The sequence below is a fragment of the Chanodichthys erythropterus genome, chromosome 17 (genome assembly GCF_024489055.1).
Source record: "Chanodichthys erythropterus isolate Z2021 chromosome 17, ASM2448905v1, whole genome shotgun sequence".
In the NCBI taxonomy this organism is placed as follows: Eukaryota; Metazoa; Chordata; class Actinopteri; order Cypriniformes; family Xenocyprididae; genus Chanodichthys; species Chanodichthys erythropterus.
This window is the reverse complement of record NC_090237.1, coordinates 40,601,918-40,723,402: the sequence shown is the minus strand read 5'-3', so window position 1 is coordinate 40,723,402 and position 121,485 is coordinate 40,601,918. Positions and strand designations below refer to the sequence as shown.

The 121,485-nt window shown below is 39.3% G+C and overlaps 7 protein-coding genes, 4 non-coding genes and 1 pseudogene across 14 annotated transcripts; 6 read left to right on the top strand and 6 right to left on the bottom strand.

Annotated features, from left to right (window-relative positions):
• Positions 1–4,487: 4,487 nt before the first annotated feature.
• Positions 4,488–44,700, bottom strand: stx1a (syntaxin 1A (brain)). 3 transcript variants are annotated; one of them, XM_067364909.1, is made up of 11 exons: positions 44,582–44,700; positions 23,887–23,961; positions 23,032–23,131; positions 15,998–16,072; positions 15,235–15,314; positions 15,026–15,134; positions 12,589–12,659; positions 9,264–9,401; positions 7,213–7,323; positions 7,006–7,116; positions 4,488–5,437 (listed from the first exon to the last, which is right to left on the bottom strand). In XM_067364909.1, exons 1-11 carry the CDS (start codon positions 44,609–44,611, stop codon positions 5,360–5,362), a joined length of 978 nt encoding a protein of 325 aa, XP_067221010.1. In that variant the 5' UTR covers positions 44,612–44,700; the 3' UTR covers positions 4,488–5,359. The 3 variants fall into 3 exon arrangements, with proteins under 3 accessions (XP_067221010.1, XP_067221009.1, XP_067221008.1); XM_067364908.1 differs by lacking the exon at positions 7,006–7,116; XM_067364907.1 differs by lacking the exon at positions 7,213–7,323.
• On the top strand, positions 19,364–19,445 carry trnas-aga (transfer RNA serine (anticodon AGA)). Its single transcript has one exon. It is a non-coding gene; the product is annotated as a tRNA-Ser (tRNA).
• trnak-uuu (transfer RNA lysine (anticodon UUU)) lies at positions 19,855–19,927 on the top strand. The gene has a single exon. It is a non-coding gene; the product is annotated as a tRNA-Lys (tRNA).
• trnas-cga (transfer RNA serine (anticodon CGA)) lies at positions 20,024–20,105 on the top strand. Its single transcript has one exon. It is a non-coding gene; the product is annotated as a tRNA-Ser (tRNA).
• trnah-gug (transfer RNA histidin (anticodon GUG)) lies at positions 20,304–20,375 on the top strand. The gene has a single exon. It is a non-coding gene; the product is annotated as a tRNA-His (tRNA).
• A 2,021-nt stretch (positions 44,701–46,721) lies between the features above and the next one.
• bud23 (BUD23 rRNA methyltransferase and ribosome maturation factor) lies at positions 46,722–51,461 on the bottom strand. The gene is made up of 12 exons (XM_067364910.1): positions 51,307–51,461; positions 50,965–51,002; positions 50,634–50,729; positions 50,469–50,551; positions 50,243–50,339; positions 50,066–50,162; positions 49,932–49,982; positions 49,516–49,601; positions 49,376–49,421; positions 47,457–47,518; positions 47,266–47,355; positions 46,722–47,002 (listed from the first exon to the last, which is right to left on the bottom strand). The coding sequence occupies exons 1-12, from the start codon at positions 51,352–51,354 to the stop codon at positions 46,948–46,950; spliced, it is 849 nt and encodes a 282-aa protein (XP_067221011.1). The 5' UTR covers positions 51,355–51,461; the 3' UTR covers positions 46,722–46,947.
• Positions 51,462–56,520: 5,059 nt separating this feature from the next.
• On the bottom strand, positions 56,521–58,311 carry snapc3 (small nuclear RNA activating complex, polypeptide 3). The gene has a single exon (XM_067365736.1). The coding sequence runs from the start codon at positions 57,780–57,782 to the stop codon at positions 56,634–56,636; it is 1,149 nt and encodes a 382-aa protein (XP_067221837.1). The 5' UTR covers positions 57,783–58,311; the 3' UTR covers positions 56,521–56,633.
• Positions 58,312–58,809: 498 nt separating this feature from the next.
• Positions 58,810–60,510, top strand: dnajc30b (DnaJ (Hsp40) homolog, subfamily C, member 30b). The gene has a single exon (XM_067365754.1). The coding sequence runs from the start codon at positions 59,010–59,012 to the stop codon at positions 59,688–59,690; it is 681 nt and encodes a 226-aa protein (XP_067221855.1). The 5' UTR covers positions 58,810–59,009; the 3' UTR covers positions 59,691–60,510.
• Positions 60,511–69,252: 8,742 nt separating this feature from the next.
• LOC137004891 (SH2B adapter protein 2) lies at positions 69,253–91,656 on the bottom strand. Its single transcript, XM_067365574.1, has 9 exons — positions 91,578–91,656; positions 85,564–86,458; positions 75,630–75,731; positions 75,392–75,483; positions 73,922–74,022; positions 73,583–73,741; positions 70,480–70,685; positions 70,175–70,346; positions 69,253–69,725 (listed from the first exon to the last, which is right to left on the bottom strand). Exons 2-9 carry the CDS (start codon positions 86,425–86,427, stop codon positions 69,445–69,447), a joined length of 1,977 nt encoding a protein of 658 aa, XP_067221675.1. The 5' UTR covers positions 86,428–86,458; positions 91,578–91,656; the 3' UTR covers positions 69,253–69,444.
• LOC137005158 (putative nuclease HARBI1) lies at positions 79,608–82,135 on the bottom strand (annotated as a pseudogene).
• Positions 91,657–96,984: 5,328 nt separating the features above from the next.
• Positions 96,985–112,114, bottom strand: cux1b (cut-like homeobox 1b). Of its 2 annotated transcripts, none has more exons than XM_067364896.1 (23): positions 111,837–112,114; positions 110,214–110,324; positions 109,227–109,274; positions 109,052–109,130; positions 108,491–108,628; positions 107,362–107,485; positions 106,598–106,674; positions 106,430–106,496; positions 106,099–106,147; positions 105,872–105,964; positions 104,419–104,607; positions 103,991–104,049; positions 102,907–102,955; positions 102,743–102,839; positions 102,231–102,358; positions 100,653–100,716; positions 100,358–100,470; positions 100,162–100,278; positions 99,644–99,727; positions 99,504–99,560; positions 97,786–97,866; positions 97,609–97,673; positions 96,985–97,495 (listed from the first exon to the last, which is right to left on the bottom strand). In XM_067364896.1, the coding sequence occupies exons 1-23, from the start codon at positions 111,888–111,890 to the stop codon at positions 97,444–97,446; spliced, it is 1,995 nt and encodes a 664-aa protein (XP_067220997.1). In that variant the 5' UTR covers positions 111,891–112,114; the 3' UTR covers positions 96,985–97,443. The 2 variants fall into 2 exon arrangements, with proteins under 2 accessions (XP_067220997.1, XP_067220996.1); XM_067364895.1 differs by having other exon boundaries at positions 96,986–97,495; positions 104,419–104,610.
• Positions 112,115–112,524: 410 nt separating this feature from the next.
• Positions 112,525–119,402, top strand: srprb (SRP receptor subunit beta). Its single transcript, XM_067365282.1, has 7 exons — positions 112,525–112,705; positions 114,560–114,654; positions 114,737–114,814; positions 114,915–114,997; positions 115,583–115,719; positions 117,092–117,146; positions 118,284–119,402. Exons 1-7 carry the CDS (start codon positions 112,564–112,566, stop codon positions 118,492–118,494), a joined length of 801 nt encoding a protein of 266 aa, XP_067221383.1. The 5' UTR covers positions 112,525–112,563; the 3' UTR covers positions 118,495–119,402.
• Positions 119,403–121,485: the final 2,083 nt, after the last annotated feature.

Genomic DNA, 121,485 nt, shown 5'->3' with positions numbered 1-121,485 from the left:
CTGGTCTAAAAGAAATATGAGTATCATCAGCATAGCTTAGGAAACTAATTCCATGTTTTCTAATAATATCTCAAAGGCAGAGCATGAAAACAGCAGAGGGCCTAAAACTGAGCCTTGAGGCACTCCATACTTCACTCCTGTGAGGTTACATGCTTCCTCATGTACACAGACAACATGTTAACGGCCAGACCGGTACGATCTAAACCATCTTAATGCCTGAAATATTTTTGTAATCTATATAAGAGTATGTCATGATCTTTGGTGTTGAACACAGATCAAGTCTCTGTTATGACAGGGCCTAAACCTGTGAAGTTCTTCATGCTTTATTCTTCATATCTATAAGGACTTTCTGTGAGCAATATCTGATATTTTCCTACATACTCTACATTAAAGGGTTAGTTCACCCTAAAATGAAAATTCTGTCATTAATTACTCACCCTCATGCCGTTCCACACCCGTAAGTCCTTCATTCATCTTCAGAACACAAATTAAGATATCTTAGATGAAATCCGATGGCTCAGTGAGGCATTGACATTTCCTCTCTCAAGATCCATTAATGTACTAAAAACATATTTAAATCAGTTCATGTGAGTACAGTGATTCAATATCAATATTGTAAAGCCACGAGAATATTTTTGGTGCATCAAAAAAACAAAATAAGGACTTATATAGTGATGTCCGATTTCAAAACACTGCTTCAGGAAGATTCGGAGCGTTATGAATCTTTTGTGTCGAATCAGCGGTTCGGAGCGCCAAAGTCACGTGATTTCAGCAGTTTGGCGGTTTGACACGCGATCCGAATCATGATTCGACACAAAAGATTCATAACGCTCCGAAGCTTCCTGAAGGGTATCCATATCTTAATTTGTGTTCTGGAGATGAAACGGCATGAGGGTGAGTAATTAATGACATTATTTTCATTTTTGGGTGAACTAACCCTTTAAGGCAGTTTGCACCAAGCACCAAAGCAACTTCTTTCCTTGTTTTCTCCAGTTCACATTGAGCTCGTACAGCAAATTAGGCTACTCAAAAGTAATTAAATATGCATTCTAATCACATTTAATTGCTGTAGCTGTGGAGGAGCTCACAATTAATGTCATTACACAGACGCGCGTGAGATAATAGGCTGATAAAGGATGTGTAGAACGAAAGTACTGATGTGATTGAATGCAATAAATGAGTTACGTTAACTCCTGATAGTCTTCTTATAAAAGTATCTTGCATTTATAATGTAGTTTACCACATAAATCAAATGTGTAAATGCATTTGGATTCATGCTCAAGTAGCCTCCTATGTAGGATTTAAACAATATTTTTTACAGTTCATTCAGATACTCATTCACCTGTAAAAGCAGTCAGGCAGAGATTAGGTCTTCACTGAAGGTTCGTATCCTCCACTGCAGGAGCAGCTATAGGGGTTTCCGGGTCCGAGGGGAGAAGCTCAGTTTTCCCAATGTTCTCTGGCTTCTGTGCTCCAGATGGGCTTGAGATCCAGCTCATTATATTATGAGGTCAGAAAGCAACCAAAATACAGTACGTTCATTAGTGACTCTTTTCAGAGAAGGGGTGACGAAAATCAAGACAGCAAACAGATCGAAGATTCAAAAGTTTATTTCACCCTTTTAAAAAAAAAATATGCGCATTTAAGAAATAAATAAAATGTAAAACCACAATATACAACTTCAAATTTAGCTTGATCCCTCAGATGTCATGGTGTCTGATGGAGTGTAAGAGGCATCGGTCTATAAACTGAACATCAGTACTGTACACACATCACAAAATATACATTCATATTAGAGAAATTATGGAATCAATCTAGTTACAGATGCTGAAATTTTAATTGTACATACTGAATATACAGTCATAAAACTTAATTTATAACCATACATTTGAATATATAGTTATAAATGCTAATTATACATCACATTATCAATATTATAATGCCTTGAAAGATAACACACACGAAAAAATGGACTACCTTTAATCATAAAAGGTCAGTAAGTTACTTGTCTTTAAAATGAACATCAACATGTTTATGTCATAAGTGCATCCACTCATTCAGGTTTGTGCTGAGGAGCCGAGACAGTTTCCCAGACATGTGTTCCATGCGGAAGGGCTCATCCCTATGCTCTAATCCCTACAAAGGGAGCTTCAAAGGGATGAAGGGTGTAGGGGTAAAAAAACTATTTTTTTTGGAACGCACTTCTGCATCATCTTAACGAGACAATCGAGGAGTAGATTGTGCAGGCTGCACCCTTTGTTTAACGATAGTTTATTTATTTAGGTTTATTGCACCATATATTGTGTCTATGAATTTGAAACATTTGAATGCACTGATAAAGGGAGCTGTAAAGTATTTTTGTTTAAGTACAATGTCATTTTGACCATAATAATGTAACTTGTATAAATATTACAGTAGTATAGAAAAATACTATACATGTATTTATAGTTAAAGTCAAGCTCTGAGCCTCCTGTACCCATTCTGTGACGTCAAACAACTTCCCTGTGCAAAGGATCATGGGGGCCCGAAGTGTCCATCAGTTGTTCACTTCGAAATCCTTCATTCTGAAGGGCCCTTTGAAGTGGCCAGTTTCAATATGACGACCATGATTATTTTCATTCCCAAGTGCCCTACAGGGACACAATGGCCCTGTCCCAAATGAAACCTAAACACTCTGCACTTCCGTGGTGTAACTCTGCTTTGACGGTCGGGAGGAAGTCTGCCGCACAGCTCACTTCAGTGCAGCTCAACAAAAGTGTCCGAAACCTTAATCCCACAATGCACTGCAATAACTGATGTATGCTCTATGACTAGAGAATACCCATAATGCAATGCGAGAGTCACACGCTGAATAGAAATAATTTCAACAAAAAGAAAAAGTTTGTAAAAATTGTATAGATTTAGCAATATAGCAGGTGTATGATGAATATTACGATGCCTTTCTCCACTGACGTTCTGAGTTGTTCGAAGTGTTTGTGAGGATGATGACTGTTGAAAGACAGCTGTGTGACTCTGAGATGAAGAACAGGAACAATGGTTTGTGTAACATTAGCAACAATGCTGTAAAGAGCGACACCATTGTGAGTGTTGACCTCAGTAAGATGGCCGAATGGATCTCTGAGCTGGCGTGAGCGAATGGAGGCGGGGCTAATTTGCACATTCATATATCCACGCATCCTAAATGAAGCAAGGGTGTAGAGTTACATTCAAGCTATTTTAAGGCTTAAAGAATTCATTCACAGGAAAGAAAACATTGAAATATGTCATTTTGGTGATCAAAGATGAGTTTTAAGGGATAAAATTATTGACTACAGGGGGACTTTTAATAGTTTGTCAGGTCTTCTTAGGGAAATGCAAACCCTACTCGAAGAGGTTGTTCCACATTAAGCAAGTCACAGTTCTCTTGCAATATGGAGAGGAAGAAAGATCATACTGAAGATGAAAAGCATGAAATTGTGCAAAAGGCATGAAAACAACTAATAATGTGTGAAACTGAATGGAGATTATCAAACTGTCAAAAGATTTGTGAGTGATTTAGAGCACAGAAAGTCAGATAAAGGTATAAGAAAATAATTGTGTTTAAAGGGCATCTATAAAAAAAAAACAAATCTGAATGAGTGGTGCGAGCATCCTCCTTTAATGCCCAAATCTCACTGGTCTGAAGTATCAGAGGTGTTTGGGGCTCTCAAGTGCGACCCCTAGTGTCACTACATCGACACAACGTTGAAGATAGGGAACTGGAGTTATACTTTATTTTTGAAAAATGCAACAATTACAAGTTATTTTTCACAGAATAAAACAAACACAAATCTTTCTTTGCATTTCATAGACTAGTGGTTTATTAATGATAACTGGACGTCTTTCTGTTCGTCATTGTGTATTGAGAGAAAGTTCACAAGTGCTCAGTGTATCACAGTGACAGTAAATACATTGAGTTTTGTTCAGGTCCTGTGCTTTTAACTTTGTATTTTAAAAAAAAGATTTTTTTGTTATTACAAGACTTCAATGACCAGCAATAGCCAGAGCAGAGGGCTGGATTACACTACATGACTTTAGCCTGGATTCAACGCTAGTCGGCCTGCTGATTTTGGGCAGTCGGAGTTGACAGATTTCACAGAAGATGCTGTAGTGTATGATTTTAGATTTGAGAACATGTATTGTTTTCATTTGTCACGTGTCTCCTCGTGTGAGTTTGTGTCTGAGTGTATGATCCTCGGCCGTTCAGTGTGTGATGCTCTGTTTTCCCTCTGCAAACATTTTGTGCAAGTATATGATGCCCAAATCAGTTCAGATCATGTGGTGTGTTCCAGCCATAACACATTGCAGAACCAGTGTCTTTATTATCCGGTCCAAACACATCGTGCTCGGTGTGTGTCATTCAGGCCAACACACCACCAATGATGAAAGCAACTACGACTGCAAGCAGCACACAACAGATAATAATCACGATTTTCTTCTGCATTTGGAAGTTCAAGAAAATAAAGGTGTTCCAGGCAGCATGAAAAGTAGAGAAGAAAAGTTACTGTAATGACCCAGGCAGACATTTCAATGCATATTTAAAGATTCGTGGAGAGCAGTTTGAGTCTGATGTTGGGGTTTTTCATTCATTTATGACATGTTGTAGATGAATTTACAGATAATGGACATCATCACACAGCTTATGTGCTGATGTGATGCAGTTATAATATGTGTTGACTAATGTCAGAGATTAGAGAAAGCAGCAGCTGCTCTCCACGACGGCATTGTTTTGAATGTAAGGAGTGTCGCAAGTGTGTGACACTGTTGATCCATCATCCCAGCTCTCTTCCCAATGGATTACAAACACGCCACAACACACTTAATGCATGCGGAGCAGACACAGTGATATGAAACACAACACAAACAGAGGTTGGGAGATAAATAGTGCCTATAAAAAGTATTCGCCCTCAGTATGGAGCACCAAAAACATCTCTGGGGAAAGCAAGAGGTTATTATTTATTACATAAAAAGCTAAAGTGAGATCATTACTAACCTTGAAGACGACAGCAGTGGGCAGATGTGCAGCAATAAAGAGAGCCACAGCACTCACACAGAATCACTGCACGTGATTTATATGACTATAATTACTGTAATAAATGATTCCCAGAAAGTGAATACTTTTTCTAGGCACTGTACACCGTATCCCATCTCACAGTCCAGCTTTTTTCATCTTATTACACACTCAATCTGTACGTAATTTCCCAGCATGTCTGTGTCTTTGTTTATAACAAAATCCCCTGAATCTATTGGCTATATCACAAATAAGAGAAGATGAAAACAGATGGTCCTGAGTTCCTGCCTGTCAATAATGTCTGAGCACTACACAGGTGAGGGGTCTTGGTTAGCTCAATCCAATGGCTAGAGAGATGATGAGGATGAGAAGGCAGACGGACACACAGCCGCCTATCACGATCAACTTCTGTGGAGGACATGGACAGAAAGCAGAGGTCTTCAGTTTAGCCCATCAGTTTGTGATATCTTAGTGCTGAAAGGATTAAAAATCTTAGAAATGAGATGAGACATTAGTTGAAATCAGGTTTTAATGCGCACTCTATGAACACTGAGCTTGAGTTCTACAAGATCAGACATTTATCAGACGCTTAGGCTCTGTTGTGGATCCAATCCTCCACCATGGTCTTGTCAGTCATCTCGTCATATAATCAGTCAGCTCTGATTCCTGCTGCACTAGGTACGACTCTACATGTCGTGTTGGATGGGACTGAAATTACCATTATCCAAATGAATTAAATGGTTTCTATTTCTATAAAAATCAACACGACAGTGGAGGCGAAATGGATTCTAAAAAAGTTCCAAAAATCGTTCTAAATATAAAAGAATAGCAGAATCCACACCACAGCTATAACGATAATAATACAGAGAAACAATATCGTTGGGATCACATTAACAGAATCACCTCCAGCGCTAGTTTGGACAACATTGTCTTGCTTCCTTTGAAGTTGCAGTGAAAAAGACTCGTCAGCTAAATTCCCTGTTAGATTAGATCGATTACACTAGCTATTCACTCCAAACATAGCATGCTGAGGACATCTGCTGGTTAAAGCCTGTAAATGCAACAAGAACAGCAAAAACATGTTGTACACACTGGGAAACAGCCGCGTGAGCTTAGAATAAACAGACCGCTATCGTTCACTGGTGTGGACGCTAATATAGCTATCGTATCATTCTTAACTGTTCCTTCATATACACAGAAAATAATGCCATTTATGCATAAACACAATATGCAACTACCATTGGAACAAGGTAGTTTCCGCTCTTGAGTGATGCTGCTGCTGCTGGTTGGGCAGCATGTGATCTGGCAACTGATATGATGTCAGATGCAGGGGGCGTGGCTTCTGGCAGAGTTGAGCCCGCCCCAGAAGGAGGGGCCTAGTCTAAATGTTATGTTTACAAACAGTAACTGAAAACCCTCCACAATGCACCTTTAAACTCTTTCAGCAAGTTCAGACATGATAGTTCTGCATTTTTGAAGATATTTTGGCTTCAAAAGTGGAAAATCTTGAGACCATCTTGCTGTACGTCTCTCACTACAGGACCTGTCCTCTGCTTCTGACGTGGTGAATCATCAGCTCCTGTCCAACAACCTCACTGATCTGCTCCCTTTGCTGGCTTGAGTCGCTCCGATCACCTTCAGCTCGACCTTGCAGATTCATTTCCCCCTGCATGTCATGGTAAACTGTGGTTGGTTGATTTTTTTTAAGTGTATGTGAGGTGGCCAGAGAATGTAGAAGAAATGTTATACTTGGTTTGTTCTTGTGCATTTGGAAAGCTTTTAAATTTACTAATGGAATAACATCCTACTGACCGATAAACAAATATCTGTGAGACACCTCAATGATTGACAATGTTGACAGCACAAAGCTTCTCATAACAGTATGAGGAGGGGGAATGGAAAAAGGCCGGAAGTGAGAGGGATGTGCAAACGCTCATGCAGGACTGATGGCAGGCACTGACGAATCTTTCACTCACCCTTCGTGTATTACTCTGGTACTTTACAGCCTTTGTGGTGTCTCGCACTGCGTCCTTAATGTAATCCACTGTACGCTCCACATTATACTCTATACGATCTACCATCTCTCCCTGACCAGAACAGAAGATGGACGGCACCAGAGGAGGAGGAAAGAGAAAGAGAAAGTGATTTCAGAGCAGTTTAATGGATTGGTTGCTTTATCTCACCGTCCTGCTAGTCTTCTGGACTTTGACAGCTGCTTTGGTTTCCTCTTTGGCCTTTTCCACATATTCCTGAGCATTGCAGACATTCTTCTCTATATTGTTTATTAACTCTCCCTAAAAGAAGACAGGGAAATATAGCTCACTAAACCACTGATTCATTTATTATTGAGAATATATTGGAGAGCAATGGCACACTGTTAAGTATATTTAGCACTTTTCTGAAGAAGTGCACAAAACAGGGTTTAAAAACCAAGGGGTCAAGGTTTTGCCCCATTAGACCCTGCTGGCAGATGCTGTAATTACATTTTTCTGCAAAAATAATTACATTATTCCTCCAATGACTGCAAACCAAAAATATGCGTAAACATCAAAAGGGAGTGCTGAAATATTAAACTTCAAATTAAATGTTATCTTTTATTTTCTGTTTATTTTATAATATATTCTGCATTTTTGCAACCATGCTAACAGAATTTTGCACCTGCCCTGTAATCAGTATCCCTGATTTATTTCAAACAATAAACATGATATAAAATTTTGAAAATTAACAGTTTATTAAACTAGGCAAAAATGGATAACACGACTGAAAGATAAAAGGGTTGCTGATTTCGGCAAAAATTTGGAACAATAAAAAAGTTAACTTTATTAAAGTTAACTTTGGTAGCCAGGTTAAATGATTGAGCTTGATCAATTCATTTCAATGTTGTAAAAGTTTACAGAATGAGTTTTTTTTTTACAGACCTTTTATTCTCATCATGCTGTAGAAAGAGTCCAAACTGTCACTTCCAGTGTATAACAATTTAATTAAACTTTTGTAATAAAATTCATGCAGTAATAACTATTATAGTACAGTATTCACTGTCTTTCAAAACTTTGAATGAGGTTCATTGGCTGTCACGGTACCAAGCTGTAAATGCGTTTTTGCAGACTTACAGTCTATTAACAGAGTACACAGCAAAATCCCTAGAGTTAAATCAGCTCTGCTCAGAGTACATATGGTCCCTCTCTAAATAGTGTCAAAGTAACACTGAAGCAGAGTTAAAGTTAATGAGATAATTAAGCAATTACTTAAGTAATGATTGCACATTAGTGATGAACACCTGCTGTTAACAAGCAGAATCACTGAAGAAATAAGAAAAAACAAGAACTACAAGTGACTTCAGTCACAGCCTTATTAATTGCTTAATTATCTCATTAACTTTAACTCTGCTTCAGTGTTACTTTAAGACTATTTAGGGAGGGACCATATGTACTCCGAGCAGAGCTGATTTAACTCTGGGGATTTTGCTGTGTATTGCACAAAAGAAGCAGACAAAGACAACGTGATTGCAAAATACTCTCTCAAAAAACTGACCAATCTGAAGTAAAGAGTAGGTAGAAGTTGGAAGAACTAGCTCAGTAACCTTGTGTGTCCTTGCAGCGAAGCAATCTTAGCATCATAGATGCCCATTGCTTTGCCAGAGCTAAGATGGAAAAACTTCGATCTCAGTATCTCGGACAGCATGTTTATTGGAGCAACCGAGTGAATGAGCTGCTGGAAACAAGTGACTGTGAGGTAAATACAGCGGACATTATTCTGTTTGATCATAAAGTCTATTACCATCTTGATGCTTGTTTTTCTGAAGGTGAGCTTAAAGAATGTTCTGCTTTTAGCCTAGAAACACTGGATTCAACAGTCGATTTTGATCAGATGATGTAACAAGACTGACAGAGAAGTTGCACGCTTTTGTAAAACAAACAGACGAGACTGGTAAGCAACGTATCCTCATTTGCTGAGATGGTAACCTGGGCACTAAAAAATGTCATTTTCGGGACATTTCAAGCGTCTAGTGAGCTAATGAGAATCCAGTCCACACAAGCAGGTCTACAACCACTGGATCAAATAAATGAAATAAATAATGACAGATGATAGTTTGGGTTCTGAGCAGTCAGAAGCCTGTAAACAACAGTTCAACAGTCAAGAAAAAAAAAAAAGATTTCTTTATTTCACACTTACACTTCTTTATGTTACAGCCTCAATGATTCATTTTTATCAGTGTGAGCAGCTCTACTCTCACCTGGCTTTCTACCAGCATGGCCATATCCGTGAACATATCATGCAGCTCACGGATGTTGTTCTCCAGTTTGATGATTTCACTGTGTCGTGTCTCAATCTCATTCATGGCCTGTTCAGTGATGTTGCAGTCCATGATGATCTGTAGTGAAAATGAAAGATATTAGAAAGTTGCAAAAAACATGCTTCAATCACTGGCTGGTTTACTGAGCACAAAAATAACAACAACAAAAAGTTCAGTATGTGAAGGTGATTGAAAACTCATATCTCACAAAATGTGAATTTTTGCAGCTTTAAAGACCCAACAAATGTGTTTGTGTCCTGTAAACTCAATTAATCCAATGACTGGTGTGGGTGAAGGTTTCCTGAGGGTCTTTTCAGTGCGCAAAGTTATCATACCATGTTATCATGACCTAGAATTTAGGCTAGAATGCCAATTGATTATTGGTCATTTTAATAATTATTTACCTAGACATGTAAATGTCCTAACTGACAATCAAAAATTGGTCTGGGACGCGGTTTGGAAAAAAAATAGACCCGCGCATCACTAGTGCCCAACCCTGTTCCTGCAGATCTACCTACCTGCAAATTTTAGCTCTAACCCTGATAAATCACACCTGAATCAGATCTCAGATCAGATCTCCAGGAACACTTGATAATTACAGACAGGTGTTTTGAGCAGGGCTGGAGCTGAACTCTGCAGGAAGATAGATCTCCAGGAAGAGGGTTGGCCCCTGCCCTAGACCAATATCAAGAACTGGACCATGGCTCACCCTCAGCAAGCTCATAAAAGTAAAGTCATCCATTTCAGCCACTCTGACAATAAAAAAGGATTATTCCAACTTTACTCAGCGTCCAGTAACACTCAAACTTCTGGCATCCTCACGTGAACCACTCACTGTCAGTCATGATGTCAAGACACATTACCCTGCAAAACGGCCTCCACAATGCCCCCACAATCCTACAATACCAACGGACTGACTAACAATGTATATTAGTACACCATTTAAGGCAAAAGCCCTAGCCACCGTTCTACAAAATCATCCCGATGGAGAGTTTGTTGACTTTCTAATAAATAGGTTCACAAACGGTTTCCACTCAGTCATAGAAATAATTCTCAACACCTCCTATATCTCCGCCAGCCTTCAGTCTGCTTTCTCCAAACCAAGAGGCTACTATGGCGGAGATTGGTTTGCTTCCAAGTGTCCAAGGCTTAGTTTCCTCATCCTACAGTCAGGCATTTCCTCATCTGCACTTCACACTATGAATCCTGTCATAATAGCATCTATCCCTTGCGGGCACAAAGGGTTCAGGCTGTCTATTCTCAATCACTCAGATAACTTAGTGGTAGTAGAGATCATAAACAAAAGCAGATCTGGTCTTGGCTTCAGATTCGCGAGAAGCTATCCTCAATGGCCTTGCCCCTAGTACTAGATCTAACTAGCTGAAATTGTTTTAAGGCATACCTTGCCTTCTATCAACTCTCATTTCAGTCTAAAAATCTGTCTATCTACCATTCAGACTAATCTACTATATCAGAAATCAAGTTCATCCACAAACTGGCCACTGGCAACCACTGATCTTCTGTCTCTCATTCTCACTTATCAATGCTCATTAAAGGCTTACAAAAACAGGAACCAGTTCTTACTGCTAAACGCCTACCACTGACATCCAGTCTACTTAGCCAATGCATCCTCTTGTTATGCTCAGGCTACTTTAGTCAACTGAACCTTAGAATCCATGCTCCTGCCCGCCTTTTTTGACCACCTCATGAGGTGCTCAGAATTTACCCCATCTTCATCTACAATCCATCCATTCACCCCAGCCTCTTTAACATTATGGCTTAAACCCTAGACCGGGGTTCCTCAAATCTTGTTCCTAGAGGGCCACTGCCCTGCAGAGTTCAGCTACAACCCTAATCAAATACACCTGAAGAAGCTATTCAAGGTCTTCAAAGTTACTAGAAAATCACAGGTAGGCTAAACTCTGCAGGACAGTGGCCCTCCAGGGCCAGATATGAGGATCCCTGCCCTATACTCTCTTATATACACATTTAGTAGAAGTTAAAACCAACCAACTAGGAGTGTCATTTCCTATCTACATTTTCTGTCTTTACTCAATCAATCCATACAAGCCTATTTCTGAATTGCCCATCATCCCAAGAACCACTGTTTCTGAAACAAGGAAAATGGCTAGGGGATTCTAATTTACCAAGTCACTTTTGTCAAATTCTCAGCATCTCTGGTATATCTCCAGAACACTATTCCATCCATTGCTCGAATTGGAGCAGCTACCACAATGGCCATTTTACAGCACGTATCTCGGACACGACAATCCAAGTCCTCTTTCGTTGGTCATCTCAACCATATCTGTTCGCTCAGCCTACCACCTACTGAGACAAAACCCCCAACCTGAGTTCCTCTGGCCAAGACACCCTTATCAGCCTGACCTAGAGAGCTTTGACATCCCTCCTTTTCCCTAACATACTTCATTCAACCCTGTCTTTCAATACAATAAAATGCATTATCTTCTATCCTTGTGGCCCTGTCCTTGCTAGTGAAATGGAGTTAATAAATTAAATAAAGTTTGGGAGCAAGGCCATGTGACAACCAGTCATCTGACTTATACAAACATACTTTCTTGACCCCACCCGTCCTTTCCCTTCTTCTCACCCATTCAAGCCATTATCTAAACATTGAACTGATTTCCACTGAATAATGACTGTTTAGTGTTGTCTTTTTAGAGCTTCTTTACAGCAGAATTTCATTATGTTTGCATCATTGAATCATTATTTTATTTTTATCACTGTAAAGCTTCTTTGAAACTCTATATTGCATAAAGAGCTATATAAATGAAGGTAATGACATCATTCCTGAGTTGGCCACCTCTCATTACACAGGTCAAATAACAAAGTTTTTTTTTTTCACATATTATACCGAAATATAATGTCCACAAATAGAGGTTGGACAGTACTGTTTGCACCACTGAGTTTGAGACAGACAAACAGAAGTGCTAATAACAATACATTACTACTGTTTCACAACAGTTAAGCGCTAAGCAGCCATATTGGATTATGAAGTTGAGGTTGTTGCGGACTTGAGGGGGCATTCACACTTCCAGTTACAAATGGAATGCACCATAAGATAAGAAAGACATCAACATGTTGAGGATACACCAGTACCAGGGTTGGGAACCACTGCTTTAGACTGAGAAACTTTAACTTTGTAAAGAGCTGTATTACATATTTCTCTTTCTGTTTCTTTAAAGTTTAAAAAGGCACATTTTTACTGTGCTAATATATTACTTTTAACAATGCTTTATCCACTCACCCCTGAAGAGAAGATGGGGTTGTCACTTTCTAACACACTCTCCAACTCCTCATTTGTTGTATTTCTTCCAGCTACACAGAAAAAAAAACCATGATATTAATAGCTTGCTTGTGCTATAGCACATAAAGCAGCATAGGTTTACATTTTTGTAAAATTATACAATGACACATACAATGTATATTCGATTTTTGCATTGAAAGATTTATTAACTCCTTTAGATAGATATCGTAGACAACACAAACAACCATGATGGAGGTCTTCTTTGTGTCGCTTCTCTCAGGACTACAGTATAACACAGGGGTTGATGGGTAAATGTAGTTCAATCATGACTCCTCTCAAAATAGTTTTAGCATGTTAATGAATATGGAAATGTTTATTTATATTTAGTCTTGGTAGACTATGGGCCGTATCATACACCCAGCATATTGTGATGCCAGGCGCGAGGCAAGTGTTTTTGGCTAGTTTAAGCCCAACACAGTTACCATTTTCATGTCCAGCACCCACATTGTTTAAGAAGCAAATGCAATCACAGCCTTCTGTTCACCCATGGGCGTGCTGATCTGAAAACAAGGTGTGTTCAGATGCATTGTTGGCGTGTTGCTATTTTGAGGCAACTGAAAACGACTGCACCATTGACCAACTGAAACCTGCTTTAAAGTCAATGTTTATTTATTTATTTATTTATTTAGTTGTTATTTAAAGAGCTTGTTAGTAATATGTGCCTATAGGTGGGTGCACGCAGCTGTGAGCATGTAAGATATGCTGCTGCATAAATAGACATGCATATAAATCCCCCAACAAAGCAGGAACAAGAAGAATGACATTAAAATGCATGACTTTAACAACTGATATCACAAATGATATCACACTGCACGATGCAACACTGCTAGAGATGGATAAAACTACCCCCAGCAACCACCTGAGCAAGTATGCAGTCTATTTGAATGATCAATCTGAACATTACCAGATTAAACTCTAAAAACTGAAAATCAAGTGAATTGTTACATAAATGAATTGTTCACAATATGATAAAATGCATTTAGAAAATAGGGTACATTTTCATTTAATGTAAAAATTGTTGTTACACACACCTGTTATTTCACTTTGGAAGATATTTAAGCATCCCCTGGGGGGATATAAATTACCATCCATACGATAATGTAATTCTGCCATAACAACATCAATCACTTGCATCTTATGCATTGTATTCCCTTATCCATTCATGGTATTCCTTTACTAACTGTCTTCATTGCATTGATAATTGGTGAAATTCCTTAGCTAGAGCCCTGAGATAAAAGAAAGAAGGGATCATCTGACACTCAAACATTGAAGTGACGTGTGACCACAACATAAACGTGCCTTGTGTGAAAATCACTCTTATGGGAACATCAAGCTAACCGTACTGTGAGGTCATGATCAGTGTTTCCAAGCAAAGGTCAAATGACACAAAAATCACAACAATGAATGGAGTAAATGTGTGTCTAAGACTGTAATTATGGCTGATTACACAAAAAAAGATCTGCTGAAACTGCTGCACTTCTTGAAATGAGAATAGAGAATCACTAGCCTGAAACAGAGAGGTGACATACACCATTGTTCATCCTTGACAATCTGTAATTAGTAGCTCACCGAGTTAATAATGAACAGTGTGACGGGATCACAGATCTCAGATTTGATTACACGCCGAATACACTAAATACAGAGTGTGTATCGAGTGTCGGGCGACCCAGCTGGCCAGTCTTACTACATTGTCCTGGACTGCAAACACAAGTGGTTTTTCACCCAAGCTGGCAGGATGATTATGGTTCCAGCTTGAAGCCAATGACACAGAAAGGCCCAGCAGACAGATGGGGGTCAGCTGTGGAAAACTGTCGTGGAACAGAAGTCGGCTATATCTATTAGGGGTGAGATGAGATCTTGTGCCATGAGATCTCGCAAGATTAATATGTGACAAGATTTCTTGTCGAGGTGAAAAGCTGTCTCGTGATATTGCCATGATGGAGCGTGAGGGTGACATTAGGATAGAATATGCCACCGCTTTTTATAAAAAAAACAACAACATTTAATTAAGTTAGATAACAGTCGCTTCAGTCCCATCCAGCTCATCCAACACGAGCTGAGTTCACGTGATGAGAGTAAGTTGACCGACTTGTAGAAAATGAACTCAGCACCACCGCTCCCTATTCACAGAGAACATGTGATAGTGAATGCAAAAGTAAAATGCGAGCGTGCATTCAAACGTGATTTCAATGCCCCAATTCAAAAGTAGCTCCCTGATGCATGCAAATATCTCCCAATATGAAAGCTATCTCAGGCTGTAACCATCTCAGCTATGTATCATGCTTGAAGAAAAATTTGGAAATGTTTTTGAGGAGGCACTTCCTCCCTTGCATTCTCAGAGAAAACAAACCAGGTGTGTGTGTGTGTGTTTACTCACTAATCTCCAGCTGTCTCTGTATCCGTCTTTTACAGCGTTCCCTGTAATCTGATTGTGTTGCATTATATTCAGACATCACCTCCACAAATTTACGTGACAAGGTGGAGTGCTGAAAAACAGAGACCTCTTGTAATAATGTACTCAAAACAACACGTATCTGCCAGTCATCAGTGAGTAGCAGACTGACGTGTTGGCATGGAGACTCTCACCTGTGTTTTCCGTATCCTCAGATCAGCTGACGGGTGTTCACTCTTTAATGCCTCCTCCTGCTCTATGGTCCGCTGGATATCTTTAAAAAAGAGAGTCATTCCTGAGGTTGTTTATTTACTAACTCTAAATAAACAAGAACCAATGCATCAAATGGCACCACAATCGCTTCATCGCTTTATGGAACGATAGTGAATAAGAGTGAATGCTAATGATATGGTGATTTCTAATGGCAAAAAGCTCATTCATGTGCTCATGACTCAAGACTAGATTAATGCACTACTTGGAGAATGTCCTGCAGGGATATTAAATTAGCTGCTGCATATTGATCCAGCTGAAGCTTGAGTGCTCAGTAGAACCAGGAAATATGATCATATCAGCTGAGTTTATTGTGACTACATTTGCTGTCTACTACATTTCATACGCATTACAAATTTACTTTAAGTAAGCTCCTATTAGTGGCGGATCCAGGTCACAGCTTTAAGTGGGACTCGGAACAGGAGGGGTTATATTGGTGCCGTGACCCGGATGGGAATAAGGTTTATGGGGGTGAATGTAACGGACGTGGGCTCAGACAGTTTAAGTTTAAACTAAAGACTCTTGAGTAAGTCAGCTTGAGAGGTTTAGGAACAGAGCAAGTGTTGTGTGTGACTGACAGGTGAAGAGAGACTGCACTGAAGTCATGTGGTACAGTAATTGTTTCTCTGATGCTTCTGAATATAGCTGCAGCTTAAATATCTGTGTTGTTGAAGATGAAGGACTCACTCTTTAACTTGGAGCGCACTTTATTGGCCAAGTTCTTGATATCTGTCATCAACTCCTCCAACTCTGCTTTCGTTTCTGTTAGAAAATAAATGAGACACATGCACATCATTTCTGATCTCCAACTACTGGAGTATTCCAGTATATGTAATGTATTCAGCATATTCAGAATAAGGTAACACATTATTTTCCAACTCTTCTCTTCTAGAAACACTGAAGATGTCCATTTAATACCAGAGGTGTAAAGTCCAGGTTCAGAAAGTAAAAGTCCTCTTCAGTATTTTGTTTTAATCACCTGGATTTGCTAATTAGCACAGTTTTTCAGCCAGGAGGCAGAACTAATCAGTAAAATCAGCTGGCTGAGTTCATGGGTGGAATAAACATATATTAGGGATGCACCTAATAAGTAAAAAGGCAGAATAAATTTTGCCGAACAATGACGTTTTTAATGACGCAATCAAATAACCCGCGTAGAGTGAGAGGCACGCGCTTTATGCAGCAAACATGTCAGCAGTGTGGAAGCACTTTAAAGTGTCAGAGAAAGACGGCCGTTTGCAGACATTGTTCTGCTGAATTGTCCAGAGGGGGTGCATCTGCAAAAACGTACAGCACTTCAAGTTTAATTTATCACTTAAAATCAAGACACCCCGAACATCATGCAGAGTACGAGAAAGACACGGCGGCGGCAACGGCAACAGCAGCAGCGAAAAGAAAAGTAGCTCCCAGTCCTAGGACACCCACTCCATCTGTGGCTGACTTCTTAGAAAAGGCAAAAAAGTTTGCCAATGACAGTGCCAAAGCTAAAGGTATTACTAAAAGGATAATGGAATTCATTGGATGATCAAACATTCTCTGTTGTAGAGGATGTTGGATTTCGCAGGCTTATAGACCATATTGAGCCCCGTTACACCAGTAGACGGCATTTCTCAGACGTGTGCTTACCTGAGATGTATAACGTCGTTTCAACTAACGTCCATGAGCTTTTGGCTACAGATATTGCAGCCCTCAGCTTCACGACTGATATTTGGAGCTCGGATGTGAGCCCCACTAGTATGCTGAGTTTTGACACAGATTTCAAGCTACAAAAGATTGTGCTTCACTCACAAGAGTTTAGAGGGTCCCATACAGCTTTAGCCATATCTGAGGCGTTCGCCAACATGTTTGATACTTGGCGTATCGACCGATCTAAAGTGCATGCGGTAGTCAGTGACAACGCAAGAAATATGGCTAAAGCCATGGAAGATAGCAATCTGAAAGGCATACGGTGTATGACACACACAATTCAACTGGCGGTCAACGAGGGATTGTTGAGTCAGCGCAGTATAGCAGATGTGATAGCGATAGGCAGGAAAATTGTTGGCCATTTTAAACATTCACCGCTTGCCTATGCGCGCCTACAATCTATCCAAGAACAGTTCGGAATGCTACAAAAACGTTTCCAACAAGATGTGAGCACAAGGTGGAACAGTACATATTATATGCTGGAAAGCCTTTTTGCGCAAAAGCGAGTCTTGGCTACATACATAGCAGATCATGACCTGCCCGCGACATTCACCGCATACCAGTGGGTGTTAATCGAGAACGTTCTCTCTCTTCTCGCCCCCTTTGAGCAGATAACAAAAGAGATAAGCTCATCTGATGCATCTGTGGCAGACGTCATACCCTTACTTGCAGCACTAAAGCGTCTTTTAAACAAAGAGGCTGAAACAGACCACGGAGTGAAAACAACTAAAAGTGCGCTCTTAGAAGCTGTCAGCACACGATTTAGTCAGGCGGACTCAGAACCCCTGTACTGCATCGCGACTGTGCTTGATCCACGATATAAAGATCATTACTTGGATGTGGGGAAAAAGATGCGCACACGAGAAATGATCCAGGCCGAGTTGGATTTGGGAAAGCCGCTAGGTGATGGAGACGGTCAGGTGATGCACAGCACAGGAGATGAAAACAGCGCAGAGAGTAAACGGGCTCGTACTACAGATGAGCCGCGCACAGTCTCGCTGTCTGACATGTTCGATGAGATCCTCCAAGAGAATAACCCATTTGCAAGACAGAGGACAAGCTCGACCTCTCAACAGTTAGATGGGTATCTCTCAGAAGTCCCCATCCCCAGGAGCAATAACCCTCTCGAATTTTGGAGGACCAATCAAGGCCGCTTTCCAGACCTGGCGCAGATGGCACGCAGGTAGGCTACTTGTATGGGAAATTAATTTAAGATTTTATTTATATTTTGGATTATGGTAACACTTTATAAGTAGTTTCTATTTTTAGCATTAACTAACAATGAAAAACATTTATTAATCTTAATGTTAACATTTACTAATACAGTATTAAAATTAAGTATCACATTTGTAATTTTTGAATTAAAAAGTATCAAAAGTGGTAGGCCTATTTGTTAAAATTGTTAATGCACTTATACTAACATGAACTAAATATATTTTATTATCTTACATTAACGAAGATTAATAAATACCATAACAAATGTATTGCTCATTGTTAGTTAATGCAATAATGTTAACAAACATTGTAAAGTGTTACTACCTATATTTTATATTATGTATTTTGTGAACTATTTTCAGTGTAGTAAAATAGTAGGCCTACACTGGGTTTCAACCATTTCATTATCTTGAAGACATTGTTCGTTTTGAAATGAGCAACTGTCAGAAAATTCTATATCTTGAGGATATAAGACACTTGAGCCTACTCCAAGCGGTTCAGGAGTTATGAGCCATTTCATACTTTTGACCATTGTAGCAGCGATTGGGGCGATCCTTGGTGAAGTTATAAGCAGTATGAGTACTACCAGCCCTCAAAGTCTCTATGACTTACGGTGTGGTCTGCCTAATCACTTTTAGGGGAGAATGCTGATCCTTGGAAAAATTAACAATGACAATAGGGTTTCAGTGCTACAAGCTTGAACCCCTAATAAACTAATAAATTATTGAAATGAAATACACATATTTTATGTGCACTGTTGGTATGCCTCAAGGAACAAGACTGGGGAACTCTGATTTAATAAACTTAATTGTCACGAGAGGGGAAGAGATTAAGTAAGTGCCCCTCAATGTTTGTACAGAATTTCCCTTTTGGGCCAAAAATGTCTGTCGGGTCTCTAAGCGCCTCTCAACACACGAGGTCTGACTCCAGCTGACAGCATTCACACTGCACACAGATGCGGTCTGGCAGGAGATCACTTCCACTCCATCAAAATGAACATGGACTGACAAAAATGTAGTATTTTCACCATAAATGCATATAATTAAAATCCACAGTCAACATATGACTTTCTGGCCTGAGTAAAATAAGGAAAACCAAAAAAGCGAAGCTGCGAGGCACCAAGCGAAATGGCATGCTCCCTTCGTGCAGTTTGTAGTCGTGGCCGAGTGGTTAAGGCGATGGACTAGAAATCCATTGGGGTCTCCCCGTGCAGGTTTGAATCCTGCCGACTACGTTGACAGCTTTCTTTATGTTGTAACCTTCTGGAGGCCTTGCTAGAACTTTACAAAAGGAAAAAAGCAACTGATGCAATATTACCCTTGAAAAGAGTAATGTTGGTAGGAATCAGTTTTCTCTGCAAGCTAAAGAATACAAGGCCCCTTTGTATAAAGGTGCTTTCCACAAAAGAAGCAGTGAGTTTTTGTTCTTTTTCCTAGCGTTATTGTCGTTTGATTATTATTATGAGTCTAATATGCTGCATTCTCACTCGTTCGCAAATATATTTTGACATATGAGGCGTTTTGACGGGCGTTCTGAATCGTGGAAGAAAGAAACGCGATGCGTGGGAGAATCTGTTTTTCTCCAGCCAATGCTATTCGATTTGCTGTGCGTTCCCACGCAGCACGCACGCTTCGCGACCGAGAGCCCGGATAGCTCAGTCGGTAGAGCATCAGACTTTTAATCTGAGGGTCCAGGGTTCAAGTCCCTGTTCGGGCGTTCAAGCCTCTTTTCGTGCAGCGGTATGTTTTGCTGTCGAGTGCTTGCCGATCTACCCTGGTGAAAGTGAAATGGCATGCCCCGTTGGTGCGGTTTGTAGTCGTGGCTGAGTGGTTAAGGTGATGGGCTCGAAATCCATTGGGGTCCCCCCGCGCAGGTTCGAACCCTGCCGACTACGTTGACAGGTTGATTTAGGTGTAACCTTCTGGAGGCCTTGCCAGAACTTTACTAAAGGAAAAAAGCAACTGTTGCAATATTACCCTTGAGTAGAGTTATGCTGGTTGGAAACAGCTTTCTCTGCGTTCTAAAGATGACAAGGCCCCTTTGTATTTAGGGACATATCGGGGAGGCTCTTCCGAGGGCCGGCCGGTAGCTCGCCGTGATCGTATAGTGGTTAGTACTCTGCGTTGTGGCCGCAGCAACCCCGGTTCGAATCCGGGTCACGGCAAGTTTTTCTGGGTGCCATTGAAATTGGACTCCATGTTGCCACCTCTCCTCACCCTGTCCTTCAGCCCCCTGTTTTCGTGGATTTTTGAATGAATTGCCACTGGGACCTTATGTGAGAGCCCGAGCGCTCAGGTTTGAACCCTTAGACAAAGACTGAAAACGAAACACTCGTATTTAGTTCTGTTTGCGTGTAATCTGTAGCCATGTGGCTTCAGAGAGAATATGGTGCTGGTGTATTTTCTAATCGCTCGGTGTCAGTACACTCGCTGGCTGTTACCTAGAGTGCAGTGGACTTGCTATTTGCTCCAAAGAACTGCGCCTTTGACGCAAGTTCACAATAATTATAAAGATCAGTTGCGCACATGCGTGAAAGGAGCGCGAGACTGAAGTGCTGTGTTCTCTCTGACTTCAGGCACTGCTCTAGCCTTCCCATACACCACTACCCACATGGTGGAGGAAGATCTATGAATCCATCAACACTTCCTGTGTCAACACAGAGTACAGTCATTTACTGTGGGTAAATTAAAGAACAGAGTAGCCCTGCTGTGATTGTAGGAGAACACTGGCATTTAGTGTGTCAGTAACCTGACCAGACAAGAACTTAGTGTGACCACAGCTGCTGGCACAGAGAGTCCTGGCAGTGTTTTGGTGCAGTTGTGTCTATAGAGCAGTGCTTCCCAACCCGGGTCCTGGAGTACAGCACTGCACACTTTAGATGTGTGAATGCAGCCAATAACCAGGAATTAAGAATATAAATCCTACATTTGGGTACCTCTTCTGAATCCGAGCACATTTGACTTTTGTCTGGTGCTGAGGCGAAGCTGAAGTGCACACCTAAAAAGTGTCCCTTAATATTTACATAAATGCAATTCTTGTCAATAAAAAAAAAAGAGAAACTGCAATTGTGAGTGGGGTGGCCAAGCTTAGGTCAATGGTGGCCACCAGAAATCACAGTCTTCTTATCACCCACTCTCTTTCTTTCAGCAGATTGTAGGTCCATTCCATCATCATCATCATCTCATATAGACATTCCAAAATCCATTTAGATTTGCAATGATAAACAGTGGGGCACAGAGTATAAGGCATTAGGAAACACGCTGTAACCACTGCCTTTTCACTTCAGTGAGCTTGAAGTCCGGTCTGCCCTGAACAGGGACAATCCTGGCTGTTGTAACGCTGAATCTCATTCAACCAGGTCTCGGTAAAACATATACAGAGCACTTGTCCTGTCTGTGTACAACAAGAGAGTCAGATCATCCTGTTTGTTGACAAGAGACTGGACATTAAAGAGTAAAATGCTTGGCAGCGGTGTTCGATGTTCGATTCCTAAGTCGAATCAATGCGCCAGCTCGTCGCCCTCTCTTTCTTCCATATGGCCTCTACACTAACAGTATCCACCGGCCTGGTCACAAAGTCCTCTGAATAAAAATTCAGTGTGGGCTGAAATTCGATTTTACTGTCTTATATGCAACAGAGCCAATATATTGAATGACAACCCAACATACAATCCAACCAAAAACAAAACTGAGAGCAACACTGTAACAAGGCGGGACACGAGGTGAGATCCATTTGCAGCTTTATTTAAACAGAGTTTGTAGTCAGACAGGCAATGATGGAACAACAGCAAACAGGTATGGCAAAGAGCAGGCAGAATCATAGTCAAGGAACGGTCAATGGGTCAGGGCTGGCAGATAACAATCACAAATCCAGGAAACAATAAACAGTCCAAAGGGCAGGCAGCAGAGTATCGTACACGGGGAACAAACAGGATCAGAAACAGACAGACAGACAGACAGACAGGGTAAATAAGTGTGTGAGGGTGTGTGTGGCTTAAATAGTCCTGCTGTGCTGCAGCTGAGTGTGGTGATTACTGATCGGTGAAGTGAGTGCAGGTGATTGCCAGGGAGGATTGTGGGAAATGTAGTCTGGGAATGACTGGGAACGTGACAAACACCATGTCACCATGAAGCAGCGCCATCTTTGCCACATTACACGAAATTTCATCTCCAAAACGTTTGCTTTGAAAATCGTGATTACATGGCTGACAGCACTGTGTTAATGTTCCTACCTTCCTGATTTTGCTGATTTGCTCATTTGCTGATCCGAGTAAACATCTCGATGAGTGAGACCATCATCAACATTTCTTCTGTTATCAGACTCAGATTGATTTTTAGATTTGCTTTTTTTAGATTCTGGTGGTTTGTTAAAGAAATCTGATGTTTTTTTTTGACTCGCCATAGTTAGCTGAGTAAATGCTCGCTTGTTTTCTCATTTGAATATTGTAATTTTAGTGTAGCCATGTCACTCACACCAAATCGACTTTTGAAATATATTTATTTCTCAGTCGCAAACCACAGAATGAAATAAAATGAAAAACGAAAGAATATTTTGAACAATTTCATGAATAAAGGTGGAAAAGGTGCCATGCATCAAAACATACCTAACCAGCATATGCTGTTTTTTTCAACAGGGAAATGCAACTCATAATATCTGTCATGAAATCGAGTGAATAATTCACTTCAGTTCTTACTGAGACACATCGATGGTTTGTAACGGTGAAGCTGAATGACGGACTGTGATCTTTTCTATGTGCGTTTCTGACTTTAATGGCATCTGCTAATGAAAGACTTGATTATGAATGTGTAACAGGGTCTTACTCTCATCTGGGTTTGGAGAGGCCAGGATGGCGCTGTGGTTTCTTTTCACTTCTTCTACTTTCTCTGTCAGAGAGCCAATGAACCCTCGAATCTCCTCCACCTGAGAGAGAAGAGCGAGATCAGAACTGATCAAACACGTGTTGTTCATTAGCACTAAATTAACACCCACAACCACACAAGCCAGATAACAGATGTGAAGCTGAACAATCGTAAACATTCTACCTTCAACCAGTTTCAGAAGATTTAAACTTCAACGTCAGTGAATGCTCATTATGGAGAAGGAACAAGACCCAGAGAAAGACCTCATTTCATAGAAACTCAAACAGAAATGATTTGTGCATGAAACACAATCATGTCTTATGTCTTATCTTAACGATCCACTCAATTAAATCATAGTATGCAAATGTATACATGTATATGCTAGTCAAAACTGTGTAAATGTGACAAAAACTCCCGCCAAAACATGCGTAAACAGCTTTTAAAACCCATTGCAAATCATCAAATACAGTTAAATATGATGTGTCTGTGTATAACGTGTTCTTTTATTGATTTGCAGGGCTTGTTTTGTTTTTTTTAATGTTGGGCTTGTATAAACTGGCCAACAAGAGACTATAAACTACTTATCGTGACAGTCCTAGTTCTTGTTATGTTCTTGTCATGGTGTTGATTTATGCTCCTGTTCATCTTCTCTTTTTCTCCTGAGTGCCTTAGTCTTTTCTATTAAATTAAAGTAGCATTTGTGAATAGTTTCTCACCTCAACTCTCTTTCTTTCAAATCAAGCCCTGACAGTCTAGATGAGTTTGAGGATTTTTTCAGTGTAGTTCAGAAGTAAATAAACAATGTAAATATCAAACCTGCTCAAAGAACTCGTCCATGAAACCCTTTTCAATGCTGACAGCAACCTCATCCTCCTCTTCCGGGTCTTTTCCCTGATGAACAGAAATACAGCTAGTCATTACACAATTCATTATTATTTAAATAATTAACTTGTCATTAGGTGTATTCGTCTTGAAGCGGCGCTGCTCAGACCAATCAGTGTTTGATATCAAAGTACCACGAGAGTGAAAGCATACCAGCTGAACCAAACGCTGATGCAAGTAGATGTAATTTCAGATTTCATTTAAAAGAGCCTAGAGAAGATGCTGATCTTAGGTCAGGAGCCCCAGCCCAGATTATTTCAGTTTTGCTTTCATTTAAATTTAAGAAATTAAGTGATATCCATGATTTAACTTCATGCAGACAATTCAATAATGATTCAGTTGAACTCCTATCCTGTTTCCATAAAGGTAGGTACACCTGAATGTCATCTGCAGAACAATGAAACAATATTGCATGCTTTTGAAATATAAAATTAGCATAAATGATGAAAACAGGATTGGGCCAAGGATGGATCCTTGTGGTACACCACTAATCAATGAGGCCGTTCTGGAGTATCATTGACCAGGATTAACTGAAAACGTCCTATTAAAAATAAAAGACTTAAACTATCCGAGTGCCATGCCCTGGATTCCCACCGTCTATTCTAGGAGAGAGACAAGAATACTGTGGTCAATGGTATCAAACGCTGTGCTGAGATCTAATACAACTGAAATCACAGAGCTACCAGTCAATCGAAATCAAAATATTTAAAACATTAACAAGGCCATTTCTGTGCTGTCATTTGCTTAAATCACTGTCTGAAAAGTTTGAAAATATTATTTTAAACTAGAAAAGCCTGCAATTGACTTAATGCAACCTTTTCTAGGACTTTACATAAAAACGGTAACTAGAATCTAAGTTTGTTTTTACAGAAGGGGCTGTATAATATTAAAATTAAAACTCGCTGGATCTACTCCTGATGTAAGACTTCTAGTCAGTATACTCCAAACAGACCAACAATATCACAAGTCTGCTTTACTCTTGATGGGATAACATTGTGACAGCAATTTGTAAGTTACAACTTGCCAACTATCTCAGCTGAAGGTCGAAGAGAGATAAGTCGAATACCGCAGAAGTAACGATTGGGTCATATAAACCAGGTTCAATATGCAACTTGATATCCTCTTTTTTCTGAACCAAAAAGTTAGGCAGATCATCACCAGCAGTAATTTATCTTCCTGAATCTGGCAGTAACGTTTGGAAGTTCATTTTTAGTCCATCTCCTATCCTGAAAAGTCTTGCAGATGTGGACTAAAAATGATCTTCCAACATTACTGCCAGATTCTGGAAGATAAGTTCTTCAAACAGTGGTACAAGAGGATGTGGTGCTGGTCCTTCAAGAGTCACTCTCAAGCTGTCTGTCTATAAGGCCTATAAAACCCAGTCTTAATGTATTTTATAACACTTCAGCTTGTGATTCTTATTAAGAGCGGGTCATTTTTTAGGATTCTTCACCTAATCTAAGTCTCTGAGATCCTGACACCCTGCACTTCTGGAGACTCTAGGTAGGTTTCAGTTCTGGAAAATGGTGGCGCTGGAGACTAAAGGGTTCCTGATGGTTTCTGACCTAATTCTTCATCTTAATTCTTAATTCTTTTGCAGTTAACATGTGTCTTTTCTTTTCCACCTGTTTTTGTCTGACACTGCTGAACCGATGAGCATTTCACTGTCCAATGGTCATGCTTTAACTTTGCAGTATCTAGTACTAATGTATTGCATCCTTCTCATGAGCATTTAATTATTTTTGACTTTTCAGTCTGAGTTAAATCTCTTTAAATCCCTTCCTAATAATTATAAACACCTAGGGCTGGGCGATATGGCCAAAAAGTCATATCTCATATCTATTTTTTTTTTGGCTAAATGGCGATAGCGGTAAATATCTCTGTATTTTCTACATTTTTCTATTTGGATTTAGAAAAAAAAAAAAATCAGTTTTTACTCATTAAAAATATTAATTTAACATCCTGCCTAATGTTGTCCAACAAATATTGTGTTTATTTTGAAAGCTATTAATACAATAGTATTAATACACTTTAAATAAATGCATTCACAAAAAGACGTGTCTAACAGATGATGTTGTTTGTAAAGTCTGTGATTGTGTAAAGAATTCAGGACTTTTCTCTTTCTGTCATCAGGGACCAATGAGAACAACACATTCAAGAGATATCAAACCTGTCAGAAAATATGACAAAGTCTGCATACTACATACAAACACTAAGTAGTTTACTGGAATCAGAATTATGGAAGAAATTATGTTGTGAAAGAGACTCGAGATGATTTTGGTGACATAAGGGATGGCAAAAACTGTAAGTCCAAACAGTTCTTCATTGATCCAGAATGCCTGAACTTGCATTGTACTTGAAGTACTTCATTAAGAGAAAACTGCATCAAGCAGTTCAGGTACAAAGGAACTGATGCTCTCACAAATCCATGTGCTGTCGTCTATCTTGACATTATAATCCATGATTATTTGGAAACAAGAATCAAGTTATTCCCTGAGAGTCCATTAAAACCAAAACATCACTTCTTGCAGAACTCATTTTTAAATCTTGATTAGATTATGGACGATGAGTTTCTAAAATAAAAACAGCTACTTCAAGAGATGTGCCAGGCATTTAAAAACATTAAAATCAACTTTATCCAAAAAACATCAGATGTTTCAGGGATATCTTTCAGTTTTTACCCATCATTTACAGTGACACAATTAAACATGCGGTGAGAGTTTAGCTTTTCAGAAATCAAGCATATCTATCCACAGACTTAAATAAAAGTACATCATAAATCATTTAATAAATAAATATAAAGGGTCATTTCCTTGTGAATGATTAGCCCATTGAGTTTGGAGAACTTCTCATTATTTTAATTCAAAAAGACGCCGCTGTGTATTTTATGATGAAAATACATGAAGCTGACTATCATTATGAACACTGTCTGTACTCTGTGATTGAACACAGAACCAGGTTGCAATGTGTTAACGTTAACAACTTGGTAGATTGTATCTGTTTTTAACGTTTACATTCTGTCATGCCTAAAAAGACCTTGCTTCTTGGAAGCTGAGATGTAAGTCATGTATTGTGGTACAGAATGCAACTAGTGCCCAAAACGCCTGACCTAAAACATCTAAAAGGTCAGAAATATAAAAACATTCACATTGTGTTATAGATAATTATTTTGTGTGTTTTTGAAGACCAGACGAAACCAGCAGCTCAACTGTTGGTGGACTTCCTGCAACCTATAAGTTTACAATCCAACACTTCCAACATTTCTGATACAGTGGATTAAGTTCCCAGAGGAAACTGATGCAGTTATTGGAGAGAGAAAAATGTCCCAAGTCCACAAATGATGCAAAAAAGTTCTTGCCCAAGTAAAAGGAACTCTACTGAAGCTGGCAAAAGATGGTGGCAAAATATCCTAAATCTGCAAGACGTAATAGAGGGGGATGTGATTGGGCCGGGGTACCACTCTTTAGTTAAGCAACTGCAATATAGATTGAAAATGTGAAGCAATCTATGACTCAAAAAATTAGAAAACGAAAGTATCACACTGATGAGTCTGACATGGACAGAAAAAAGCAATCCAGAACAGAAAAAAGCAATCTAGGATACTTATGGGTGCATTAACTGGGATTTAAAATTCCTGCCCCTTGGAGAGCAAGAGAGGAAAAAAAGAATAACTGGAGATCTAGTTCCAGCATTTTGTGCCAGTTGAGGGTGGGATAGAGAGGACCTAGCCACACTAAGGTATAGTGAGATACAGTAATCCAGCCTGGAGGAAATAAAAGCATGGATCACTGTGTCCAAGTCACTGACTGATAAAAACGCTCTCAACTTCACAATGAATCTGAGATGATAAAAGCTGTTTTTCAATTTCAGGCCATTATCAAAAATCACTCCCAAATTTTTTCGCATGAGGATGAGAATTCACAGATAAAGCACCCAGAGTGTTATTTTTGACATGTGCCGATATTCGGTAATGCGATATATCAAGATAATGAATATGCACTTCAAAATACTGTAAATAATAATTTATTACCAATTATTTAAATTTTTATAATGCATATAAAAATACTTTACCCATAAATTGTATAAAATGCACAACACCGCTGTATTCTGCGTCAAAGGGACACGCACTCAGATGTAATCAAGCCCAACGAGAAGCACATGACTGAACCAGTGAAGGAGACGCGCTGAATGAAAGTGCACGTTCACTCTCTGACAGCAGAGGGCGCTGATGGAGCAGCAGAAATGCAGCGGTTACCCCGGAAACCCCATAAACAAACCAACTGCGCTAGTAAAGTTTTAAAATGCTTCAAACAGCCATTCATTTTTTTGTAATCTTTTAAATGTGTAATCTTGTAAATCTTGTAAATTTTTGTAAATGTTGTTCATCACAGCACCAAATACTGAATACTTAAAGACTTTATAGGCTATTTATTTTCAAACTTAAACATTTTTATATTTTAATCTGGACTACAACATGCCCTAATGATTAGAAATGTTCTGATTATTTGTTATTGTTCAGTAAAACTTTGAGACATACGGCTTCATTAGTTAACATGTTAATTCATTATTACCAAACTGACAATGAAAAATACTTAATTAATAAGCATTAATTATTCTTAGTTAATGTTAATTTCTTAGTTATTAATAACTTATTTAATGGACCTGAGATAAAACTAACAATGATCAGTTGTGTTTCTAAACTATCATTAACAAAAATAACACTTTCTGTAACAAATGTAGCTATTGCTCAATCTAAGTTAATGCATTAAACAATGAGATCTTATTGTAAAGTGTTTCCTGATGTTCTTTATAGCCTAATTCTTTTGCACATTAATCTGTTTGAAAATTTTACTTTATATATTTTTGTGTATTGTATTATTGTATTTAAACATTCAGAGTTATTTTTGTTATTACAAAAAGAGTTCTTAAACCTGTTATACTATGACAACACTTTTTTCCAACTTATTTCAGTATCGTGATAATACCGTATACCATGATAAAAGCTTCAGCAATTAATCGCAACATGAAAATTTGATACAGTCACATGCCTGCATTATTTATCTGTATAATAGAAGATGGTGGTCCAAAAAACTACAATTTCAGTTTTAGGGTCATTCAGTGTTAGAAAATTGGCTGCCAGCCAGCATCTTACCTCTGCAGGACAGTTCAATAGAGAGTGTACATCATAATTATCCCCGTGTTTCAAAGGGAGGTACAGCTGAGTGTCATCCACATAAAAATGCTAAGGAATGTTATGCTTCTGAGCAAACAGAGCAAAAACAAAAGCAGGCCCAAAATTGGTCCCTGAGGTTCACCACAAGGATTTAAACCAATTCAATACGGTACCTTGAATTCCTACACATTTACTCAACCATTAGTAAGATAGCATGGTCAATGGTGTCAAAAGCCACACTGAGGTCCAAGAGGACCAGAATTGCACCTGAATCCACAGCTAACAAAAGATCATTAAACACCTTCAGCAAAGCTGACTTTGTCCTGTGATGCTGTCTAAAACCAGCCTGAAACTTGTCTAATAAGTTATTCTCACTTAAAAATACATTTGATTGATGGAAGACAACCTTTTCCATTACTTGACTAAACAAGTCAACCAGGGGGAAATATAAAATTCCTCCAGGAAATGTGGCTATTTTGGTTCAACAAACTGGGTATAGCAGTTCACTTAAAAGAACCGCAATTACACTTAAAGAAACTTTCGCACAGTGTGGATGTGAAGGGGAAAGACTCATGAACTGCTTAAATACTGTGGGTGTGAACAAGAACAAACAATTCCTATATGCTGTAACAAAATTTTAGAAAACTCCCACCATTGTTGTGTGAGGTAAGTACGGGTGTAACGGTAACTAATTTACCGTTACACCCATAAACTAATAAATTCAGTTGCTTTTTATTTTTAGATACAATAATCAACACTAAAATAAAAAAAATGTATGTAAACATGTCAATTGCATATAAGGCAGTTTTTGCATTAACATCTGAATCTAATCATACAATTATTATTGGTAATCATGGCTATCATAAGTTCTTTTCAACTTGTGGACGGGTTCTCTCGGCAAGCTCCCTGCCCTCACAATGAAATGGATAAGTACATAATCAAATGCATGAATTTTATATCATTTTAACTTTACTGAAAATACATACGGAGTTACTGAAACAATCTTTGTCATATAATACTCTTGTCTGTTCACAATGAGTTGATAGTTTGAATGTTCTTGTTTCCTTTCATTTATTTTGAAGATCTGAGGTCCATTGATGCTTTCAGATATAAAAGACACACAAAATGATATTCAAACTCACAATAGACACTTTTCACATGAAATAAAGCACATAAACAGCACCTGAGACTATTATTGCCATACTTGTGTTGTTTTTCCAGCCGCGACGTCACAGAAAAATAGAAACCGTTTCTAAAATAGAATCATTATGTGTCGCTGTCACAGCTAGTTATGACGAAAACATGGAAAACATGGAAAAGACACCTTTAGGGCACAGTGTTAGCCTATAGTTTTGAGTAACAGATGTCGCATTTAATTTAGTCCATTTTCCCCATATCATGGTAAGACAAATGAATAAAATTTTTGTTTTATATCTGTTTTTCCCAATCAAGTTTAAATATGAGATTTTAGAAACAAGATCTAAATTTTGTGGGATCCATCAGGTCAGGAAGAAAATCATTCTAAGCAAAATCCCCCACAGATCATTTATTATAGCTTGTCAAATTTGCCTCTATTTGGGTGTGAGCAAAAACACGCCGTTTTTGTGTGTGTTCCTTTAAATGCAAATGAGCTCCGCTTTCCAGAAGAGGGCGGAGCTTTAACAGCTCAACAACAACAAAGCTGGAGAATCTCACGCAGCCAAAATGAGGAAAGTGTTCAGCCTTACATTGTTCAAACCGGAGTCGACACTGATGGAGAGACTCAGGAAGAAGTTACAACTTTTAGACGTTTCTGAATGGTTAGTGGATAAATTGATGTAGTTGCTGTGGAGTTGATTCAACTCATCCACTAGCATGTGCCGTCATGTTCATCTTTTGTGTTGAATTGACCCTCGTTTGTGAAGCAGTCTGGGGTTTATGTAAATCTGAGGGTTTGTGATGTCACCAACCCAGGAAGAAGCTCGTTGTAGTCCCTACCAGCCGTTTGTTGTAGTCCTTAAAAAGTGATTTCTGTAAAAGAAAATATCTCCCTTTGCAACAGCTGTTTTGGATTTATCGGCCTTTCTTGATCTTGATTTTCTTTTTGTGGAATTTGACCTTGTTAATTGACCTCGCTAATTCTCCTTTGGATTTTTGATCCTCACTCTGGTCCTCTGCCTGATCTGTTACAGAAGACTTCACTTCATCAGGATTCAGCAGAGTTAAATGAATCTTGAGCTACTATAGCTTATCAGACTGAAGTACTTAATGCACAGCTCCAAAATAATGAACGCCTAATGCAACACATGCTATCTCTATCCACTCCTTCCATCTGCTAATCTTGCTCCATCCCTTAAAATGTCACTTTCAGAGAAGTCTGATAGCAGTCCAGACAGTCCTGCATGCAGGGCTTGACAATAAGCACTGGCCGATAGTACATATGGGGCTGTCGTGGAGAAGAATCATTTATAATTATACATAAATAAGTTTTATGATGTGATCAGCAGGCATGAAGGGGATTCAAACACAAAACAGTCTTTATTAATAATCCAAACACTCTGAATGAAACCATGCAATGCATAAACGAGAACTGAACTGACCAAGAATAACTGAAACACAGGGCAATATAAAACAGAGGCAGAACAAAAGAGAGTAAACTAGACCTAGTTTAACTATTAACTATTAACATATTAATACATAACTATATAAACAAATGAGGACATAATCAATAACCAATGAAATCAAAACTAAACTGAGCAGGGAAACAGGAACTAAAGGAAACAGAACAGAATGTCAAAATAAAGGTCCACATAACAGAACATCAATCGGACAATAAGCTTGCTGGGCTATTGTTTTTATAACAGTTCTGATCCTCGAATCTGACTGGACGAGAGGCTTCCTAAGACTTTACTAGGCTTTCTATTTCACCAGTATCAGGCTGTCAGTCAGTGCAGTTACATTGTTACGCCACTAGGTGGCGGCTTTGAGTGAGTCATTAACCTGTTCATTCAACTAGTACATTCAAAAATGTTGATTCCTTCATGAAGTAAACAAGGTGTTGAAATAATTTTAACTTGAGCGCCACTTTACAAGGCTTTCCTTTTTTTTTTTTTTTTTTGATATGCCTTTTTTTTTTCACAAATATATGACGTAAGCTGAAGAAGGACAGACACAGGTAATTGTATGCACTCAGTCGATCTCTCTCTCTTACTCACTGTCTGTTTAGTCTTGTTTAATGCAAATCTACAGAACCATATTGGTGGGAAAAATTACATTCTTCACTTTTGTTATCATTACTAATTTAACATTCAGTATACATGTATGAAATGTAAAACAAGAGGGGCACAACCTTATGAAAAAATAAAACACGTGAACATTGCGATTGAGTCGGTTGCTTGCATTCCTCTGCGGTTGGCTTGTCAGTATTGCGATATTACAATATTGCGGTTATCGCAACAGTGTTAAATACATACTTTTAGGGCATAGTTTAAGTAGGTGAATGGACCATTCGCTAAGCCCCGCCCTGCTTAGTTACTGTTGCTACGCCTGTCAAGCTTTCGCATCTGGCAAGTCATTTACAGTGTGTATGCACCGGTGTCAGACATTTTCAAGGAGATAATTAGTCATTTTTGGCGAACAGGTGAAATATCTGAGAGAGCAAGACAAAAGGGACTGCAGTATGCATTCAAGGGATATATCCACGACATAATATGCAACCGATTAGAAAATAATTTGATCAAAATTGAAGCTAAAGCTCCCAGCGAAAGCAGCAGCCTCCTCATATGATGACCATTCAAATAGGAAACACACAATTTATTGAGGAAAAGCTTTGTCCATCCACAGCAGGTTAAGTGAAATTAGTGAAAATATAAATCAAACAGCTTATCCATAAACCTTGTGGAATAAACAAGACGTTAGCTTGACCACTTTGCAATGATAACATTGCTTATATTTTTAGCACGCCTAACGTTGTTACGGTAGCTGGTAGAGGGATGAGGCAGATACGGATTTCCACAAGACAAACTATACATTTATTAAACAGAAAGCAGAGATCACCAAACTACACATTAACACAACAGAGAACGGACGAGGAATGAAGGGAGTGAGTGCAATATATGGGGAGTGCTGACAATGGAGTCCAGGTGCAGGTGATGAGTGACGATGAGGAGCTGATGAGGAAAGTGAGTGCAGGTGTGGAGAACAGGAGGATCTTGGGAAATGGAGTCCAGGGGAACACGGGATCTGTAACAGTACCTCCCCCTCCCGGTAGGCGCGTCCTCGCGCCGTAGATGTAACAACCGGGACGGGGGCGGGCGCCCTGGAGACCTCAAACCGGAGCAGGGGGAGGAGTAGACTGGAGTGGAGGTCTCCAGGGCAGGCTCAAAAGCCATGGCGGGTCAGGAGCCGTGGGCGGCCATGGCGGGTCAGGAGCCGTGAGCGGCCATGGCGGGTCAGGAGCCGTGAGCGGCCATGGCGGGTCAGGAGCCGTGAGCGGCCATGGCGGGTCAGGGGCCGAGGGCAGCCATGGAGGGTCAGGGGCCGAAGCCATAGAGCAGTTGAGCCCAGGCGGCGCTGAAGGACCGGCGGGAGATGGCGGAACCAGCGGCTCCGCCGACCGAAGCGCAGCCGGGGCTCCAGAAGGCCGCAGTTGAACACAGACGACAGACAACAAAGTGAACACCAGGGGGAGTGAGGAAGCCAACTGGAAACGAGGGACGGAGGGACGGAGCGGAGACGGAGGAGTGCAGTCCAGAGGGGAGGGCAGGCTGACGAGGGACCAAGGTGTGAACGGGGGCAGGATGGAGACTTGTGAGGCTGGAGGACAGATGGGCCATGGTGGAGACGAGGGAGGTTGGAGCCAGAGTGTAGGTAATCGCCCAGAGGTCCGAGGTGGAGATCTGGGCGAGGGGGCTTGAGGTGGAGGTGCAGTGTAAACACAAATGGATGGAGGTGGGAGAGGGAGGCAGGGATGGAAAATAGTCTTTGCAAAGTTCATAATTGGAGCAGAGGGCTCGGCGGCGGCGGCTGGAGCTGAGGGCTCGGCGGCGGCTGGAGCGGCAGGCTCGGCGGCGGCGGCTGGAGCAGAGGGCTCGTAGGTGGCGGCTGGAGCAGAGGGCTCGTAGGCGGCGGCTGGAGCAGAGGGCTCGTAGGCGGCGGCTGGAGCAGAGGGCTCGTAGGCGGCGGCTGGAGCAGAGGGCTCGTAGGCGGCGGCTGGAGCAGAGGGCTCGTAGGCGGCGGCTGGAGCAGAGGGCTCGTAGGCGGCGGCTGGAGCAGAGGGCTCGTAGGCGGCGGCTGGAGCAGAGGGCTCGTAGGCGGCGGCTGGAGCAGAGGGCTCGTAGGCGGCGGCTGGAGCAGAGGGCTCGTAGGCGGCGGCTGGAGCAGAGGGCTCGTAGGCGGCGGCTGGAGCAGAGGGCTCGTAGGCGGCGGCTGGAGCAGAGGGCTCGTAGGCGGCGGCTGGAGCAGAGGGCTCGTAGGCGGCGACTGGAGCAGAGGGCTCGTAGGCGGAGACTGGAGAACTTGGCTCGGCGGAGACTGGAGAACTTGGCTCGGCGGAGACTGGAGAACTTGGCTCGGCGGAGACTGGAGAACTTGGCTCGGCGGAGACTGGAGAACTTGGCTCGGCGGAGACTGGAGAACTTGGCTCTGTCCAAAAGTCTATAAGCCAGGCCGCATCACTGGGCGGCTTGTGTGAGGCTGGCAGAGGTTTGTAGTCCATACCCTCATACATAATTAAGATTCCCGTAGGGACGGGATCGGGCTCTGGAGATACTGGAGCGGGCTCTGGAGATACTGGAGCGGGCTCTGGAGATACTGGAGCGGGCTCTGGAGATACTGGAGCGGGCTCTGGAGATACTGGAGCGGGCTCTGGAGACACTGGAGCGGGCTCTGAAGACACTGGAGCGGGCTCTGAAGACACTGGAGCGGGCTCTGAAGACACTGGAGCGGGCTCTGAAGACACTGGAGCGGGCTCTGGAGACACTGGAGCGGGCTCTGAAGACACTGGAGCGGGCTCTGAAGACACTGGAGCGGGCTCTGGAGATACTGGAGCGGGCTCTGAAGACACTGGAGCGGGCTCTGGAGATACTGGAGCGGGCTCTGGAGACACTGGAGCGGGCTCTGGAGACACTGGAGCGGGCTCTGGAGACACTGGAGCGGGCTCTGAAGACACTGGAGCGGGCTCTGGAGATACTGGAGCGGGCTCTGGAGACACTGGAGCGGGCTCTGAAGACACTGGAGCGGGCTCTGGAGATACTGGAGCGGGCTCTGGAGACACTGGAGCGGGCTCTGAAGACACTGGAGCGGGCTCTGGAGATACTGGAGCGGGCTCTGGAGACACTGGAGCGGGCTCTGGAGACACTGGAGCAGGCTCTGAAGACACTGGAGCCGGCTCTGGAGACACTGGAGCGGGCTCTGAAGACACTGGAGCGGGCTCTGGAGAGACTGGAGCCGCTTTCTTCCTCCTCCTCCGCTTACTGGGCCCAGTAGAGGAATGTGGGTCCAGCATGGGGCAGGCAGGGAGTTTGCTGGAGGGGTATGCGGAGGAAGACGGAGATTGTCTGACTGGCCCGGCCAGCCGTGTTTCTGGAAGGACTAGAGATAGACACCCATCCTGAACCCAATCAACTACGAATTTGGAGTCATTTAACCATAAAATGGAATTTATAGTTTCGCTCAAGGAGAATCGGTAATCAGGTTCATCAAAACGGATGGTGTCATCCTCTAGTCCATCCAGAAACAGAGAGATCAAACATGCTTCAGGCCAGTCAGACAAGGAAGCAAGCTCAACGAACTCCTCCACATACCTCTCCAGCGAACGACCTACCTGCAGGAGCCCGATTAGGCAATCGCCGGATGACAGGGTGAGAGGCGTTGGAGGAGCCGGGGAAAGTCTCCATCCCTTTTTTGTGGAAATCCAACGGTATTGGTCCGTTCTTCTGTTATGGTAGCTGGTAGAGGGATGAGGCAGATACGGATTTCCACAAGACGAACTATACATTTATTAAACAGAAAGCAGAGATCACCAAACTACACATTAACACAACAGAGAACGGACGAGGAGTGAAGGGAGTGAGTGCAATATATGGGGAGTGCTGACAATGGAGTCCAGGTGCAGGTGATGAGTGACGATGAGGAGCTGACGAGGGAAGTGAGTGCAGGTGTGGAGAACAGGAGGAAATGGAGTCCAGGGGAACACGGGATCTGTAACAAACGTAACTCTGTCTTCCCTTTAATCATTTTATTTCATGTTCAAATATATGCATTATGAACAAAGAACCGTCATTATTTCCAAGCAATGATGTGCTGAGTTAGCTAGCTAGCTAACCTAACGTTACCCGTCAGATTATCCTATCTGGGCTTACTGCATATGCATACATCATTATTACATCATTGTTGTCATGATAAATAACACAAAATTACTGTATATGCACTATTATAAGGGTAGGTTCAGGGTTGGGGTAAGTGTAGATGTTAATAAAGCCATAGACCACGTTAATATCATGCTCAGATTTTGCTAACGTTACCTACTATTTCAATGGGAGGTAGCAAAATCAGACAGAGTAGCACAAATTTTCAGAACACCGGCATTCCTCCACTTCGGTTTTAGGTGAAGGGAAAAACTTTTAGGATACCGGGTATCAGGTTAACACAATCCATAAGCACAACGCTTCGGCATGTTCCCTTGCTCGAAAGCTTGACAGACCTCCCGCGCCTAGTAACGGTTGCTAAACCCCGATTGGCCTGTGGCGGTTTTCGTTAGCGAAGGGTCCATTGCGATGCAGCAAAAGACGGTCACTTGATTCATTCCAAAATGAATCAGCCTTCGAATGAATCGGTTGAATAAATTACTATTGACACAATGACCAAGAAAGTGCCAACTACTGGCAGTTTTAATTTAATTTCATTAAAAAAAAATCATTTACGTAATCAGATTGTTTTTTGATCTAACGAGTAAAGTAATCCATTAAAATAACAAGCATAATGTAATCTGATTACTTTTTGATCTAATGAGTAAAGTAATACATTAAAAGTAACATGCATAATGCAATCTGATTACTTTTTGATGTTACCAGTAAAGTAACGCATTAAAAGTAACATGCACTATGTAATCTGATTACTTTTTGATCTAATGAGTAAAGTAATATATTAAAAGTAACATGCATTATGTAATCAGATTACTTTTTGATCTAATGAGTAAAGTAATATAATAAAAGTAACATGCATTATGTAATCTGATTACTTTTTGATGTTACCAGTAAAGTAACGCATTAAAAGTAACATGCATTATGTAATCTGATTACTTTTTGATCTAATGAGTAAAGTATTATATTAAAAGTAACATGCATTATGTAATCAGATTACTTTTTGATCTAATGAGTAAAGTAATATAATAAAAGTAACATGCATTATGTAATCAGATTACTTTTTGATCTAATGAGTAAAGTAATATATTAAAAGTAACATGCATAATGCAATCTGATTACTTTTTGATCTAATGAGTAAAGTAATATATTAAAAGTAACATGCATTATGCAATCTGATTACTTTTTGATCTAATGAGTAAAGTAGTATATTAAAAGTAACATGCATTATGTAATCAGATTACTTTTTGATGTTACCAGTAAAGTAACGCATTAAAAGTAACAAGCATAATGTAATCTGATTACTTTTTGATCTAATGAGTAAAGTAATACATTAAAAATAACATGCATTATGTAATCTGATTACTTTCTGATCTAATGAGTAAAGTAATACATAAAAGTAACATGCATTATGTAATCTGATTACTTTTTGATCTAATGAGTAAAGTAATATATTAAAAGTTACATGCATTATGTAATCAGATTACTTTTTGATCTAATGAGTAAAGTAATATAATAAAAGTAACATGCATTATGTAATCAGATTACTTTTTGATCTAATGAGTAAAGTAATATATTAAAAGTAACATGCATAATGCAATCTGATTACTTTTTGATCTAATGAGTAAAGTAATATATTAAAAGTAACATGCATTATGCAATCTGATTACTTTTTGATCTAATGAGTAAAGTAATATATTTAAAGTAACATGCATTATGTAATCAGATTACTTTTTGATCTAATGAGTAAAGTAGTATATTAAAAGTAACATGCATTATGTAATCAGATTACTTTTTGATGTTACCAGTAAAGTAACGCATTAAAAGTAACAAGCATAATGTAATCTGATTACTTTTTGATCTAATTAGTAAAGTAATATATTAAAAGTAACATGCATTATGTAATCAGATTACTTTTTGATCTAATGAGTAAAGTAATATATTAAAAGTAACATGCATAATGCAATCAGATTACTTTTTGATCTAATGAGTAAAGTAATATATTAAAAATAACATGCATTATGTAATCTGATTACTTTTTGATCTAATGAGTAAAGTAATACATTAAAAATAACATGCATTATGTAATCTGATTACTTTTTGATCTAATGAGTAAAGTAATATATTAAAAGTAACATGCATTATGTAATCAGATTACTTTTTGATCTAATGAGTAAAGTAATATATTAAAAGTAACATGCATTATGTAATCAGATTACTTTTTGATCTAATGAGTAAAGTAATATATTAAAAGTAACATGCATTATGTAATCAGATTACTTTTTGATGTTACCAGTAAAGTAACGCATTAAAAGTAACAAGCATAATGTAATCTGATTACTTTTTGATCTAATGAGTAAAGTAATACATTAAAAGTAACATGCATTATGTAATCAGATTACTTTTTGATCTAATGAGTAAAGTAATATAATAAAAATAACATGCATAATGCAATCTGATTACTTTTTGATGTTACCAGTAAAGTAACGCATTAAAAGTAACATGCATTATGTAATCTGATTACTTTTTGATCTAATGAGTAAAGTAATATATTAAAATGAACATGCATTATGTAATCAGATTACTTTTTGATCTAATGAGTAAAGTAATATATTAAAATGAACATGCATTATGTAATCAGATTACTTTTTGATCTAATGAGTAAAGTAATACATTAAAAATAACATGCATAATGCAATCTGATGTAACGAAATGTAGCGGTTATTAATCAATTTATGGATGAAATATGAATATAATAATTCATAAGGTTATGAATAAATTATGATTCATATATCGACCCAACGGGGAATTAAACATATATTGTGAATCAATTACAACGAATTGTAATCAATTACATATAGTTCTGGTTTAATAATTATTTAGAGAAACTGTTCGTTTGTCCAGCAAACTAAGTCCCTCACAGAATATTATAAACAGAGTTATTCTCTGGCCGTGAAAATAACTTTATAGTTTTATAACATAAAGCGATCGAAAAGCGTTAAAGTGACTTGGTTTTCAGCTGAAAGAACAAACAGAACAATCGAGCATGAATAACGTTTTAATATATGCAAACTACGAATACAGAGGTTTTACATCTAAATATATATACAAGAAAATACACACCCATGTACAAGAATAGAAGTAGAGAAGGAAAGAGAGAAGGCAAGTAGCAAACTCACAACCAGTCCTAAGCCAGCACGGAAATCAGTTTCATCATCTAAGATTGAGAAACGGCAGTATACTTGCATTGGTTGCGTGTGTCGAATTTCAGGTTAGCGCTGGTGCAGTTCGTTGGCTTCCTCCGTTCAGCGGGAAGGTTTGAACTGAGGACGAGAGTGAGTTTCGCTGGAAGATGGCGATCCCGAAGCTGAGCGCGATGACAGCGCGTGGTCACCGGAGAGGTCCGGGAAAAACGTGCACGAGATGCTCGTGAGACAATCAGGAGAGAACACACAGAATTGTGCGTCTTTGCTTTTATGACAGATAAGCCGACACACCTCCTTGAGGTGGGGTAGCCAATAACATGGGTGCAAAGTTGGCGGGAAAGCTTTCCCATTGTTTGGCCTCACGACTTAATCCAATGATTTATGACTACCAGATCAGATCTCCAAACGGAGTGTGTTCTTCACAGTATTATTAAACACATAGAAAAATACATTTGTCCGTTTGGTGACATGTCTCAATGAACAGTGTGTGTGGGTGCTGGAATGTGGATCTGGCCCGTAGTCCACATGAGGGGCCCCTTTGATGTCCTAAGAGCAAGGAAATTGGGCCTGCTGTGTTAACTCGGAGGGCCACAAAGGTGTCAAGTGGGCTCATCTTTAGTAGACAGTTCGGAGCCGATTTAGTGATTAAGAAACAAAGTTCATCAGGTTAAAAGCGTTCTGAAAACTCCAAAGTTTATTGATTATCCTGATACGTGTGCATAGGCTACACTGATTACTTTTTGATCTTACCAGTAAAGTAACGTATTAAAAGTAACATGCATTATGTAATCTGATTACTTTTTGATCTAATAAGTAATATATTAAAAGTAACATGCATTATGTAATCAGATTACTTTTTGATCTAATGAGTAAAGTAATATATTAAAAGTAACATGCATAATGCAATCTGATTACTTTTTGATCTAATGAGTAAAGTAATACATTAAAAGTAACATGCATAATGCAATCTGATTACTTTTTAATGTTACCAGTAAAGTAAAGCATTAAAAGTAACAAGCATAATGTAATCTGATTACTTTTTGATCTAATGAGTAAAGTAATACATTAAAAGTAACATGCATAATGCAATCTGATTACTTTTTAATGTTACCAGTAAAGTAAAGCATTAAAAGTAACAAGCATAATGTAATCTGATTACTTTTTAATGTTACCAGTAAAGTAACGCATTAAAAGTAACAAGCATAATGTAATCTGATTACTTTTTAATGTTACCAGTAAAGTAACGCATTAAAAGTAACAAGCATAATGTAATCTGATTACTTTTTAATGTTACCAGTAAAGTAACGCATTAAAAGTAACAAGCATAATGTAATCTGATTACTTTTTGATCTAATGAGTAAAGTAATACATTAAAAATAACATGCATAATGCAATCTGATTACTTTTTAATGTTACCAGTAAAGTAACACATTAAAAGTAACAAGCATAATGTAATCTGATTACTTTTTGATCTAATGAGTAAAGTAATATATTAAAAGTAACATGCATAATGCAATCTGATTACTTTTTGATCTAATGAGTAAAGTAATACATTAAAAATAACATGCATAATGCAATCTGATTACTTTTTGATCTAATGAGTAAAGTAATACATTAAAAGTAACATGCATAATGCAATCTGATTACTTTTTAATGTTACCAGTAAAGTAACGCATTAAAAGTAACAAGCATAATGTAATCTGATTACTTTTTAATGTTACCAGTAAAGTAACGCATTAAAAGTAACAAGCATAATGTAATCTGATTACTTTTTAATGTTACCAGTAAAGTAACGCATTAAAAGTAACAAGCATAATGTAATCTGATTACTTTTTAATGTTACCAGTAAAGTAACGCATTAAAAGTAACAAGCATAATGTAATCTGATTACTTTTTGATCTAATGAGTAAAGTAATACATTAAAAATAACATGCATAATGCAATCTGATTACTTTTTAATGTTACCAGTAAAGTAACACATTAAAAGTAACAAGCATAATGTAATCTGATTACTTTTTGATCTAATGAGTAAAGTAATATATTAAAAGTAACATGCATAATGCAATCTGATTACTTTTTGATCTAATGAGTAAAGTAATACATTAAAAATAACATGCATAATGCAATCTGATTACTTTTTGATCTAATGAGTAAAGTAATACATTAAAAGTAACATGCATAATGCAATCTGATTACTTTTTAATGTTACCAGTAAAGTAACGAATTAAAAGTAACAAGCATAATGTAATCTGATTACTTTTTGATCTAATGAGTAAAGTAATACATTAAAAGTAACATGCATAATGCAATCTGATTACTTTTTAATGTTACCAGTAAAGTAACGAATTAAAAGTAACAAGCATAATGTAATCTGATTACTTTTTGATCTAATGAGTAAAGTAATACATTAAAAATAACATGCATTATGTAATCTGATTACTTTCTGATCTAATGAGTAAAGTAATACATTAAAAGTAACATGCATTATGTAATCAGATTACTTTTTGATCTAATGAGTAAAGTAATATAATAAAAATAACATGCATAATGCAATCAGATTACTTTTTGATGTTACCAGTAAAGTAACGCATTAAAAGTAACATGCATTATGTAATCTGATTACTTTTTGATCTAATGAGTAAAGTAATATATTAAAAGTAACATGCATTATGTAATCAGATTACTTTTTGATCTAATGAGTAAATTAATATATTAAAAGTAACATGCATAATGCAATCTGATTACTTTTTGATCTAATGAGTAAAGTAATACATTAAAAGTAACATGCATTATGTAATCTGATTACTTTTTGATGTTACCAGTAAAGTAACGCATTAAAAGTAACAAGCATAATGTAATCTGATTACTTTTTGATCTAATGAGTAAAGTAATATATTAAAAGTAACATGCATTATGTAATCTGATTACTTTTTGATGTTACCAGTAAAGTAACGCATTAAAAGTAACAAGCATAATGTAATCTGATTACTTTTTGATCTAATGAGTAAAGTAATATATTAAAAGTAACATGCATTATGTAATCAGATTACTTTTTGATGTAAGGAATACTTTCAGTTTTTAACGTAATCAGTTTAATTTCTGATCTAACGTATTGCATTGTAAGTAATGTGCATTATGTAATCAGATTACTTTTTGATGTTACAAGTAATGCATTAGAAGTAACTTTTTTTCATGTTACGCGTAAAGTAACACTTTACAAGTAATGTGCATTACATAATCAGATTACTTTTTGATGATAATGCAAATTCTATATCTAATGCACATTCTAATAACACAAACACATTTATTTACAGTCAAAAAGGTGACTGCAGATGAAGTGTTTTCAAGAATGAATTGTACCTGAAATAGTTAGTGATGCATGATGTCCACTTTAGTGGACAGATGATTAATCAGAATTTTCTCCTAATCTAAATTCAATTCTTGGAAATTTAGCTGTGATATGACTCCGATATTGCTTGATGCTATAACATTTTTACATGCAAGAGTCACCTAGGAAAGAAAGAATGGATAGATATTCCAGAGCAACTTGGCATTTCTGACTTGCCATCGGCCATCTTGGTTTGGAGGGAAACGGCTTGGTGTCAGTGTATAGGATGAAGCACTAGGGTCCACTGTAGAGGCTGATGTGCAACTATGCCATCAACACCCATGCATATGCAAGAAAATGTTTTTTGAATAGCTATCCAATGTAGTGACCTCTGTGCATGAAAGGGTTAAAGTCAGATTACATTCTCAACACTGACACAGAAAAGAGGAAACATTGAGCCAAAACGACACAGTCAGAAGGCTTTTCAATCCACAAATCATTTACCATGTAGTAACACTAAGTGAAACCATGGCAGAAATATTAGTAGTAGTATTATATTATTAATGTAGACATTAAAGGAGCAGTGTAATATAATTGCTGTATTTTTTGTTATAAAGCTATAGCAGTTTTGTGCTTTTGTATTTACACAAATTATAACAAACACAACAGAAACCATATAGCCTAGTTACTCTTTACCCTGGCAGTGAGGTGCAATGTGTGGTTTAACCTGCGGTTATCTGATCCAAATACTGTGGAAGACCAAATGTTTCCCTATTTTACTCTTTAAAAATTAGGTTGTTACAGTTTTTACAGATGCTGCTGTTAATGAACATGAATATGCATCTGCATCCCGACTGTCTGACAGTTTTCAGAGAGAAACCATGTAATATTAATCTGTGAAATGTTGACCTGTTCTGATGATAAACCACAACTAACGGTCTGCTTTCTACAACTTGATTCATGTAATGTGTCACTTATAACCGGATAGCAGTGGGCTGCAGTTTTGGACCTGAAGTGAACTAAAGGCAGTATGTCAATACATGAGACACACCAGGAATCACTCTCTAGTCCTCTGTTTGTTCAGTGATAGTGAGGGAAAGACTGGTTAATGATTATGTGCTCGACTCAGATCACTTCATTTATCATGTAACACATCTGCTCAGTCAACTTGATCATTAAATCAGTTTTCAGCTCACAGTGATGCAAATGAGCTTTAATTAGTTCTTTCATACGTCATCTACAAGTAGGCAAATAAGCTTTTTAATTTAACATTAACATTACACTTGAGTCTCAAAGAAGACCTCTCAGCTCTTCTCACCTGCAGACAAACTCACGAATGAACATTTCCTCTCTCTCTTCAGTTCACATTCAGCTCAACGCCATAAGGAACTTGTGTGAAAATATTTGTAATAAAACAAACATATGCTCATTCTCATAATTACAACTATTACAGGGCAAACATTAAACATCACTAAACACTTCTGAGCAGTAATCAGTATGAAAACGCGTCAGTATGAAGCATGTCTGTCCATCACAGCATCAGTATAAAGTTCAGCATGACTGAATAAACTGACACACTTACATGTCTGAGCTCCTGCGTGCGGTCCTTCATGTTTCATTCAGTCCGTCTGACGCGTTTATCGCTCGCTGTGATGAGCGTCATTTTTAAAGTTACATCCGTTCAGTCTGGTGAAAGAGGCGAGGCGCGCTCATTAACCCTAGAGCGCGCTCACATCACTACATATCTTTTTTTTTTTTTTTTTTTTTTTTTTATGCTTGAATAACAATTAATCTGCATAAAGATCAAGGAATTACATACAAATGCACAACATAAACAATATTTTTTATTATTATTATTTTTTACAATTAACACACCTTTGAGAATTGAGAATAGTTTCAATTAAATAACAACAAAAATTAATTAATTAACAAAGAAAGAAAGAAAAGACAATTATTTCCCTTTAAAAATATACCAAGCTTTAGTCTGTGCTCTGAAGAATTCAAGATTTTTAACAATTTAAGTTAGAAAAGTAGTTTTAATATCTAAGCAATTAATAGGTACAACTTTATATTCACAAACTTTGAAAATAAATAGTTGTTAAACTCAGCACTGTATCTCTAATATGTAAAAAACATAAAATGTCTTGTCACATTTAGTTATGAATGATACTAATCATATCATATTAATCAAATAATAGCATGTTTTCAATTAAAAGCGTCAAAATTTCATAAAATAAGTTGAGTAGTTTGCATCACTGGATATTACTGTCGGTTGCTGAATATTTCAATTATAAAACATTGATCAAATATTAAAGAGGTCCTATAATGCCCTTTTCACAAGATGTGATATCAGTCTCTGGTGTCCCCAGAATAATTTATTATAACCAGTGTTGGGGTAAGTAACTTGAGTTATGTAATCAGATTACTTTTTTAGGTAACTAGTAACGTAACACGTTACTTTTTCAGTTTACAACAAAATATCTAAGTTACTTTTCCTCATGTGTTGACTGCAGCTCTGCTGTCCTCATGTAGAGAGAAATAAAGGTCAGAGGTGTGTGTCGCTGTGTGAACATGATGCTATTGCAGTTCTAGACTGAATGTGAACATGATTGAAAACACTGAAAACATTCAGTATTCCTCAAAATGAATAAAAACAATGAAATGCACTCAGAATTTTATGAAAACCTGTAATTAATATTTTCCCATTTCTCAATACTTGGGTCACTTTATCAAATCTCTTCACGCAGTGAGCACAACATACATCTATGTGAGCTAAACTGTGGGTCGTTTATCATTGCTTTGGCATAGAATGCATTTAATGATATCTTTTAAAAGCATTTTTTTTTCTCACTAAACGCCAAAACGCCAAAACCCAGTGTACCTACAGGCCTAAACATACTGTTTTCACAACTGTTCGACTTAAGTTCAAAAGAATAACATTGAGCAAGACAGAAATATGCTGCATTTCCACAGTAATATTGTAATGAAATATATTCTGAATCTAAAAATTCAAATACTATCAAAGCAATTAGATGAAACAACACCTACTTACAAGCGTTAATCTTTAAATTTCACTACCATCCATTCAAAGGGGAAAACCTGGGAATAATTTTGAACTGTAATGTAAACATCGTTCATGTAACAAACTGCAATGAATTATAAACAGAGAGAGTTATTCTTGTTTTGATGGTATAAGGTTCCCTGATGTTTTTTAGGTCTGTGTTTTATGACTGATGAAGTGTGTTTGCTGGTGAAAGCCTTTGAGTTCTGGATGAATGAGTTGATCTGAGACATGAATGACGTGTTTTGGTGGATTTAGTGCATTCTGAAAGTGAAATAAACTGCTGTGCCAAGATGAACGTTGGTCAGGAGAACTGTGTGAAGAGTTTTGAAAAAGTGCCTAAGTATTGAGAAATGTGTCCTAGCGATTGTAAAAAACATACTTTATGTATTTAATCTCACTTTATTAACCAGTGTCTTTGCTGCTGACCTTCAATGATCTAATTCACCCAAACTAACAAGCAGAAATGACTTTAGATTAGATTTAGAAATAAGAGTGTTGAACTTCCTCCTCCTGTATCTATTCCTCTTTGCTCCAGAATCACAGCACAGCTGAAAGGTTCGTTTGAGCGGCGCCCTCTGCTGTACAGGAGTAATTATCGGGAGCACTCGTCCCCCTCAGTGTCTATGGTAGTTACGGCCCTGCTTTACATGCATGCTTATTAATGAATCAACAACTGAGAAGATGAAGTCTGGTTTATTAAAGCTTCTGTAAATTCAGGCATAAATTCCTATAAGACAAGGAGTCCATAAATTATCTCCACATGGCTGTTGTATTGTTTTGTAATATATAGTCCTGGTTCTGGCTTCTGATTGGCCAGTACAGATCAGAGCATGTGACTGACGGTCTGCTGTCTGTGTAGACGCTCATATGACACCGTTGAGCGGTCAGAAGTGAGGTCTCCTGTGTCGACCCGTGTACTTCGTGTCGGCCCTCACGTCCCTGAGAGAAGAAACACAACACAGCTGAACATCCATCAGATGAGTAACGGCCGCTAACATCTCTCAGCCTTTCATTAAAGACCAGTTTCCAAATCCGTAATGACTCGTCTCTGTCACAGGATTAAACAGGCCCTGCCCACTGAAGACGAGAGCCGTATATTCAGTGTGATGGTGAAAGCAGTCGATCACTACAGTAAACAAGTGTTCATATCGCACACGGATGAAACAGTGACATTATTTAAAATAACTAAAGCTGAAACATACTTCCCCTGCCGGCGCCGTCTTTCCTTCTTCTCCATGATCCAGTCCTTACTCTTCTTCACAGACTTTCCTTTCATGTTTTTGAAACGGGACCTTTCATGAGAAACCGCACAAAACCATTTAAAGACTGAAACGTTTTTTGGGATAGAAGAAAGCGTTTGAGGAGCACTGATGTGTCTTCATGTGTGGTTTACCTCTGTGACGTAAACTGAGCCTGAGTTGATACGCCTCTGTCAGTCGCCTCTGAATCCAAACCCTGGAAAACAGAAACAAGCTCATGAACACGCTGTGTGTGTGTGTGTGTGTGTGTGAATGTGAGAGACAGTGAATGTGTGTGTTTCAGAGGTCGCGTTAACCGAAAATTTTCCGTCATTGACAGAATTTTTTTTTAATCAATGATGGAAAATCTGACAGATTACACTGAGGGTGATCTATTGTAAATTGTAACTGTAATTCCCACACTTGTCCAGTTGTTGGCGAGTGCGCTCCAATGTAGCAGCAGAGCACTGGATCCAGAACAAAACTTAAAGGGGCTATATGTAAGATTTTTTTCTTTAATAGAGCATAAAAATACCCCAATATGTTTGCAGATATTTAGGAAACATGCTGAGCTCACCTACTTGTTTCTCAGAGATACAATGTTACAGCCAGACATTCTACTGTGAAATGTGTGTTCCGTGTCGGAATGTCTGTCTTTGATTTGGTTTGTGTGAAACCATGTGCTGCAGTTTATCCAATAGAATTTCGACATCACAGGTTGCCAGTTTTGCAGCCATGGAAACCAGCAAACAAACTGTCAGAGAATCGCAGATTCTACTTGACCTAAAAAGCCTCTGCATGCATCTAAATATCTCTATGACTGACAGCATATTAAAACACAGATAAATCATCTCATCAGTGTACAGTGTTTTAAGTCTCCTCAGCTTTCATTATCAATCGCACTCCTTCTTGTTGCGTGTCCTCAAGCTGGCAACATGCGTCTTTGAACAAGGCCAAACAATATTTTTAATTTGGACTGCAGTACCTATTTCGATGTCATTCCTACATAAAGCCCCTTTAAACTGGCACAAATCTTTTGCTATGCATTTGATAATGCACAGGCGAGTACCCAGAAGCGATCACGCCACATTAAAGAGCGCCAAAACAGTATTTATTGCTTGAATTTCTTAATGCAGTGGACAGAATTTGAAAACTGAGACTTTGTTTCATATCAACAACACAAAGCTTTAAGCCTATTGCGATTTATTGGATGGGAGACGCACTATGTACTGTTTATTCATCAACTGAAAACAGCATATACCAAAAGATCGACTGGGATTTATGAATCGATATTGGTCATAAAAATGAGAATACATTAAAATTGCTGCGGGGTGTGGCATTGAACATGAAAAGTTACGCAGTCTAATCTGCTAATCTGTTCTTCGAAATAAATGCTTAAGCCTATATCGTCCTGTAGGTTCATAATTAAAAATTGAAAATGTGAACAAAAATAAAAGCATTATAATTTTTCCCGCTAGAGGTCACTAGAAGCCTATTCAAAACAAAGGCGTAGTTTGATGACGCCAAGTTTTAGCGATGACGTCCATCTCAAAGGACGGTGCAAAAGAATAGGGATTGGAGTCTGGAAGAACTCATGTTCATGGATGTGATTATTAACGTTACTGTAGTATGAAGCAGAGCAGGACATAAGAAGTAAATTAGGAACTGCTTGAAGCAAGCTAGTGGTTTGCTGGACGCTAGACACTACTTCCGCATTTGTCCACGGCACTGTTGTCATGTGGTTTCTACGTCAGTAAAGGCGGTAACAAAGGTAACTGACGTCATTGACAGGCGACTGCTCTGCCCCGTGTCACTGTAAAGAATGGGAATTTTCTCATGATTTACAAGTAGTTGAAAACATTAGAGATATTGTTAGTCATCAGCTGGACAAAATATATAACACTAGCCTAGTGGTTTTTGGATATTTTACTGCAAAAATTTTACATGTTGTACCTTTAAATGTGTTATTCTAATTAAAATGACGGGTAATAATAGATTATGACAGAATAAAAATGACGGACAATGTTTGAGTCTAACGCATCCTCTGTTGTGTTCATACTGAGGCTGTACACACCTTGGGCAAAACACCTGATACACCAGCAAACAAACACAGGAAAAATCTGCGGACAAAAAGATTTGCAGTGTCACTCAATATGATACACTAAATATGTTTTCAGATCGACGATGATGAAAATGTCAAGCTGAAGGAGTTACTTTTTGGCTTTGCTGCTGTTGGGATAATCCACAACCAAACCGCCCGTGAAACCGGCTTTCATGGCCTGAGCCGTTATCAGCTCCAGCTGAGAGAAAAACCACACAACAAACTCATCTGATGAGTGTTTCAATGTCAGCACACAATACCAGGACATGAACATATATGATTTATATTACTTTCTATAAAGCACACTTAAGAAAGAAAAACAAAAAGACCTTTCACTTAAGAGACAAACAGCAAAACTACTACTAAAATATGAAGTAGAAATGATTTCCACTAGGTTTGTTTTTCAGAGCAGAAAAAAGAAAGGGATGAACAAGAAAAATGTTAAGAGATAATGCTTGTTTAATGCTTTGCCTGAACTCAACTAATCTGTATTTAATCACTGTAAATGAGAAAAAGCAGAGATCCCGACCTGCTCCGAGTTTTCAGGGTAAATCTGGAAGACGGCGCGCGCTCCTCTCGCCTACAACAACAACATCAACATCATCATCATCATCATCATGTCTGTCAGCTCCTGCTGATGAAACCCCAGCTGACCGAACTCACCAGAGCCGAGTACAGCGTGCTGAAGAAGCGGTACAGTCTCTTGGGAGGACTGTGTGTCTTCTTATCCGCGTTACACAGCCACTGCAGCGCTGAAATACTGACGCAACAGGACACACGTGACATGTGACTCCAAACAACCTGCCTTCAGCTCTCACACAACTCTTCATGAGCTCATACCTTATGCAGCCGTCGAACATGCCCGGTCTGAAGGGCATCCCCTGACCCATGTCCCCCAGCACCAGATCTCCCTCCACCTCCCGCCGCAGGGCCACATCTGCACAGAAGCACATCTACTGTCACACTGATTCAGGCATGACATCTTCCTTTACTTTCAATCTGATGAGACTCTAAGAGAGTCAGACTCGTGCTGGTCAACAGTGTGTGTGTGTGTGTATATATTCACCCAGCATGGCTGTGCTGATGTCCACACCGACCCAGTAGTGACCGACCTCAGATAAATAATCTCCACTGAGTCCGGAGCCGCAGCTGACGGATTCAAGCGGGATAAACCGGGTGAACAAGGCTTCAACAGTGTCACACGTTCATGGAGTAACAGAGCGGCGCTTACCCCACATCCAGCAGGTAACAGGGCTGATCGTCCGGCAGACTGAGCAGCTCCACGGCTCGCTCCGACATCTGTGACTGGATCTCTATGATCCGAGAGCTGCGGAGAGAGAGAGAGATGGATAGACAGGCGGACACTGATCACTTATATACATCATGTGCATGAATTTATGATTCACATATGTTGTATAATTATTAACAAACCTAATAAGTAATTAATTTGTTCTAGTATTAAATGTTAAATATGGACAAAAATAAAAAGTATCATGCACAAAAAATCCTAATCACTGTGGTTAATGTGTGTGTACTGTCAAATAATCAGCGTTTTTACTTACTTCTGGGAGTATTTCTTGGCCTCATCTTCATTGTAGAACTGTAAACAAAAGCATTTGCAGATATAATGCACAACAGCACATACAGTGATTTATTCTGCAAAACTATTCTTGAATGCCAAGATCATTCATTAAAAGCCCAAACTGCATCCTGTTTAGTTTGAGATTCAGCAGTTATTTGATTATTATGTTCAATTATTGGATCGTTTATCAACTCAGAACACAGAAATGACTGACATATGTGCATCGTCTCCCCTCAGTGTACAGCAGATGTCGGACAGTGTGTGTGTGTGTGTGTTGTTGACCCGTCGCTCTTCAGTGTTGTGTTCATGTAAGTTCACTCACCACCTCCGGAGGAGCCATATGCTCCGGTCTACGGCAACTTGAAGACATGATGATGCTGACAGAAAATCAACCTGCAACCAACTACTACAGATCACAACACTACTGTAACAACACGTGTGTCCAGCGCCGATGGCGTCATCACCAGGCGACGCGCGCGTCGGTTCCTGCAGGCGGCGCTGAATCTAGAAAAAAAGTCTTTTTCCACAAATTTTGTATGTATGCAAACTGTTTATCCAAGATACACATTTCTAGAAATTGTGCAGTAAATTCTCATATTGTATTTTCAGAAAGTTCTGGAATATTTTTCCTCTCCTCAAATTTGTCACTACCGAAACACAATAATAAATCATTTAATAAGAAGGGTTACATTGACCTATTGAGATTTTGTTTACATCTGACTCGTAAATACAGTTTTTGTTATTTTATTAACATTTTCACAGGTAAATCAATAACAATTACAATTTTAACAATATTTCAAGTGTAATTTATGAGATTTGTTGTATTCTGAATACAATCTTTCTTTGTAAAAGTCATAAAGTTTATCAAACTGATTTCAGAGTGAAGGATTCATTAGTTTGAATAAAAATTGAACCAAACACTATAATAACATCTTAGTTGATCAATATACTTTATTTTTGACAAAACATCCATGTTTCGGTCGTGATGCATATTTCCGGTAGTGACAGTATTCTGTAGTGACGTCACATTACAGGATTTTGTTTATTATCCCCAAATAAATTATAATATAAGATTCATTATGGATTTGTTGGAATATAGTGAATGGATAGAAGATGATGGTTTTATTTTATTTTTAGACTTCAAAAAAGCATTTGATATGTTAGAGCACTCCTTTTTATTTCAGGCTCTCCAGTCTTTTGGTTTTGGAGACAGATTTGTAAACATTATAAAGATGATTTACAAGGATATAAACAGTTCAATATCTCTTCCGTTTGGTACATCTAAAAGATTTACAATTGGCCGTGGTGTAAGACAGGGGTGCCCCCTCTCCCCTCTTTTGTTTATTATTGCAACAGATCTGTTGGCTCGTTTATTTGATCATGATTCAATATGCTGTTGGTATTAGCCAGTTAGCGGATGATACCACTCTTTTTTTACAGGACGCAGATCAAATTTCTCTCTCTATTTCCTTATTTGATTTTTTTTCTAAAGCATCTGGTCTCCATTTAAATATGTCCAAATGTGAGCTTATGCCCATTCATAATAGCATCATTCCTGTTAAAAATTCCACTAAGTATCTAGGTATTATCATTACCAGAAATTCTGAGAGATGCATGGAATTTAATTATTTAGAAAAATTAAAAAAGGCCAAAATAATTTTAAATAGTTGGTTACAAAGAGACCTTTCTATTTTTGGTAGAGTATTGTTGTCTAAAGCAGAGTTTCTGTCAAGGATCATCTACCCCACACTTGCTTTAGCCCCTTCTTCATATGTTTCTAAACTAATTAATCGCTCGTTGTATAATTTTATCTGGAAGAATAAGACTCATTTCATTAAGAGAAATGATATAGTCAAACCCTATGACCTGGGTGGTTTAAACATAATTGATTTTGAACAGATGAATGGCATGTTGAAGTTAAAATGGTTACAAGCTTTTTTATACAATTCTGAGAGCTTCTGGTTTAAAATTCCTGCATCATTACTTAAGAAATTTGGTGGCATTGAATTCTTACTTAAATGTGATTTTGATATTTCTAAACTTCTGATTAAATTATCCGCATTTCATCAACAAATTTTGCAATATTGGAAACTAGCACACAACCATAACTTTACACCACATAATTCATTAATATAGAATAATAAGTATATTCTACATAGAAAGAAATCACTCTTATGAAGATTGGTTTTGTAGAAATATTTGGTTTTATAAAGGATCTCTTTGACGATGATGGAGAAGTGTTAGATTACAATGCTTTTACTATTAAACATGGGTTCACATGCCATCCAAAACAGTTTTTCACAGTAATTTCAGCCATTCCTTCTGGACTTAAAATTATTATGAAAGGTTATTTATCGTATAGTCAATTTATACCAATTTTACCATCATTGTACCTTGGGCAAATTGAGTTTAAAAATAAGAAATGTACAAATGTTTATATTAGACAAATGTTCAACAATATCATGTTTCCTTACAGGTCTTCAAGGAATTATTTGGATATTTTCTTTGATAAACAAATGCTTAAACACATTAGAACCTCCTATTTAAAATTTCCAGTTCACCCCAAAATTAAAGAAACTCACTTTAAAATCTTATATGATATTTATCCCTCTGGAGAGTTTCTAAAGGTTAGATTTAACATTGAAATGATATTATGTAAATTTTGTAATTCTTCTCCAGATAATACAGAACATATTTTTTTTGCTTGCAAATATTCTAAGGTCTTCTGGGTAAAAGTGCAATTGTGGTTAAAAAAGGGTAATGTGGTTCAGTGTTAATTTCGTTGACGAATAATTTTCGTCATAATTTTCGTCAACGACATTTTTTCACGGACAAAAACGAGACGATGACTAAATAAAAATGCGTTTTGAATGACTAAAACTATGACTAAAATCTACTCTAATTTTCGTCAACGAATAAAAACGAGACGAAAATGAAAGAGAGGGACGATTTGGGAAGATATCCAGTCAGGACTGTCCTGTGTGGAAGATGCGCACATTTGAATTGTAATGTGCTGATCTTACCGCGGGAAACGCGGCGCTGTTGCGCGCTCTACAGGCTCGTGCAGCAGCACATCTGACTGCTGCGCAATTAATGAATAGCGCACATTTATGCCATCCGATTGCGTATAAGCTAATGTTGATGAATTATGACAATGTTTACTACACGATGTTTATATGGTAGCATGTTTTAGACGGTTGAAAGAATGTATATTTATCTCCCTCATGAGCAGCCTGCTACAGTGCAGACTGCAGACATTTCAGAATAAGAGTCACGGTGTATTTCGGGATGGTTTATAATTATTATTTTTTTCCTGGTCATTATTGTTATTTTGTTTAAACAATAAACTGTATTTAATTTATTTTCTGTTTAATTCATAGTAAACTACTGTATCTTCTGTCACAGGAAGGAAAGACTAAGAACATTATTTGACACATTATTCAATATATTTTACAAGTATTATAGTTATTAAAGTAGTTATTATAGTTAACTAAACCTAAAACCAAAGAAATCTTCATTACTTTAAATAAACATTAACTGAAATAAAAGATAAATATATAAAAATGTAAACTTATAAAAATGTAAACTTAATAGTTTCTAAGCTTTAGCTTAACCTGAGGTATTAAAATAAACAAAAAATAAAAAGTTATAGACATTTAAAAGCAAAAACTAAAAGACATAAACAAAAAATTACTAAAACTTTTAACTAAAATTACAATGAAAGCAGGAAAAACTAAAAATCAAATCTAATAATTTTTTTAAAATGAAATCTATAATAGTAGCCTACCTCAATGATAAGTGTGTCAATCCCTGAAAAGTACTGAATTTTGCTCTTTCACGTGTTTTTGCACTTGAACGATCAAAAACCGTCAGCTTTGGTGAGCAAAGTACAGTTGGGTGAACATAAACAGTTTGGGGAATATCAGATGTACCTATATCAGTGTATTGGATCTGTGGAAGCATTTTTATTGGAAATGCTTAATGCTTACAATTTAACTAAATTAGATTTTAGTCGACTAATTCTACTGTAGATTTAGTCGACTAAAATCTTATGATATTTAGTCGACTAAAACTAGACTAAAACTAAAACAATTTCCAATGACTAAAATATGACTAAAACTAAATGGCATTTTAGTCAAAAGACTATGACTAAAACTAAATCAAAATTTGCTGTCAAAATTAACACTGATGTGGTTGATTTGAACTTGTCCTTTATAGATATTAAATATGGAAACTATGAAGAAGATGGTAAAAAATGTTTTTTTGATTAATACCTTACTTTTGTTAGCAAAAAATTTTATTCACAAATGTATGTGAACATACATTTGTTTACAGTATTTAAGAATTATTTGAGACAATGCTCAAAAACCCTGTTAAAAATGAAAAATAAAAAAGCTGGAATTTTGATAGATTTATTGGAAAAATATAATTTGTCATGATGTTATTATTTTATCCCTTGTATTTATTTTTTTATATATTAATATAGATGGACTTAATTGGAAGTGAATTTTTTTTTTTTTTTTTTTACTTTTATATATTATGTTGTCTAAGCCCCTCTTAACATTGATACTTTGAATGTAAACTGTATGCCACTTTGTTTTGTAAATTTGTAATTTTTGTTAATATTTCAATAAAAAAAATCCCCAAATAAATGATTGTATTCACTTTTATCACGACCAAATCAATGAGGACATGTTTCGGTAGTGACAATTTTAGACACTTTTGAGCCGCTCAAAGATGATAATCAGAACATGTTAGCTAACACAGATCTGAACAGTTGTACACAGAAACTAAACTTAATTTTATGGAATAACACCCAAAAAAGTTTGCTTAATTGCAGAAAAAGGTGTTTGTTAGTGACGTTTGTTAAAGCTCCACACAGATTTTCAGACTTCTGAACACATTTAACTCAGAATGATGATCTATCTGCTGTGAAAGAGAGGCTGTGAGAGGAATATTTCCTGATCAGAAATGTAAAAGTGTGTTAAAGACAACGACTCAAACACACACCGTTTCAGTAGTGATGTGGACATGAGGGACACTTTTCTTTACAAAAAGTTTCATGATTTAAAAATATATTTTTTTAACTTCACTTAAAAAAAAAAAAAAAAAAATCAATATATTTTTAAAAACAACAATGAAAAAAATTGCAAAAATTAATTCAACATTTTCATAAGTTGAAATTTAGGGGTTAGGTTTCGGGACAGACACCTCCCAACTGAAAGTACCCAATAAATAATAATTATATATATATATATATATATATATATATATATATATATATATATATATATATATATATTTATTAAGCTTACTGATATTTTAAATATTATTGTGGGATTCAATGGAGAATAGAAAGATCTTGGTAATAATGTAAAATCTGAATACTTATATGACTTTTAAGTGTGTTTTTGGTTGATGGACAGCAGTGACGGCCAATACAATACTCTAGAGAATATAATCTTTCAATTGTAAGGAATGTTTTTTAATTCAAATATTTATTGTGGCAGCTAGTGATTCGCAGCATACAAAATACTTTTGAAACAAGATTTTATTTAGAAGAAAAACAATGTCAAAACATTTACAAACAATATAATTGTCTATAATCCCACATATATTCTGAATACTGAAGATACATCGGCTCTGGGATCAGTTAAATGTGCCAGGATCAACATAGGCATAGGCCAGGAAATCTCCTAGCTTGTTCCCTTCATCGTCATAGTGAAACATCCGGAAGCACTGGTCACAGTACAGGCAGGGGTCCGTCGGGGCCAGAGCGTCGCTGGAGGTGATCCACCTGCTGATGTACAGGTGACACACAGAACACTTCCGGGTCACGACCCTGTGCTTGTGCGTGATGAGTGGGTACAGCTTCATGTCCAAACAGTCGTCCTGATGGACCAGCCGGACGTCAGTGAGGATAACGACATGCTCACAGTCGCCCTGGTGAGTGTAGTAATACGGAAACCCGACCTTCATCTTCAGGTCGTAGAAAGACGTGTCCTCCATCGTAGCAGTCTGGAAGTGCGGGAAGCCTCTGGACCGGGCCCATTCCCGGGTGGTCTCGCTGATGTCTCGGCATTCTGGGAAGCGTGTGTCATTGAAGAAGGTTCCGTTGAAGAAGAAGAAGGCAGACTTGTAATGGTCCTTGCTGATGAACTGAGGCACCATGTCCGGGGTGTTGCTGAACTCTCCGAACACCTGCAGGTCGCTGACGCAGCAGATGGCGTCTCTGAGCTCGGTCAGCCTCTGGGAGCCCAACACGTGCACCGTCTGGAAGGCCCTCACTCGCTTGAAGCGCTGGAACAGCACCGGGTACATGATGTTGAAGCTCAGGACCATCTCGCCCTCAGGGACCAGGTCTCCGGGGCTCTCCGGCTTCTTTCCCACAGATATCATCTCCAGTTCATTGGCGTAGACCTCATGTCTGTCGAGAGTGTCTCTGGTCAGAGTTTCTTTATAATCCTGTCTTCTTTTGCGTAGTTTCAGAGTGGACAGATGAGGATCTGATGGTAAGCTGTCTGGGTCTTCATGTCCGCTCTTCAGAGAATCAGCGCCGCAGATGTTCTTGAGCTCCTCCAGTGTCTTTGGCTCAATCCCCATCTCCTCAATGAACTCCACATCCTCGACCTCTGGGGCCGTGGCACAGTGTGAATACACCTCTGGATTTAACACTTCCAGCCATAAATCTCTGAATGTGCCGATGTGAAACTCGCTCGAGTTCACGTTGACGAATTCATACACGGGCACGTTTTCGTGTTGCTTTTCTTCGTGCATCAAAACGCTTCCTTCCGCCATAATGAGCTTGAATCGATCGACATCACCAAGTTACTATCTTCTTCTATGGATTTTAAGGATTGGTATCTGACAAACAAATGGAGATCTCACACGCCAGCCTCAACGAAGTGAAAGAATACAAACAAGTATCTTATAATCGCAGTCGAGTGTGATTGGTCCACTCTGAAGAGCGGTGAGAAAAGTAACGGCTATCACGGCGTCACTTTACATGCGTTATTAACAACGATTTACATAGAAATATTGATAATGACAAACTATACGCTGAAATCAAAGGGTTGAAATAGGAAAATTGTTATTTAAAAATGTAATTTAGAAAAATTAGAAACGATCAAGCCCCGCCCATTTTATAATTTAACTATGTTAAAGCTGCTGTCTGTAACTTTTTTTGTGTTTAAAATTTACACAAATGATATAATAAGAGAGTACATAATTAATCACTTTTGTTGTTTTATCCTGAATCACCTATAATAAGTGTTTATATTCGGACTATTTTCCGTACCGCTGCGGAGTAGAACAGTATCTGTGTGACTCGCCATAGACATAAACAGAGAGAAGTAGCTCCGGCTACAATGTTCTTCCGCAAAGACGCATACAGTTCTCTTTATCAACCGCTAGAGCGCCAAAAGTTTTGCAGCTTTAAAGGGATAGTTCACCCAAAAATGAAAATTCTGTCATTATTTACTCACCCTCAGGTTGTTCCAAACCTGTATACATTTTCTCTGTTGAACACAAAGGAAGATATTTTGATGAGATTTAACCTGCTTTGGGCCACCATTGACTTCCATAGTAGGAAAAAAATATATATTATAAAAGTCAATGGTGCCCCAAAACTGTTCAGTTTCCAACATTCTTCAAAATATCTTCTTTCGTGTTCAACAGAACAAAGAAATGCATTCAGGTTTGAAACAACCTGAGTAAATAATGACATAATTTTCATTTTTGGGTGAACTATCACTTTAACTGCCATTCTAGCCGTTCCCATGAGTGGATCGAGTCATTTAAAGTAAATTTTGAGTTGACAAATATTTTACAATTGATTAATGTTTTAATTTTAATTAAATAAATTATATTCAGTTTGAATACGATCTTACCCCACACTAACAGCAGGTGGCGGTAAAAGTTGAATGCAAACCGCCAACCGCCAAATCACGAAGAAACTCTTTGGCCAATAGTACGCCGTTTCCTGTGTATTCCGTCTCTGATTGGCTGATTTCACTGTTTTGCCGGATGACAGGTCTGGTCATGGCGGAGGTCAGCGGCTGTGTCTGGAGCGGGGCACACAAACTCTGCGCTCTTAAATCGCTCCGGACGCGCTGTCACTTTCACCCGCTGCCTCTGACGGGAGCTCGCGCGTACAGCTTCCGCTCAGCCGGCGATTCCTCCGCCCCGCTCCACCGCAGCCGAACCGCCTATTACGACATCCTGAAAGTGTCCCCGAACGCCACGCAAGCCCAGATCAAGAGCGCCTATTATAAACAGTCGTTCCTGCACCACCCGGACCGGAACCGCAGCCGCAGCGAGGAGGCGGCGCGGAGCTTCGCGCTCGTGGCTGAAGCCTACAGTGTGCTCGGCAGCAGCGGCCTCCGGAGGAAGTACGACCGCGGCATACTCAACCAGACAGACGTGCAGAACGCCGGGAGACCGTCATCCTCAGACGCGTCAAAGCCTCGACGCGCCCCGAACGCGTCCAAGAGCGGTGGCGACGCGTACTTTGACTTCGACGCGTTCTATCAGGCGCATTACGGCGAGCAGCTGCAGAGAGAGAAGCTGATGAGACTCAGACGAGAGCAGCTCCAGCGGCTGCAGCAGGAGAACTTCCGCAAGTGGAAGCAGGGGAAGGTGACTGAGGTGACGGTCGCGTTTCTGCTGGTGTGCGGAGGCGTCATCCTCCTGAGCCTGAGGTCCTGAAGCCATGTTTTAATGACTGCACATGTTCACAGATGGACCTGAACTCTCTTAGCAGTCAGCGGGGGTCTGTGTGTTTTCTGTCAGGTTATTTATTTTCAGGAAAGGAATTATTATTCACGGTGAAATGTGTGATTTTTGCCTTAAAAGGTAAAAACTATAATAAACAACAATCCACTGTGTTTGTATCTTCTCCCTCTTGCAGCATGACGAGGGCGGGGCAACCTGTCACCAATAGCAAACCACAACCACAGACAAATCAAGCCCCGCCCTACATTTATTCTTGTGTGCGAAGCGTTTCACTCAGATATGATATCCCACAATCCTGTGTGTTAGATTCTGTGTCATTTATTTGTGAATCGTCATATTCTCCTGAAGCTAATGTCTGTTTTGTCTGCCTGTTTTCCATGTTCAGCAGAGGAAGACGCTCGTCATTTATTTTTCTCCACATGTGTATGTCTGCAGCTACAGATGTGTATTTCTGTTTCAGTCACGTGACTTCCGCTCATCCCCCATATTTATGATCAGAGCAATGACAGTGAATACAAAAACACATGAACAGGAACAAATGTTGATCACTAAAATCGAGAAGACATTTATTCAGTCAGCACAGATCCGATCAAATCTCACACTGCAGACACTTACTGAAGAGTGTGTGTTGATGCGACCAGGGCTTGACATTAACACCTGCCAAATGTAACGCAGTCACTCCTTCTAGACACTTTGGCGGGTTGAATTTGATATATATCTAAGCTGTGAATGCTCTGCAAGCCATTTTTGGACTCGGCAACTAATATTAACATTATAAATTACAATTAAATCCCTTGTTTGATGTGTACCATAAAGCCTACGATTGGTAATGTGTATGTAACTGTCCGTACTTTATTTATTTGCCAAACAACAGTAATTTACTGTTAATCTGTCAGTTACAGAGACTTCCGGGTAAGCTGATCTACAGCAGCTTTTTGCGCTTTTGTTATGGAGCGTCATCATCGTCGCGCGTTTTCATTGGTGGATTCATGGGCAGGATAAGCTGTGAGATGAAAGCTTGCCCAAGAGGAAAAATGAGCTGCTGCCAGATCTCAATCACCGAAAATCACTTTATACAAAACTAACTAGACTAAAACAAATGGGGAGTAAACATTTAAAAAGTTTCAAATCACGTGACTCATGAAGTGCGCCAAAGGACACAAAATGTTCCTTTAAACGATCTATTATTTTAGCTTTATTTGACATGAATCCTCAATAATACATGATGGAAATTCTGAGTTTGATTTATTTCCAATAAGATATTTATTTATAAAGTAATTATTTAGATTATTGGGAGTTTCTGAAAGAAGCTATATATTCTGATCGCAGTGATTTAGGCAATTGTCAAAAAATAAATAAATAAACAAACCAGTCTTCCATTAAGTTACTTCTGGCTTCAGAACAAGCCATATTACACGAATTTGACAATTCAGAGGTAAAACATACATCATCTCTTTAACTCTAAGCTTTCTAAAAGGAGCATGCTTATTGAAAAGTTTTTTCCAAAAAATACCTCTACGCACTTCTGGAACAACATTAGTTTTTTCCCCAATTAAAATAAGTCATGTAAAAAAAAAAAAAAAGCTTGTTACATGAAATGTTTCATGTCACGTTTAGTAATAATAAATGGTTTAGATTTGAGAATTTCTGTATTTCTAACCATAACAACTATACACTTATATCATTTGCAAATACAGATGGATTATTATCTTATGTCCTTATTTGGAATTTAATTTAACCATGTTTCCGATAAAACTGCATTAGTTGATCTGCCCAGATACGGAACATATCCAACTTTGTAAGAATCTGCCAACATTTAGATGAACAATCCCGAGACCAGTCCTGGGAAAAAAGGATGATGTTATTTTTTAACCTTCCTAATCTTAACCCAATATACAATCTGTAAAAAAATAACCTGTCTGAAACAACAAAACAAAAAACAAATTACAAATTAAATCCCCGACAATGTTTTTTGTTTGTTTTAGATTTGTTTAAATGTCTCTAAATAAGGTTTAGTGAAAAGTCCAGTATAATCCCAGAAAACTCTGGATCATCTTCAAATGAAGATGTAATTGTATCTCATGAACTGCAGAGCTGAAGACTGTGGAAAGGACAATCCAATAAGGAGCGGCAGACCTTCTCATCAAGGCCAAAAGACCTCACATCACCAATCCAGCTGAGGAAGATGCTCCAGAAAATACAAAACCCTTTTTCTTCTTTTACATCCAAAAATAGAGTCTAGAATTGATCAAACGAACAGAAACAAAACCAAAAGTTAGACAACCACATGCTCAACAAACACAGCAAAAAGACATCTTGGATTGCTTCCGCTATATTTTCTGTTATTTTACTGTTTATTTTTAGTTGTGTGTGATTTATAGAAAGGTAATAAAACTAGTCTGCGGGTTTATGGACCTTCAAGTTTATGTACTAATTATAACATTATCATATATTCTGCCATATAAACAGTATAAAATAATTCGATTAACATTTACTGCCTCAAATAACTGTGATATTGTAATAGTTACATTTAATTTATTTCCACACTTTAATATGTGAATTATAGAACTACATTAAACACATTTAGCATGGTCAGGCTTTAATTGGTGTTTAATGGAGAGCTGCTCTCGGCTTTATGGTTGCTGTAAATTTGACCACAAGGTGGCGCTGTTTAACACTTGCTTTTATGCTTTTCCAATGAATATCACAGAATTCTCTGATATTCTCTGAATTCTTCGTTTCTTGCTCGATAGTTTTAGGCGTTTTGCAAGTGTTTCAGTCAAGTTTAGCTGTTCTAGCCTGGTTTTAAACGCCTGTAATGTCATTTTCCGTGTGTGGAAAAAGAAACGCCAATCAAACAAAACTAAACGAGTGAATCATCTCTTTCATCCATGAGCACACACCCCTTTATTCTCATTCTCAGTGTCATGAGTGCACACAGATGGATTAATGACACATTAGAAATGAAGACGGCATTGAAGCGTCATTCAGCTCCACTGGGTCAGTGTTGATCCTCACAGAAAGAAAAGGCAGTTTTTGAGCCACCAGCAACCACAAATGTATGCATCACACACTTGAGTGTTTTGTATGGAGAGAGAGATCCCTGTGGATCACCATGGGATCACCACAGAATCAACATGAGATGATCGTCTCCTGCACCGGAAGTGTATCTTCACACTCGCTGACTGAAAATCCGTCATGGCGTCCACGTGCACCCGGGCTTTTACATTTGATGTCGTTTCTTAGACTGCACACTCCGTGACCCACCAGTTGAGAAACACATGTCATATATTGATAAATCATGTCTTCTGCATTTAAAATCACATTGAGGCTCAAGATGTCATGCAAACACGACTGATTGGTCAATGCAGTCAAGAGTCTCAACATTCACTTTATTGATGATCATCAGGTTACAGAAACAGCAGCTGTTGAGAGAAACTCACACACTTGAGAAAGTTCAGCCACAGATGTGTTACCTGGTGGCGTGGGCCGGTCCAGACTGGTCTGTGATAATGATGGCCACCTTCAGCCTCTTCTGCCTGGCGTTTTTATACATTTTACTGACAGGGTGGTCCATATTTTTATTTTTTGGTTGTTGCTGTTCTTGTTTTCTTTCCTTTTCTTTTTTTTTTTTTTCCTGCTATTGATGTTCATCTGTGTTTCTTCTTCTTTTATATGTTTACTGGCGGCTAATGGCAAACAAACACATTTTATGGTCACAGCGCCATCTACCGTGCTGGAGTGACATGACAACAGACACATACAGACATAACGCAGTTTTCAGACCATACAATGCAAATGCCAATGAAACCCGATGCTCATTTTTCTTGTTCTTCGTGTACTTCTTTAATAGATACTTCTGCTAAATCATGACTTTAGAAACAATCATTTGAATAAATGAAATCTAACCGATTTTCCATTTTTCCATTTTTTTTATTTTTTTTTGCGCTGTAGGCTACCATTAGCAGGGGGTCGTGGCCGCGGACTACTATCATCTCATTGATCTAACTGTTTTATTTACACTATGCACGTTGAGGAGTAGTTTAAACGTAGGCTACGCAGTGTTTTATTATTACCGTGGTTACAAAACTTAGTTAAATGTGCATTTTAAGACGTTTTAAGGCCATCAAATTGGATAACAATAGATTTAAAACCATTTCAACAAATATATACATGCATGCGCAGTTTTGAGGCAGCTTTAATCGCATGTTTGGTCATTTCATGACCTAATTTACAACAGAATAATGACAGAGCATGCCCGCTGTTTCTTTTGCGCTTTAGTTAAGCTATAATAAAGTAATATGCAGCGCGCAGCGGCGCATTTGCATGAGCAAAGAAAGAAAATATACACCTAGGATGGCTTGAGGGTGAGTAAAGCTTGTGATAATTTTCATTTTTTGATGAACTATCCCTTTAAGTGAATGTAAACAGTTGAGAAAGAAAGCACATGTGTATCAGTATAATGGATCTATGCGTCAGATCTTAAAGTGACAGCAGCCTAATAAACCTTCTGCTAAATTATGACATAATATTAAAAATATCTATATGGCAGTTTTTCCCCCATAGTATCAATGTCAAAATTGTGGCCAGTGAAAATGCTGAGTAGATAGTAACTTTGGAAAAACCACTAGTTACAGTGACTGAGCAAAAAAGTTCATGTCAAGCCCTAAACGCTAAACAGAGCGAAAGCACACTTCAGCTGAAACAGACGGGTTTATGTCAAACCTGTAAATATAAAACATGGCCATTTACAGCTTGATTACAAGGATCCTCTCTATTATTTTCAGTGCAGACATGAGCTTTATTATTCAGCTAATTTGTTGCTGATTTTCATTTAAATTATATAGTATAGTGTACATATTGGTAGTTTTTCCACGGATCTCCTTCACTGAAGACATTCATCACAGATCATCTCTCTTCATTCTCCAGACTGAAAACCTCTGTGTGTGTGTGTCTTGTCAGTCGCTTTATTCACAGAAATATAAATGTGAAGATCATCACTTCATACAAAAGCTCAGAATGATCAAACCTCATCCCACTAGCATAAAGACTTGATATAAAAACAAAACTCAGCAGACAACAAATAGTGATTAAATAAAACAACAAGGGAAAATGTATGTGAACTACAAGCAATACAGCAATCATTTTCAGTTATTAAAATGATGATGATGATGATGATTGGCACATGTAGCAGCCTGTAAATGTTGAATAAGACAACAGACTCTCTCTCCAAATGTGTGATTCAAGAGCTCATAAATGTTGAATATGGTTATATCAGCAGGGAAAAGTGCACTGTGTGGCACATGAACAGTCCCTTCGGATCAGCGGCTTTATTCCAGTGAACACACACTGTACCGCTACACTGCAGAAACATCTCAGAGCACAAAGCGGCTCTATGAAGCGATGCTTTCCTGAGGCTGGAGTGAGTCACTCAAGGATCCACATCGTTCACATCTGTGCCACAAACAAGAAGTATTTTTCTGTCTGTTGGTGTCAGAAAAAAATGAAGTTGTGGATGAAAAGTACAATAAACGTCATCTTTTGGACCACTCTAGTAAAACGCTTTTGACATCTAAATTAAACATGGTACCATCTGAGTTCCACAGGAACTGTGGTGTTTGAAAAGGCTGACATCATCAAACCGGACAACAGGAAGTGGTTATTGTTGGGCTGATACTGATGAACCCAGAGGCTATTAATATTTCAATAGTGTGCTTCTGCACAGATCGACCAGTGTATTGTTTTTACTGATTAATCAGCACAGATCGAAACTGAGCACTATAGAAACTGTTGGTAAAAATCTTTAGACTAACATCCACCCATTCACCCACCATCCATCCATCCATCCATCCATCCATTCACCCACCATCCATCCATCCATCCATCCATCCATCCATTCACCCACCATCCATCCATCCATCCATCCATCCATCCATCCATCCATCCATTCACCCACCATCCATCCATCCATCCATCCATCCACCCATTCACCCACCATCCATCCATCCATTCACTCACCATCCATCCATCCATCCATCCATTCACTCACCCACCATCCATCCATCCATCCATCCATCCATTCACTCACCCACCATCCATCCATCCATCATCCATCCATCCATCATCCATCCATCCACCCATCCATCCATCATCCATCCATCCATCCATCCATCCATCCATTCACTCACCCACCCACCATCCATCCATCCATCATCCATCCATCCACCCATCCATCCATCATCCATCCATCCATCCATCCATCCATCCATTCACTCACCCACCATCCATCCATCCATCCATCCACCCATCCATCCATCATCCATCCATCCATCCATCCATCCATTCACTCACCCACCATCCATCCATCCATCCATCCATCCATCCATCCATCCATCCATCATCCATTCACCCATCCATCCAATCATCATTAGTTCATTACATGTAGTCATGGTTCAATAAAATCACCTGTGATATGTTGCAGTTATTTACAGGACATATTTAGAGTGTTCTTTGGTTGCTTGGTATATTTTAGGGCTGGGACAATACATCGATTCCCAATTCGCGATACAATGATTCTTGATCTATCATGATTCTCGAATTGATTCTGAGCTTAGTTTTTAACAGCAGATGGCACTGCTTGCTTTAGAAACAGATGTACTCTGCCTGCTTCCAGTTTCTTTACACACAACACTTAAACCTAAAATAATCATTTATAGAGTTCAAAGTGAATTACAAGGGGGTTCACAGTGGGCTGGTTACATTAATCTCGCGTCATAAAAGCATTCAGAGCTGAGGTGCAAGTGTATTTAACCACTTAAATGACTCAGCCGAAAGCACAAGCACTCTCCAGCACTCTTCATCTTGAGCGTTTGAGTGTGCGGATAAAAACTAGCCTAGAACGCCATCTGCTGTTAAAAACTAAGCTCAGAATCTATGTATTGTCCCAGCACTAGTATATTTGTTTAATAATTTGGAAAAAAAATATGATTACGTTATTATTGTCAATTATTAGTAATAAAGATTATCACTTTTTCACTTTGAGTGAAAGCTTTTCATTCATAATGTTAAAACCTGCCAGTGAATCAGTTTTCCCACAGTTATCTTGTTGAATCCACTATCAGTCAACATCTACAGCTGCATTGAGACATTTTGTTTAGCCCAAATTTTTCAAAACTTCCATTTAGCAAATGCTTGAATGTGAAACGTGACTCTTGTGTGGACTGGAGGTTTGGTGACGCTGAACTGCTGGAACATGACGAGTTCACATTTAACATCAAATAAAGCATGAAGGCTGTTGAAACATCTGAGGTTCAACCACAGAAAGAGCTAACACCAGACCAAACACATGAGAAACAAAACCGCTCATCTTTGAAGGGTTACACAACTCATGAGAGTACTGACTCATGGGAACACATGAACTCACAGTCACCGTTTCAAACTGCAAATATTGTGAAAGTCTGTTGATTTTATTCATTTTATGGATCATGGGAAGAATGTCGTAGACGGTCCAGACAGCGAGAATCATGTCAGCAGCTTCATACATGAATGAATTCAACATGACGGCGGACATCACATCAGGACAGGAAACGGCCAATGAAGTCTGATTGCTGTCAGACGGCTCGACTTCCCTTCCTGTGGAGATGTGAGAGATTCTCCTGAAATCTGTTCTGATCCTCATCTTATTAAGGAGACTCAGTTTTGTTTTGAAATGTAGCTGTTTAAACCAAGTTCACACTAATTATGGTTTTCATCATTTATGCTACTGACGTGTGTTAAATAAGACATAGATGAAGATCAGATGATGTCTCGAAGCCCTTCGTGCAGAAAAACATCGCAAAAATGTTTCAGATAAAAGTATAGTGATGTGCAAGTCATCACACCCCATAAAAAGGACTTTTTTGGCTCCAATTTGAGAAACACAGAGTGATAAAAAATATCATATTTTACACTTAACTGTACTGTACAAATCAACAGAAAAGAACATCCCAAAATCTATCAATGTCCTAAATGACTAATATTAGAATAACGCATGGTGAAACAGACTAAAATATGATTATTAAAGTTCGAATTGCTAATAGACACATGGGAGCGCTGCAGATCTGCCACAAGCCTCAGGAATAAAAATGAACGGACAGTGGCTTATGAACGCATCTGAAACCATTAATCAACTCTATTGTCCAAAACATCATCTAGAGACTTCAAACAGGCCATCCCAGCAGCACGAGAGCTGAAAGACGCTGGCAGAAGATCGACAGGTGACAGTGAACAAGTCCTCTTCTCCTACAGTGAACACATGAATCCTGATGATGATGATGATGTGTGACGTTCAGATCAGAGAAAACCACAAACATCCCAGTCTGTTGTGCGACGTGGAAACATTTATCATCACTGAATGAAGACCATGAGGAGAACATGAGCATCTGTCCAGATGTGCAAACCTCCTGAAACACTGCGAGAAACACATAATGACTGACTCAACATGAAAACACTGAGTTTGATGTGTGTGACGATCAGACATCAGCTCTCAGATGATCGCTCCTCTGCTCGGCCTGCTTCATTTCCAGTGTGTCGATGTGTGTCGATGACAGCAAAAGGATTTCCAGTGTGTTGGTAAATGAAGTGAGGATCCGATATACTCTACTGATCAAACGTATGGAATAATTAAGATTGAAAGAAGTCTCTTCTGCTCACCAAGGCTGCATTTACTTGATCAAAAATACAGTAAAAACAGTGAAATATTCTTATTAAAAAACAGCTGTTTTCTATGCGATTATATGTTAAAATGTAATTTATTTCTGTGATCAAAGTTGAATTTTCAGCATCATTACTCCAGTCTTCAGTGTCGACTCCGGTTTGAACAATGTAAGGCTGAACACTTTCCTCATTTTGGCTGCGTGAGATTCTCCAGCTTTGTTGTTGTTGAGCTGTTAAAGCTCCGCCCTCTTCTGGAGCAGCAGCTCATTTGCATTTAAAGGGACACACACAAAAACAGCGTGTTTTTGCTCACACCCAAATAGGGGCAAATTTGACAAGCTATAATAAATGATCTGTGGGGGATTTTGAGCTGAAACTTCACACACACATTCTGGAGACACCAGAGACTTATATTAAATCTTGTGAAAGAGGCATTATAGGTCCCTTTTAAAGAAATTAATACTTTTATTCAGCCAGGACACATTAAATTAATCAAAAGTGACAGTAAAGACATTTATAATGTTACAAAAGCCTTATATTTCTAATAAATGCTGTTCTTTTGAACTTTCTATTCATCAGTTAATCCTGAAAGGAAATTGTGCACAACTGTTTTCAACATTGATAATAATAATAAATGTTTCTTGAGCAGCAAATCATCATATTAGAATGATTTCTCATGTGACACTGAAGACTGGAGTAATGATGCTGAAAATTCAGCTTTGATCACTGGATATAAATTATAGTTTTCAATATATTCACATCGAAAACAGCTGTTTTAAATTGTAATAATATTTCACAATTTTTAATCTATTTTTGATCAAATAAATACAGCACTGGTGAGCAGAAGAGACCTTCTAAAAACATTAAAAAGTCTCACTGACCCCAAACTTCTGATGGCCAGTGTACATACATGAGGTGTATTATCAGCTCTGAACATGGTAAATCACAGACTCAGAGCTCGTTCTGACACGTGTTTGTGGTAATAACGGAGGAGAGTGTCTGATGGAGCAGTAAAAACACTGGACTCTCAGCGTCAGTAGAAGGAGTACTGGTTCTCCACAGCTCTAGTCCGCCGCGTGCCGTCGCTGTCGTGGTAGTCTTCGTTAGCGGCGGCAGGTTCCAGCAGCCTCTCGGCACTGTTGCTGCGGCTGTGGAGGCCTCCTGCGGCCGGCTGGGCCATCGGCGACGAGGACGAGCTGGACGACAGCGCCGCGTCTGACGGAGCGCCGGACAGCTGATGTGTCGACTGGGGCGGTTCTGCCCGACAGACAGCGGTGTCCCGCGGGGGGGCTGGGACATGAGGAGCCGCCGCATCTGTGCACACACACAGACGAAGAGTCAGATCAAACCGCAGAAAGAGCCACAGTCAATGTGAGCTTCAGGAAAGAGTGCTATTAATGCATTTCAAAATAGACAGTGACAAAGTGTATGCATGCATTTGAAACATTTTCTGAACTATATGTAAAAGATAGAGTTTTAGAAATTTTCCTAAAAGTTTTCCTAAATATAAAAGAATAGCAGAGTTCACTGCAAAACTATAATGATAACAACACAGGGAAACAATATGAACGATAAAAACATTGACAGCCAATCAATATCCATCCATGTAAAAGAAAATTTTGCATAATAGGTCCCCTTTAAAACAGGATGGATTATCAGCTGGAAATAAATCGCTCTGAAAGTGACTCCAACAATATCGTTTCTCCGTGCTATTATCGTTTAGTACATATAGGCATCTCTTTCCAGAGGGTTCTGATGGGCACCTGTGGGCGAGCGCTGGACCTGTACGAATGAGCGCAGTGTGATGTCGGTGGAGCCGCCGGACTCCAGAGGGATGGGGTGCGCGTGGAAGTGCCGCAGCATGTCGGCCACCGTCTGGAACCACAGGTGATGCACGTGACACTGACCGCTGTCATTCACAGACAACCGCAGGTGCTGCCAAACACACCACACACACACACACAGAAACATCAATATCATCACCACATAACCAATTAATGACTCCAAATAATTAACCAATCAATGATTTATAACAAATTATACTGTCTGCTACCCCGTGAAGGCTCACCTTGGCTTTGCCCTGGAAGTTGAAGGTGAGGACGTATTCTCCAGGACGCGTCTCGCTCTGACGGATCACAAACAAACCGTGACTGCGCGCACCACCGGCGAGAACGAGCTGGGCCGCTCGCACCCGCGACAGGGTCCCGTGGAACCATGGGTAACCCGCCAAACTGGCATCTCCTTCCACATCCCTCGGCGTTTCACCTGGACTTCCTAAATGGCAGAAGCAATGCGAGTGTGTGTGTTTCAACCATCATGCTGCCACGTGTTTTTAGACCAAAGACAAAGGTCAGCTTGCCACTGCCCCCCTAAACCTGCTGGTCTTAAAGGTGCAGTGAGCGATTTTTGAAAAACACTGTTGAAAGTGGATCAGACTGAGTAACACAACAAACTTAGTAGCCAATCAGCAGTAGGGGGCGTGTCCACTTATGATGGGGGAGGAGAGAGTGAACCAATCAGCAGTAGGGGCGTGTCTATTCATGACGGGGGAGGAGAGAGTGAACCAATCAGCAGTAGGGGCGTGTCTATTCATGACGGGGGAGGATAGAGTGAACCAATCAGCAGTAGGGGCGTGTCCACTCATGATGAGGGAGGACAGAGTGAACCAATCAGCAGTAGGGGCGTGTCCACTCATGATGAGGGAGGAGAGAGAGTGAACCAATCAGCAGTAGGGGCGTGTCCACTCATGATGAGGGAGGAGAGAGAGTGAACCAATCAGCAGTAGGGGCGTGTCCACTCATGATGAGGGAGGAGTGAACCAATCAGCAGTAGGGGCGTGTCCACTCATGATGAGGGAGGACAGAGTGAACCAATCAGCAGTAGGGGCGTGTCCACTCATGATGAGGGAGGATAGAGTGAACCAATCAGCAGTAGGGGCGTGTCCACTCATGATGAGGGAGGAGAGAGTGAACCAATCAGAAGTAGGGGCGTGTCCACTCATGATGAGGGAGGATAGAGTGAACCAATCAGCAGTAGGGGCATGTCCACTCATGATGGGGGAGGATAGAGTGAACCAATCAGCAGTAGGGGCGTGTCCACTCATGATGGGGGAGGATAGAGTGAACCAATCAGCAGTAGGGGGCGTGTCCACTTATGATGGGGGAGGAGAGAGTGAACCAATCAGCAGTAGGGGCGTGTCTATTCACGATGATGGAGGAGAGAGTGAACCAATCAGCAGTAGGGGCGTGTCTATTCACGATGATGGAGGAGAGAGTGAACCAATCAGCAGTAGGGGCGTGTCTATTCATGACGGGGGAGGATAGAGTGAACCAATCAGCAGTAGGGGCGTGTCCACTCATGATGAGGGAGGACAGAGTGAACCAATCAGCAGTAGGGGCGTGTCCACTCATGATGAGGGAGGAGAGAGAGTGAACCAATCAGCAGTAGGGGCGTGTCCACTCATGATGAGGGAGGATAGAGTGAACCAATCAGCAGTAGGGGCGTGTCCACTCATGATGAGGGAGGATAGAGTGAACCAATCAGCAGTAGGGGCGTGTCCACTCATGATGAGGGAGGAGAGAGTGAACCAATCAGCAGTAGGGGCGTGTCCACTCATGATGGGGGAGGATAGAGTGAACCAATCAGCAGTAGGGGGCATGTCCACTCATGATGGGGAGGAGAGAGTGAGCCAATCAGCAGTAGGGGCGTGTCCACTCATGATGAGGGAGGAGAGAGTGAACCAATCAGCAGTAGGGGCGTGTCCACTCATGATGAGGGAGGACAGAGTGAACCAATCAGCAGTAGGGGCGTGTCCACTCATGATGAGGGAGGAGAGAGAGTGAACCAATCAGCAGTAGGGGCGTGTCCACTCATGATGAGGGAGGATAGAGTGAACCAATCAGCAGTAGGGGCGTGTCCACTCATGATGAGGGAGGAGTGAACCAATCAGCAGTAGGGGCGTGTTCACTCATGATGAGGGAGGACAGAGTGAACCAATCAGCAGTAGGGGCGTGTCCACTCATGATGAGGGAGGATAGAGTGAACCAATCAGCAGTAGGGGCGTGTCCACTCATGATGAGGGAGGAGAGAGTGAACCAATCAGAAGTAGGGGCGTGTCCACTCATGATGAGGGAGGACAGAGTGAACCAATCAGCAGTAGGGGCGTGTCCACTCATGATGAGGGAGGAGAGAGTGAACCAATCAGCAGTAGGGGCGTGTCCACTCATGATGGGGGAGGATAGAGTGAACCAATCAGCAGTAGGGGGCATGTCCACTCATGATGAGGGAGGAGAGAGTGAACCAATCAGCAGTAGGGGCGTGTCCACTCATGATGAGGGAGGAGAGAGTGAACCAATCAGCAGTAGGGGCGTGTCCACTCATGATGGGGGAGGATAGAGTGAACCAATCAGCAGTAGGGGCATGTCCACTCATGATGAGGGAGGACAGAGTGAACCAATCAGCAGTAGGGGCGTGTCCACTCATGATGAGGGAGGACAGAGTGAACCAATCAGCAGTAGGGGCGTGTCCACTCATGATGAGGGAGGAGAGAGTGAACCAATCAGCAGTAGGGGCGTGTCCACTCATGATGAGGGAGGAGAGAGTGAACCAATCAGCAGTAGGGGCGTGTTCACTCATGATGAGGGAGGAGAGAGTGAACCAATCAGCAGTAGGGGGCGTGTCCACTCATGATGAGGGAGGAAAGAGAGAGCCAATCAGCAGTAGGGAGCACTTCTGCTAGACACTCTTGCATAACGTGTTTGTGCATTTTGGGGGCGGAGCAATGAAGGGATGGGCGTGTTTGCTTGGGTTGATTTTAAATAACAGTCTTCAACAATGATTCTGATAAATCACATACTGCACCTTTAAAGCAGGAACCACTAGTTATCAAACCACTAATTCAGATATTCCAAAAAAGCTATATTTTCATGTAGTGATATTTGCATGAGGTTACTGATGATATTTCTCCACTCTAGCCGCTCACAGACTGTGTGTACTGCTCTCTAACTAGTAGGTCCTGTGTTTGGAGTTACTTTTGCTACAGTAAACAGTGTGAAGTCTGTATTTCTTTTAAAGAATCCTTTGAGAAACATCATCCGAATGAGTCTTAACAAGTGAAAGTGAATCACTGAATCAAATCTCTGTTCAGTGGACTCAACTGGTTGGCACTGTACCTGATGCCGGTGTGTCTGTGTTCTGGGCCTCTGGGGACTGCAGGAATCGCTCTAGCGGCACATGTGAGGGGTGCTGGGTGATGGGCAGCTCCTGGCAGTAAGCAGCAGTCAACTGATCCACAGCAACAGAGCACAACCGCTCAGAGCCCCGATGAGAACCTGAACAACACATCCAGAACATGAACACAACTCCCTCTGAGCTTAAGAGCACACAAGAGAAACAGAGCGAACTCATCAGACAGATGGAGTCAGTGTAACAGCTTCTGTCAGGCCTGATGACAGAACACCTCTGAGCTGTATTATAGATTCAGGCTGAGCAGACGTGGCATCATGGCATACCGTCACATAGCAGCTCGCAGCTGCAGGAGGACACCAGCGTGAAGTCTTTGGGTGGCTGGACGAGAGCACACGACGCCAGCTCAATGTCATCGCCGCTGTCCCTGAAACACACAGAGAGTCTTCAACAAGAGGCACTTTCCACTAAATCTTCTTCAGAGTGTTTCATCTCTTAAAACATTTATCTGATGTCCTGGAATAAAGAGTTTATGATGTATTTCAAGCGCAGAACCTATTGTTACTTATTATTGTATTTAAATTAGACTTCAAATGCCGTTTGAATGAGTTCCCTACTGAAAAATCCAGCATAAACAAGCACAAATTCCTGCTGGTCCAGGCTAGTTTGTGCTGTTTGTTCAATAGCAGGGGTTATGAGAAGAGCTCTTTCAATGGGACAGTTAAAGATTTAGTTCACTTTACAATGAAAATTACCCCAAGTTTTACTCACCCTTAAGCCATCCTAGGTGTATACGACTTTCTTCTTTCTGATGAACACAATCTGAGATTTATTAATATCCTGATGCATCCAAGCTTTATAATGGCACTGCCATTATAAATGGGAAAAAACGAGTATGAAGCTGAAGAAATCAATCATAAATATACTCCACACGGCTCTGAGGGGTTAATAAAGGCCTTCTGAAGCAAAGTGATGCGTTTGTGTAAGAAAAATATCCATATTTAATAAGTTTAGAAGTAAAATTTCTAGCTTCCACCAGACAGCCTGCCATATTCAACTTATGAAGAAAGTGTAACGCCTCTTGCAGTTCAAAATGCTTACTCTACTTCCTAAGCCTTTGTTATTCCACTTACAAAAAAGCGTAATTGTGCGTCAGTGTTATATGGATATTTTTCTTTATTTTTCTTAAGGCCTTTACTAACCCCCCAGAGCTGTGTGGAGTATGTTTATGATGGATGGATGCACTTTCTTGAGCTTCAAACTCGTTGTCTCCGTTTACTGCCATTATAAAGCTTGGACGCATCAGGATAGTTTTTAATATACTCAGTTCATCAGAAAGAAGAAAGTCATATACACCTAGGTGACTTGAGGGTGAGTAAACTTGAGCTAATTTTCATTTTAAAGTGAACTAATCCTTAAATAACAACTTGATAAAGAAAATTCAAACAAACTTCAACATCATTTGAACATGTACCATATAAAAGAAATAAAGCCAAACAAGTTTATAATGAATGAACATGCTGAAAATGTTGTTGGAGTTGTTTAAGCATCCTCTGGTGAGATATCATTGGCTGTGTGGCTGTAGTTGTGCTGTCAGCTCGTTGTCACGATCAGTCAGTGTGTGTCTTGTTTTAGCTTGTGATTGTGTCTTGTGATTCGGATGAACTCTGGAAATATATTCCCTTTAAATACAGAATTTCTTAGAGTGAGAAAGTAAGAGGCAAGCCCAAAATAAAGACATCCATTTTAGCACTGAAGGTGTGTCAGGACAGTCTCAGCAGAGGATGGCTGTTTACCCAGGGTCTATACAGTCCTGGATGTCTGCGACCCACGAGTTCTTCTGCAACGAGTCGATGGTTTCCAAAATGTACTCAGCACCATTTTCTACCTGCAACCCACAAGACAACACCACAGTGTGATCTAGATCCAGTAGGCACCATTCTTGCCTCTACCAGAGATCAGTTTTATATATATGATATGTAAATGAGAGTATGAGATGATGGACTATCTAGAATAAGATACGGGTGATGGTACCTTGAGCACAAACGTGTTGTCTTTGTCGGGCATCTCTAGAGGCATGGTGGTCCTCACCTCCACAATAGCAGACAGAGGGACGCTCACTTTGGGTTTAGATGACTACAAGCATAAATCAACACAATCAATGCCATTCCAACACACACATACACTGCCAATATTTTCACTGGCCCTGCCACAAATATGATATATGCCCATTTTAACAACATCTTTTTGTATGTAAGGAACAAGTTTCTATTTTTCACTAAATGTTACATTTACAAAAAAAAACTCAATGTTTTTTTCACACTTTTGCTGAATAAATGAAAAAAAGGAAAAGTGAAGTGAAGCTGATGCACCAAGACTAACACCGTATCCTAAACAGACGCAATGTGATCAAAGGCATTTTTTCCACATTAATCAGAGTTTTTATCCTAACCAACCAGTTTGAATATCATTTTGCTTGACCTTTACAGCCGTACTGAAAGTGAGAATGGATAATTCAACTCAGATGTTGAAAATAAATTAAAGGAAACAGGAACAAACAAGTGTATTCTATGATAAAGATTTTTTCAATCACTTAGTGTGTATTTTCAATAACGTTAATAGGATGTAATATTTATGAATTTATGTACTTATCCATTTGATTCCAGAGAGACTCCGCCCACATGCTCACTTGATTGGCTGTGGCTTTTGATTGATTTCGTTGCGTCTCGTAGTCGAGCCGTGTCTGATGTGGACGGACACACCAGACGTGACACGACTACGAGACTACTGCTGTCACTGAAATCTGATCGCAGCACTTCTAGTTAGGAACTCATCTATGTTAGCCAGGTACATAACTTTTCCATGGTAATATATTTATATCTGTACAATTCCACAACAATATCCAAAACACATATACATGTGCTGGTCATATAATTAGAATATCATCAAAAAGTTGATTTATTTCACTAATTCCATTCAAAAAGTGAAACTTGTATATTATATTCATTCATTACACACAGACTGATAAATTTCAAATGTTTATTTCTTTTAATTTTGATAATTATAACTGACAACTAAGGAAAATCCCAAATTCAGTATCTCATAAAATTCAAATATTGTGAAAAGGTTCAATATTGAAGACACCTGGTGCCACACTCTAATCAGCTAATTAACTCAAAACACCTGCAAAGGCCTTTAAATGGTCTCTCAGTCTAGTTCTGTAGGCTACACCATCATGGGGAAGACTGCTGACTTGACAGTTGTCCAAAAGACAACCATTGACACCTTGCACAAGCAGGGCAAGACACAAAAGGTCATTGCAAAAGAGGCTGGCTGTTCACAGAGCTCTGTGTCCAAGCACATTAATAGAGAGGCGAAGGGAAGGAAAAGATGTGGTAGAAAAAAAGTGTACAAGCAATAGGAATAACTGCACCCTGGAGAGGATTGTGAAACAAAACCCATTCAAAAATGTGGGGGAGATTCACAAAGAGTGGACTACAGCTGGAGTCAGTGCTTCAAGAACCACCACGCACAGACGTATGCAAGACATGGGTTTCAGCTGTCGCATTCCTTGTGTCAAGCCACTCTTGAACAACAGACAGCGTCAGAAGCGTCTAAAGACAAAAAGGACTGGACTGCTGCTGAGTGGTCCAAAGTTATGTTCTCTGATGAAAGTAAATTTTGCATTTCCTTTGGAAATCAGGGTCCCAGAGTCTGGAGGAAGAGAGGAGAGGCACACAATCCACGTTGCTTGAGGTCCAGTGTAAAGTTTCCACAGTCAGTGATGGTTTGGGCTGTCATGTCATCTGCTGGTGTTGGTCCACTGTGTTTTCTGAGGTCCAAGGTCAACGCAGCCGTATACCAGCCCTGCGTTCCAATGTCCATACTATCCATCCTAAATAGTATGTGAGATTAAAATAAGTGTGTCCCAAAGCGTAGTATGTTGAAAAGAGTATGCCAAAAGTCCCCGGATGGTCTACTATTTCCTGCAGATTTTCGTGGTGTGGATCAATTGATGCGTCCCAATGTCCATACTATCCATCCTAAATAGTATGTGAGATTACAAAAAGTGTGTCCCAAAGCATAGTATGTTGAAAAGTTTATGCCAAAATTCCCCGGATGATGTACTATTTCCGGTAGATTTTCGAAGTGTTGATCCGTGCACACTTTATCGGCTCATGTTGCCCATAATCTCTTGCGTTTGGGGGAGGAGTTTAAGATCCATAAGGTGAACAAACATGACGGACGAACGTGTTAACAATGTGAATGTGTCATCATCAGCGTTTAAATGTAAAAGTGCATACATTTATAAAGCAAATAGCCTAATTTATTGTCATTTGTCACTGTTGTGCTAATATTAGGCCTAATTAAAATACGTCTTATATTTTGTAGGGTCAGATGAACACACTGAACATCTAATTACTTGGCGAACTACCAATGATGCCGTTTTCACGGGCAAGAGAAACGCTGCTATAAATGGATTCGAGTGAGTAATGACCTTAGATTGATATGTTGCATTTTATGTGGATCTATGGTTAGGATAGGCAGGATATATAATTAGAATCAACATTGCTTAATGCAATGGTCAAATCGCGAAGGCTGTGATGTAATTAAATAAATAAAACTTTCCGCGTCAGTGAGTTTGTTTGTTTGCGCATGGCAAAGAAAGTATACATTAAACTCAAATGTAGCAGAGAAACTAGCATTGCTTCTCATTGCAAGTGTTATATGTTGTGTCAGTGAAATTATGTTAAATAAATCGTATCAGGCTAACGTTAACGATATTTAACATGTTAAATGAGCCTACATGGTATGGCTATAACCTGGTAAAACAAAAACCTGGGGAAAATCAAACCAATCATTGTAGAATAATTATAGCCATTCAAGTCATCTGGTAAAAAAAAAATCATTTTTTCCCCATTAAAAAAAAAAAATCATCGCAATGTCCGTTTTTTTTCTATATTGTGCAGCCCTAATTTATCTCTTTTGTCTGTCCTTAAGAACTTTTATAGAGCAGAGCAATCTGCAGGGAAAAGTGTCTGCTGCATGGGTAAAAAAGAAATGGGAGAACCTTAAGCAGAAGTACAAAGTAAGTTTTTTTTTGTTTGTTTGCTTGTTTACTTGTATTTGTGATTGTGAACGACTTTATTTTCATGCTATTCATTTATTTAGTTTGCTTGTTACTTGATTGTTACAGGACCTTAAGTGTCCACAGACAGGGGTCAGCACAGAGGGTGGGGAATCTACAGCAGCCTCCTGGAAGTGGTATGGGGTGATGGATGCTGCATTAGGGTGTAAGCCGTCCATCACCCCACCACTGCTCATCCAGACTGGCAGCAAGGATATTGTCAATAGTTCCTCATCCTCTGTTGCTGGCCCATCTAATTTGGCACCAACAAACAGGAAGAGAAGAAGCGAAGGGGACCTTTTGACATACCTCAAGGAGATGGAAGAAAGAGAGGCAAAGAGAGAGGAAAGAAGAACAAGAGAGTTGGAAGAGAGAGAGAGACAAGACGATATGAAGAGACAAAACAGAGAGAGGAAGAAGCCAGGAGGAGAGAGGACAAGTTCAGGGTAAGAATGCTGAGGAGAGAGGAGATGAGGGATGAAGAAATGAGACGGAGGGATGCAGAGATGAGGAGAGAAGTTGCAGCAAGAGAGGAGAGGTTCCTCAGTTTAATGGAAGTCCTTGCCAAAACACTTTCCAAAAATGATTGATTTATTATGATTTTATGTTTTTTTTTTTTTATGGTTTTATACATTATGTATTGTTTTTTTATTATTTATTGACTTTTTCACCTTGTTTTTGCTATGAAGTAGTGCTGATGCTGATAAAGCACACAACAAAGTACTTTAAAGAAGTATCTCAGCATTTAAGTTAATCTGTCTGAAAATAAACAATTTAACAGCTAAATATTTGCGGTTTTATGTGGTGTGCTTAACAGTTTATTTATATATATATATATATATATATATATATCAGACATTACGTCTTGGGGTTCTGCATTATCTTCAATCATCTTCGTCATCATCTTCAATTATGTCACCATTGGCAAAGCACATGTTGTGAAGGATGACACAGCATGTCACAACAGTGGGTACAAAGTTGGGGTTCACCTCCAGAGCTTTGAAAAAATTGACCTCCAGCGTGCTTTTAGCATGCCAAAAGCCCGCTCAACAACACACCTGGCCTTGGAGTGATGCCTGTTGTAGTGAGCTTCAACAGGGGTAGCAACAGGCTCTCGATAGGGGCTCATGATGCATATGGGTGAAGTCAGGCAGGGATACCCCCCATCTCCTAGGATGCACCGACCCTCAGGTGGGTACAGTTGTTTGCAATAGATTGCACTGTGTTTCAGGACCCTTGCGTCGTGCACAGAACCAGCGAAGCCTACGCAGATATCCAAGAATTTTCCTTGCCTGGAACTGTACTGAAAAGAACAGTTTCCTGTTGAAGTAACAGGCAGCGTCGACCGATGGGGGCTTTATACGTATGTGGCACCCATCAATGGCTCCAACTGCCACACTGAAAACAGGAGGGCCTGCCAGCCTGGCAAATCCTGCACCCACCTCCTCTAGCTCTTCACCTTGAGGAAGCCAAACTACTTTTCTTAGGAGGCCAAAGACAGCCTCACTGACCTTGTGCACGAGCCTGTGGACTGTGGTTCGAGGAATGTTGAAGGCTGAAGCAACCACCCTGTAGGATGCAGCATGGGCCAGCCAGTAGATGAACAATAGCACCTCTATTTCTTTCGACCATCCCTGTTGAACCTCATAGGGATTGCATTTATTAGGTGCAGTATGGATGCCCTGCTGAGGCACAGATCAGGGCGGAGGTCAGACTCCCCATCAAAATACAGCCTCAGGATGGGGACTGTGGCATTAATTTGGCAATATGATGTAGGGTTTCCTCTCTACAAAACCACCGATAAACAATTTAGTGTCATGCAAGTCTCCTGTCTTTATTTTCAGCTGTACAATATGTATCTATAATATGCATGTATACATAATTAAGCTTAAAGAGATAGTTCACCCAAAAATGAAGATTCTGTCATAATTTACTCACTCTCAAGTTGTTCCAAACCTGTATACAAAAGAAGAATATTTGTAACCAAGCAGTAGGGGAAAAATTCTATGGCAGTAAATGGGGTGGAGAGATATCTTCTTTTGTGTTCAGGAAAACAAAGAAATGTATACAGGTTTGGAACAACTTGAGAGTGAGTAAATAATGACAGAATCTACATTTTTTGGTGAAATATGAATGGGGTGATGAACTGATAAATAAAATTTTCCTTGAGCTTTTGACATATAAGAGGTCAATCAAGCTGTCAGTTGAGAGCTGTAATAGTAAAAACGCAGTAAAAGAGAGCGTGATTTCAAATGGAAAGATGTTAGCCAGTCACAGCAGTGGGCGTTTCCACTGAAGTCTCACATCAGACACGCCCCTTAATACAGCCTTCAAACCAGAGGGCTAAAATCAGGGTATCAAAATTCCCTTTTATTTCTAAATTATAAACAACTTTTGATGTAAAAAGCATACTGATATTATAAGTGCACCCCAGGAAACATTATAAAACAATATAACAACGCAGTTCTTGACCCCTGTAGCGCCAACAGTGAAACTTTATCAGTTCTTTCTCAGATATTAACAATAACAAACAAACAACAATAATTATTAACAAAATATTTAATATAATATTGTTGGATAGTATAAATTAATTTTAAGCATGGTGAACTTATCACAGTTTAATATAAAAACGGATAGGCAAAATGCAAATGTTTGAAAGTTTGCCATGTCGGCTATTGCATACATACAGAATTGTGCAAAAACATCAGCACCGCTCTCCGCACATTACAGTTGTGAGCCGCAGATCAGCACCGACGTGCTCTTTCCTGTCTCGTCAATACACTGGTAAGCATTTGTAAAACAAATGTAATGAGCAATGTAGAGCACGGTGGGGATAAATAAAATGGCTAAATGTAATGTAGGAATGTTGATTGTCTGGATGATTGACAGCAGATGTAAGGACAAACGTAGGCTAATATACGACAAATAGGTCTGTTAAATTAAGACGCAATTTTATTACGTGGTAATGTGTCCCAAAACGTGCATACTATTCTGCTACCCACTCAAAAGTATGTACTTTTTTGTCATTGCTCCAAAAGGAGCCCCAACTAAGCATTGAGTGCTGTACATGCTCATACTTTTCATGTTCATACTTTTCAGTTGTCCAAGATTTCTAAAAATCCTTTCTTTTTATTGGTCTGAAGTAATATTCTTATTTTCTGAGATACTGAATTTGGGATTTTCCTTAGTTGTCAGTTATAATCATCAAAATTAAAAGAAATAAACATTTGAAATATATCAGTCTGTGTGTAATGAATGAATATAATATACAAGTTTCACTTTTTGAATGGAATTAGTGAAATAAATCAACTTTTTGATGATATTCTAATCATATGACCAGCACATGTACATGATGAACAAAACGCAGCAGGTCTGTCAACTGGCCCGAAACTCTCTCACGGGCCCGGGACATGCTTACGGTTACAACCAACCAACCAACCAACCATCACATCTAAAACTTCAAGGGTTTCTGCCCAACTGCCAGAAAAAGGATGTTGTTTTGTAAACACTGACTGAACTGGTGAAACTGGTGACTGGAGCGGAGCATGATCTGTATTCTCTGAGAACACACACATCACCAAAATTGAGGCGATCTCACTGACAGTCATTATATGCTTGATTTGTTTCTGAGCATTGTGAGCATTCATGAAGGCAGACAGCAGCTTGGCTCAGCTCAAACACAGACCCCATCCGTCTGTTTACATTGTAGTTAGAGAGGATACTTGCTCACCCTCTATTTTTACCCTGTCTTCAGTTTGTTCAGGAAGAGGAAGTCATTAGTGCTGTCTTGAGGGACAAAAATTGCTCTGAGACCAGCATCTCAAAATCTACTCTGAACCAAAACCAAGATGTGGAATGGGATTTTAAGAGGCCAGATCAAGGAAGTGTCTGACTCATTTTAATGCAGAAAACAGTGCTACTAACATATGTGTGGTTCATCTGTTCATTCATGAAGCCATCTTGTGTGTGATAGCAAGCTGGATTAACTCAGTGTGAGAAGAATAAACTCAACTATTAATAAATCATTACAACTGTCCTCATGCCAAGAATAATCAAGTGCCTCAGTCTTCAAGTAACGAACAGTTACCTGATGAATATCACCATCTCAGATGGTCTGCTCGCCGCCTCATGCATACTGCATCAAAACTGGAAAAGCACTTTTGCTAACATTACTCTGCTTCTGGCAGTACGAGGGTTCGCCATCAGCTCTTTTAGAGAAAAACTGTTCTCTACATTTTAAGTTCATCTTTGTGTTTGTTTTAATATCTTTCAAAGTTTGTTAATTCTTTTCACAGCAATCTACGACTGTGGTAATCCATGTCAGATAATCCCACACCTGAACAACACATAAGAACAGTCTATCGGACAGTCTTTTCCTGGTAAAGTGGACGGTTTAGTTAAAGCTCTGTCTACATGAGAATACCCTAAAACCAACCAATCCCTAAAGCAGTGCTTCTCACATTTATTAGGTGATGCTAAAATTGCTCAAACATCAGCTTCCCAAAATCAAAGGTTTTTTGGACTTACTAACTGAATGAATACGTTTGTTTTATAAATGTAAGTTTATTATAATGAAATAAAAATCCTGACAGTTACTCATTCTCATATCTCTGCAAACACATTTGGTGTTTTCATCAATGTTTGATGTGCATCATTCCAAGCCTTCTGAATTCATTTTAATTGCTTTATATGAAAAAACAAACAAAACGTAATCTAAGTTGTAATCACTCAAAATCATGCGCTCCCACATTCGAATCGGCCTCATGCATTTTAGAGAACTTCAGAGACAGGAATTCATAAAGGAGAAGAAGAAACTGCACACACAAACCTCATTGGTTCTCACATCTATCTTTAACACAGTATATTGGAATGTGAAAAGTGAACAAGATTTGAGAATGAGAACAATGAGAAGCACTGCATCACAGTATCTTTTCTTCAGCTCTTCTTCCATCTGTAAAGCCTTTCAGGAAATGCTGAGCTCATCACTGGAAATGAACTCCTGGCCTTACAGGACATTTACCAAACACGCTGCTCGAGTAAGGCTCGCAGTTTGCTTCATTAAGGACTGCGCTCACCCTGCTGAACACCTGTTTGTGACACTGCCGTCTGGCAGACGCTATGCTGCAGCAGACAACCAGACTGACGATCAGCTTCAAGCCAGACAACTTACCAGCCAGCAGTTCTTCATCTACACTTCATACATTTAGACACTACTTTTAGTATTTACCATTAGGTCTTACGCTTTTGCTTGTATTTATTATTCTGTTAACTTAATAGCATGTTACTTTTACTATGCCACTGCCCACCAGTTCTTTATTTACCTGTTATCTCAACCATTCTCATCTAAATTTCTGTTTCTTGAAGTCTAATATACGCCTGTACTGTCATTGTCTGAATCTGAGCCTTGTCACAAACACTTCGATGGCCAGTATACCCAAAGCGAATGACACTCTTGACTCACTACCCAAACCTAACCCTACCGCATCCCCAAACTCTAACTTTAGGTATAGAAGGCCGGGGTTTGAATGTGGAGGGAGATTAACCATTACGGACTCACTGAAGCTTGAGTCGCCATTGGCTAGTAATTCTTTTACTCGCAAGACTTTTTTAATGGAATGCAAGATCAATGCAGATGAAAAAATTCTACATAAATATAATATAAAATATACATTACAAACACTATTAAAGTCAAGTTTTGTAAACAGTCTATAATAGAATAAGGTCAAATAATCAAACTACAAACACAATATAAAAGATGCCAATTAAATACAGGGCTTTTCAGGTTTTTCAGGGAGATCTCACTGTGTTAGATGTAGATACAGAAATTGAATAATCAAATGTGAAATAGCAATGCATTGTCTTCACTGTATAAATTAAATATAAATGAATCCTTATTAAAGTTACAAAAGTTATTCAGTCAACAGCATTGAGTGATTTTTGCAGTGAGTCTGTTGTTTGATTAACCTTAAAAACACAGACAGCAGCAGGAATATTAGGCTGCTGTCACTTTAAGAGATTCAACTTCAACTTACGAAGAAAGTGTAAAACTCTCACAGTTCAAAAAGCTCACGCTACATCCTACACCTTCCCTTTTTATCTTTAGAGAAAGCTTTACTGACACGACGCCATTTTACACTTTCTTCGTAAGTTGAATACGGAAGGCGGTCTGGCGGAAGCTAGATATTTTACTTTTTAACATATTAAATATGGATATTTTTCTTACACAAATGGATGGGTGGATGTGGATGGATGCACTTTCTTCAGCTCATACTCATTGGTTTGGCTCACTGCCATTATATAGTTTGGATGCGTCAGGATATTTATTAATATAACTCCGATTGTGTTCATCAGAAACAAGAAAGTCATATGGCTTGATGGTGAGTAAAGCTTGGGGTAATTTTCATTTTAAAGTGAACTAATCCTTTAAGACATAACCAACTATGTTTACTAGGACACTCACCACGACGGGCATTTTGAAATAATGCCCACAGAAAAAATATTTTTTGCCTCTAACTTTATTACAGGCACCTAAAATCATACGATTTACTAGCCATTGGCTAATAAAAGACATTTTTTAGTCACTTCTCGTGAAATTTGGTTGCATATGTGATGCAACCAAAAAACTCAAAAAGTAACAATATCTGACAAAAAAAAAATGCCCACTTTGCCCATGCAAATAATAGATTAAGACCTAAGCTATATAAGAATGATCTGGTTTTTCTTCCTCTTATCCACATACTTATGTCACACATACTTGCATACTAATGTCACTCACACACACACACACACACACACACACACACACACACACATCAGAGCTTTATCAGAGCACTCGTCTACCTTTGGTGGAACGTAGAACTCAAGCTGAAACTTCTCTCCAGTGTCCATGTACGTGCCGGCCGTCTTCCTCAGCAGTAACCTGCATTTCTGCCACTGTGCCGCCCCCATACAGTTAGTGTCATCGGCCACCATGTATCTGAGTGCACCCTCCCTCTGGATCTCCAACAGTTCTGCCTTGTGCCCCTGAGAGGCCCGCGGTAGCCGTAGCTTCTGGCTCCAGTGTTCGGACCCTATGGACTCGGCTCCGTTGGTCCTCCTGGAGCTCCCCGAGGGGTCCGGTTCTGGAGAGGCCCTGCGGTGCCAGATCTCCTTCACCCCGTCCACCACGCTCAGACTCATGTTGCGCAGGGAAAAGCCCTTTTTGAAGCGTGCCTTGCGACGCCCCAGCGACACGTCTTCCGAACTTCTGGACTGGCTCACGGTTGCCATCTTGCGGGTGGGCGTTTGCTGTTCCTGTCCGCTGGCTCCACCCCCTCCGCTGTCCATGCTATCCAGAGATTCGCTCGAGGCCCCCACGTCTTTGCGCCGATGGTAGAGGTCGTGGCTGAAGGGCAACGTGCAACTCTGTATTCCCACAAAGGGCACGATGCTGTACTTAGGAGCGGAGGTGTCGCCCGGAGAGCCAAGACCTTGAACCTGGTCGAGGGCGGCAGAGAAGCAGGTCAAGAAATGCTGCGCAAAGTGTTGTGAAAAGTTGGCGTCAGCACCGGGCGAGTCGTAGCATGGGTTCTCGCTAATGAATCGCCGGAATTTGTAGGCAAAATCGGCTGCGGAAGCTCGTGCGTGCAGCTCACAGAACTCCTTCCAATCGGGCAGCGTGCAGGAGGAGTGCTCCGGGCTGATGGGAGCCCCGTCGCCGTTCATTACTAGGCCATGCCAATGCCACGGCAAACCGCTGAGACACAGACAGAGAGAAAAAGAGAGAGACAGGTCAGCAAATCAGAAAGTGTGAAGTTAAAGTCATTCAAACTGGCATGGCCTCTCAAGGCCCGGGTATACTTCATTTTCCCTGTTCCGCTCCGTCTCGAGCGCGCAAGCCTTTCAAAGTATATTTCTTTGGTTGTTAATGTGGAAAGATGCACAGTATATAACGGACTTTGTTTTCAAGCACTCAAGTCACTCGCTCATGCGCGATTGTACACGGACTGTCCAATATTTTAAACTGCGTGGACGATCCGCGGACCCTCCTGATGAAGAAAATCATGTCATGCGGACAGTGCGTGGACATGGACGGCCGAAGTATACTTTGGGCTTATGCCTATGGTGTTCATTGGCTGCCCGCGAACAACATCTACTTCGACCCTCAAACGTTGTAGCTGGTTTTGTGTACATGTAGAGAAGATGCTGTTTTCTGCTCTGAAAAAGCTAATTCTCTTTGTAAACACTTTTGGATGAGGATGTGAAGAGTCAGTGGTTAAAATTACCACAGCGTTACAACAGCAGAGCAACATTTTCATGATTGCTTCTCAAATCTGTGAGGTCTAAATGGGATTTACAAAATGCCATTATAGATAGGATTTATTTAGCCACTTTATTTGGACCGACCTGCTCCTCAGAATCACAGCCTTTAAGTAAAATTAATTACAATTAATGTAAGTCTGTCGTTCTTACAACTCTTGAGTAATGATAAAGGATGGAGCAAGATTTGTTTTACAAGCTTTAATGTTACATCAATCATTCATGTTAGTGCTCGGTTAACATTGGCGCTGTTATTGATACAGTTAATGATACAGTTCTCACATGTGCACCGCAATAAATTACAAATATACACATGGGTTTGTTGATGGACACACACTTGTTAATGCTGATGGTGAGGAATTACAGTTGCAACATCTCATAATATACGTCAAGCGTCTTGAGGTTTGGGTTGAATAACTAGCTCTTCCAATGTTTCTTCATTGGACTTGCGGTTGGATTGATATGATAAAATTGACTCCATTGTTACTGTCTTTACAGTGGTACAATCCCTGAGCTCCAGAAGCCTCTGAAGTTGTAAGTCGTGAAAAGGAGGGATTTAGAGAGACTGAAGCATCAGACAAGTCGTTTGAGAATCACTGAAAAATGTGGTGATGTGCAATGCATATTATGAGTAAATTAAAGCGTTTTTGGTAAACCAGTTATAGGAGGCCTCCTAAACTTTAATACCAGGTGGAACAGGGCCACAGCCATCGCACCCTTAGCCATCATTAGAGAAAAGCCATCACAAACACATGACCATCTTTACTATGAGGGGAATTTTCCATGCGAGCCCATTTATTGTTACATTTGTGTTTAGATCATAATTTACAACAGCAAGAGAATCATTTTTCATTACATTTTTGCAAGTAGTAGCACTGTTGTCATGGATTGTCATAGCATCAGTTAATATAGGTACACTAGTATAATGACACTTTTAAAATGCTTGATAAAAATGAACATCCATTGTGAATGAACCCTTAATATGACCATGATCATATAAACATAAGATCTATTATATCTGAACTGTATGACTGCCAATGCAGGACTGTATTACTGCACACATACACAAAACACATATTCTATCATCTTCGATGCTGAAATATACTTTTATGCAATATTTAAAACAACGACAACAACAACATCATGCCAAACCCACCGTACTGCAATGGCATCAATATCCAGACATTACCACACACCTCTTACACTACATTGAGTAAATGTTACAACATAAGGAAACACCAGAAAAAGAACATGAGATGTCAGCAGACTGAAGCTGGGTGGTTGACGTGACACAGCATTTTCACTGTCACACATGACAGTCTTGTCATCATTTAAAATACAGTAACATTTCTGTAAACTGCTTTGTTATTACATTTTTTTTTTTAAATTTTTGATTCAAATCTCAAAATTGTCCTATGGTGTGACTGTCTCAAGCATGGTTCGATAAAAGTGTACGATCTTGATACATTTTGTCACTGAAAATGATGTACTCCGGTGTGACACATCCTGATATTAAATCAGGCAATTCCACGGACAAATTTAATTATTTGAAGGTCATGTTACTGAAGCCCCTGTGAAGCCCATGACATGTGCACATGGTTAGTCTCAGAACTGCTCAACTTTTCAGGAAGCACTATAAAAGCGTTACGTTGTGTTGTCCATTGGTGTGACACCCCTAAATTATATTTAAAAATCTATGTTAAACTCCATAATCATGGAAAATTATCCGTGATTATGGAGTTTAACATAGATTTTTAATTAAAAAATGTGCAAATGTTAATGACAGGTTAGCTATGAATAGCAAGGTCATTAATTGACTCAAAGGGCTGAAACATCCTATGGTGTGACAGATAATGTCCGCCGGTGTGACAGTAAAGGAGGAAAAAGAGGTCACACCAGAGGACAAGGTCTCTTTAAGAAGCATTTTAAATAATTAAATAAGATTGTTCAACTCCTTTTTATTCTTTTTTTTTCTTCTTAAATGCAATAATTATATTGAATAAATTTTTTTCTGATGTTCTGCAGAAAATGTGTACTGTAATAAAGGGTCATGCAAATAAGCATAAAATGTGATACTACTCGTTTTTGAGAGAAAGAATTGAGGGAGAGGACATGGAAGTATAGGGAGAAAATGATCAGATCCACACAGAAGGGAAAAGATCCTAGAGAACGACACAAAGTAAATACAATTGAAATGATGCCTTAAAAAAGAGCAGCCATATACTTTAAAAAAATGTGATTTTTAAAAACATTGTTAATGATGTAACAAAATGAAATTTTGAAAGATTTTGGGGTGTTAAAGTTTCAAAGATCTGTTAAGGAGTCACCGCTTTTCTTTCTTCTTTGACACATTCAACATGAAATTAAAGTACTTTATTGTAATACCCCTCACTCTCTCTTTAATGCAATAACCACCACTTCTGTCATTTAGAGTGACATTATGACATATGGTGTTACACACATAAGGAACCGCAGATTTGTCTTCATCTCAAAATATCTTAAAACAACAGTTGAGTATTGCAGTAGAGGAGATATAATCATCACTCATCATAAATCGGTATAATTTTCAGCAGTTTTGAAAGGATGACAGTAAAGTTTGCCTCGTATTTATTGAAAATGTCCAACAAGTCGTAGGGAAAATATAATGTTTTTCATCATTTCATATTATTTTTATTGCCGTCACACCATATAGGACACATTTTTATGGTACAGTTCAGTAAAAATGTTCAAAAAACAGTGAAAGAACTGATCAAATTAGTGACCCCTCATATTTTCTGAAACATCATACTTCATAAACTACATAAATATATGTATTTTTTCTTCAAAAATGGTGTTTTACACCAATGCCAACTACCCAAGATTAACCATAGCATCTGCTCTCAATGTTTGAATGACATCTGTACATTTCTCATGCTAAATAAATACATATCCCTACTATTGTAATGAGTTTATGAGTTTGTAATGAGTGTGTTTCCAACTATGTGATTTATATATAGACAGTAGACACACAATCAGTTAAACAGTGAATGACTGTGTTGACACAGACACACAGCGGACAGTGTTTTTCAATCATAAAGCAGAGAATGACACTGACTGCAGACGCACACAGAGCCTCATCTGTCTAAAAATAAGAGCCATTCACATTAAGACACGCGTATTACACGGATATAGTGCAACACAACCAACACAGCAAAACAGGCCATGGAAAATGTCTTTATCTTCTTGAACTTTCATTCAAAATATTCACATTTAATTAAAGTCAAATAATTGAAAGAAACTTTATTTTGATGGTCCACTTACTGACTGTAAGTAAATCTGCAACTGCATGTCAGCTTATCTGCTAACCTGAACAATCTACTAATACATGCATTTGCTATTTACCATATTTGATGTGCACTATGTACGTTCGCTGATCCATCTATAGATGTGAATAAAAGCCTTAATTAAATATCTCTTCAGAAGACTTGAGTGTATATTGGTTTATTTGACCGTCTCTTCATGAGCGTTTTAAAGCATCATTAAGTAAAGTCGATTAAGTAAACAGACTGTCAGTGGAGGGACAGAAATCTCTCAGATTTCATTCAAATATAATCATCTGTGCTCTTAAGATGAACGAAAGTCTTATTGAGGGTGAGTAACTTACATCTGTGGGTGAACTATCTCTTTAACATCTCCAGATGATTTAAACTGCCTTATTATTGACCAAACCGAGGAAAAGAGCATTTCATCCATTAAACTACTTTATTGCTTATTTCTAAGTGTTCCTAATCAAGAAAGTGAGCCTAAACACACATATGAATGGAAAATATTCAATACTCTTAGGTTAGGGTTTTGTGAATTTTCTGAAAGAGGAGCTTGTGCACACATTCACGCTCATGTTTGACAGAAAACAAGTAATAGAAATGTTTACTTGATATTTAACTGTTGTTTAACTTTGAAAGCACTTTAGGAATAATATGACGAGGGACCTCAGATGCTGCTTTTTGTTTACATTGATTTTGTTGCTCAAAATTAAGATTTACACACAATTTATTTACAGAAATGACACAATTTCATTCACTCAACATATCTGTGTAATTCTCACACATAGAGAAACCACATTGTTTACTTATACTTGTAATAATTCATATACTTTCAATAATTCAATTCAACCAATTTTTTTTTTTTTTTTTTTTGTGAACTGTGTGTGTGTGCTGCAGTGTTTATGCATTATTTTATCATTTCAGGCTCTCTGTTATTGGGTGGGTGATGCATGATGCTGTGAATCCCTGTGAATGAAGCCGGTGCACGAGGCCTGAACCAATAACACACACACACACACACACACACTGGACCACCAGAACCAGCGACTGTGATCCATATTACGATTCAATCATCAGTTACTCCACATTAAAGCCTTTAAACGAACAGTAAACACTAGTAAATGCAGGTAAAGCAGCGCATGATGAATGAGTGCGGAGGGCGTTCATTCAGGACGCGTTTTTCTGGCGTTTTCGAACGCGTCCTGTGAACGCGCGGCTCCGGCGCGCTGAATCATCACACGCTTTCTTTCTCACCTCCGTTAAATGCGTCACTGCATCTGATGCCAGTGCTGTTAATCCAGATCCATCGACGGGGGTTTGTTGACGAGTCCAGCGCATCGCATCGCTTTATGATCCATCAGTGAGCAGTATAGAGACTGATACATGACGCGCGCGCATCTATTCTCCAGGCAATGCAGCTGCTCTTAAAGGGGAAGTGGCGCCTTTTCTGATTGGTCCATAAATGGGCCACGTCATGAAGTCATCGGTCACTATTGAGTGAAGGTGATTCAGAGCATCCTCCTCCTACTCTTCCTCCTCCATCAGGATGAAAACCCGCTGGGATCAGATCACACGAGTGGATATACTGCAGATGAGACACTGGAATACCATCTACTGTATGATCATGTAATACTGTAGTAGTAGAGGAATGTTATGCAGTGTGGATGTCAGTGGTGTCCAAGTCTTCTTGAAAATAAATGGGGTTAATACAGTTTTGTGTACAATGACTTTTGGCAAGTAGATCTGTTAAAATCACCCTCGATATCACGTCCAATTCATTAGACTTTCACTTCTTTAACTTTAGTTAGTGTGTAATGTTGCTGTTTGATCATAAACAACATCTGAAAAGTTACGACACTCAAAGTTCAATGCAAAGGAGATATTTTCTTTTGCAGAAATCGCTATTTTTAATTTTAAGGACTACAACAAACGGCTGGTAGGGACTACAATGAGCTTCTTCCTGGATTAGTGACATCACAAACCCTAAAATTTACATAAACCCCGCCCACAATAACACACAACAAAGGGGGCGGGGCCATGTTGTGCTGCTTTAGAGAAGAGGAAGAGTTGTAGTAGTAGAGTGTTGTTGTCATGCCGTCATTTTACGCCGGACTGCTTCACAAACGAGGATAAATTCAACACAAAAGATGAATATGACGGCACATGCTAGTGGATGAGTTGAATCAACTCCACAGCAACTACATCAATTTATCCACTAACCATTCAGAAACGTCTAAAAGTTGTAACTTCTTCCTGAGTCTCTCCATCAGTGTCGACTCCGGTTTGAACAATGTAAGGATGAACACTTTCCTCATTTTGGCTGCGTGAGATTCTCCAGCTTTGTTGTTGTTGAGCTGTTAAAGCTCCGCCCTCTTCTGGAAAGTGGAGCTCATTTGCATTTAAAGGAACACACACAAAAACAGCGTGTTTTTGCTCACATCCAAATTTGACAAGCTATAATAAATGATCTGTGGGGGATTTTGAGCTGAAACTTCACAGACACATTCTGGAGACACCAGAGACTGATATTACATCTTGTGAAAGGGGCGTTATACTTCCTCTTTAAGGGTGTTTCCCATATAATACATTTGAAATCAACCAAACCCAGATCAGAAATAATCAAAAAAGGGAACCCGCTGCAAGGGATCTCAGTGCATTTGGTGTTCGCTATGTAAATGGAGAACTGATCAAACCACAGAAGGATCCCAAACAAACGGTAGGAGCTGATCTGAGGCGTTCAGCTCAAGAGCGCACACACAAATATTATATTACAGTCTGCCTTTCTGAGTGTCTGTGAACACAAGGATGCAGACATCACGACTGTGGGAGGAGAGAGTATCCACATGTTCATATAGACACACGTGTTATTCTCATCATACGACAGGATTTCATGGGAATGTACTCAGCGTCTCCAACACTCATCGTACTGTGTCGACTGAAGATGAATGAAACCAGAGTCTCGCTGTTACTGCTCTCATTCTCATGTGAAATGTGTTCAGTTCATTCGCTGAACCAGACACGTCAAACTCTTCTGAACCATCTCTTCCATGTAATGGAGGACGAACGCCAACGCAGCCAGAGAAATCAGAGTCAATCTGAAGATGGATTTGAACAGAGAACAATAGAGCGTCTGAGAGATTCATTTAAACACACAGAGTCGAAGTTACAATCATGAATCTTGTGATCAGCTCAGCATTATGCGCTGGAGTTTGTGTCCTCATTAAAGGATTCGTTCACTTCACAATTAAAATTTCCTCATAAATTACTCACACCCCATGTCATCCAAGATGTTCATGTCTTTCTTTCTTCAGTGGAAAAGAAATGAAGGTTTTTGATGAAAACATACCAGGATTTTTCTCCATATAGTTGACTTCACTGGGGTTGAACCCAAGAAAGACATAACCATCTTGGATGACATGGAAGAGAGTAAATTATCAGGACATTTGAATTCTGAAGTGAACTAATCCTTTAACACCATGTTTTTCGGACATATAGTATCATGTAAATGCCACAGTTATTACACATTATCATCTGATCCCGTTGATCCACCCCAGTCTCATGGTTTTTCTGTTAATATTTCACATCAAACATGCTGCAGGTTCAGGGAGTCACAAACAGATACAAAACTGCTCAGATTAATCACTCAGACTGATAATCTGCAGCTGTAGAGTCTCTGACACTCTGATTGGCTGAGTCTGGTCACATGGGCTGTCACAGGAAATCAGATGATGCTGCTCAGTTGCTACAGCGACACTCGCTCTGAAACATGCAGAGATGCTGACGGAGAGCAGAGGTCAGATGAAACCAGGACGCTGCAGCATGAGAATCACTGCCATGCCTCCTTCAGTCTGTCAAATAAACACAAACAACACAAATAAACTGTAAGCAGCATCCAGACCATGTGTGTGTTGAAAACATCTTATGTTCAGATGCCGCTGGTCCGCACACACACACACACACACACACTGACAGAGGAGGGTGTGCACTGATATGAATGAATTATTCACACTGATGGATGGAGGAGACTCTTTTCTGTCTTACTAATTATTCATTACAAAATGAGCCTTCAACATCTGCTTCCAGCTATAAAACTACAGCGGCGGCTCATCAAGGAGGCACTGCCTACACAAAACTTTGAGCTGAAAATGAATCAAATGATAAAAAAAATAAAAAATAAAAAATCACCATTGAGGGAGGTCAGCCACCCTTGATATATCAACCAATCATCACAGAGACAAATGACATGATGTTATGGTGCAGGTGTTCACACGGACATGAATATGAGTGCAAAGTTTGGGATTTTGTGGCGGACTGAGTGGCAAAAGAGCTGCTGCTTGACTGGATTTAATAGGAGAAACTGCGAAAACGTGAGTAAAACAAAGGATTAGTTCATTTTTAAATAAAAATTTCCTGATAATTTACTCTCCTCCATGTCATCCAAGATGTTCATGTCTTTCTTTCTTCAGTGGAAAAGAAATGAAGGTTTTTGAGGAAAACATTCCAGGATTTTTCTCCATCAACGGGTTGAAGGTCCAAATGTCAGTTTCAGTGCAGCTTCAAAGAGCTCTACATGATCCCAGACGAGGAATAAGAGTCTAATCTAGAGAAACCATTGGACATTTTCTAAAAAATACAACTGTATGGGCTTTATAAACACAAATGATCGCCTTGAACGTACTTCCACTTTCCGTATTGGATAACTTGATATAGTGCTCCTTACAACTTACCAAAGATCCAGTGATCCATGGATATTGACATGCAGCCAGGAATCGTGTTTCCAGACACTTATATGTGCCTGATTTCAACGCCGAGGAAACACATAAAGCAAATCTGCCTGTGAACGCGTTATATAAATATAATATAGGTCTAAATCTGAGTGATCACTCATATCAATCAGTGTTGGGAAAGTTACTTTTACAATAATGCATTACAATATTGCATTACTCCCTAAAAAAGTAACTAATTGCGTTACTTAGTTACTTGCTAATAAAAGTAATCCGTTACATTACTTTTGCGCTACTTTTTCTCATCTGGGCTGGGCTTGTATTTTTTTAATAACAAAAAAAGTTATATTTTTGTCAAATGTTAAGACTTTTTCACACCAAAAGTAAAATGAATAAGCCTCAAATGCATATATACTCCTGTACAGTAGAGGGCGCCACTCAAACAATCCTTTCAGCTGTGCTGTGATTCTGGATCAAAAAAGAATAGATACAGGAGGAGAAAGTTCAACACTCTTATTTCTCAATCTAATCTAAAGTAATTTCTGCTTGTTAGTAATAAAGTGAGATTAAATACATAAAGTATAGTTATGTGATTTAATATAGTTAATTATTACAGGTTTGCATACATTTCTGAGATTGCATTTCACTGTTTTTAATATAAAGGAATACTGAATGTTTTTGTCCAGGTGAGATGAGTAAATCGTGTTCACATTCATTCTAGAACTACAATAGCATCATGTTCACACAGCGACACACACCTCTGACCTTGATGGCCCTGTCCCAAATGGCAAACTTCATGTGCACTTTCGGTTTTGTGGACTTACAATGGCCGCTGTGTGCGCGTGTCCGTTAAGTCCACAAGACCGTAGGGTGTCCCATTCTTCATTTAAGCTTAAAGAAGGGTGCTCGTGAGCGCCCCCTTTGAGACTCCTGCACCCACGACGTAATGTCCTGCATTACGTCATGAAAGTGTGGACTCAGAGGAAGAATGTGAGGGTTTAGGGTGCCATTTGGGACAGGGCCTATTCTCTCAACATGAGAACAGGAGAGCTGTCAGCACAGCTGAAAGGTTTGTTTGAGCGGCGCCCTCTGCTGTACAGGAGTAAATATGCATTTCCATCAGCCTGAGGATTATTCACTTCACTTTTGGTGTGAGAAAGCCTTAACATTTGCCAAAAATAGAAATTTTTTGTTGTTTTTAAAAGACAAACAAGCCCAGTGCAGATGAGAAAAAGTAACGCAAAAGTAATGTAATGCATTACTTTTCATAAAAAGTAACTAAGTAACGCAATTTGTTCCTCTTTTAGGGAGTAACGCAAAATTGTGACGCATTACTTCTAAAAGAAACTTTCCCGACACTGGTTTTGTGTGTTTTTTGCAGCATTCAAGCTGAAAACAGGATTCAGGAAGTTGCTCTTTCATGATTATGATCATCTGATGGTGATGTTGCTTCACTTCATGTATATCTAAAGCTGCTCCACGGATGTTCCTCCGAATCAGAGCAGAACATCTGGAAATATCTGCAGATCTGGACCTGCTAATAACTGCTTCATGTAAACTACTGTTCTAAAGTTCTGGGGTCAACTGCAGGGTTTTTCCTTTTTTTAATGAACGAAATTAATAATTTTACACATTAAATGTGACAGTAAAGACATTTATATTGTTACTAAATGCTGTTCTTTTGAACTTTCTATTCATCAAAATCATTTATCATAGATTCCACAAAAATATTAAGCAGCAAAACAGTTTTTAACATTGATAATAACAAGAACCGTTAATAATAACCAAGTAATAATAATTGAGCAGCAAATCATCATATCAGAATGATTTCTGAAGGATCATGTGACACTGAAGACTGGAGTAATGATGCTGAAAATTCAGCTTTGATCACAGGAATAAATTACACTTTACTATATATTCACATAGAAAACAGCTGATTTACACTGTATTTTACTGGGTTTTACTGTATCATTGATCAAATCAAGCAGGAGACATCTTTCAGAAGTTTATTAAAATCTGAATCTCATAATAAACAACCACACATTCATTCCCTGAAAGCTTTAATTTAATTGGAAGAGATGGTATCTAAAGTCTCATTACCTGAAGATCTAAAATGAAGGGATACAGATGATTTGAAGTATTTTCATCATCTGTCACCAGATTAAATGAACCATTAGCACTGATGTTAGTCAAGGCGTTAGAATCATGTGCAAGAGCGATGCTACAGACTGATTGTTTAACAGAGAAAGTGACCTGTGATAAAGCAACACCATCAAACCTCCTGTCAATGTAATAATGTTTAATCCGGTATATTCCCAATCTACCCTGGTCCCAATAGTTCAATGAAAATCTACATGTCATAAATGTGAAGAGCGCTCTCTAGTGGACAGAAGCAGCTACTGCCACGTCTCTCCGTTCTCATGGAAGCGGTGCAGGTGGTCCGAGTACCTGCGGGAGGAAGCAGGGAGAGTGTGGATCAGAGACACATGCATCAAACACACACAGAGCCTCAGAATCACAGGCTCGTTACATCAAATCCCACACTGGCTGAAAACACTCACTTCTTCGCACAAAACGCAGCACAGTCCCGGCCGATGCTCTCGCTCCAGGCGGCTTTATACAGCACCTGATCACACACACACACACACACACACACACACACACACACACATATAAGACTTCAGAAGAGCTCAACATGAGCAGTAATGGACAGTTAAACAGAGGGTCACGTGACGCACCAGGAAGACGAGGCAGTGCAGCAGCAGCGTGTAGAAGAACGCCACAGTTCTGGCCGTCTTATTGGACAGGATCACACGACCCTGAAACAAACACCCGACATCAGCACAGCTTCAGCACAGCAGGGGAAACGACCGAACATCAGATTCTGAACTGTCATCTTCAGCTCTCAGTGTTTTAATAGAATAATTACAATAGGAATATTTATGGCTGTCATAATTTCTATGCTTTTAAAAGGTTAAAACACCTTTTCTTTTGATAGTTGCTCATTTTTTCTTTCCTATGAACCCTTTTCAGTCGGTGATGATGTGTTTCCTCCGGTATCAAAACACACTGTAAAGCCTAATGATCAAAATAATTAATTGGTTTGAGTAGGACAAACTTAAATTTAATAAATTAGATCAGTTAATGAACTTTTATGAGTATTTAGCACTTTCTTTCTCTTTTGTATTCACAGAACTGATATATTTTAAGTAAACTGAACTTTTCGCTTTATTTTTTTTTAGTTTTATGAACTCATTTCATCTTATTTTAGACAAACTTAAGTTTAACTGAAAGTGGGCTGGGACTTTCTATTTCCCAGCATGCTTCACCCATGACACCTGAAAAGGACTTTGCAGACTGAGTGTAATTGTCATGTGCGTTTTTTGTATTTGTCATCCTAGAAATTCGTCACGCACAGAAACCTTGCACACTGAGACTGATGCGTATTAATTAAATCTGTCGGGAAAAATCCTCAAAACAATACGGAGTAATGGAGTCTTCAAGCAGTGAGGATGATTTTATTCTCCTCTCTCTTCTTAAAAAGAGAAAAAGAAAGAGGAAATATTGGGTCCATCCAGTCCTGAGATTGCGTAGAGAGGAAGGAGAGTTCAACCTCATCAAGGAGCTGCGGGATTATCCCGAGCGATTCAGAGTTTACTTCAGGATGACAGTGGCTCAGTTTGATGCTTTGCTAGCGATACTGGAGACACATTATTAAAAAGAAGACCACCAACATACATATATATATATTTCGGGGTTTCGGGGGCAGTGTGTAAACATGATTGACACAACGTGTTTTTTAACGTGTGAGAATTTCGGACTCAGTGTGCAAAGACTTTTAAAGCTAAAATTAAGTGTTAGATAATTTTTTTGTGTAAGATTAATGTTAAGTGGGAGATAATGTTTTGTTATGCTAATTTCAAAGAGTTTCTGTTAATGTGGGTTTTTGGATAGTCATGGTGACAGTGGTGCATGAGCTTGTTTGTGTTAAACGCTTTATATTGCTGCACTCATTCAGCAAATGCTATACCTTGCTATTGTTAACATGTTAGCAAATGATTAAGTTAGCATTTTCTGAATTAGCTTGTTTTAGCTAGCTAGGTTTACACTAATAAACATCTTTACATTGAGGTAACATGATAATTTTAATTTAAATGTGTGAATTAGTTTACTCAAATATTTCACGGTGACTAATGCTCCTCTTTTTATAAACTATAAATCTACATAAATTATTCTCAATTCATAAACTATTTTCTTTACAAATTTAGAAAGATGTATGTTGTGTTTTCAGATGCAGGTTATAAGCGACTGAAACTGGCAGCGCTTGCAGAGATGATTGAGATGTGTGTGTGGAGCAGCACTGACTCTGAGACACTGAAAACACACCGGATCATGAGCCGCTCGAGTGTAGAAGATTCACGTGTGTGTGTGTGTGTGAGAGACGCTGGATACACACCAGACTGAGCGTGGCTTTGTCCCACGGGCTGAGGCTCTGATATCTCCTTTGACGCTCCTAAAGGAGTAAATCACATTAAAAATATCAAACCTGAATCAACAAAAACAAACAAACACTTCAAAAACTGTTCACGTTCTCACCTTTTTGCTGAAGGAAGCGAAGGGATCGAGTCTCTCCTCATACTGAGACGAGTAACGCATCACTGTATCATCACTGTCTCCAGCCTAACACACACACACACACACACACACACAATATTGACTGTTTTTGCCAATGAAAATATTCCTAAACTAAACCATAGCTGAACCATTGTGCATCTCTGTGGTGTTTCCCTGTTTTTGAATGAATCGGTTGAGTCAATGATTCAATGATCCATTCATAAACAGTCACTTGCTTCTTTCCCGAATGAATCAGTCGTTTGAAGGAATCGGTTGAATGAATGATTCAACGACTCTCTAACAGTGACTGGCCGCCACCAGTTGTTATTACAGTGTAACTGCATTCATGCCACCTTTGAGCTGTAATTACACAGCCTGTAAAGATAGGCCTACCTAAATGCCACTTCAGACGCAGCTTCTGTGCCACTTCTGCAGCGCAAAGATGGATTTTGTTAATTCAGATTTCATTTGATTAACAGCCCTATAGTGTCGGGACTTACTTTGGTAGGGTAGCTCTGCAGGAACTTGATCTTCTCGTACAGCTTGATGTTGTCGGCCCGCAGACTGTCCAGCTCGCTCTGAAGAGCCTGTAAGGTCTGCTGTAGGGAGCTGTTCGCCTGACGCACAACAACAACAACGGTCAGCCTCTTCCTCTGAGCGACAGGAGCCAGTTAAAGTCACGTGATGTGTACTCACGGCCTCCAGCTCCTGGTTACGCAGGCGAAATCTCTCTCTCTGACTGGAGATGATGGACAGCAGAGAGTCCATCTGACCCTGAGGAAGATCCGCATGAGGAGAGCCGCCCGCACCTCAACACACACACACACACACACACAACATCTGAATGAACATCTCATGATCTGCTCCGCCGACAGTCACATTACATCATTTAACAGACGCTTTATACAAAGGGACTTATCAATGAGGAGAACAACAGAAGCAGTTAAACCATCAAGTCAAGTAACAGTCTGTATCATGTGTCCATGTTTACCTGAGAACAGAGCTGTGGCCTCTTTAATGGGATCAGGGACGATCACTGCGCTGCTGTCTGCACCCTAGACCACAAAAGCAACAATCCATCGCTTTCACAAATGATTACCATGTGACACGCGTCAAGACACTTTTATACTTGTGTGTAAACCTGTCATGTGGATGAGTTTAGCTGCCAGTTCAGATTTAACAGCTGAGCACCCGTCATATCTGTGAGCTTTTCTTCTTCCTCTGCCTCTCTAAACCTCTAACACAACAACAGATGACCAAGAATCATCCTGAGTGTGTAAGACCGGCGTGGTGCAGCGTCAAAAGACAGACCAAAATCGCTATTATAACTTACTACTGGCTCTGCAGTGCTCAACAACATTCCCAGAAAACACCTGCTCGCCGATCAAGACTTCAACAGGAACTTGGCAACAGTTAAAGGCAGTGGCTATTTGTACTAAGTAATAGATAGATCGCGATAGATGTTATATATACCATGTAAAAGTATCAGTTCTTTGCAATAAGAGTAAATAGTAATTAGTTGCTATCTATTGCTTTGTATCTGAAGGGCTGCACTGAACCCAGCAGCCAGCACAGCACATTCTCCATCCTGTCTGAAATTACCATTACTGAAGACATTGAATTTCCCACATCTTTTTTAAAACTTGAGTGGCCCAACCAGACATTGGTGGGTGGAGCTAGTGTAAAGAGTATTTGCAACAAGGGACGCTATTAGCACTTAGTGTAAATAGACACTCCGACAATTAAATTAACACAAAACGTATTATATGAACTATATTAACACACTCAACCGGTCAGAAGTTTAGGGTCTGTAAGATTTTTCTGAAGGAAGTCTCTTCTGCTCACCAAGGCTGCATTTATTTGATAAAAATAAATGTAACAATTGTGAAATATTATTACAATGTAAAATAACTGTTTTCAATGTAAACATATTGAAAGTGTAATTTATTCCTGTGATCAAAGCATCATCATCCTCCTCATTCTAATATGATGATTTGATGCTCAAGAAACATTTACTATTATTATCAATGATGTGCTGCTCCATGTGGAAACACTGATCAATTTTTTTCCCCTCAGGATTTGTGACATTTTCTTCACTATCACATATGATCAGTTTAATGCATCCCTGCTCATTAAAAGTATAAAAATAAAAAAATCTTTCTGACCCCAAACTTTTGAACAGTAGTGTATATACCATTTCCACATTTACTGTCATAGATCGTTTTATTCACCAGTATTTTTTAGGGCTGTGAAAAATATTGTTAATTTCTGCATCTAATATAGACTGTTTAGCATGTCATAAATAATCCAACATGTACTTCCTGAGCATACACTAACGTTTTTTCCCTACTTCCTGTGGCTGGCATTAAATACTCATGAAAATCACACATCTGTCCAGGTAACGCCACCTCCTGCTGAAGTGTGTTTAGTTAGTGTTTTAGTATTTTAATTCAAGTGAACAGACAGCTGTTGTGTATGTAAAGCTTGAATGTAATGTGTGGATAAAAGCGTCTGGAACAGATATCGTGTCTAATTGATCTGTGATCAATCTGGTGTGCTGCTGACTGACCTCAGCGTCGGGCCGGGACATCGTCTGGATGGTGCTGAGATCCTGCTCCAGTTTGAGGATGAGATCTTTCTGATCAGCACTGGTCTTCACTGCAGCAGAGAACTCCATCTGTAGAGACGCATACCGGCCTACACACACACACACACACACGCCTATTAGTCAAGAAGATCAACCTTCACAAGACTTTAACCTTTGAATATTTAGTTTTCAAAACTTCTGGTCCATCTTCAGTTCTCCCATATCATCAGCCAATACCATTGTCTAACCTTTTCAATGAACTGAATGAACTATTAACCCTAACAGTTTGAACGCTTCAGTCTTGTACAGCACATTGAATTTTCCATGCATAAAAACGTATTTACGATTTAGGCCTATTAAATGCTATACATGATGGCTTTTATATAATGCTGAACGGCTATAACTACTAGTTTTATACTCGGTATATTCCGGTATTTGCTCTGAAAACAGTGTGTTCCAAGCTGGCTGCGAGTGAGGTGTGTTTCCAGACTCACCGCTCAGCTCAGTGTTAGCGATGCGCAGAGACGCGTTCTCAGACTGCAGGCCGCGGTTCTTCTCCAGCAGCAACACCTCCAGCGGCTTACAGGAATCCTGGGACAGACCATCACGTCAACACCTTCAACAACACACTGAAAACACACCAAAGACTGCTGCTTACCTGCGCTGTGGCGCTGTCACACGGCCCAAACTCCATCGACTTCAGGATGCTGTCAATAACAATCAGAGCCAATCAGTGAGAGGCGTCCAGGAACCAATCAGATCTGGTCTTTCTGACAGACTTACTTCAGATTAAATACTTGAACATAATGTTCATGTAAATTATATCCAGTGATCAAAGCTGAATTTTCATTTTCAAGCATCATTACTCCAGTCTTCAGTGTCACATGATCCTTCAGAAATCATTCTGATGATTTATTATCAATGTTGGAAACAGTTGTGCTGCTTAATATTATTTTATAACCTGTGAGAACAGAATTTATTCAAAATATAAAATCTTTTCTAATAATTAATATCTGTACTATCACTTTTTTAAATGAATTTAAAACATCTTTGCTGAATAAAAGAAAAGAAAAAAGAAAGAAAATTACTGATCCCAAAAATGTAAACGGTAGTGTATAATGTTACAAAAGATTTCTATTTTAAATAAATGCTGATATTTTTAACTTTTTATTCATCAAAGAATCCTGAAAAAAGTATCACAGGTTATAAAAAAATATTTAGCAGTATAAATATTAAACTGTTTTCAACATTGATAATAAATCAGCATATTAGAATGATTTCTGAAGGATCATGTGACACTGAAGACTGGAGTAATGATGCTGAAAATTCAGCTTTGATCACAGGAATAAATTATATTTTACTATATATTCACATAAAAAACAGCTGTTTTAAATTTCACAATCTAACTATTTTACTGTGTTTTTGATCAAATAAATTCAGGCTTGAGCAAAAGAGACTTCTTTCAAAACATTAAAAATAGTGATGTGTCCGATCTTGACTGGTACTGTATATATAGTGACAAAACATGATGCCATTTTTGTAGTTTTTGTAGCGAGTCCTAATGAGACGCTGAAAACACCACATGACACACTGCTCCACCGACCAACAGTTGTGCAGATATTTCTTTAATTGTGGTTTACCCTTAAAAAACCGGAGCAGATAAACTGATTAAAATTGCCAATAATGTTTGGTGTGGTCAAGTGTGAGTTCTTCAAAGGCCGTCAGGAGCGATGGACTCTCACCTCAGCTCTTTCTTCACCTCCTCATAGTCTGCCTGCGTCTGCAGCTTCTCCTCCAGTTTCTGAAAGAATGAACAGATCGTGATGAAGAGAAAAGTACAGCACTGGAGTTCAATCACACACACGGCCGCTGAAGTGAACGATCAGACCATCTGACGCACAGCGGCTCGCCAATAAGTGACGTCCAGGAGTTTATCCGGAAACAACAGCAACATTTCTGACACATTTTTAATTGTTCTTGTTGATCATGATCTGTGTTAGCCCAGCATGACCTCTGGAAACCCCTGCCTTAAACTGATCCATGCAGAACTGGTCACATGTCTTCATATGTCTTCAGAATTTGAATTTGTAACGCAGCTTACAGTGACACTTCTGTGTGTGTGTGAATGTCAGGAACGGTGTATAGTGAGTGTTTGAGTGTGTCTGTGCACCTGGAGCGCAGCAGTCTTGTCCTGGAGCTGCTGCTGCAGTCGGCTGCTGTGTGTGTCGGATCTCTCTCGGAGCGAGGACAGGCTGGCCTGCAGTCTCTGAACATCCTCCACCAGCTGCAGCATCTCACGCTCCTTCGCACTGAGCTCCGCCTCCAGACTGGAGCGCGGCACCAGCTCCGCACACTCGTCCTGCTGAACACACACACACTCAATATTTTCTTTCCGTAGTATTTCTAACTTGAATACTATCGTTAGTGTAAATTAACCGTTTATTTGTTCTACTGTAATTAATAATCCCACTCCTATTGTTTATAATTAGCTTGTTTTTCTTATTTTTAATCGACTGTCTTCAATAAGCTTGAGAAAGTTTTACTTGTATTAGTTAGGCGAGTATGAGTTCAGGGTTAATGCACATTTTTTAAAGTAAAATGGCTTTTAAAGACCTTTTAAAGAAATAAAAATGAATACTGTACATTAGGGGTGTGCAACATTAAAAATATATTTAAAAAGTCAGTTCAAAGTTTTGTTAATAACAATAATTAGATGTTATTTTGCGGAGTGTTATTGCATTGATCTCCATTTTTACCTACATAAGGACATATTTTTCTAAACTTATTAGATGTATGCATCACCTTTATGTCAAAGTCTAACATTCATCTGTAATAATAACACAGCATAGAGCTGTTATTACCAATAAAAGGAAATAATATCAACATCTTCGCAGTGCAGAGGTGACACAGAAGCGGCGTCTGAAGTGGCATTAATATATTTACATTTACAAGTACATAAATAATACTATGAGTTTGTTTTAAAATTCGGTATTTAAAAATGAAATTATTTCTAATTTTATTATTTTAAATAAAAGGTGTTTTAAATATGAAACTAAAACCGCCAGTAGGTGGCGGCATGTCACTGCTTAAAGGGATAGTTCACCCAAAAATGAAAATCCCATGATTTACTCACCCTGAAGCCATCCTAGGTGTATATGACTATCTTCTTTCAGTCAAACACAATCAGTCATATTAATAAATATCCTGGCTCTTCCGAGCTTTATAATGGGAGTGAACAGGGGACGAGGTTTTAAAGCCAAAAAAGCTCATCCATCCATCATAAAAATAATCCATACGACTCCAGAGGGTTAATAAAGGCCTTCTGAAGAGAAGTGATGCGTTTTTGTAAGAAAATTATTGGCGTTTTGTTTTGCTCTATCCTCTGTGCTTCTGCTTTCGTCGTTACATCATGCATCGGGTCACTTTTTATGCATGGATTACCTTTATGATGCACTTTTTTGGGCTTCAAAATCTTGCACCCCATTCGCTGCCATTATAAAGCTAGGCAGGATATTTTTTAATATAACTCTGATTGTGTTCGTCTGATAAGATAGTCATAAGTAAATCATGGGCTATCCCTCTAATGTCAAGGAAGCGTGTTGAGGAGAGGTGTATTGTGGTACCGTGTATGTCGTCGTGTCCATGCGTGTCGGCGCCTGTGCTGATCGGAGCTGCTCTCTCAGAGCTTCAGCTTCCCTCTCAGCAGCGTCTGCTCTCTGCAGGAAAACACCATCAGCTGAGTTAACAACTCCACCAGCTGCTCTCAGAGACGAATGTATGAATCATCTTCAATATAAACACGCATCACCAGAACGAGGAAAAACATGCATGTCTGTCACAACGGCTGTACCTGATTGGCTCGCTCCAGATCCGTCATCACCATGTCAATCTCATCAGCTCTGAGAGACGAACACAACCAGCATTACCTCTCTAGTAACACACACATGCAGACGTGCTTTAATGTTTTAATGTAGCACATGCTCTGAAAACATCTGCTAATATATGACGAGGATCTGATTCCTCTGTGAACAGTGTCTCCGAACAGCTGATCTTCACACAGGACAGGAAACAACATTAACAGAGCAGCCAGACTGTGTTTAGAATAAATAAACTGGAGATTTGCATGTCACTGAGTAATAAATGAGCATGAATGATGATTTAACACACAGACACACACTTACTTTGCAGTCGACTCTTCGTCATATTTGGCCTTCAGATCAAAAAGCTCCGTCTGAGTTCGCTCAAGTGCTGCAGAGACGCACAACAACATCATATTATGATCTATATAATATATAATATTATTAATCACCAGCGCGCTCACACACAGAGACACTGAGTGACTGCGGTACCTGTCTGCAGGCTTTGGGCTTTGACTTCAGCTTCCTGTAGTTTAGACACCAGAGACTCATGTGACTCCTGGAACTTCCTGTTAGAACACAACCAGAGTTTAGGCAGGTACTTTTTATATGATAAGAAGACATTACCTACGACTGAAACACATTTACTGAATAAATTCCTCGATGTGCAACAATAAACGTTGCCTCATCAGAGGCTGTGATTGGATAACTGGACTAACCAGTGGACCAATCGCATTGCAGCATCTCAAATGTTGGTTTGGTGGTTCTGAAAGTCTTTCATCAGAATGATTTGGTTTAATTCACATGATTGTGTTCCCAAACACCAGCATCCGAACACAAGAGAGCATGACAGTGTTTATTGTGTTTCGTCTGACGCTCTGAGACCAACTCATTTATGATGGAGGAATAAAGAGACACTACTGATATTTTGCACCAATTTCTAAGGAAGTGACGATTTTGTTCTCTTGAACACATGGGATGGAAACGCTGCTTTATTCAGTGTTTTATGTCATATTTTGTGCACAAGTTAAATTCACAACTTTGGATGGAAACACAGCTAATGAGAGGAAGTTTTGACTGAGTTTGATCAGAGCAAGAGTTAAATATTTAAATAAAGTCTTTAATAAGTAGTTCATGTTGTGGACAAACTGCTGAGTGGCAGGACAGGAGTGTTTGACTGCTCTGATGTCAGTAAAGCGATGTGTGATGTACAGACCGCCTCACACTTGATCAGATGGAGCATGATGGGAACTGACCTCTCTTTCTCTGTGTAGTCTTTATGAATCTGTTGCTGTTTCTCCAGGGCCAGATTCTCCGCCTGGTTCCTCACGCTCTGCTCATATTCCCTGATCTTCTCCTTCAGTGTTTTAATGGTGACCTCTGCAAACACACGGCAAATATTAACCGCACTATTCAAGCTCTCAAACCTGTATTTAATGCATTTTTAATTTTAGGAAGAGAAACCAAAAGATTATGAATTATATTAGTTGGCTTTATTTGTTTAGTAAATGTTTCCTTTAGATATTTTTATTCTTAAAATCACAATAAAATAATATTCTAAATGATTTATTGGTTTTAAATTCATGTTCCTCGTAATCTTGAATCAGAATATCTTCCCCTCCCTCTTGCAGCATCTCTTCTCTTCTCTGATGATGAGGGCGGGGCAACCTGTCACTCACACGAGATCCACCAATAGCAAACCACAACCATTCAATCATCCAATCAATTCCCCACAGACAAAATCAAGCCCCGCCCTATATTTGTTCTTGTTCGAGAAGCAGCTTCGCTCTGATAAACGTCACAATAGGGAAGAAATGACCAGGGAAACTTCCGTTTCATGACGAGTTTAAAATTTCTGGGCATTTCCGGTGAACTGTTTGAGTCACATCAGCTCAAAACCATCAACGGTTGACTTTAATGCTGTATTTATATTTTTATATTTATATTTTTTACACACTTGCCTAATTTGCCAATAAACCAGTTTTATTGATTGCAATAAAGATGAAGCTATTGGGAACGTTTTAATAAGAAACATGGTGTCTGTAATTGACACACACACGCAACATTTCTTTGAGATGACCATGAAAAAGAAAAAAAAGTTGAGATGACCAAAAAAGATAAAAAAAGATATTAATTACAGCTATAACCATCAGATGGTGGCAGAGGACCATTTATTTGTGCATATATTAGCCATTTCCTACAAAAGTTTTTCACTCAGTTTCGCTTTTGAATAAATATTAAACACTATAAAATCACTAGGTTTTTAAAATACATTTTGTCAAGGTGAAGTATGAAGTACTCACAAAATCTCATGAAAAACAATAACTTCTCTTGCGAATGAATGAGAAAAGAGACAGAAAGCGAGCACCGTGCTCTGTGTCTCACCTTGGTTCTTGACCTCAGCAAACTCTTTGTTGTATTCCTCGAGCGTCTCGCGCAGCTTCTGGTTCTCCGTGTCTATGTCATGCATCCGCTGAACCTTCTGATGCAGCTGCTGCGACAACTCCAACACCGGCACCGGATCTACACACGTGACAGAGAGATAATACAGGAGTTTATGTTGAATTACATGCCAGATACAATTTATTGTGTAACTAAAATACTTATGATGACCAGAAAAAGAAAGATTTAATCCATAACATGGGCCTTCTACTTATATAAACATACCTGAAATACACAAGGACTCTTATTTTGAAATGTATATGCTTTCCTGTCACCGGCTGCTCATTCAGACAGATAAAACATGCACTCTAACAGCCATTCACATCATATTACAATACAACATAAACAGCGTACACACAGTACATACCCTCATAATCATCAACAGCAGATAATAATCATCTGCTCCGCATAAACATACGATACTCACTGATTCTGAATATCTTTATTATTACTACCTGCTATTATTACAATATGAAGAGAAATATTTGTTTTAATCAGACATACCCGGCACATCAATCAGCCGTTTGTAGACGTTCAGAAAGGCCGTCTCCGACTCTTTACTCCTCTTACTCAACGCATCGATCTAAAAGAAACAAAGATGAGAAAATATCATCCACACAGACCGACAGCACCGCATGCACATGCATACAGGCTTGTTTCATGGTTCAGAAGCGCTCACCTCGGCCTGGAAGCTCTTCAGCAGCGGAGACACCAGCTTCCTCAGATCCTGCATCAGATACACATGAAGAGCACAAAGACTGGGATTTAGTCAGGAAGAAGAAGCTTCAGAACCAAAACACTTCAATAAGAAGCACACACAAACACAAAACACTCATGTTTGCTTTTACACCCCACAGATAACCCAAGATGTCCATCTTCCTGTTGGCTGAGCACTAAGCCTGTCACGACAATACATGGATGTTATTTCAATCCCTTCGCTGACCTCTAAATTACCGATTGTCTAATGCCTTGAACATGGGCTGGCATATGCAAATATTGGGGGCGTACATATTAATGATCCTGACTGTTACGTAACAGTCGGTGTTAGGTTGAGATTCGCCTGTTCTTCAGAGGTCTTTTAAACAAATGAGATTTATATAAGAAGGAGGAAATTTCCATGTCATTTCCATGTACTGAACTCTTGTTATTCAACTATGCCGAGGTAAATTAAATTTTTCATTCTATATCTTTAAATAATTTCACAAAGCTAAAGTCTGAAAAAAAAATTTCTTCAAATGTTAAAAAGTATACAATCTAGATATTTCAATTTCAAATAAATGTGCTGCATTTTGTCTGATAAATAATAAAAAGACACTTTCTCATTTAAATCTCATTTTGTTAAAAAAATCTTGAGAGAATCGTATGGTGAAACCAGTATCATGAATCGAATCGAGTCGTGAGTTGAGTGAATCGTTACATCTCTACATTCTGGTGATCAAAGATGAGTTTTAAGGGACAAAATGATTGACTACAAGAGGTCTTTGAGTGACTATATTCTGATTATAACCTAACTGCTTGATCAGCAGATTGCACTGATCCTAGTTGTTGACTAAATGGGAAAAGGAAAGGTTTGTGAATAATCCTTTAATTTAGCCTCTGCCAGCATCATGGCCTAATGAAAGAGGGCTCGCGACAGACACCTGAATGAATGAATCAGATCGCAAACCTCTGGCGTGTTCTTCTTGAACTCGCGGCTCTGCTCGATGAGTTTTTTCCTGGACTGCTCGCTGTCATCCTGTCGGCTGGCCAGGAGTGTGGCGGTGCCGTCCAGCTCTCTCTAAAACACACACAGAGCCAGTCAACACAGCGCTTCACAATCACATCACATCAGCTGATGCTCTCACATTTACTGTGTACAACAGACGCTTGCATTTCACTGTTTTTATTCATTCTGTGGAACACTGAATCTGTTTTTGTGCAAGTGAGATGAGTAAATCATGCTCACATTAAAGAGTTAGTTCTCCCAAAAATTTAAATTTCTGTTTTAATAACTGTCCCTCATGTCGTTCCACACCCATAAGACCTTTGTTCATCTTCAGAACACAAATTAAGATATTTTTGTTGAAATCCGATGGCTCAGTGAGGCCTTGATAGGGAGCAATGACATTTCCTCTCTCAAGATCCATTAATGTACTAAAAACATATTTAAATCAGTTCATGTGAGTACAGTGGTTCAATATTAATATTATAAAGCCACGAGAATATTTTAGGTGCGGCAAAAAAACGAAATAACGACTTATATAGTGAGGGCCGATTTCAAAACACTGCTTCAGGAAGCTTCGGAGCGTTGTGAATCTTTTGTGTTGAATCATGATTCGGATCGCGTGTCAAACCACCAAACTGCTGAAATCACGTGACTTTGGCACTCCAAACCGCTGATTCGACGCGCTGATTCATAACGCTCCAAAGCTTCCCGAAGCAGTGTTTTGAAATCGTCCATCACTATAGAAGTCGTTATTTTGTTTTTTTGGCGCACCAAAAATATTCTCGTCGTTTTATAATATTAATATTGAACCACTGTACTCACATGAACTGATTTAAATATGTTTTTAGTACATTAATGGATCTTGAGAGAGGAAATGTCATTGCTGGCTATCCATCAGATTTCAACAAAAATATCTTAATTTGTGTTCTGAAGATGAACGGAGGTCTTACGGGTGTGGAACGACATGAGTAATTAATGACATTATTTTCATTTTTGGGTGAAGTAACCCTTTAAGTCTAAAAGAACTACAATAACATCAGGTTCACACACAGCTGTCAGTCAATAAATGGAAAACAAAGTAACTTGTGTTACTTTACTAGTTACTGAAAAAGTAACTTATAGTAACTCAAGTTACTTGTACTGCGTTACCCCAACACTGCATACAGCTCTAAAACACACAACTGCCTGTGATTTTCATACCATATCCATATATAATCCAATCACAATTTGAATAAAAAGGTTATTTAATCATTCTAAGAGGAACAACTGCCTTCACACGTCAAAGTTTTAGGAGTGAAACTGCATTTAAATATGACAAAATTATAGTTAGTCTCTTTCAGCTCAGAAGAACTATTGGTTATTAATCTGGTAAATTATTGAGATCTGACATCTTTAAACCAGATGACTCGTACTGTAAAAACAATGTCCAGCATTAAAGGAAGGTTGATTTGAGTTTATGTTTCTGTAAGTGACACTTTTGAGGATGTTTACACCCGAGCCGATGATCGATGATCAGTGACCGATCAGTCGGTCCAGCAGCCGGACACACATGAACACATGAACATGAGACAGAGATCCACTGACCTGCAGCTGCTGCAAGTCGAAGCGCCTCCAGTACTGACACATCGACGCCGCCATCTTCAGCTCTCACAACAACAACACGACACGACGGCAGAAGCGGCTGTTTCTCCCGGACACGCGCGGCTCGTGCGCGGCTCTGTCAGCAAGCGGCGCTCGGAGGATCCGCTTCTCCACAGAGTCACATTCAAATCTCACAGCGTTTGTGTATTTATAAAATCATGTACTCACATTGAAATCAAACACACGAAAGAGTCGGTGCCAGACAGGCAAATGAAAACACATAAATTAAATGACTGAAAGGAACCATCAATTAATAATTTCAAACACTGTGATTGGCTCATCCCGGTCAGCGCTCAGAAAAGTAACATTTGTCACGTCACACTAACAATAATAATAATAACAACGACAGTTTAATAGACACTAAATTACAATAACACATGAGGCAATACAATATAGAAATCATCATTTAACTGTTGAAATGACAAATTATTATGACACATTTCATGCTAAAACTTCTTTGGTCAGCTGATGAACGAACCTACTATGGTAAAGGATCAGCTCATTAATATTAACTAATATACGCAACACACCGGGCCAGTCATGGCAGCGCATATTTATTAATATTCATGAGGAAAGCCGTCGCCATAGTAGAAAGCGCTATTTCGCTAAAGTTAGTACACGTGTCATTCACTTCCGCTGTCTTGTGTTCGCTTCCCATGTGCAGACAGACATGGACGAGAAGATTCATCTAGATTTAGAGGATTTCTCCTCGGAGCCGTTTCTGGAGACTTTCATTAAGGAGATCCAGAAGGAAGAGGCGGTTTTCCTCATCGGGATATTTGTGGCTTTATTGCTCGTGATTCTCACTGTCGGTAAGCAGCAGCAGGGCTTTATATGGCCTCAGTGAAAGGAGAAATCTAAATCTAAACATTATTATTAGTAGTAGAACTAGTATTACTCGTATCTATTCTTTTTGCACAAGCACATTAGATGTTTTACAAAATTATTGAATTTAAGATGCTTTTATCTCAGTGTGGGATTACATGAGAGTCAGAAGCTTTTGAGACTAAACCTAAATTCACATCAGAACTTTGGCAACTTCGCCAGCATGCTTGAAACAACCCATCTGCAAAAAAGCTGTGTTTATGAAAACACACCAAAACAGGCAGTTTGTTAAGATGATCCTGTGGAAGGTGATGCTACTGCTAGTGCAGTGATGATGATGATGATGATGATGATGTCAGTGGGCGGGTCAGTGCTGATGATGCTTTCTTTTTATTAAAGGTGCAGTAAGCAATTACTGAGAAACACTGTTAATATTTTAAAATCAGCAAAACAAACACGCCCCCCAACCAAAAAGATCACACCCCTGTCTCAATAGCTCCACCCCCAATTTCATTGGCTGCGTTCCTAGCTGCCTCGCTGCCCTATCAGGCAATGACTTGTAAGGCAGTGTTTGTGCATGAAGGCACCTCATGAAACTGATTTCAGACAGACTTCTGAAGGATACATCTGCTGCCTTCAAAAATCGATCAGATGAAGGTATCTCAGGAGACAGGAAGTGAAGCTGACTTTGGATTCGGACGTGCCTTGATGCCTTCCTACCTTGAAATGTGTCCTCCGAAGGCAGCATTTTCCAGTTTTTGGACGCAAATTGTAATGCCCTTCACTCACTAACTTCCCTCCATCTCGTGGACTGGGATGTGCGTCATTGCTTATGTTGCATGAGTGCCCACTACTGGCAGAACTCGTACATAAGGTTTATATGAGACCTGAGATCACTTGGAATTCACTATGGAGCTGATTTATTATTTAAACCCCCTTTTTACTTATGAGTTTGTTTAATTCACCATTCTATATGCATATGTTGTTAGAGAAAATGTATAAAATCCTATAAGTGTATGAGCGGTTGGAGAAAAATAAAATTACACAATCAAAAAAGAGATAAATAGTATAAACTTTGACTGTGAACATAAGGTAGCTACAAGTATTATGCGAGTGAATCTCAGCGTAATATATTATACACTATAATGCGCATGATTCTCAAAATATTTAATATATCATACACTTAAGCGCGATCTGCTGTGACATCACAATCAAGTTGAATTGTGGGATATAGAGCTGCTTGAAGTTTTCGTCAGAGTAGACTCGCTCCCTCGGTCAAAATTGAGGGGATGAGGGTCTGTCGAAGTGGAACGCACTTCAAAATGGCGGCAGGGATTCCCAGAGGGGAAGTGCTTAGGGAAGTTTGCGAGTGCGTGTCTAAAAGTGGATTGGAGCGCAGCCATCAGGTGTGTTCGACATTCGAACAAGCCTATAAACACGCTATGCAACACATGGTGCCACACCCTCCTGAGTGGACACGCCCCTTACTGCTGATTGGCTCCAAGTTTGTTTTGTTTCTCAGAAATCACTTTAAGTGCCAGTCACTTTACAAACAATGAACATCACAATAGTAATTTCCAACATATAGTATAAAAACAAATATAGACTTCCAGAGCTGATGATGCTGTCAGTCAGTAAGCAGGTAACGGTGGATGACGTAAGCGTTGATCCTGATGTATTCATCTCTATGAAGGTATAAAAACCAGCTGACAAGTTGTTTTGGTGGCTTGGTTTGAAAAGAGTTCGTTTTTAGACCTCTGGTACCTGATGACACGGTTCAGAGAACTTCACATCCACAATCCAGGCTGCTTCCATGTTATTACTTTCCTCTGACATTTCAGTTTTCTTTGGGAATTTTTGGGGCTCCAGTAAGGCGAGGAATGCCGTGCTGCTGCTGGGACTGTGTGACTCCGGGAAAACTCTCCTGTTCTCTCGAGTGAGTAACACCGGCTCCGTTTTCATCAAAGGATTGTATACTTTCTTACTCTTCCACAACACAAACATCAGTGTTTCTCCAGTTGTTACTAGGGAAGTTTGTCAGAACTCAGACGTCCATCACGGAGAGCAGCGCCACATACAAGAGCAAGAGTGACCGAGTAAGTGAAGATGTAATATGTATTTGATGTCATTAAATGGGCACTGAAGCTGAAATAAGACTGAACGTTCAGTGGGTTAACAGTGTTTTTGATATTGCAGGGCAGCAGTTGGACTGTAATTGATGTTCCTGGTCATGAAAGTTTAAGAGTTCAGATTGTGGAGAAGTACAAGGCCGTGGCTCGGTGAGTGATGAAGATGAGGGTGTTAAAGGGACCGTTCACCCAAAAATGAAAATGATCCCTTGATCTTCTTTCAGACGAACACACATAGAGTTATATTAATAAATATCCTGACTCTTCCAAGCTTTATAATAGTAGTGAATGGGGGTTGAGATTTTGAAGCCCCAAAAAGCACATCCATCATAAAAATAATCCATATGGCTCCAGAGGGTTAATATAGACCTTCTATAGCAAAGTGATGCATTTTGTAAGACAAATATCCATATTTATTACTTTATAAACTATAATAACTGGCTTCCGGCAGACGAAATAGATCAAAAGAGTAAATTCTGACGTGATGTTTTCAGGAGAGTTTGGGTAAACTATGCCTTTAAGGCCTGTTCACACCCAAAGAAACTTTTGAAGCAATGCGGGAACATTCACATGATGACAGTCCAGCTTTTATCTATATTGAAAACAGTCAGCGTTTGGTCATGTTTCTGTTTGTCTCTCCTGTAAGACGGTGGACGAGAGACTGCAGATGTCTTCACACCCTCCCTGTTCTGGCACTTCATGTAAGGGATAATCCATGTTCATGTTGTGTTGCAGAGCCGTAGTGTTTGTGGTGGACAGCAGCGTCTTCCAGAAGGACGTCAGAGATGTGGCCGAGTTTCTCTACTCCATCCTCACGGACAGCATCGTGGCTAAAAACGCCCCAACGCTCATGGTCGCCTGCAACAAACAAGGTGATTGTAATAAATGGTGATTGAATAAACACACACCAAAGAGAAAACACAGAATATGGCTCTGATTTTAGAAAGACACATGCTTGTTTCATATCTTCAGATAGTGGTGTTCAGCGATCAGAATTACTAACGATTAAAGAAAAAACTATATTTTCTTTAATAAATATTTGCATAGTGATCCATTAAAATGGATTTCAGTATTCAAAAATATATGAATAGAGTAGATTTCAGGGGCCCGTTTTAGAAAGGAGGTTAAGTTCAAATTCTGAGTATGTTAACCCTGAAATGAGGGAAACTCTGGGTTTCTGTTTCTGAATGGGAGGTTTGTCAAACCTGAGAAAGCAGGGTAAGTCAAGCCCGTTTCTGAAAGAGAGGTAACTTCTACTCAGAGTCAGTTACCATGGTAACTTACTCTGTGAACCTAACCTGGTCGGGAGCAGGTTTTCTTCTGTAAACCCAGAGTTTCCTTCGATCTCCTCCCCCTTTTTAAAGTGCAAGTGATGTTTAAATAGTTCACTCATTCATTCACACTGCAAAAATGCTTTTCGTACTGAGTATTTTTCATCCTATTTCAAGTACAAATATCTAAAAATTCTTAAATCAAGATGGATTTTTTTATATAAGAAAATAATATAAGATATTTAGTCTTGTTTTCTGGAGGAATCTAAATTAAGTGCATTTTACTTAAGTAAAATTATCAATATCTGCCAGTGTGGCAATAAAAATAAACTTAATGCAAACGGAAAGTGTCGGAGTCTCTACCCAATTGAAAAAAGTGCAGTAAAATACACTTTATTTTAGTACTCTTCCATAATGTACTTAAAGTGCTCTTTTACATGCACTTATTTTTTTAATATACTAAAAGCTCTTCTTTAGTACTTCTTAAGATCATCTTAAGAACATCTAAGTGTACTCAACTGTGCTATTCTGAGACACCATGAATTTGATCTAAAGTGTGCTTTTAATATACTAATATTTCTGTATTTACAAAAAAAAAAAAAATTTAGTTACCACTTGTAGTACACTTGAACCCACCTTTGATATTATAACAGTGATGAGAATTAAACTTGCATTGACTCAGAGTATGCGGATGTAATTTTGTCACGTGCTGTTGCCATGGTGAATCGTAATATCGGAGCTCCATTGATGATGGCTTTTCATAGTCGTGGTGCACGCGCTTAACTCAGTCAACCTACTCAGTCGACTGATCTAACTCCATTCAGCTGTTCTGAAACTGAAAACTCAGTTTCCCATCTCAGAGTAAGTCAACTCAGAGTTCAAGTTTAAACTCCGAGTTGGTTGAACCTCCTTATTGAAACAGGCCCCAGATGTCTGGAGTACATGTTTATCTTTTTCTCTTATTTTTCTGCAGATGTCTCTATGGCAAAATCAGCCAAATTAATTCAGCAGCAGTTGGAGAAGGAGTTGTGAGTATTCACTTGTTTCTGGCTCTGTTATAATAGTGTTAAATGTTAGGGTGCCTAAAGGCATAACCCAAAAGTGCTTCCCACAGGATTGAAATATACTTGGGGAATAATCCTCCAGTACCCACAGCACAAAAATGGTCTACTATGTGACAAACAACAAATAATGTGTGTTTTTCAACAGTATTTTTGTTTATTGAAATTAATTTTAATTACATAACATACTATTATAGTTATTTATATATTAATATGCATTATTATGCATTGTAAATTATGCAAAATTACAGCGTTTAAATGGTTCTCCTTTTCCTATGTTCTCCTTGCTGTCATATAGTGTCTCTCTCAGTGAATGAGACAGATTTTACTAGTAAAATTTATAAAATGAATAATATATGCATCAAATAATATTTTTAGTCTTTTCTTCATGTGGGGGAGACTACATTAATTTACTATGAATTAAATGGAAATCAAATTAAATAAAATTTGTGTAAGCAAAATACCAATAATGCCCAAAAGAAGAAGAAAAAAAACTTGGCTTATAAACAAGCCTGAAATACACCGGGACTCTCATTTTGAAGTGTCTATTCTTACAACCGTCAAAAACATTTTATATAAAGGCCATAAAGTAGACATTGTCATAATTCATCAACTTGAGTTCATTAGCAATCGCCTGGCATAAATCTGCGCTTTTCATTGATTGAGAATGACTTTGAAGCAGTCTGCGCGAGAGATACGGTGGATTTTCACTCTCGCGCACACATAACGAGCAGGTACGAAACATGTAAGCGAGGGGAGATTCTCCACTAGTTAATCGATCATGGATTGTTTCATTATCTTGGGCAGATACAAAAGTATGAGAGGAGAAAAATTATAAAAGCATAAATGTGTCTCCAAATATACCTGGGCAGCCCGCCCAAGTAAAGTCTGTGTGTGGGAAGCACTGTGATCCCATGATTTACTCATACTCAAGCTATCCTAGGTGTATATGACTATCTTCTTTCAGGCAAACACAATAAGAGTTGTATTAAAAAATTCTGGCTCTTTATAATGGCAGTGAATGGGGCTCAAGATATCGCTGTGAAACAGTTGATGTCAGATGTGTTTCTGTTCATGTCCTGATTGATTGTCTGCTCTCCACAGGAACACTCTGAGATTGACCCGATCCGCGGCGCTCTCCGCTCAGGACGGGCCCGTCGGGGGCTCGGTGTATCTAGGTAAGAGAGGCAAAGACTTCGAGTTCTCCCAGCTGCCGGGTCGCGTGGAGTTCATCGAGTGCAGTGCCCGAGGAAGCAAAGGTGAAGATGGAGACGCTGACATCGACGCTCTGGAGAAGAGCCTGGCCAGACTCTGAAGATCTCAAACTCGATTATCATGAACTTGTGATGTGGAGCAGACTTTTGTCCTTTATTATTGTACCAGTGCAGCGGTGTACATCATGTCCAAACAGATACAGCACATTGTGTTCGAGCAGAATCAATGTATAATGCATGATACATGCTTTTCCTTGTCTTAGTGTTTTCAGTTTTCACTCCAGGGCTCTTCTAGAACCGGTCGAGATTTTACGTTTTATTCAGCTGAGCTGTATTTTGATTTGCTAGAGGCAAGTGAGGCTGTGAATGATATTAAAGATGGCTTACGACTACTTGTTTTCATGCTGCTGCTCCAAAGGCTTCAGTTTCGAGAATGTTTTGGATGGTGATCTCTCAGTTTAGTGTTATTAAACATTTTTAGGTGAATCTAGTTTTAAGGGAAAGGGCATCTAATGTGCATTCTAAAAGATTCTTGATGATGTATTTAGAATACATAATATTGACTCATCACTTTACTTAAACAGGTTGAAATGTAATCTTTATCATTTTATACAACTTGTATCGAGGATGTTGCCATATAGACATTGAAGTTTTAAAAAACCGTTGCTACCTAAACATGTAGTTGTATTCTAATATTAGAATTCTGCTTTTTAAAGAATAATTTAAAGAGTATTGACCTCCTTCTCAACCTGTTGCATCACATGAGGTTATGATGCAGCATGATTCTGAAAATTAAAAATTGCAATTTTTTATTAAACAGATGCAATTATCCCACGATTCTGAATAGACAACTAAACAAAATGCCATAATTTACTGGAGGCTCTGACAAAATGTTAGTTGCTGCAGTCAATTAAAAAATATTTAATTCAAATGATTTTATTTTTCGATGACTTCACATGCTATATTGTATGAATCAGTACTTTTAAACAAATCTCTTGAAATAAATTATTCAATGACAAGTATATTATTTTATCAGTCACTTGTCGCCACCTAGTGGCATAATGATGAAATGGATTCATCTTTATTTGTAGAGAAGTTTTTTTTAAAAGGTGATTTACTCTATTTTTATCACTATCATCAGTGTTTATATCCAAATGTACACTTTTATCCAAGTACTTATTTTATCAATTTAATTATTATAACAGAAATAATGATAGTCTACTGTTGAAAAGACCTAAACATGGCAACTGCTCTCTGTGGTTTAGCGGCATCTGAATGTTCACACTTCAGCACACATTTACATATTCATCTAAACGTCACTCTCAGCAGTGTGGATGACGTCGGGATGTTTGCTAACAGTGTATCACTGCTCACTTATTTTGAACTTTTCTTTACTCTTAAGGGAAGAACATAAAAGAACTTTGCCGTAAGTATATCAGGGCCTTTACAGTGAACACTGAACCAGACTATGTGAAGGTTGAGCAAGCAATCTCATTGGCTGCAGGATCAGCTTGTGCCATGCCGTAATGATGTGATCAAAGAACTTGTATTGAAAAGAAGAGAAAGCCAGTAGAACGTTCCATTGCAACACCAGCACCAAGCACCCCTACGCTTCCACCATTTTGGGGTGGAAGTGACTCGGCAGTCCACTAGCTTCTTGGTGTCATTATGGCAAAATCAGCTGCTTTGTTTATAAAAAAAAAGTACATTAAGGCTGAAATCCAACCTAAATGATGCCAACACAGAATAATGTACAATACATTTCTTTTATAACACAATTCTTTTAATAGTTTATTTTACAGACTTTGTGTTTAAGTCTTCTACTTTTTTTTTCACAAAACCTTTGCTCTCTAGAAACCATGTCTGTTTGGGTTAAAATTCTTATACATTAAATAAATGTGTTATTTTGCTCAGTATTTCTATATAAATATATTATGTACATCAATCAGGCATAACATTATGAGCACCTTCCTAATATTGTGTTTGCTGCCAAAACAGCCCTGACCCGTCGAGGCATGGGCTCCTCTAGACCCCTGAAGGTGTGCTGTGGTATCTGCATCAAGATGTTAACAGCAGATCCTTTAAGTCCTGTAAGTTGTGAGATGGAGCCTCCATGGATCGGACTTGTTTGTTCAGCACATCCCACAGATGCTCGATTGGATTGAGATCTGGGGAATTTGGAGGCCAAGTCAACACCTCAAACTCGTTGTTGTGCTCCTCAAACCATTCCTGAACCATTTTTGCTTTGTGTCAGGAGCATTATCCTGCTGAAAGAGGCCACAGCCACCAGGGAATACCGTTTCCATGAAAGGGTGTACATCGTCTGAACAATGCTTAGGTAGGTGGTACGTGTCAAAGTAACATCCACATGGATGGCAGGACCCAAGGTTTCCCAGCAGCACATTGCCCAAAGCATCACACCACTCTCTCACTCTCTGATGCGAGGAAAGCCTGGCGAGCTCTCAGTTTCTGGGGTCAGGGGTTGTTGGGACGTCGTAGAAATTGGTCCAACCTTGTGTTGTAAAATGGTGCGGGCCCTTTAATAGCAGTTTTCGGTTTTGTTTTGGAGAGAAGAGGGAAAGGGGAAAAAAAAGAACGTGTTGTTGCGACCGGAGCGCTGTCATGTTGAGGCTGTATTGTTGATCGCCGTTCAACTTTGAAAACAATAAAATCTTCGGACCAAATCAAGTTTTAATTTGTTTACTCACTATAGCCGCTGAACAAAGGGAAAGGGAGTTAACCCCGAAGTTTAAATAGGAAAGCTACTTCGGCCCTGGAGCAGTGAAAGTCTCCCCTGTCATCCCCGACCACGACCAGGGACATAGCAGGAACGGTTAACACTGGCGACCACGAAGGGACCCTGACGCAGATACAACGGTAGCAGCGGCAGTGGTGAACGCACAGCGGAATAACCGATGGATTAAGACGGAGCGTGAGCAGTAACCATAGCAGCGCTGTACTATAAAGCGCTAAAGAGCTAGCCAAAATGGCGGCCTCCCGTTCGCATCTCGTCACTGAATGTAAAGAAAATTTGCTCGAAAAAGTTACCAGCCGTTCTATCCATCCAATGTCATTCACTGCAGTAAATGAAA

Excerpts from the sequence above, each read along its gene's own strand:
- stx1a (XM_067364909.1), bottom strand. The coding sequence starts at position 44,611 with ATGAAGGACCGCACGCAGGAGCTCAGACAT. Across the intron at positions 23,132-23,886 it reads TGGACGAGTTCTTTGAGCAG|GTGGAGGAGATTCGAGGGTT; the intron begins GTTTGATATTTA and ends CTTCTCTCTCAG. Across the intron at positions 12,660-15,025 it reads ACAGAGACAGCTGGAGATTA|CTGGAAGAAATACAACAAAT; the intron begins GTGAGTAAACAC and ends TTTTCTGTGTAG.
- bud23 (XM_067364910.1), bottom strand. The coding sequence starts at position 51,354 with ATGTCTTCAAGTTGCCGTAGACCGGAGCATATGGCTCCTCCGGAGGTG. Across the intron at positions 50,340-50,468 it reads CATCAGCACAGCCATGCTGG|ATGTGGCCCTGCGGCGGGAG; the intron begins GTGAATATATAC and ends GCTTCTGTGCAG. Across the intron at positions 49,983-50,065 it reads GCACGCTGTACTCGGCTCTG|GCGAGAGGAGCGCGCGCCGT; the intron begins GTGAGTTCGGTC and ends TTGTTGTTGTAG.
- snapc3 (XM_067365736.1), bottom strand. The coding sequence starts at position 57,782 with ATGGCGGAAGGAAGCGTTTTGATGCACGAAGAAAAGCAACACGAAAAC.
- dnajc30b (XM_067365754.1), top strand. The coding sequence starts at position 59,010 with ATGACAGGTCTGGTCATGGCGGAGGTCAGCGGCTGTGTCTGGAGCGGG.
- LOC137004891 (XM_067365574.1), bottom strand. The coding sequence starts at position 86,427 with ATGAACGGCGACGGGGCTCCCATCAGCCCGGAGCACTCCTCCTGCACG. Across the intron at positions 73,742-73,921 it reads CTGCGAGCTGCTATGTGACG|GTTCTCATCGGGGCTCTGAG; the intron begins GTATGCCATGAT and ends TGTGTTGTTCAG. Across the intron at positions 70,347-70,479 it reads ACTTCCAGGGCAAAGCCAAG|CACCTGCGGTTGTCTGTGAA; the intron begins GTGAGCCTTCAC and ends TGTGTTTGGCAG.
- cux1b (XM_067364895.1), bottom strand. The coding sequence starts at position 111,890 with ATGGCGGCGTCGATGTGTCAGTACTGGAGGCGCTTCGACTTGCAGCAG. Across the intron at positions 102,359-102,742 it reads CGCTAACACTGAGCTGAGCG|GCCGGTATGCGTCTCTACAG; the intron begins GTGAGTCTGGAA and ends GTGTGTGTGTAG. Across the intron at positions 97,496-97,608 it reads GCTGCGTTTTGTGCGAAGAA|GTACTCGGACCACCTGCACC; the intron begins GTGAGTGTTTTC and ends TTCCTCCCGCAG.
- srprb (XM_067365282.1), top strand. The coding sequence starts at position 112,564 with ATGGACGAGAAGATTCATCTAGATTTAGAGGATTTCTCCTCGGAGCCG. Across the intron at positions 115,720-117,091 it reads GGTCGCCTGCAACAAACAAG|ATGTCTCTATGGCAAAATCA; the intron begins GTGATTGTAATA and ends ATTTTTCTGCAG. Across the intron at positions 117,147-118,283 it reads CAGCAGTTGGAGAAGGAGTT|GAACACTCTGAGATTGACCC; the intron begins GTGAGTATTCAC and ends TGCTCTCCACAG.